The sequence below is a fragment of the Ammospiza caudacuta genome, chromosome 8 (assembly GCF_027887145.1).
Source record: "Ammospiza caudacuta isolate bAmmCau1 chromosome 8, bAmmCau1.pri, whole genome shotgun sequence".
Classification (NCBI taxonomy): domain Eukaryota; kingdom Metazoa; phylum Chordata; class Aves; order Passeriformes; family Passerellidae; genus Ammospiza; species Ammospiza caudacuta.
The window spans coordinates 34,654,355-34,774,541 of record NC_080600.1 but is presented as its reverse complement, the minus strand read 5'-3'; the positions used below and the strand labels follow the sequence as shown (position 1 = coordinate 34,774,541).

Here is a 120,187-nt window from a genome sequence, read left to right as displayed (position 1 = left end):
CATGTTAGATAATTTCAAACAAAATCTGCTTTCTTAATGAGACAGATGAAGGCATGTAAAGATATATATTGTTGTGCAAGAGCTGAAGTGGATACTTTTCAACAATTAAATGAAATATTTAAGTATTTGATTTGAAACACACAGAACTTATTTGGGTTTTTTTCTCCTTTGGATCTCATTGCCTCCTTTGATTATAGAAAACAGAATATCTGACCTTAACTCCAATCCTGGTTGCCTGAGAAGATTGCACTGAAACCACTTTAATAGAAACACCTAGTGTTAGACCAACTTTCCTTTTGTGATTTTTGTTTGCACTGGAGTGAGTTTGTACAGTGCCAGCAGCTCCTCACGCACATGAGAATCAGGACTTTGTTTTAATCTCACTTGTAAGAAGGGTGAACTCAGTTACTCAAGATTTCAAGTCTGTTGGATAAAAGTAAGCCATGTGTGCACTACAGCATATTTTAGCTCGTGTAGTATATGGTGTATTTGTTACATAGATTTTTCCATTGTTAAAGCACATATTTAAAAAAAAATATTGAGGATAACAGCATTTATACACCTACAAAACCATAGTATTAATTACTGGTAATTCTGTTTTCTCCTCTTTATTTGTTTGTGTGTATCAGACATGATGTTTCCCTGAAACTTTTGGTAGGCTCCTTTTCGGTAAATACTTGATTTTTGTGGAATGCTTGGCTGTGTTGATTTTACTTCATGTAAAAAAGCAAGTTTTATGTAAAAAGGTATTAAAAGTGGCACAATACCTTTTAAAGAGAAAAGAACTGCAGTGGAGCAGTGTGTGAGGACTGGAGCTGTGATCAGATGAGCACGGCAGGAAGCTCTGGGTGGCTCTGGGATGTCACCAGCCCCTCACCTGGGGGGTGCCACTGCCTGGGCATCCACTGGGCACCTCGGGAACCTCCTGTGGCAGCAGTGGCTGGGTGAGAGGAGCTTTCCATGCAGCCTCAGCTGGCCCCTGCTGAGGAGGTTGGCTCAGCAGGGCTTGGCCGTGGCAGAGAAGGGCGCTCAGGTTTGCACTCGTGGCTTACGCAGGGCCAGCAGCCCTGGCAGCGCAGCCCAGGTGTCACTGGCTGCAGCAGCACAGACTGAAAGTGCCCCTAGGAAATGCCCCTGCTCAGTCCCTCTGAGCTGTGGGAGGCACTGCTCGTGTACCCCTGGAGCAGGGTGTGAGCACAGCTCCAGCACTGGATAGGACTTGCTTTCATTCTTACTCCAGGCTGCAAATTACAGTATTGCCTTTTTAAAATACCTTATAAACATCATGTGATATGTTAGCAGGCAGCCAGCATAGTAACTGCTTTTAATGGTTTCATTGTTTGATAGTTTTAAGTTGTGGGTGCACTCTGACTCTGCAGCGTTCCTGATGACATAGTGTCTGTGTACTCAGCCACACTGCTTGTCTTTATTTTCACTTATATTGGTTTTACTAATTTTCATTTGTTTTAATTATATGGTGGAAATAAGAAATCAAAACTGATCACATCTGCCTATTGACGTTTATGATTAATACTGTCAAAGAGTAAAGTGATACTGAAAAGATACTTTTCAACATTTTGATATTGAAAAGAGTTATCGGAACCTATATTTTGTGTTGAGTGAGAAAAATAGTCCATTTAAATTGGATTGCTTTTAGTTTTTGCTAGGAGAAGTAAGCATTTTTCTCTTAAAATAATTTGTTATTTGTTTATTTAGAGGCATTACAAATATCTCTTTGCTATTAATATCTTTCTTGCTGTGTGCAGGGTAAACTATTTTGCGGCTTCAGGATAGACAGTAGTTTGTAAAGGTTCAGAGATTTGGAGGTGTGTTTTCTTAGGGAGGTCATCTCAGAAAGTATCCTGTTTGTTGATTATCTTCTGCATTGCACTTGCCAAATCAACAGAAGATAGCCTTCCATAGAATATTGTTTGCTTTTTTGTCTGCTTTAGTTGTCAAGACATGAAGTTTAATGAAGAGAGCTGTTCACTGGAACAGGGGTTAAAAAGGAGCCCTTTGGAAGCCAACAGCCCTGCCCTGGGTGCTCAGGTAAGTTGCCTCCTCTGCAGTGCTCTTCCCTTTCACAGCAGGGCTGGTTTTCAGGTTCCTGACATCCCTGCTGCACCATCTGCTTCAAATGCATACATGTACAAGCCACTGGCAGAGATTAAATAGGATGATTTGGTGAGGTTCCATTTTAAAATGTGTGTGCGAGTCTGTTACAGTCCAGCCAGTGTACATCACTTTTCCTGTATCAGCAGCCATGCACATCATGCAGAAATCATGGTTCCAGTTCCTACCTCTGTTATTTACACTCACTTCTGGATGTTTGCTGGGTGTACAAGTCACTGTTGTTTTTTCCACTCTGAGTCCATCTCCCTGGGCAGCTCTGCCTGTCTCCCAAGGACAGCCAAGACGTTGCTGTGTGATTGCTGTTGGTGTGATTTCACTGTGGCTGTGTCTTTCAGGCCCCTTGGCTAGAAATGTGGTGCCGAGTCCAGACCAGGCTTTGTGCTGACATCTTTTTAGATAGATCAGTGCCTTGGCAGTAGCTTGTATGCAGCTGCCTTCATTTAGAGGAGGTGATACCTTGTCAGCAGCTATGGAAAGACAAGCAGTACCACTGAACACATTAATTTTCACTTTTATTCGCATAAAATTTTTGTTTTCATTGTCAGATGTGATCATTAGTGCCATTTCACAGAGGCAGAAGTAACAGCTTTTGTTAGATCAAAAGCACTAGCCTGGCCCAAATGAAACCAAAAGGATCCATTACTTTAGGTGTGTAAATTATAAAGAAACACTTCTCTGTTGTATTGTGAATGACTGTTCAAAATGTGTAAGTATTTTACTCTGAAAGCTCTTCAGTAGCAGCACATCCTTAATCAGTCTTGTCACAGGATAAACTGAGCCATGAGAGGATAAAGCAACGCTGTGAGTGCTGGAATGTTCAGGGTAATTGCGAGGTTGTCTCGACCATGCAGTGACATGCAACAGCAAAACAGAGGATGGCATCAGAAGCTCAAAGGATGACTTGCTTGTTTTCTCTCAAGTCCTGTGTTTTCTTCCATTTCTCCTTGCCAGTTCCTGAAATCATCTTTGTTAAAAAGCTAGTGTAGGCAGAACAGCTTAAGATACAGCTCAGAAAGACATAAGCAAGTACAAGGGTACCAGTGGGACAAAGTGATCTTTTCCTGCAAACCAGGACTCTGGAAGGGGAGTTTTCTTTGGGACTCCCTCTGTTCCCTTAGAGGAAGAGAACAGGATGATTGATAAAACTCCAAGTCAAACACGTAGCTAGAGTGATGGATGTTGCAGCTACTTGAAAATGAGCCATAAGGACAGTGTGAGTCCCCACAGCAGGTGTGGAAATGTACTTTGGCAGTATTGGCTCTCACAGAGTTGTTGCCTGAAAATCCATTTTAAGGAACTGAATCAAGAGTGTTGTTTGTAGTGATGCTCAGGTATTATGTTGATAACTGATATAACACACACTGAATATCACCAGGTAAAAATCTGTTTTAAAAGTTAAGTATTTTACAGTTTGCAGCTGTGAGTGAACTTGAAGACGTCTCTTAAATTTAGACTGAGAACATTCTCTATGTGTCATAGCCCATTTTATGGGGTTTGTAGGGTCATTAAGTGATATGATTATCTAAACTGGGTAGTTTATTCACAGTTTGTGCTGTGTGTGTACATGGAAATTGCACATAAGATGTGTATGTCTGGCAGCTGAAGATGATGATGAGGTAGGTGACAATTAATATTCATCCTATTAAGAATCAATCCTTTCCACGTTTCACAGGATGGCTCAGACTTGTGGATGTTTCAAATTCTCATCTTCTCTTGCTGACTGAACTCTGCACTGCTGTTTCCCTCTTTCTGGAGGCCCTGTTTGTATCTTTGACACCTCTGTTGTTCCCATACCTGTTCTGTCCCAACCTTTTGTCACCCTCTTCACTCTCCTAAATCCATTTCCAGACTCCATTCCCTGGAGCAATTTCCAGTCAGTGACACCACATGGACCATCAAAAGTCTTCTCAAATCATGGTTCAGGATGTCCAGTGTGTGGGTCTGCCAGGCTTTGGATGGCTCCATCTGCCCCAGGACCTTTGTAACTTGAGGGAGAAGATTCCAGCAGGTCTGTGGAATTCAGTGTCCTTTGCTAGCCCTGAAAGCACTTGAGATTTGGACTTTGAGAAAACAATTTTAACTCTTAGTTTCATTTTTCTCCCCATTTATTCCCTGTAGAGCTAAGGTACTCAGCATGATGAGAGAGAATTTTAATTAGGCCTTTTAGAAAACTTTCTCAATTTGTGATAGTTTTCTTGGAAGGCCTTAAAGTGGTGTGGAGTAACACTTACATGAAGACCCTGGTTCTGAAATGCACACAGCCCTGCTGAAGGAGGGCTCTTGGAAGGATTCTCTTGACAAGCAGGAGAATGTTGAAAATTGCCATGACTAAAATAGGAACAGACAGAGATTAACACTGAACATTTCTGAAAGTGCTTCTTAGCAGTGCTTGGTGATTTTAATGTGTCAGTCCTTGAAGAAACACCTTTTACTGGTTTTCTCCTGTGGTTCTTCCCAGTGCAGAGGTAGGATTTCCCAAAGGAGTGTTCAGCAGTGGCAAGTGCCAGTAGCAGCTGGCTCAAGAAACTTCTTTAGCACTTGCCAGGTGTGCACATGTGTGTGGAAGTGCCTGTGGGCAGGCTACAGGGCTTGGTCCTCAGGGAATTAGTGACTCTTCACAACTGCTGCAACAAATTCAAGGTACTTATTTCAGGCTTTTCACTGGCCCTCATGATGGGAGAATCTGGCTGAACCTGTTCCCTGGTAGCTGTAGAATATAAAAAGAAGGGAGTGGAGGAGAGTTTCCAAATATTCCAGGAATGGGATATCCAGGGAGCTATTCATAGGATTGGGATTGTTCAGCTTGGGAAAGACACTTAGGGGTGACCTAATTGCAGCCTTCCAGCACCTGAAGGGAGCTTAAAGGGAACACTGCAAGAGCATGTAGTGACAGGGCAAAGGGGAATGGCTTCAAATGGAAAGAGAACAGGTTTATGTTATATACTGGGAAGAAATTCTTTACTGGGATGGTGGTGAGGCACTGGGACAGGTTGGCCAGTGAAGCTGTGTGGATGCCCCATCCCTGGAAGTGTTCAAGGTCAGGTTGGACAGGGCTTTGAGCAACCTGGTGAAAAGTGTCTGCCCAAAGCAGGGCAGCTGGAATCAGGTGATCTTAAGGTCTCTTTGAACCCCAGACATTCTGTGGTTTCCTAAGGCTTCATCCTCCTTTGAGAAGTCATCTGTCTTCTCTGAACTCTTGCTTTCCTTTTCTGCCACTCACAGAAATTTGTGGTTTTATTCAAGAGTAGAGGCTTGTTCACACTTTGGCTCTGCAAGAAAAATCAAAACAGGTTCGCTGGATTACATGAATGTCTTGTATGGATCTTTTTGAAAATTGAAATGGCTCTATCCCATTTTGGAAGTAAATTAAATTGAAGTGTGCTACACGAGCTCTAAGGAAGGGTGGCTGGCTATAGATATGATCCTCTTTATATTGAGAATATCCAAAATTCCTGCCTTTAATTCAGGTGGAGCTTTGCCTGTGCAGAGTCACAGAATTTCTTGGCAGCCTAGGACTGGGAAGTTTGACTGGATCAAGCTCCTGTTGAAACATCGCTGCAGCCGCTCCTGTTCAGAGCCAGACCCCCTTTCACCGCAGCCAGCATTTCCTCGAGCAGCTGTGAATTTGCTCATTTATTCACTTATTTTATCAGGCTCCCGAGAACTGCAGCTTGAGTGGCAATCTGCTCCTGGCCCCGATGATTTCTGTTCCCCACGCTCGGCGCTCCCGGAGCTGGCGTGTCCCGGGCACGGCTGGGTCCGGTCCGGGTCGGGCAGGTGCCGGTGCCGCCGCGGGGCGGGCGCGGTGCCCGGGCAGGTGCCGATGCCGGTCCGGGCCGGGCAGGTGCCGGTGCGGGGCGGGCGCGGTGCCGGTGCCGGTCCGGGCCGGGCAGGTGCCGATGCCGGTCCGGGCCGGGCAGGTGCCGATGCCGGTCCGGGCCGGGCAGGTGCCGGTGCCGGTGCGGGGCGGGGCGGGCGCGGTGCCGGTCCGGGCCGGGCAGGTGCCGGTGCCGCCGCGGGGCGGGCGCGGTGCCCGGGCAGACGTGGCAGCGCCCGGGGCCGCCCCAGCAGGAGGCGGCGCCGCGGGACCCGGCGGGAAGGAGGGAGAGAGGGAAGGAGGGAGGGTCCGGGAGCCGCCAGGTGAGTGGGGTCGGCACCGCGGGGACCCGGGCTGAGCCCCGCAGGCGGCGCCGGGCTCGGCTCGGCTTCGCCCGCTGCTCCCCCCGGTGCTGCGCGGCTCGGCCGGGGCGGAGGGAGGGAAGGAGGGAGGTAATCGGGGGGGAGCAAAGCTAAAAAATTAAAACCGTGGTGGGGGCATAAAAAATGGTGGAAAAGAGCTCCCCCGCCAAAAGGAAAAAAGGCTAATAAGGGCGTGCGGAGGGAGTTTAAAAAGGAAAGGTGAGATAAAACCAGAAAAAAGGAAATAGAAGAGGAAAAAAAGTAAAAAACCAGGGAAACAAAAAGGAAGAAAAAAAAAAAAAAAGAGGGGGAAATGGAAAATTTGAGAAAATAAGAATTTTAAAAAGGACAAAGCAAACAGAGAGAACGGGTGGGTGGGAGCGGTGCCCGGGCGGGGCGCGCAGCCCGGTGTGGCCGCAGCCCCCAGGTGCGGGCAGCGCCGTGGCCTCGCCAAACCGAACTCTCCGGAAAGCTGAAGTTGCTGGAGAGAATCCGGGCTCGCTTCCCACGTCTGGTGTTCCGCAGCCCTCGTCGCTCTGCGGAGATATGTGAAAACAAAACGAGCTCGGTAATTGCCCGGCCGGTGCAGTAAATGAGTAACTTGGAACAGCCCAGCGCCGCTCTGCGTGGCGTTACCTCTGCTGCGCTGCCGACCGCTTCATTTCCCTTTAATTCCCCTTTCCTAAAAGACTCCTAAATTAGGTGTTTTTGAGAACTTGACCCGGAGAGGAGTCGAAGGGACTGATTAAAACTAAAACACTGTTGGCTGCTGTGTCCCTTGGGAGGAGAGGCTTGAGGAGCCTCCTCTGGCTCCGGAGGCCGTGGGACCACACGCAGTTGTGCTTGGGAAGGCGTTAACCTTTCCTCTTCGAAACCAGCCAGAGCAGCGACGCTTAGCTCAGAAGCAGCTTTAATGCGATGATTAATAAAATAGTGCTTTGAAAGGATATGCAGGGCACAGAAATTTCATCTATATAGGAATCTGGTTTTGCAATTAAATATAGAAGTGTTGCAGGAAAAGGAGATGAGCCTTTGTAATGTTTCTGCGAGGTTTGCTAATGCTCTTCTGCTCTCTTGAGCGCTAAATGGTATGGAAAGATTAAAACAGACCTTTGTGTTTAATTTATAGATTGGCTAGTGTATTTGGCAGAAACTTCAGGAAAAATAACAGCAATTTGCTTTCAAGTTAGAGGCTCACTTATATTAGAGGAAAATTGAGTCTGTTTAGTTTATTTTTCCTGCTGGTGTGTATAGCAGAACAAGCCTCCTTGGGGTTGGTGACCAAGATAAAAAATAGCACCCAAAAATATCCCTGTGCTGATAGAGTGCTGTGTGGGGCAAGAGGAGGGTGCCTGCCCCAAGGGCTTTCCACTCACAGACCCTGAATTGCAGAAACACTTGCATGTCCATGGATTGGGATGTGACTGTGAATGCATTTGTTCAGCTCCCACTCCTGTGCTTTACACCCCCTCCTGTGTCTGCCTTGGCTGCCTTGCAGGGACCAATGGATCCAGGAGTTGTGGTGGGATGTAAATAATTACAGAATTGGGTAATGAGATTTTTGGGCAGTTGGAAATGCCACAGAGGAGCAGTGCAGAGGCAATTTCCTGGGATTGTGGAGGAGGAAGATCTTATAGCAAGGTGAGCAGTAGCTGAGCAGAAAGGGCTCTAGAGCGCAGGACAGTAAAAGGGTTTTAAAGCAGAGAAAAAGGAAGGAAATAGTGAGATAAGGGGATTTAAATGTCTAGGCAGGTAATATTTCTTGCTAGGTGTGCTTCAGGTCTAAAATCCATGTGTGCAGCCCTTCTTTTAGCATTTTGCAAGTTTCAGGTGGGTAATATGGGTGCATCACCCCTATCCATGTAATGTCACACACCAGGCACACTGAGGGAGTCACTTCAGCCCTGAGCTGGGTTGGAGCCATCTCCTTCTGACTCCCTTGGAGTGGTTTAGGAGAGCAGGGGGCTGCAGAGCTGCAGCCTGTATTCTCCACATCTAGATGGGCCTGCTGTGGCACACTGGGTTGTGTGACCCCAGAGAATGCTTTACTGAGTGAGAGTAAAGGAAGGACTGCACTGGGGATTCTTAGGAGAATATGGCTATTCAATTGTAATCTTGTTTCATGTTTTGTATTTTCTTCCATTTTTTATTACTTTGGCTATTTGAAAAAAAGCAACAAACAAACAAAAACCATGAGCTTTGTTTCTTTAGAGTTCACCTGCTCCTGCTGCTTTTGCCCTGCTTGAAGCCCCAGTCTCCCCCATTTGTGATATTGTGAAGGGTTATTTGCTTCAAGAAATGTGGGGACAGCAGCAGAGCATCCATGAACTCTCATGGCTTTGGTGCTGCTTAACTGCCCATGTGGGCAGGGCAGAGAAAACCTCCTGTGCTGGCCATTGCAGCCCTGCTGCAGGAGACCTTCTGCCACTGGAACACTGTGGTGCAGCAGCACCTGCTTTGGTTATTTAATACTGGGCATCTCAAAGCAGAGTAATAGGGGCAGGGTGGTGAAAGGCACTCAGACCCTGGTGCAGAAATCCTGAGTGACACAAGGCAGTTTCTGTATGACTCTGTGCAATAGGCAAAGCATGTTTCTCTTGGGTTCCTGCCCTGTGATGAATTTGGTTTCTGCTCTCAGGGAAGGTGTCCAGCCCTTGGTAGAAGCCTTGTGTGATCATGGTTGGTTCCTGTAAGCATGAGGGCTCAGCTGGCCAGCAAATCACCTGGCCCAGGAGAGCCAGTGATCCAGACAAGCTGCCCTCTCCACATTTGAGGAACAAGTCCTGCTCCCCTCTGGCTGCAGCCCTCTTTGTCTTACCCAGGCATGGTGCACTGCACTGAGGAAGAGCCAAAAGGTCTCTCTTGACACTTGGTGTGGGAGACTGGGGGTGACTGATACACTGAATATACAAGGCAGGACCTTGGTGCACAAAAGGCACAGCTGAGGCTGATGTGGTCAAGGCAGTGAAGTGATGAGTGGTGCTGGGAAGTGAATAATCCATGTGTCCTGTGTCACTGGAGCACAGGAGCATGCAATGACATTACCAGGCACCAGATTTAAAACCAAGGAGAGGAAATGCATTTTGCAGGCAACGCTGTGGAGCTGTGGAGCCAGTGCTGCAGGATGCTGGGGTTAGGTTTGGAAAAGGCTACCAAGGGCTGTTAAATGTGTGGCTGATGGTGGAGCCTGTGCTGGGGGAGCCTTGCTCTTTGCTCGCTGTGGTGTCCCTCTGGTTCAGCATCTGCTACCAGCTGGTGTTTGTTGACTGTGTGGACAATGCCCTGTGCTTTGGCAGACTGAGAAAGCAGCAGTTGTGTCTTTCATCTGTCCTGCTTCCACAGGGAGGCTGGGATAAAACCATGAATCTTCCACCACGGAGGAGCCAGCCCTGCAGGAATTGGACTGAGCTGAGCTCCCTGCCAGAGCAGCTTGGGCTGAGGCTGTGCTAGAGCTGAGCTTTGGGCAGGCAGAGCCCAGGAGAAGATGTTCAGCTGCAGTGGTGCCCGCAGTGAGGGATACGTGCAGGAGCTCTTCCATGAGGAAGCACAGCAGGTATGTCACAGAGCCAGCTCCTTTCCCAGATTTCCATCTCCATGGCCTCTGCACTCCTGGTCACCTCTGTGCAAGGGAACAGGAGTGAAGTAACAGAACTGCCCTTTGTTTTAGTGTGTATGTCTGGGGTGTATGACTTAGAAAAGGAAAGAGGAGTTGATTTCCAGAGGGCAAGAGGAAGGAGTTCCATAGGAAAACTGCAGTTTCCCTGGAATTTCAGATCTTGGTTCCAGCAGCTCTGGAAAATCGCTGTGCCCCAAGACCTCCATGTCTCCTCGAGAAGCAAAGGGTCCTGATCAGATATGGCTGTGATGGGAAAACCATCTTAATCTACTCTGTTGGTCCCAGCTGCTTTGTCATATCCTCTAAGGGACTTCCCCCATGCACTGAGAGCCCTGCCTGCCTTGGTGGAGAGTTTGGAAGGGACAGGAGGAGAAGCAGAGTGTGTAGCTGCAGGCTCTGGGAAGGACCCCTGGAATGGTGTTTTTAGTTGATGCATTTGGATTAATTCACTGAGGCTCAGCAGGGCTCTGTTGCTGATTATCCTACAAGAATATAAACAGGGAATTGTAGGAGCCATCTCTTTCAGGGCTCAGATATCCCAACAGCCTGACAGCCCCTTATCTTAGGGACAGCTTGCAGCAAAGCAGTGTATCAGCAGCTGTTGGTGTCCATCCCCCTGTTGGTACCATCAAACATGAGAGGTAACCCCAGGCTTTGCTTTTCTCTAGGTATCTCAAACACAGACCAAGCCCTGGTGGAAGATCCAGCTGTTTGTATGGGAGCCAGTGCTCTTTGGAACGTGGGACGGGGTCTTCACCTCCTGCATGATCAACATTTTTGGAGTGGTTCTTTTCCTGAGGACGGGATGGCTTGTGGTGAGCAAGTGCTGACTTGGTTGAATGTTTGAACAGACATTTTCCTCTGCCCTCCCTTGCCTTTTTATCCCCATCACCACCCAAGGGTTTTGGATTCTATGCTCTTTGTTACAGATGTTGCTCATGCCCTCTGGTATTTTGTAGCTGTTCAAAAAGTTCCACTAAAATGTGCAGCTGAAGTGACCTTTGTGAGTGGTTTCCTACCTCAGCTTTCAGAAAGAGAAAGGAAAATACAGCAGCCAACCTTGATAATGAACAGGGACACTCTTGTGTCGTATTGTTGAGGAGAAATTAACACTTTTCCAGGTTAAGCCACTCACCCATCCTCCCAACACCACTGAAGGAGCTCTATTCCAAACATGCCAGTGCTGGAGTTCCCGAGTTTTTGAATGGGGAATCCTCAGTCAGGTCAAATTGTCATTGCTATCAAAGGATCTTCCACTGCTGAGTCCTTAATAGCATCTCTGAGAGTCAGAGCCTGGAATGCTGTCCCCTCCTGATGCAAAATACTGTATTATGCCTCAAAATTTCCTCTTAGAAGAAGAAAAGCTTCCCCAGAGATGGATGGGATTTGAGCTTCAGGCAGAGTTTTTGTCACTGGCATGGTGGGCACCTTCCAAAAGGAGCAGGAGGACACTTGCACTCTGCACTGGAAATGGCTTTGCTGGAGGTGTTGAGGGGAGCTGCAGTTGCTGTGGTGGAGAAGTTGGGATTATTTTTTAGCTTCCTTTTCCTTCTGATTTTATTTCCTCCACATCTCCTTTGAAAGCAAGTTACTTCTGGAGCAAACACAAATATAAACAAAGCCAGTAAATGAAAGAAAACCAGAACCAGCTGGAAGCTAGCATGAAAGGGAAGGGAGGAGAAGTCAGGGCTGGCACAGAGCTCCCCTGGCAGAGAACAGTCATATGTCAAGCTATTCCCAGAGTCAGGCTTTTGCTATAAATTTCCAGAGCTGGGGCTGGTGAAGCTCTGCAGTTCCAGAGGACCAAATCTTGCTGAAATGTTCAACAGGGATTGCTGCTGCACTAACCCCTTCCAGCGTGCATGCATAAATAAGCATCACTGCTTAATGGGGGCTTTTCCTTCCCACTTTCTCTGCTTGCTATTGTTGCTGTGAGCCCAGCCTTCCCCCTTTATTCTGTAGGAACCATTGGTTTGCCCATCAACAGCTGCCATAGCCTGGTACCACCTTTCTGAAAAAGCCCAAGGCTAAGTGAATGTTTGCATATGTTTGCTTTTTTTAAATTTATTTTTTAACTGAAGCATATAATGTTTATTAACCATTTAACCTGGGGTAAGCAGCTGAAGAAAAAGAACAATTGTCCTTTTAAAAAGGAGCATGGGGTTTGGGTGGGCTGTGGTGCTGACCCAACCACAGCTGTGTTTATAGCAATCCTTGGCTCTGCTCCCCACTGACCAGATAACAGCCCTGTCACAGGCAGCAGGATGCTGAGCCAAAATAGGACTTTATGATGATACCAACATCCTGGATATGTGTCTGTTTTTTTCACAAAAAAAAAAGAGAAAAGGAAAAAAAAGAATCTGGGATTTCAACCAACCCCAGAGCAGGGAAGCAATGGTGATAAAAACCCCATCATGGCCAGTGCGACCTCAGAGATGAGCATTGCTGGAGCAGGGTTGGAGAGAGGGGATATGGACATGGCTTGGAATAGGAGTCAAAGGAAGGGGAGCCAGATGTTAACAAAGCACTGGGCACTGGAGGAGCCTTCAGACTGCTGTGCACTGGCCTGAGTGATTTGTCAGCAGGGGAAGGTGGGCTGGAGCACGGGGGAAAACTCCTGACCCTGGAAAATAAATTACAGTGCAAGTGAGTGGGAAGGCCCTGAGCTCAGAAGAGTTCTTGAATTCTTTTGGAGGTACCAAGCACCTTTTCCTTCTGAAAATCTGACACTAAATGGCAAACTGAACTCCTCCAAAGAAAGGGTTGTGCTGGTGTTTAAAGCCACCAATGGGGACCTGCAGCTGAGTTTGTTCAGAGACTTTTTCTCTTTGCCACACAGTGATGGGCACAGCAGCTCCTCCTGCAGCCCTCCCTCTGCCCCAAGCAGGAAGGGTTGGATTTTTATCATGGGGCTGAATCCTGTGCAGAAAAGTCTCCAGAGCCCAGGCAGGGCGAGAGCCACCTGCCCCTGAGCACACCCTGCAGATAAGGGCTGCTGGTGCATTCTGCTTTGGGAGAGCATGATTTATCTTCCACGCTGCCTTGCCTTTGGGGTTTGTTCTTTGGCATCTCATTGTTTGCAGGGATCAGAGCTTTCAAAGGTAAATGTTCTGAAAAATTAAAATGCAAGCTTGATGCTGTTAATAAATCAGTCGCTGCAAATCCCAGGGGTTCAATTTTGGAACTGCTTTTTGTTATGAAAATGTTTTGGTTTTTTTTTTTTTTTTTGAAGCATGTCATTCTAAACCATGCAGACAGGCAGTGATGCCCTGACTGTGGTGGCTGAATCACTGTTTGACCTCATTCCTTTTAAACCAGTGGACAAAATCAGTGATTCATGGAGGAGCCCATTTACAGGGCAGAACCTGCTCATGCAAAGGTCTGCCCAGCCCCAGGCTGCAGGACAAGGTTCTCATCAAAGGGGTGTTAATAAAGGCTCTAAATGTGGCAATCAATTACATTAATTAGACAAGTAGGGGGGTCCGTGTGTGTTTCTTTTAATCTGTAATGACTCCAGATCCATGGATCACCAGTGACTAAAGTGGGTAGGTTCTTATTCTGTCCCAGCAGATTGGTGTGAATTAATCTTTATTTGGTTTTTTTTTTTTTTTTCATTCCAGGGAAACACTGGCATTGTAATGGGCATGTTTCTGGTGTCCTTTGTCATTCTGGTTGCCCTGGTGACAGTCTTGTCTGGAATTGGGGTGTGTGAGAAGTGCAGCATTGGAAGTGGGGGAGTCTACTCCATGATCTCTACTGTCCTTGGAGGTCAAGTCGGGGGCACCATTGGCCTCCTTTACATTTTTGGCCAGGTAATTTTAAGAAATTACTCAAAGAGAATTTGTAAACTTTGCAATGCAGACATTAATCTCGTGCTGTCCTGCTGCAGAAAGTAATGCTTCAGGTAAAATCTGGGTAGTGCAGCATGGGAGAGCAGCACAGGGAGCTCTGAGCCCACGCTGCTCCCCAGGAGCAAGCCTGAGCATGGCAATGTGCTGCCTGGCATGGGCACCCTGGTGGAGGAGCTGAGTGTCTGGACAAGCCCTGCAGGACATGTCCTCCCTTCCCAAATTACCCCATTGCCAGGACATGCCCTTGCTGGCAGGAAACTGAAATTAAACCAAGCAGGAGAGGTCAGGGTGGCCAAGCAAAGCTCATGAGAGGCTGTGGGCTGGCAGGTTGGCATTGGCATGCTCCATGTGCCCTCAGGGATTGGGCAGGCCTTGGCTGCTTCCCTGTGGGAGCCAGCACAAGTGGAGCTGGGCAGGGTAAGGGCCACAGATAATTGACTCCTTGTGAGCCAAAAGTCACAGTTCTGCATTTTCTGAACGATCCCAAGGAGCTGCTGGGGTGGTGAGGCACAAAAATACACAAGCAGTCTACAAAAAGAATGGAAAATAATCACTTAAACCTGCAGTAACTTAACCCTCTCCCCCCATAAAGATGTTATGAACAGTATAAAAAATGTGGTGATGTGGTGAGCAGAGAAGCATTTTTATGGAGATTTGTTTTTAACTGACTGGCTTACAGCAATCTCCAAAACTCCTGAACAGCCCCCAAACCAAAAATAATCCCCTCTTCTCCTTTCACTCCAGATTAACAGCAAGTGTCCATAAAACACGAACTGAACCCAGTCACAAGCCAAGATATGGAAATGGGCCACACATGAGAATCCTCCCTGTCAGATTTTCCACTCCTGCTCTCTGAGAGGACCCCATCTGGGAAAGCAGTCAGGCTGCAGTCTGTCCTGAGGGTCGTAAAAGCTGAGCTGCAGCAGCCCTGGCCCTGCCTTGGCATCCCCTGTGCACAGGGGCTGGCAGCTCACTAAAATCACTTTGCCTGCTCCCCAAAGCTGCTGATGCCTTTCCTCTCTCAGCCCTGCTTTGTGCCCAGCGTGCCCTGCACCAGGAGCAGCCTGATGCTCTGCTCAGGATGCTCAGGGGTGCTGTAAGCTCTGCCATGAGGCAGCTGCTGCCAGAGATGGGGCAGCCCTGTTCCCTGCTCTCCCTGGGGTCAGTGGGAATCCTGGCCATGTCCTGCAGAGGAAAACTCTGAGAGTGCAGCTCCCTGATCTGCCTGCCTGTGATGCAAGGGAATCCCCCAGGATCTCCAAGTTGTAGGTGCCCATCTGAACATCTGCCTGCCACCAGCCTTGCTGAAAACCTCACGACCCTGCAGCTCCTGGTATGAGCCAGGCTGTGCTGCTCCCTCAGTGGGCAGTGCTGGGTCAGTCCCAGGTGGGGATCTGCAGTCAATGGGGGCTCTCTCTTGCTGTCCTGTGTCCCTTCCACATCCCTCAGCTGTGCCCAGGGTGCTGGGGTTGCACCCCCAAGGTCCCAGCAGCCATATCACTGCAGCTGTCTGCCCTGCCCTGGTTTTCCAGGGATGCCAGGCGCTGGAAGGGCTGTTGCTGGAATGTCAGCTAGCAGGAATTTCTGGAGTGAACTCTCCTGGTGTTTTGGGTTGTGCTGCAGTGTGTTTGAGCCTGTGCTGCAGATGTCCCGTCCTGAGGATCTCAGCCCCCAGGGCAGAGTGTGTGGCCTGTCCTGCTGCAAGGCAAACAGGGACATGTCCTGGGACGTGGCTCACACAATGTGCTCTCCCCCAGAGGGCAGGCTCCATTCCCGCAGCCAGATGGGGAGCTGGTGAAACATCAGGGTTTGCATCCAAACTAAACACTGAGTTAAAATAACCCCAGGAGGCAGTGAAGGGGAAAAAAACCTGCTACTTCAGGCAGGTGTTGAGCTGGGACCCTTTCCTCCAGAGAAACAGAAGAAGGGGAGAAACAGAAGAGGGGGAGAAACAGAAGCTGGCTCATCCTTTTCTCTCTCAGAGAAGCCAGTGTGGTTTCTCCTGGAGTGTTGATAGAGGGTAGATGTGACAGTAGAACCCAGACTCACCTGTCTGCCTGGGCAGCAGCTCTGCTGCCTTGGCGGTGGCAGTAACATTAAAGATTGCACTGTGACAGCCAATGTCTGTCTGTCTGTCTGTCTGAACAGAGCCCAGCATGGGGCTGTGGATGGGATCCCTTTTCTCGGTGGGGCACTGACAGAGCCGTGTCCCTCAGTGTGTTGCAGGTGCCATGTACATCACTGGCTTTGCAGAGTCCATTGCAGGGGTGCTGAGCCTCAGCAACATCTGGGCAGTGCGTGGCGTCTCCCTGGCTGTCCTACTGGGCCTGCTGGGGATCAACCTGGCTGGGGTGAAGTGGATCATCAGGCTGCAGCTCCTGCTGCTCTTCCTGCTGGCTGTCTCCACACTGGACTTTGTCATTGGGTCCTTTACACACCTTGATCCAGGTAAAGCTGGGGGTTCATTGCTTGGGGGTCAGCAGGCATTCATTCCCTGGGGTTTTCTCCTTAGCTGTGTTTGTGCAGTGACTCTCACTTGGACAGTGGTAGAGTTCAGAGCTTCCAGATGTGTCCCCTGTCCTTTGGTACTGATCTATTGGAGACAACCCATTATTTTGCAAGGAGCGTTTCCAGAGCATCACTGAAGATGCCTTATTAATTTAGGTGTTTAACCCCAGGGATTGAGCTCTCAATTTGTGCTCCTGTTATGTTTCTGATATACTTTCTGATACTTCTGAAGCAGTTTCAGGAAAGAAAAAGAGGGGGCCAGGGCTTCAGAAAAGGTCTTAAGGAAAAAAGCAATTAAATAGAGTTTAAGCCATTCTTAAGTCATAGCATACATAAATGGAATGATTCTGAAAGAAAAGCTTAGGACATGACACTGGATAGTTTATTTAAAACTTGTCACTGATGATTAACAAATGTCAGCATATGATTGCCAAGCTGAGAAGTATGAAGACGATAACTTTACGTAAGGATTTTTTAAAACTTAGCAAAATATCTGTATCTTCCAGACCTTGGAAGATACTTGGAGGTTTTGTAACAACAGAGAGCATCTGTGTCTGCAGCGTTCTTTGTAGCCTTCTGCTGCCTGACTCAGCACTGTGCCTGTGAAAATGAGGATTGTGAATTTGAGCTCTGGGGATCTTGTGTGGGCACCTCTGAGGTCCCTCAGACCCTGTTTGTGCTGAGCACTCTGCTGGGTGTGCTGGGGCTCCAGGACCTGCCCAGGGCTGTGCTGGGTGTGCTGGCCTGGGCTGTGCTGGGGCTCCAGCAGGGAGCTGGGGGAGGGCAGGTGGTGCTGGGGTTTCCAGGACCCATGGGTGGGAGTTCCAGGACCCATGGGTAGGAAATCAAGGACCCCTGAGTGGGAAGGAATTTCCCCATAACTTTTCCCAGACTGAGTCCAGCCTGCAGTGACAGCTCCAGCTCGGGCAAGGGGATGTTCAGGGCTCCCTCCTGCAGCCCTGCTCGCACCAAGTCCTGCTCCCTTTCTCCTGTCTGCTTGCTAACACGTTTCAGGGCAATAATGAAGTGCAATTAGCTGAGTAAACAGAAGGTGTCACCTTTTTCTTGGCTTCCTCTGTGTCCAGCAGCGCCTTGGGGGTGGCAAGTGACCCACTAAAGTGAGTTTAAGGAAAGATCTTCGGTTTTCATTAGCAGCTGGGCTGGGTGGCAGGAGGGGTCAGGTATTCCTAGCACCGATGGCACAAGTGTCATTCGTGCTGCTGCTTTCTTTTGTGTGCAGGGACAGAAGCAGCTGCTCCCCTGCCAGACAGAGCCTCATGGAAAGGCATTTACACGTTATATTTAGCATGTGGGAAATGCCCCAAATGAGAGCCTGTGAGAGTTTCAGCAATTCTTGTAAATGAGAATGAAGCAGGGGTAGTTGTGTTGCTGTTTTGCAGGGAAAGCAAGTGACCTGCTCCAAACAGCTGTGCTCCATAGGAAGTTGTTTTCTAGAGGAAACAGGGCTGGGGGGAGTGTGTTGAATTTTTGTTGTGCTCCTCGTGGACCTTTCTAATAGCAGAGAAGATGAATACTTGAGGTGAGACCAGATAGTAGGAAAGTGGGCACAGGACCAGGAGGCAGGAATGAAAGGAACACAAACGTCAGCAGCAAACATGCCCAAGTGGAGAGGCCACCACAGGTGTCTTTGATTTCCTCCACTGTCATTTTCTTCTGACAGAAAATAGCGACAGGAAGGGAAAGGAGGCAGCTGAGCATGGCAGAGGCTGCAGCTCAGCCAAGGCTCACTGAAGGAGAGCAGGAGGGCTCCCAGTGCTGGAGCAATCGGGCTGATGGTGCCGGAGCCCGGAGCAGCTGCCCTGGGCTGGGACAGGGCACAGCCGGCAGGGACAGCTGAGGATATCGGTGCTCCCAAACACCCTGGGAGTGCTGTTCCCTCCGGCCTGGCAGGGGGATCCTCCCGAGCGCTGCATTTCCCCAGAAAGCCTCTGAGTGGTGTGTCAGCACCGAGCGTGAGCGCTGGGCTCTGAGGAGCCTCCTCTCGCTGTGCTGCTTTCTGTGCAGCATGAATGGATGGATGGATGGATGGATGGATGGATGGATGGATGGATGGATGGATGGATGGATGGATGCCTGTCCCTTGGGATTGCACCCACCAGCAAAGCATCCCTGCTGCGAGGAGCCTGCAGGTGGGACACGCAGGTGGTGCTGCAGCTCCAGCTTCCAGAGGCAGCTGGTGACAGTGGCAGGGGGCAGAGCACCAAAGCCCAGCATCAGGGGAAGCATTTGAGACCCCCTTGGGGTGTGAGCTCCACTGACCAGCCCTCAGGAGCGTGCTGCTGCTTTCAGTTTGGTTCTGTGCCTGCAGCAGGGCTGAGATGCAAAGGCAGCATGCAGGGAGAAGGGGTTTTTGAAGCTGGAGCTGTGAGCTGCATCGTGGCTGACAGCTTGTCTGGGTCATGTCCTTGTTTTATGGCAGGTTTATGGGGTTTCAGTTCACAGCCTTGGGTCTCAGTCTCTGACCCTGTAAAATGGGCCTTGTGCAGCCATCCTGCCTTTTCCCTCACTTAACATCTCCAAGTGCTGCATACACACATGAAGGGACTGCACATCTGCCAAGCAGCAGTTGCTTGAGTTTAAATAATCTCCAGGAATGCCTGTCCATCTTAAAGGCCTTAACTGGCTGCCTTTGTGTGGCTGGGCTGGGTGGAGTCCCCTGCTCTTCTCCCCATTCCCGTGGCTCACACCCAGGCACACACCAAATCGGATATTGTCCAAGCTCTCACTCCCTTCCTGTGGTTTGCCTTTATTTTTAGTCTGAGGACGGAGCATGTTTACACAAAAGGGGGCTTCTCAGCAGGGCTTCCTGCTGCTCTTGCTCCTTTTTTTTTTCTCTCTCTCGCTCTGGCTCGCTCCTGCTCCAAGAGCCGGCTGGGCTGGGGGAGCTGAGAGCCTGCAGCAGGCAGGGACTGCTCGGGGTCACTTGTGCAGACTCTGCTGACCCCTCTGGGCTGCCAGCCTGCTTGCTGCCAGGTGCCCTGTCCCTGTCCCTGGCCCCCAGGCTGCCTGCAGGGTGGGGTGGGACTGGCTGATTTTTTGGAGTTAATCCTAAACCCTCCCTTGGCTTCAGCTGGCACTTCCCCTGGGGCTTGGTCACATCCCAGGCTGGGATCTCTGCCAGGGGTGGGTAGGGAGGAGAGGGGCTCTTGTTCTGTGTGGGAACCAGCGTCCTTGAGCTGCCTCTGCCCACCAAGCTTCCAGTCATCCCTCCTCCAGGAACAGAGGCCCCTGTGCTCCTCCTCCAGACAGGACACATCCCTATTCCCTTTCTCCCTAGCACAGGTGAGTGTTTTTAGCAAACCTAACACAGGTGAATTGAAATCAGCCAGTGCTCCACTTCTCAGCCCATCACCCAGACCCAGCACTGGCTGCAACATAGCAGCAATGCAGGGTTGTTTTGGCTTGTGTGTGTCTGTATTTTAATGATGGAGGTCCAGACCTCTACATCAACCTGAGTTATTTTGGGAGGAGCAGTGAAAGTAGAGGAGAGGATGCTCCTCTCCCTGACCAGTTTCTCAGAACAGTATGTGAAACTTTTTTGGCCTTTTCACATCCTGAACATTAGAGTCACGGAAAAAAAAGAAGATAAGCCATTTGTTAATGCCCATTATTTTATTTTCCTAGCATATCTCTGCTAATTTTTGTGTAGGGTGACTCCCAAATACTCCCTTTCAATGAGGCGCCTGCTTTCCTGTTTTGGCAGTGGCTCCCAGGTGCCCTGTGAGAGCAGAGCTGCTCTGGGAGCAGGGCTGCTGTTAATTTGGTTGTGCTTTGATGGGGAGATGAAAGGAATCACCAGAGGCCCAACAACAGCCTCTTAAATGCCTGGTGGGGGTGAGAAATAAATTATCTTGTTAGTAATTCGGTAATTGTGTCCCCTTGGGCTGGGATTCCCCGGTCCTGCAGGAGATGGTACCATGGGGCTGGGGTGAGCCTGGAGCTTGGCTCTGTGGGGCTAAACCCCTCTCCTCAGGCTGGGAAATCTGGGTAGCTCCTTTCTCAGAGATGCAGGGAGGTTTGAAAGGCATGTTGCTGTCAGGGTGCTTCTGCTTGGGATTATTTTCCATGCAAACCACATCCTTCATGTCACCCGCTTGGGTTTCAGCTTCCCTAAGCTGCTCACACAGTGCCCAGAAAACTCATTTGTCATCTTCACAAGTGCTCTGGAGGATTCATCCCCCTCCAGTGTTCTATGGCCGAGCTGGGGAGCTGATGCTGTCCTGTGGGTACCACTGGCGAGGATTTGTGGGAGATGAATTTTGCCTGGAGCTGCTCCAGCAGACAGGGAACCTGCAATTGTTGAGGTGATTTATGTATATAGACACTCTGGTGTTGTAAAGATGCCTCAAATGCTGCCTCTGGGGCTTCGATGGACTGAATTAATTAAAAATATTCCCAGAGATTGAATATGAAAGTGATCAAAGCATCCTAATCTGCGGCTTCTGCTTGGCTCTGGGTTGTTTTATTTTATTTTTGGGCACAAGGGGTGTGCCCCAATATCTTAAGAGAGGGTGCAGGAAGGATGTGTGTGTCAAAAGATGATCTGCAGCAAATCCCAGAGGCTTTATCCAGGCTGATTGCTGACTTCCTGGCCTGAGACACATCTGGAAACTGGCACCAAATCCCAAGTAGAAATCACCGTACGAGCAGCAGCAAAAAACAAATTAAAATCCCACTTTGCTACTGAACAAGGTACACACCGTGGTGAATAAAGGCAGGAGGCTGCTAATACACTCCTTATTTATTAAAAAACATGGGATTGCTTTTCCCAGCTTTTTCCAATTATAGTGCATTGAATGGCCCTGACATCACTCTTGAGTCAGGGCCAGCCTATTCAACAGTCTGGCGAAGACATTTATTAACTGGTTACCTGCCAATTGTCTGGGCTAGGAGCTGCGGGACAGATGTGTTTTGGAAAGTGATAACATTGTTAGAGGCCTTATTTAGATAGTGAGAGGAAAGCTACACTGCTCTGTCCAGGTTCTCTGAAGCAGGTATTTAAAGCAGTTTATTTAGAAGAAGAAAACCCAAAGCAGCTAGCCCGAGATGCAGCCCTGTTTGTAGTTGGTTTTCACGGTGTTTCCCTGCTGGAGGACATCCAGCAGTGGGGCTGTGCTGGGGAGCAGCAGAATTGATATCTGACAGATGCTCAGGTGTCAGCACAGCTGCTGCACCCTGGGATGGGGCTGGCACCGCTGTGTCCCTGCACTGCCCAGCCCAGGTGGGATTCCTGAGCATCTCCCAGGAGGTGGGAAAGAGGGGAGGAGGGATCAGGGTCTGTGGGTCCTGCCCTCCTGCACCCACTGGGCTGCACTGGGAATGGATGCCGTGTGCATCTAATCTGCTCATAAAAATTTATACAGGTGGATCCTTCCCTGCATCCTTGGGGACCCTGCTCTGGTCACAGCTATGCCAGGTTTATCCCTTCTTCCTGCAGCCTAAACCCACTGTCTGGGGTCTCTGGAGGACTTGGCACAATCTGGTGCCCTTCCTTTTGCATTGAACCGCCTTGCTTGGCAGGCCTCTGGTGCTCAGTCCTCTCAGGGCTGCTGAGCCATGGGAGTGAGCAGCCCTGTGCCATGAGCTGCTGGGGATGAGCAGAGCCCTGGCCTCCCCTAAATGAGGCCCTAAAATGTGCCTCTGAATGGTGCTGTCCTGTACTGGCTGGCCAGGTTCATTCCTGGAGCCAGCAGAGGGCTTGCTCAGGTTGCTGCAGGTTCAAGCTTGCTCAGTAGGTAATGGAGTTCCTGATGCACACAGGAGGGTTTGCACACATTGATTTAACCTTTAATTGCTTTGCTGTTTCCCTGTGAAGCAATGCTAAGCTCATCTTCCTAGAACTTGTAAATAAACCCTGAAATACCCTGGCTGGCTTTGTTAGATTCTGCCTTCATGTGGGCTTTCCCCCTCCATCCCTCCCTCCCATAAAACCTCCTGTGCAAGCTCTCCTTCAGCAGCAACTACAGAACCAATAAAACAGACTGGTTTGAGGAGGATATATATCATCCCACAATTTCTCCCTCTCTTCTCATTGCTGTGTTTGGATGGGACAGCTTTATTTAATTGCATTGATTTTTTTCCCTCTTTTTTCTGGTGCCACCATATAATAGTTTTCAAATGATGGGGATATTTTGCCTCTTCTTTTTTTTCATTCCCCCAGTGTTTAATTCCAGTCACAGTTCATCTGTGCCCTGAATCAGCTTTCCTTATTTAGGGATTTAATTTATTAAGATAACTTCTAGATATTAGTTTCTTCCTCCAGCCACTTCACTTCTAGTTTGCATTCCTCTCCTAGGCTAAAGAGAAAACTTTGTGTGGGAAATAGCTCCTTGTCTGCTGTTCATCCTCTCTCCTGGCTTGTGTTAACAATTTTTGGCCTTTTTTGTCTGTAAGTAAGGGATTTTATCCTGGTTGTGCCTTCACTAACCTCGATGGTGGCTCAGTGGTTCTTTCAGTGGTTCAAAGGGGGAAAAGCGTCCATTGAAAATTGATTTTTTAGGGAAAATCTATTCTATGACTTACACAGAATTAAATTAATAGTTTCAAACAAGTAAACAGAAAAATTCTTTTAGGTGACAACGTCTTGCTCAACCTTTCCAAAATCAATGCTGTTTGGTTTGATTTGCATTCTGAAGCCAGACTTAAGGCTGTAGCTGTGTGTGTGTTGAGTATAGAGGATAATGAAAACCTTCCAAAAATGAAAATAAGCTATCCTTTTAGACACAAAATCAAAAAGTCAACAAAAGGAATAGTTTTCTTTTGAAGTACCACTGTCATGTGGATAATATATCCATAATTTATCATGGGAAGCTGGGAGCAGGGGATGCTGTAGTCATGAGGATGGCAGAGGGCTCGTGGCAGGATCTGGTGGATTAAGTTGAATCATCTTTCCTTTGAAAGATGGGGATCTGATCAGCATGGGTTGGGCTTTGTCCCAAACAATTCATGGAGCAGCCCTGAGATGGAGGGGAGCCACTCCAAAGGATGTGTGTCATCACCACTGCACTGCCACTCATTTTCCTCCAATTGTTGTGCCTTGACTCAGCCCAAATTCTGATCTCTGGAGCCCAGGGCTTTTCACTGGAGAAGTTCTGCAGTTCTCCCACAGCTGGGCTCTCTGGGCACGACTTCCAAGAAATACCATTCTGTAATTGATTATGGCACCCCATTGATGAAAACTGCTTTCCTGGAAGAAGGATGGGGCAAGGGACACTGCACTTCTTGTCCTCTTTGCAATGAATAAAATAATTTTCACCAGCTGGTTTGAATACCATTGAACAAACCAGGCTGAAAATACCACATCAAAGAAATCAAATAGTAATGGAAGGATTTATATATTACAGCAAGTCTAGTGCTTAGCATTAAATAATGCATAACATAAGAAGAATTTAAAAAGTTGAAACACCTGTGTTAAAATCCTTTACTTTTTTTTTTTTCCTAACCAGTATTTCAGAGTTTCTAACAGAAATGCAGAAAATTTTAATTTTGTGGCTTTTTTTGGAAAAAATTATTACATCCCACCAACCTGTAGAGACTGAGTAAGAGCCAAAGAGCTCTGCTAGCCACTGCCACAGGCACATTCCTAAGTTTTCCTTTATTTAAGCAGTGCCTTTGTGATGAGGAGCTGTCTCTGCAGGCTCCCAGTGTGCTCTTGTGTACATTAGTGGTTTTCCACTTTCCCCAGAAGCTGAGGCAGAGATAAAGCAGGCACAGGGGAGTTGGGCAGAAATTAGCATTTCCTCCCACCCCGTCAGTCCTGCAGGAGATGTGGTGTGCCTGGGGGCAGCATGGGCTGCCTCCTGATCTGAGAGAGGTGACAGCATCCTGCACATGGAAACTGCTCCATTAGCTAAAGACAAACATCGGAGACAGATTTAAGCGGCTCCCTTTGTTTATTCTGCCTTTTATGCTATTTTTAGCTGCTGGCTAGCACCCAGAGCTGCAGGTCCATTGCCTTCGGGGAGAGGAGGTGCTCTGGTCTCTTGGCTGGGATGCTCCGTGGGGAGATGGGGGTGCAGTTACCAAAGAGGATAAATATGCAAAGGGACGATGACGCTTTTTTCTCCGGGTTTCCCCAAACAGATCATCCCTGGCCATTCTGCTGCAGTTTTTCTTGCTTACATGAGGGTATTCAGAGCAGGGACCCCATGTCCCCCCAGGTCTCCTCTAACACAGCAGAGCATTGCACTGCTGATGCCAAGCCTCTTCCCAAGGCATCCTGCAGCAGGCTGGCCTGCAGGACAGCTGCCAAACCCCTGATCAGTTTGAGAAGAGATGGCCCAGAGAGCTTTCCCTCGGCAGCGCTGTCAGCATCCCCAGTTTGCCCATTTGTCAGCTCGGCTGAGCCCTGTGTATGCCCGGGGTGATTCATGCCCTGCATTGGGACGCCCGTCCCGGTGCTGCTCCTGCCCTAAATGCCATTTAAACATCCCGGTTTGTCCCTGCCGCTGTGGGTGGGGATGCTCAGGTGCACGGACGGTGGTTTTGGGACAGGGTTAATGGTGGGATCCCCGGAGCCCCCAGCAGCAGGAAGCTGCATTGTGTGCTGACTTTAAACAGGAGGTTTGGGAGATCAGCTCCGGAGCAGAACACAGGGACTGGGGAGGAACAAACACTCGCTGCTTCAGAAGGGCGGTGATTTCCTTTCGGGTAAACACGTCATTAATCTCAGGGAGCACATTCTTTTCCATCAAAAGATAAGGGATTCCAGTTGCCTTTCTCAGGGCTTGGCCTTTTTAGATTGTTTTAACTGTGGCTTTCGCTCCTGCAATTACAGACTGTGCATACTCTCTCTTTTTAGGTTTGCTGGCTTTATTGTGGGTGCAGAGAAAGTATTGGGCAAGGGAACTCCTTCCCTGCTTTCTTTAAATTTGCTCTAATCTTTCCTCCTCACTACCCTCTTGCCAAACTTTTTTCCCACTAAAACCTGTCTATTTTTGCTACGTGCAGCTCTGACGAATTTGAAACGTAAGTGTGGTGTTTGTCCTGATTCATGAAACAATCTCCCCAGTGCTGATGATAAAACAGGAGCTTATTTGTTCACAAATGGAAAATTAGCAATGAGCTTCTCTCCCCACCTTGGGCTGCCTCTTGCTGCTCAGCTTTGGTTTGGCCTTTTGGCTTGCTGTGAGGAGTGGGGCAATGCTGGCTGTGCCAATTTGCTGACACATTCTGGGGTCACAGCAGTGGCAGAGGTGCTGCTTTTGCTTCTGCTCCCTGTGGCTTGGGGTCTGTGGTCACTCTGAGCCCTTTTGATCATTAATGTGTTTAACTGGCATTTAGGGATGAAATTACAGAGGGAATTGAGTCCCTTTGCATTCTTACCTCCTCTCCCAATACTTTCTGCTAAGGGCTGCCAACAGCAACATGGGCTGGGGTGGGGTAGGGCAGGAGCTGAGGAGCTCCCACATCCTGCATCTCTCAGTGCCCTGGCAGCTCAGGCAGATGCTCTGCAGCCTTTCTGCACTGTCAGTGTGGCCACATGCTATATGTTAATTGTGTAATATCTTCATTTTAATCACTGCGTAATCGTTGACCTGCATGCGTCCAATAGAAAAATTCCTCTCTAATTTTTTCCCTTGCCCAGTTTAAGATCCTTAAAGCAGAAATACTGAGACTGTGGGAGCTGCCTGCAGGCAGGAAGTGGTCCTGAGGACTGAGATGAAGCAGAGTCATGACATCATTTTGACATATGGAGAGGGAATGATCCTGTGTTTGCTGTTCTCTGTCTGGGCTAGGCTGCACACGCCCCATCTCCAGCTATGGAGCTGTGCTGCTGCCCACGAGTCCAGCCTGGAGCTGGTGTGCTCCTGGCTGCAGGACACGTGCAGTGCTGCATGCTGACTCACATGGCACAGGGCTTGCACTGGAGCTGCAGAAAAGGGCAGCCTGGCTTTGGTGCTTGTGGTCCCCTGGGTGGTGAGTCCAGCAGTAGCTGACAGGAGGCAGGGGCATCAATCTCATCAGTTTGCCCCATCCCCTCATGCTCTGCTCCCCTGCAGCTCTTCTCTTTCCCTTCTGCTTCTTCCCAGTCTTCCAGTCAAAACCTGTCTATCCACAGGTGAAGCAGGAGATGTCCTGGAAGGTGTTAGAACATTTTTGTATTCCTGTACAAGTTCAGCAAAGGTCATGTTTATTCTCTGCTCTTGTCAGCACGGCTGTGCTGCCCAACTCCCTCTGCTTCCATGACTCATCAGTTCCCTCACCATTCTCTTGGAGAACTGGGACTTTCTGGTGAAAATCTCTTTGTGTATCCTGCAGGTTGAGTGTCAGCCCACAGCAAACTGAGCAGTGGACTGGCAGCATGAGAAAACCACCACACTGTCCTCTCTCCCCCTGCAGCATTACTGCCCTCTGCCTGTTTTCCTTCCCAACCTTTCCACATTTTTCTCATACATTTCTGCCTGCACCTGACCTGTTCCAGGCTGGCAGCTGTAGGGCAGTGCCTGGGATCAGCACTGGTAGTGTTGGACTTGCCTGGGAAAAAATATTGTGAGGACCTTGGGAGCTGGAGCTGGGTAGTTGTGGAGGCTTGGGTGCAGGAACAGGCCAGCCTTGGAAGAGCTTGGGAATGGGATTGTTAATGCTGCTGTTAAATGAGCCCAAACACAGGAAGCCAGGTGTGTGTGCATGGAGGGATGTGGAGGCTTGTGATTGCACTGCTTTTATTGATTTATTAGTCACTCTGTTGGGAAAGGTGATTCAAGTGTTATTTGTGACCATGGTGCCCTCTTCATGCCTCTTTGATTATGCCAATCCACCATTTCCAGTGCCCATTGGCCTGTGTGGCACTGCAGGGCTGAGGCTGTGGTCAGCTGGACCCGTGTCATTTTCTGGCACTTCCAGCACTTCACTGAGGAAATCCAGAGCCACCCAGAACATGGCTGTGCTGGTGCACAGCATCTTTCAGAGCTGTTGTATCACATGATCCTGTGCTGTTTGTTAAGTAATTTCAGTGTTTGCATGGGGGGAGTGGAGGGAACAGAAAGACAAAGTCCTTGGGGATTGGGCACCATTCATGGCTTTGCACCCATCTCTGCACATCCACAGCTCCTATGTGAATGGTTAACCCTGTGTATATGCAATTGCTCACTGAGATGCTGAAAAACCTATTCCTGGTGGTGCTTTGGCATCCAAATTTTACTTCATTTAAGCCAAACATGCCTAACCTTCCTTTAACAAGTGAATATGCTGCTCTCGTGTGATAAGCTGTGGGCTGTATGTGTGTTTGGGGGAGTTTGGTCACCACCACACTATGGCAGAGCTTATTCTGCAGGCAGGAGAAGAATTTGTATTTCAGGGGCTTTTGGGGGGGAGAATTTCACTCCTTCCCTGCTGTAGAGCACTCCAGCCTGTGTAGGAATTAATTTGGTTTAGGACACCCAACCAAATTAATTAATTGCTATGTAGGAATGAATTTGGTTTAGGAAACCCAACAGTCACCTGATAGACCACAACCTCTGAGAGTTACCAGCCTGACAGGGCTTTACTTGCCCGTGGGGGAGTCAGGAGCTCAGAAGTTCTGGGCTTGTACCTTGCCCTGGGCTAAGAGTTTGGAGGAGGGAAATGTAAGCAAGTGGCTGGTGAGGAATGGAATTTATCTTACTGAGTGTTCAGATGAGGATGGCACGGTGGGGCCAGGCTGTGAGCACCATTCCTGGTTTCTCCTCATGGTGTGCCTGGACATCTGCAGCACCCACACCAGGACCTCGTTCTGGGTGTGTGCTTGGACTGGCATCCAAGGCAAACAGCTGGAGTTCAGAACTCATGCCAGAAGGGTTTAGTGGTGGAAGGAGAAATAGGAAAAAGATAGAGATCAGAGATAATTATGCCAAGGATATATAATTATTCATTGGCACTCCACGTCTTACACATCACACAGGATCCTGAAAATGCTGAGGTCAGACCTGGGAAATGTGCTGCAAGACAAACACTTCCAGCTGTTCCCCTGAAAGCAAATCTCAGCAAGTACCTTCCAGGAGGGAATGTGTGGGCTCACTTATTTTGGAAAAAAAAAATCTCACCATTTCAAGCCTTCACCATTCACCTTTGTAATTAGAATCTCTAATCACAAGCAGAGTGCAATATGTGACTGTCTTCAGGGAGCTCTTTCTTAAGGTGGTTTTCCATTTTTGCACTATTTAGCCCCTGCCTCGGTGCCAGGCTTTACTTAACCTTAAGCTTGTGAACAGGCTTATTGAATTTGGCCAAGACTTAACTAATCTGTAATGAGCTCCAGGTTGCCTGGAGCTTGGCAGGGCTGCCGTGCTCTGTGCTGTTGCATAATGGCCTGACCCTGTGTAACCACAGCTTCTCCTTGAGCCCCTTCTCCAACCTCTCTGAGTTCCCATTCTGGAGCCCTGGGCTTCATGGAGGGGCTGCCCTCCTAAGGGGAGTCCTGAGTGCCAAAAACCTCGTGCTTTCATGTTGTTCCACAGGGTGAGAGGTGGGGGAAAGTACAAGAAAAGCCCAAACCCACCAGGGAAAAGAGGAGATGCCGCAATGGCAACCAGAGGAAAGCTGGTGCCTCATCCCAGGCATCTGTGATGGATAGAAAGACCTCAGAGTTGTGAGCATCTTCCTCCTCTGGCTACATTGGGCTGGTGTACAGCCTCCTGTGGTCCCCCTGCACAGGTGAATGGAGGATGCTCATCCTGAAAGCTCTTCCATTTCAAACTTGTTAGGCGGTTTTTACTGTTTATTACATTCTTTTGGTAAGAGCAACTGGAAGGACTTGATTTGTGAAGATTCACAGGAATAGCTCAGATGTTGCTCTGAGTAATTTTTCCCCTATTGTTTATTTAGATCAGCTCAACCACTTGAGAAATGCATTATTTGCTTTCTACTTATGGAGTATCTAATGATGAAAATAAATTGTTACTGCTCTTTATTGTGCATTTCCCATAAGGCTGACACGGCGCAGAGAAGGAACCGGATTCTTTTCTTCTAGCATGACACAGGGAAGATTGTTTATAGCACTTCCACTCCAGCCCTCTGCAAGCCAGCTGAGAGCAGGATCATTAAAGGCAGGATTTAGAGGCTGTGGGGGTTGCATAAACTGATTGAGAACAAAATTTTTCAGACAAATATTTTGTAATGAACAAGGAGGGAGCAATCTGGTTTGAAGAAGAGAAAGGAGAAAAAGATCTCCTTATAGAAAAAATGTATAAAATGATCTTGCCTCGTTTGAAGATCAGAGTGCCAAATATAGACCCTATCACATTTCCTTCCCTCCTCCTTCCGAAGCTCGTCCTTTTGAAGTGCACTTTCCATGGGATGTGGATAATTGACTCTGCAAACAACTGACCGAGGCCTCTGCTGGTTTCACCGATCCGTCTCAGTTGCTGGTTCCTGTTTTGTTTTGGATGATTTTCAGCCCAATTGCCCTGTCAGCTGCAATTAGTGGCATTAATATTAATAAGCTGAAAGGTCACAGATGCCTTGCACTGGTCACAGGCACGTGGGCAAGCAGGAGATGCTCCCAGCATGTTGTCCTCAGCCCTGTGCTCATGTGCCCCTAAATTGGTGGTGACTGCAGATCCTGGTCTGATCAAAAGGGATGTGAGGTTTGCTTCACAGGAGGGTGATTGAGTGAGAAAGAGGGTGCAATGACAACTCACATTTGGATTAACTTCTCTTTAATTAGTCAAGAAAGTTCCTGGTTTCTGTATACAGGGGAAATGTGGAATGGCCTCTCACCTGCCAGGGCTGTGGGGAGAGGAAGCAGAAGTGGGAGAGCGTTGTAGGTACATCCTGTGGCTCTTTCAACAAATCCATGGCTGTTGTTTTCTGTGGTGCCAGTGACATCTGCCATGGCTTTGGGCTTTTGTCTCTTCCACTGAGGATTTCCACCTAGGGGAATAAAGTAGGAAAGGGAACAACATGCACATTAATGGAGCACTAGGAGATCATTTAATTTCTTAAGTTTGGTAGGGGTCAGATGCACACAGGTGCAGGTCAGACATTGGATTCAGGGTCTCATGGTCAGTGTGTGGCCATAATATGGCCAAAACGGTACCACAGAAAATGTAGCCTGGTTGTTCACTCATCTGTACACTTGGCCTTGTGTATGAGGAAGGAAACAGAAGGCATCCAAAGTGCCTCATTTGAGTTTTATAGCCCAAAACACCATTGCAAGACCCCAGTTGGAGATGGTTTGCTCACAAAGCAGGATGCTGAGCCTGATGAGGTTCTGCAACAGTCTGGTTTTGGTTTGATGTTATTTGGCATTTTTCTTAACTTCCTGGAGGATGGAAAAGGGAAAGTGCAGATTCACTCTGAAGATGAACCCCAGCTGGGAAGAGCTCACAGCAGCCTGGCAGAGAGGGTCAGGATTTCAGATGGCCTCCACAAACTGGGCAAGTGGTATGAAAAGGACAATTTGTAATTAGGGAAAATCTGAATTATAGGAATATGTGAGAGTAAGCCATCATGAGAGGCTAGAGTTCACTTCACAGTTGCGCAAACTTTTATCAAGTGGCATAGATGTATTTGATGCTGCTGCTTCAAAGCTCTGGTTGGAGAAGGTCTGCAGATCTTTGTGGGGTGAGATGAATATTTTGTTCACTTTTTAAATGAAAAATTAACATTTCTCTGAGGAGCACACACAGAAATCCCTTGGCCAAGGACCAACATTTCCCCTGAGCAGTTTGGTGGGAGCTCTGCAGGCTGGCCATGGGCTGTGCTGTCATGAGCATCAGTTCTGGTTGAAGCCACACAGGTCTGGACTTATAGGAACATACAGCCTATACAAATTCCCCCTCTGTTTCTCCAGAAACTGCACTTTCTGCAGACATCTGTGAGGTCCAGAGGTCAGTGTGTTGCACTGAGCTTGTTCCCTGTAATTCTCATCTGGGACTTGTTCCTAGCAAAGAGAGCTGGTGCTTTTACAAAGCCTAGCAGCAGGAGACCTCTTCTATCAGTGTGTTTCCATCCATGTTTGGGCAACACAATGAATGCAGATGTAGTAGGAAACTTTTGATTATCTGAAGGGTTTTCTGTGAAAACTTCAAAGCTCTGTGGTTAGTCATATTCCGAGACTTTAAATGGATATGTCTTGTGCTCAGAGGTCTGATTTAATGTTCTGGTTTAATCTATTGTCCAAACATCATTAATGTTGTCTTTGAGGCATGGGACAGCTTTGATGGAGCCTTTTTTTAATTTCTGGCCATCACCCTGTGCGGCCATAAACAACATCCTGCCTGCTAATGAGAAAATTCAAGTTATTGGAGTCACATGTCTTGTGGAAATAGATTGTAGTGGTAGGAGAAAAAAAGGAACTGACTTTGCTCACCTTCCACCCACAGCTGGCATAAGCACTTGGATTTCTGACAGGGAGGAGAAGTTTCTACAGATTGAGATACTCCATCAAAAAGCAGTGTTGCCTGTTAAAAATGAAATTATAATAGTCACACACATTAATTCATTAACCTGCTTTTGTGAATTATCTTTTCTGTCCATAAGCATCTGAAACCTTTTCTAATTAATGCTTTGCATGCCAGCAGTCAGGCTCAACCCTTTCTAACAAACTGAGGTCTGTGGAAGGATTTGAGCCATCCTTGATTTGTGCAGTGAGGGAGTAGGATCCTCCATTACATACCCAGCAAGCCAGGTGCATGACATTGGTACCCCACCCATCGCTTTCCCCCCTCCCCTGTCCTCTGTAAAACTTGTTTGGAAAGCAAAACTTGTTTGTGTGACCCTAGAAAGATGGGGCAGGAATGGCAGCCCTGGTTTCTGCCTTCTCCCCCACCACAGAAGTTGATGTTCATCCTTTCAGGTGGTGCTTGCAGGCAGCCCTGCAGGTGCATGGGTATAGAGGGGGTGGTGCTGGGAGCATCTGGGGGGATCCTGCAGGTGCATGTGTTTATAGTGGGTGGTGCTGGGAGCATCTGGGGGGCTCCTGCAGGTGCATGTGTTTATAGTGGGCGGTGCTGGGAGCATCTGGGGGGCTCCTGCAGCCCTGGTGGTTCTTGGGGCTCTCCTCTCACCCTCCATGTCCCCACAGAGCACGGCTTCGTTGGCTACTCCCCAGAGCTGATGTTCAACAACACCCTGCCAAACTACAGCCAGGGGGAGTCCTTCTTCACTGTTTTTGGAGTGTTTTTCCCGGCTGCCACAGGTACAGTTCAGTTTTATTCACTCTTTTTTTCTGCACAGGAACATCTCGGAGATGAGCAGGAGCAAGGAGAGCTCCTTGGCTGTGAGCAGAACTGCACTTGGCTGTAGCAGACCCAAGTGGTCAATTCAAATGTTCAGGCTTCCCTCCAGCATCTCAAATTTTTTGCACTCCTGTCTTGTTCACTTGAATGTGCTCTTCTAAGTGTGCTCTTCTGTCTCTGTGGTTAGAAGCTGCTGGTGAACTCTGTGGGTTGATGTGGTCCTGCAAATTCTTCCCTGCCAAGGACAAGGCTCAGGCACTGATCTGGGCCAATGCTGTCAGGGCAGAAGGTATCAAGCCTATCTAAAGGAACTGATCATGATTTATCAAATCAGATGAGCCTTGTGACTATAGCACTGGGAGAGTGGGAAGAGCACAGGAGGACTTTCTCTCCATGCTTACCTTAGCAATGGCTGAGCTGGGCTGATGCCATTGCCCATGATGGACCCACCACTCACTGTGTGGTGTCACAGGTTCATCCTTGTATGTCAGCAGAGCTCAAATTAATGAGCTTAATTAGATACCTTCATATCATTCATTCCCTTAAATTACCAGGAAGATGCATGTCCCCCTTCCAGAGCTGACAATCCCCAGTGGGAATGCAGTAGCTATCAGCTGAAGTTACAATACTTTTTGTTGATGCTGGGTGTTTTAAGCTATAAAAAGTACTGATTATAAGCAGTTTCCATAGTGATGAATCCTTGGATTACAGAATGAATTTTCAGAGGTTCAGCTCTAAGCAACTCACCAGAAGTTGCAGAATTGCTGTGGTACAAGGAGACAAATGAAAGTGTTTTGTGAAACAGATGGGACTGGAGGAATGGTTGGGTAGCAGAAGTCACTTTGTCAGGTGCACGTGGTGCAGGACTTCAAATTTGTCTTTGAGATCCTCTCTCCCACCTTAACAGGCTGGCTATTGCCTCTCTAGACTTCCTCCTGGAACACTCACCTTCCTGACCTATTGGCACCATGGGGATGTCTTCTGCCTTCTTTTTTGTTGTAATTTTTGATTGGCCTAAGTGAGTACCCAAGACAAAAAAAAAACTTTCTCATGAGCTCTGTCACTGGTGCAGGAAAGCAGGTTATTTTCTGGTTCCTTGGTTATAGAAGAAGGAACAGTTACGGTAAAACTGTGCAGAAAATTACCATGATTAGCCATATTAAATGATTTTTTGTCACTGCTAATGCTTGGCTGCTAGGAAGAATGCCAAAGCTAATAGATACAATTTGTTTAAAGCCCTGGCAGCCTGTTGCTCTGTTTAGTTAGCAATAGTAATACCAGTAGTAATGTCAAACATCCTCTGAAAATACGGTTTGGGATAATGTGTAATTACTTTGGTTGTTAGCACAGCTTTTTCATGTGCTCTTTTTAATTGCTTGGTTATTTACAGGATTTAAATTATTCCTTCAGAGTAGCAGTGCCAGTGGTGCCATATAACACCACTATCGCTCCTGTCACTGTTGTTTGGAGCACTGTGGAGTTCAGGAGCCTTGTGAAACGCAGGGCTGTGTTTGGTGCTCTGCATGGAAGAGGTTATGGTCTGATCAGAAATTTCTAGGGTGGGAGTCAAGACTGCTCTGCTGCCAGTGCTGCTGCTTCAGGGCAGGCAGTGCAATGCAGAGGATGAGCAAAAGTGGCACTGAGGAATGGCAGGGACAGGCTAGCACTGCTCCCAGGGACCTGGTTAAAGCACTGGAAGCAAAATCCTTTGCCTTAAGATACAACAGAAATTTGGGGAGAGTTTCAGCAAAACAATATGCTGTTTAGTTTTGAGGGGTTACATTGAGCCAGTTTGAAGCAGTTCTTTGATCCACAGCAATGTTCTGTTTATCTTTAATTATAAAATGTTGTGTTTACTATTTTTAATTTGTAGCATATGCTAGCTTACAATTTAAGATGCTATTTTGATAACAAAGTTTTTTAAAAAGAATATTTCGGAAATTGTGAAACAAATTGTTTGGGCCTTTTGAGATTAAATATTCCTCTTTGAAGTGAAACTATTTTGATCTCTTCAGGATAGGCTTCTTCCTCTGTCTCTGAGATGGCTATCTGAATTCAGCCAGTTTGAGTTTGGTCTCTGGGATGTACTCAAAGTGGCTGTAAGTTGCCCATTTCCACCAGACATGGCAGTGAAACAGAAATGTGAAATGCAGGCTGGTAGCTGTAACAGCAAAAAGGGGCAGCCACGTCAGGAAGGGGGAGCAGGACCTGTGGGGAGACCCTTGCTGGACCAAACAGGCAGGAGGAGCAGCTGGGGATGTGCTTCAACTGATGAGCACAGGATGGTATCCCAGCCTTTGGCAGACCAGTAGCATCATGCTGCCTCCTAGGAGCATCCTCCTTGGGGTGTTTTGATCCAGGTCAGGTTGTTTTCTCTTTTCCTCTGTGTTTTATTGTTATGACTCCAGCAGTGCAAGTGAAGTTACCCCAGTTTTATAGTTGAGCATTGGTAAGCAGAGGCTGGTCTTTTTGCTACCTGTGCTATAGCTGCTTAAACCATTTCAGCTGGATGTTCAGTGCAGCTGGCCTAATTCATCCAAGTTTGTCATTTAATCATAGGGAAGTAGCCAAGAGATCCAAAACAGACATCTAGAGCTGGCTTAAAAGGGAGAGCATGGGCACGAAGACTGGGATTTGCTGGCTTCAGTCAAAAGACTGAAATATAACTGTGGAAGATGTGAACGTGCCCCTATAGAGGTGCTGTGCATTAACCAGCATGTTTGTAAATACCTTCTCAGTGCACACATTTTGCTGCTGTGCTGTGATATGTGAACACTTGGATGCCCACCCAGCCAGGGCTTTTCAACAGGGAGGGAGTCTCAGGGCAGCTGGCCCACCGCCAGCTCCCAGCAGCAGCCATGCAGCCGTCAGTGCATTTTAAAATTAAGATAAATGCTGTTTCTGTTGTGCAAAAAATGTTTTTCTACTAAATCCCCAAGGTTTCCTGTCTAATGAAAGAAGTGTGTTGTCTTGTGATAGAAGAAAGTAAGATGTCATTTGAAGCAGCGTTAGTGGAAAATATCACTGCACAGAAACCAGTTCTGAAATAAACCATATCTGGCACTTGCAAAATGACAGCAAATAGATTTAGAAGTTTTGGGCTAAGTTATCAGATGATGTAAACTGGCACAACTCCATTGAAGTCTATGGGCAAGGTGCCAGCTTACATCAGTGGAGAAGTTGGCCCTTTAAAAAAATTAGCTACAAGCCTTATCTAAGATTTTCCATTCTTCACCTCCTGGGTGAAGGGAAAAAAACCCACCTTTTATATTTTATATTATGTTCACTGAGAAGTGCACTGGGCGTTTGCAGAGTGATCATATCTGCAGCCATAAACCAGGGCTGGTGGGGCTGGTGGCTGTGCCTGACACACAGTGTAGGTGGTCCCCACATCCCCCCCCTGGATGATGCCCAGGACCAGATTACACTGGGAATAGCAGCAATTTACAGACTGTCTCAGCCATAATTTCCTGGCTGGGTTGGCTGTGTTTTCATGCTTCTTTGTCCAGAAGCTTTGTCACTATCTGCTGCTCTCTAAGATAATAGCCAGTGTGGAAAATCCAGCCTGCTATCTCAGTGAAACAGAGAGGTGGATCATTTTCTCCATGGAGAATCTGCAGATAGGATTGCTTGAGTTCAGAAGGGATTGGCCATTTCCCTAGGGATAGGCCTGTGTCTGAAGGAAGGAACATCCCAATTTCTTCCTACCTTGAGTGCTAGGAAGGACATGGAGAAGGAATCTGCAGTGAGTGTTGTGATAGTTCTGTGTCTGCACTGCCTGCCATACATGTTTTTAACTTGAAAAAGAGCATTTTCAGAGGAAAGACTGATTTGTTCAGGAAAACTTGTTAATTCAAAGGACTTAAAAGGCTGCTTGTGGTGGAGAGGTGGCTCTGGCATATGTCCATACATGTGTACTACCAGATTGCCCACACCTTTGCACTGGTTGTGTCAGTCATAATTGCAGCACAGAGGAGCAGGCTTTGGCCAGAGTGGCTGAGAATATCTGAGTTGCTTCCCTCTGTGGTGGCCTTGACCTTTGGTTGTGGAACCCATGAATCTCTGGTGACCTCCTGGGAGCCCTGAGAGCAGCCAGTGGTGAGCAGTGGCCTGGGTGTGACCCCTGGTCACTGCTGGGCAGGAGGTCAAGCACCAGCCTCAGGATCCTCTTTATGTGGGCCCTGGGAAGTCATCTCCTGGCTGCTCCTGAACATGTGTGGGTCTGTGGGAGGGAGGCAGCCCAGGCTGTGCACTCATTGCTGTGCTGATGACTCACATCTTCAGCTTTTCTATGCTCAGTCCAGAAAATGCCATTTTGGTGTTTCCCCAGTGCTTTGCTGAGGCAGGAATTTGGATGAGGAAGAGGTGACTCAAGCTGGAAGATTTAAAGGTGGTGCCAGATGTTTGAGAAACTTGGCCAAGAAGCACATGAGATTAACAGCTGTCCTTCTGACAATAGTTTGCTCCCTTTGGAAGAAAAATTCAGAGAATTCTGTTTTCTGCTTTGTCTCTGAATTGCAAAGTAGCATGTCATCAAAGAGTGCTCCATAGAGAATTTATTTAGGATATTTGTGACCGTTTCCATGGACTTCTGCCTTCCTAACTTTTCTTACCTCTAGCTAAGCCTGTTGTGTAACTGTTTGAAAGGAGCAGGGCTTGAACATTGCACAGAATCTTTATCTAGAGAAAACCAGAGCAGCTGACAGGCTTTTAGCTGTGCTGTTCAGAAGCATATCCACAAAATAGTCTTCCAGGAGAAAATTAAGAACTTGATTTGTAATGCTTTCAGTATGGTGTCAAGGATTCAGATCTGGTCTGAATTTGGAGGAAAAGCTCTTCCAGGAGCTGAGGAATGCCAGGATTCTGTGGGGACCAGGGAATGATTGTCAGGGCTCTGGCTCCATGGTGGAGATGACAGGAAAAGATGGCTGGTCAGTGGACTGATCAAGGGGGGGGAAAAGAGATGATCAAGGAAAAAGCATTAATAATAAATAAATAAATAAATAAATCCCTGGATGTGTTTGGCAGCAGGAGACTGCCTTGTGCTCGTTTGTATGCTGTCCTCATGGCCGAGCAGTGAGGAGGGGAGGTGTTACAATTCCCTTGGGCAGATGTGGAGATGGTGCTGTGCAGATGCACAGCAGTGCCTGGGACAGAGCAGAGCAGAGTTTGTGTTCCATGATTAGCAACCCAGCCATTGCTGAGAGCCCATCAAAGGCCAAGGTTGTAGGGAATAGGCAGGCCATCCATCTGGGCTGATTGGGGTTTGTCCCCTTCACCCTGAGATTGGTCCCAGGCTCTTGTCTATCCTTCATCTTGGGAACAAACCCTTCCAAGCAGCAATCAGTGTTTGAGTTTAAAATGCAATGGGCTGTTGCTGATTTGGAGCTGTAGTCACTCAGATGTGCAGCTGCAGGGACTGACTTTGTCATTCTTGTGCCCTCTGAGCACGAGGGTTGGCTGCTGGCCTTGGCAGCCACGGCGGAGTGGCGTGTGGTCAGTCTCTGCTGCAGGGGCTGCTGTGAGTGCCATGGTGCTGGCATCCTCCTTGCCATGTTCTGTGGTGATCTCACCCTGGCCCCAGGGACCCTGCCAGCAGCACTGCTGGCTGCCTCCTGGCCCACGTGTCCTTATGGAGACATTGGTCTGACACCCCGGGGGGACAGTGATGGGCACAAGTTAGCGCCCTAAAGTCCTTGGTCCTGCCTTCAGATTGTCCAAATTCTCATCAGGATTCTAAATCAAAGATATTTATTTATATATTTTTATTTACAGCACATCGCTGAAGTCTTCTAAGAAAACTTCTGGCATAATATAACAAGGAAATATCTGTTTTCTTGTCAAGTCTGGTATGACTTCTCCTTCACCTATGGGCAAAGCCCCTTAACCAATCTGTACCTTGGCTTTCTAGTCTTAATGTAGAGACTCCAATCCTCTGATTCATCCTATTTCCCTCTCCTGCTCTTTAGATGGTAATTTTTTAGGGTAAGGACTGTCCCTGCTTGTATAATACCCTGTACTCTGGCCTAAAATAACAGTTCAGTATTTTATTCTTAGTCCTAGCATGTGTTTTCTACGTGACACTGGGACAATCACTCGCCCTCTCAGTGTTTCTGTTTTCCTATCTGCAAGGCAGAGATAATGCCTCCTTCCAAAGCAGATCCCTTGGCTGGAAGGTGCCACCTACGTGCCGGGAGCCCTGTCATTCCCCCTGCTAATGTGATCATCCTTTAATGTGGACAGCACATTCTGTTTTGCAGCAGTGGCTGTCCCCTGTGAATGCAGGGACCTGTAATGGATCTGGGCTGGGCTTGTACCACTGCTGCCCTGATGAACAGTGGCATTTCTCTTCTCAACAGCTGGGCAGCATTGTCTCCTGTTGGGTTTGTATGAAGATAAGATGGGTTTTGTTCACATACTGCTTCCCCCTCAGCATTGTTCAAACCAGACAGAGGCTTCATTGACATGTTAGTGGTGACTTGCTTCTGTTAAAGATGTGAACATTTTTTTACCAAGCAATTGATAGGAGCCAATATTTGTCTGTGTGGCAGTGCAATTAAGTGATGTAGTTACTGTTGTGAAACAAGCAATGAACTGATTGATTAAATTATATTACATATTGCAATGTGTATTATATGTACTATAACTTGGATTGACTCTAAATTGCACTTGTGTCTGCAAAATGCAGGTGTGATGGCCGGGTTCAATATGAGTGGAGATCTCCAGAAGCCTTCTTCCAACATCCCTCTGGGGTCTCTGGCTGCTATTGGCACCTCGTAAGTCATTGATTGGGGAACATTTGCTCTGGAGACTGCCCTGAGTGTGACCAATCCATTTCATATTCCCATCAGCCTTTTATTACTCAGCCACCTGGAAAATTAAAGTGTGGCTCTCATTCAAATTGTCACCCATTACCACCACACACTCTGGGTGGGCTGGAGATGTTTGTTAGTGAGAATGTACTCAGTGCTTCCCCTGCTGGGTGGGATCTGTGCTGGTGCTGGGTGCTTGTGCTGCTGCAGCCCCAGAGGGAATGCAGAGTTCTCCAAGGCTTGGGAGGGGGAACATTTTGTCATTCACATCTGTTGATTTCAGTGGGGGGTTTATTGCTTTTTTTTCCCCTCCTTGTGCTCTTTTTCTATATAAATAGAAAAGAAGTATCTAAATTTTGTATTTTTATTACTGGGCAAATGAGGCCAAGAGATGTGAGACCTACCCACCTGCAAGACAGGGGTAACAGGCCCTGCCTCACCAAGTCATGCTCTTGCCAAGGAAATGCTGCTTTCCAGGAGAACTTTACACTGCTGCTTATTAAAAAAAAAAAAAAAAAAAAGCCCTCAGTAGGTTTTCCTGCCTGCTTTTATCACCATTTAAATTGCCTTTGAAATTATTTCTTTTAATTGTGCACCAATGTTGAGGCAGGAAGGAAGATTCTTCGCACTTTGGAGGCGTTCCTGCTGGAATTGGTGCTTGTTTTAAGAGGGGGGATTCCACAGGACACAGTAGCATCACATGAGTCCATCTATCCAAGGCTGTGGTCATTCCCTTTCTGCTCTCTGGGCTTTACAGACAAAATTATCCCCCAGCCTGAGTATGGAGAGGCCAGAACTCCAGAAGAGGGTCCTGGCAGAGGCTGCAGAGCAGGCTGGCTGTGCTGTTAATGTTGCTGCCACATGGAGGGACCTGTTTTACCTGCAGAGCCACAGAACCACAGAACAGTTTCGGTTGGAAGGGACCTTTAAAGGCCATCCAGACCCAACCCTGCAATGAGCAGGCACTTCTTCACCCAGATCAGATTGCTCCATCAAGGCCCATCCTGACCTTGAATGTTTCCAAAGATGGGGCATCCACCATCTCTTGGCGCAGCCTATTCCCATGTTTTACCACCCTTACTGTAGAAAATTTGTTTTTTACAGCTAGTCTGAACTGACCCTCTTTTAGTTCATGCCAGTACCCCTGGCATTTTGCTGCAGGCCCTATGAAAATGTTTGTCCCTAGGACTGGGATATTTCCCCCTGGACACCTAAGGAGTGGGGTAGCTTCCCTCCATGGGTTAGTGTCAAATTTATCCCTGAAGCTAAATCATTCAGGAACCATGCAGAATGACTAAGACCCAACTTGTGGGCATTTGCCTGTCTCCTGGCTCTCCTAGTGCCAGAATTCTCTATGTTCTTGTCTTGCTGAGAAGAAATTGGTTTATTTTTGTTGTTTGCAGGTGGTTCCTGTACATGGTCTTCGTTTTCTTGCTGGGAGCCATTTGTACCCGGCAGTCGCTCCGCTATGACTTCATGATAGCAGAGAAGGTAACTTGTGGGTTTTGTAATGGTGCTTTCAGGTTGCCATCTGCCTTACTGAATGCCTGAGCTTTTCAGCAGCCTAAGGAATGTGGGTACACATCCCTCATTAAAATTTCCCTGTTGCAAATCCCAGTGTACAATTGGTTTGACTAGCCTTGCATTCACCAGCATATCCCGTAATGCCAAACCTTGGCATTGTCACCCAGCAAGAGCTTTAAGAGCTAAAGCATGGTAATGTGGTCTAATGATAAATGCTGTATTTTATTCCATGTATCCTTTCTTGTTGGTGAAAACTTAGACCAAACTGAAATCTCTGAAGAACCCCCCTGCTTATCTTGACTAAGCCAAGCAAAGCTCACATTTCCATATCTAGCAGGCTGTAATTGCAGGGTGAGCAATGGGATTATTAAACTCAAAATATTCCATACAGAGTATTTACATGAGGGGGGGTTGTAGTGTAACACACAATGAACCTTACCACTGCAAGCCTTTAAGAAGAGAGCAAGAGATTTTGGTGTGTGCCATTGTCTTTCTTTGGATGGGATGTGGAAAGGCTAATTTCTGTTATTAGGTATTGTCCAAAATCATGGGTTCACTGTATTTGACACTATTTTTTGTGATTCATTTGAAGTTGAGAAGTTTACATAGTTTGATCTGGTTTTAGTCTAAAATATCAATTTGAAACTCTGGTTATGTTTCTTAAATCTAAACTTCTTCCACACCCCAAAATAAACTCCCAATTATTGGTAGGGCTCTGCCACTACCTGCTGAGGTAAAAAAATCCACCTCTGTTTCAGGGAAAACAAAGAATGAACCTGCCTTCTCTAAGGCAACCTCTTTATATGTCAATGACTTAATGGGCAAAAAGTGCAGTATCCAAAAGAATCAGCTTTAAATGAATCTGCTGAAGAGAAAGAGATTGTTAAAGCTGTGTTTTAACTTCAGAACCCTCAGGGGGAAAATGAAAAATCTCCTAGTAATGAATGAGAAGATATTCAATACTGTCAAATACAAAAAATAAACAAGCAAACACCCCCTTTAAAAAAGTAAATTCAATTTTCTTTCCCCTAATATGGAGCAAACAAATGGTGCAATATTCATGTTCCTTCTTTGAGTTATTACAAGATGCTTTAGATTTTAATGACTTTGGAGAGAGGAAGGGGGGAGAGATCATTACTCCTCCAAACTCTCCCTTTCTATCACAGGTGAACGAATGCTTGGCTGCTTTTCTCTGTTGCAATATTTGTTTGGCTTTTTAAACACAAAAATGAGATTCAGTAATTTCACTTCTAATGAGCTCCAACTGCCAATTCCTTGCAACGAATTCACACTCTCTGTGTTCAAAACTCTTAGCAAAACCTTTCATCAGCCTCGGTGAAAGGGACTCTTCCCCTCTAACCCTGATTTGAATGTCAAGTAGCACATTTAAATGCAAGCATTTTTGGCAGCTAAAATAATATATGATGTCTGGCACAAGTGTTTGTTTCTTCCGAGTATTTCTCGGAGCAGGGCAGGATTAGAGGAGAGGGAAGGGAGGATTCCCCACTGAGTGTCTGTCTGCTGGGCTGATGAGAGCTGCTATCTGCTCATCTTTGCCTCAGGTTCCTTCTGTCCCACAAGATACAATTCACAGGGCCAAGTGGATTTGCATGGGGAAATGTTGTGGTAGGAAGTTCGAACAGCTCTGGATCATGATGTTAATTTCACTGGCCTTCCCCAACAGCAAGATTTTTATGGCTTTTTACCCAATCTCCTTTTTGCTGCCTGCAGATTTCACAGACAAAAAAACAAAGTCGGATGTAGCTTGGATCATCTTTGGCCATGTAAATTTTTGTAATTCCTCCTGATGAAGCATGTGCCATTGACTTCAATGGGGGCAGAAGCTGGGAGGACCTGTGTTCATTTAGACCCTCTTTTCCATGGAAGGAGGGCTGGGAGCAAATGTGGGATGCAGGGGACCTGCATTGGTGACATCCTCAGCCGCAGATATTTGTCTGCACCTCCAGCACTTGCTTAGAGGAGGATGGGCATGTTGGATTTGGACCAAAATGTGAGGTTTATCTCTCTGCCTGGCCTTTGTGCTGGAGTTACCCCCATGCCATTCCCCTTGCCTGGCTGCTGGCTGTCAGACCTCTGCGGTCTCACAGGACTTGGGGGTGTCTCAGGTGACCCTAGACTTTGTTTTCCTTATTTTTTCTGTCCAGGTCCTGCAGTGCCAGGAACACTCCCATTTCAAAGCTTTCTTGCACAATGTTTATATTGTGGGGGTTTGTGTATTTGGGTGGGGTTTTTCAGATACACTCTCTGTGCTTGCAGCTCTCAACAGTGGGGAGCTGCTTAGGGGGACCCCCGTCCTCACTTCTGTGTGACAGACCAGGAGCTGTCCTTCCTTTCCCTCCACACCTGCAGGAGATGCTCCCAGCTTGAAAGGGTGCTTCAAAAAACAGTTCTAAACCCAGTCTTGTTAGCACTATGACTTTAAATTTTTTCTTTTTAATGTTTCATGCTGGCCAAAGGAAATTCTTTTCTCATTGAAGACAGGAAAATAAGGTCATTGTATTACATCCTTTGGAGCGTGTTTTTTGAGACGCCATTTACTTAAGTGGCAATTTTGATTTGGTTTTACTGTGGGTTTTCCTTCAGGATTGGTTTTCCCCTCTGAGACACAGGGGTTTGTCTTCCTGTTTTGGATGGTGGGAAGCCTGGGCAGCTTTTCCTGCATGATGTGCTCTGTATATAAGTGATCTTGCCTGAAATAAACTCGCTTCCAGTTACTTAAGGGGAATCTAATAGCTGCTGCTTTGCTGCACTTGCTCCAAGTGACAAAGAATTCCTTGGATATGAGCTTGTAAAATGGTTCTGTCAGTACAGGATGTTCAGTATTAAATTACTTTTATGGGATAATTTTCCTGTATTAATTGCTTGTACTTTATACCGCAGACCAATTAAATTGCTGCTTTCCCAGGGCTTGCTCTGTTCTTTTAACAACATTAGAAAAGATATGTGATCTGTTAAAAAACACATCTTTAAGACTGCTTGGGTGTCTTTAAGGCATAACATGATGAACTTTGCATTCTCTCTGTTTCCTCCAGGTATCCTTGGTGGGGTTTTTGTTTTTGCTGGGGCTGTACATCTCCTCCCTGGCCTCCTGCATGGGAGGGCTGTACGGAGCACCCCGGATCCTGCAGTGCATTGCCCAGGAGAATGTGATCCCCATGCTGGCCTTCCTTGGACGTGGGGTTAGTCATCCTTTCTGCAGGATCCCTGTCAAACCTTCACCTGACCTTAAGAAGCCAAGATTTCTATGTGTCTGTGGAGTGAGATGGGGGATGCATGAAATGCGAGGAGGGGAAAGCTCAGGATCTGGTATCCCATGCATAGGCAGGAAAGCCAGGAAATGGGTGGTTTTATGAAAAAAACCAAGCATCCAACTGTCTGTGGTCCTTTCCCTGCCTGTCCCTGTGTGCACTGCCTCTGCTCTGAGCCCTCCCATGGGGTTTGGCACTGTGCAGGGCTGGCACCTCGCTCACCCACCCGTGTGCCCTGCCCTGGGGCTCTGTTCCCTGCCCCTGTGCACACACAGCCCTTCCAGGCTGCCATCAGTCCCCTCCCTCCTGACCCACTTGTTCAAGATGTGCCCAGCAGGACAGGCACTTATGTCATAACTTTGCCTGTGGGTTTTTTTTTGCAAACACCTTCTCTGAGCTGGTGCTGATCCCAGCCATGACCGAAGGAAGCGCCTCCCTCTGCTCTGCCCTCCTGCCCAGGGCTGAAGCTTTTGTCCCAGCACTTGGTGAAATAGATGGTAACTGTCTCTTTACCTTTTATCTGTTTTCTTTCTTATTTCTCTTTCCTGCACATTTTCTTTGGTCTGTTCCTGTGCTCTGTGGTAAGCTCAGAGCTGAGTGCATGGCCAGCTGTGATGCTCTGGATTCAGTCTGTGTGCAGTGGAGAAGAGGACACTTCTCTGGAAGATAAGGTGCCTTCAGGACACTATTAAATTAAAACAAAGAATAAATTTGAAAGGTTAAGTTAGGGGTCTTCTAAGCTGTAGATATGCATTGAAACAAAGTCTTGCTTGGAATATGACAAGAAGCTTTTTCCTTGCTTCATGAATAATCTTTATGCACAACTCATTGTACTGATACCAGTCACCAAGGACTCTGTAGTCTCGGGCTATACATGATTTTTCCTTTTTCTGAAAAGGGATAAAATAATTCCATCACTTTCAATAATCTGCAGTATCTAACAGTGTGTCTGGAAAAGCCTTATCATGCTTTGCCCCTTCAGAGTGGCTTAAAAATACAGAAAAATATTGATATTTATGATTGTTTTAAAATATTTAAATATTTTATAAATATAATAATTTTTCTCTCAATTGTTTTATTTATCTCAAAGAAGCAGTTTTCTAAACTAAAAGTTATAATAATAGCAAAAATAATAGTAATAATTGTAGGGAAATCAAGAACAGTAATGACTGCAAAAACTTGACTGACTGCAAAATTTGATAACTGCAAAAGCTCCTGAAGGCAGTTTTCAGGTGATCTCAGAATAAACTGTTCTCTACTTGGCAATCCTTGTGCAATTCTCAGTGGTTTATCAAAGTTGATTCCCTCTCTGATGGCTTTCTGTCTTTCTGAACTAAATTTTCTGCTCTGAACTCCAAGTAGAGTGCCATGATGGGAAAGGCTCAAAAAGAGGTGAGAAATCAAAGGCAGATCACTTTGCCCCCTTCCATCTCTCCACACCTTGGAAATTGTTTAGATTTGGTTTATGGAGAGTAAATACATTTAATTTTTCCTTACCAATCTGCTCCACATCAGTTCTGCTTTTTCATGGTTGAAGAAGATGGTGTGGTCACCATAACCCCAGCTGATGGGAAGGACACAAATGTTTTCTGTGGAGTTAAATCCAAGCCAGGTGCATCCTGAGATCCTCCCATCTGTTCCCCATCTCAGTACATCTTTCTGATACTGAAGATGCTTTCTGAAATCTGTGTTCCTTTGGCCCTAGATGTATTTTTGCTCATTCTGAAAAGATGCAATGGTCCAGAACTTGTCCTTTTCTATTAATAAATAAGAGTGGAGGAAACAGAAATAGTTTCCATTTGAGCAGTATGTTTATTAGAGAAGTAAATGCAGTTAAGTGAAGACTTAAGATGCTTTGTAAGATATCTTATAAGATATTTTTAAGCAAAGTCTTTACACAGCTTGCACAGGCCTGTCAGGTGGCAAAAAGGCAAGATGGTGCCTGGTCCAAGGAAGGGTGTGTTAGACCTGGGATTGAAGCTCATGAGCCAAAGGCTCAGGTATTCCCACTCCTAATGCTCTTTGTTTTGTGCCTTTTTTCCTTCTCCTTTCCCTGCCTTCACCCAGTCCCAAAGGACAGGAGCAGGCAACGTTTCTCCTGCCCTCCTGACACATGCCTGGGGCTGCTGGGGCTGACTGGCACCTCACCTGCCCACCTCAGTGCTGCTTTCCACTGCTGCCCGGGCTCAGTGGAAGGAGGGCAGCCCCACCTGCACAGGCTCAGGGGAAGGAGGGCAGCCCCACCTGCCCGGGCTCAGTGGAAGGAGGGCAGCCCCACCTGCCCGGGCTCAGTGGAAGGAGGGCAGCCCCATCTGCACAGGCTCAGTGGAAGGATGGCAGCCCCACCTGCCCAGCTCAGGGGAAGGAGGGCAGCCCCACCTGCAGAGCCTCAGTGGAAGGAGGGCAGCCCCACCTGCCCAGCTCAGGGGAAGGAGGGCAGCCCCACCTGCCCAGCTCAGGGGAAGGAGGGCAGCCCCACCTGCCCAGCTCAGGGGAAGGAGGGCAGCCCCACCTGCCCAGCTCAGGGGAAGGAGGGCAGCCCCACCTGCCCGGGCTCAGGGGAAGGAGGGCAGCCCCACCTGCCCAGGCTCAGCTCACCTGGGCTCAGCTTGGCTCCTGTCAGGCAGGGCCAGGAGCTGCTGATGTGCAGGTGGCCCTGCCTCATGCAGAGCTTTTCCAAGGGCAGCATCAGGGAGCCTTTTGGGTAGGCAGTGATGCAGAGTCCTGTGGAATAATTAGAGATGAACAGTTAACTCTAATTAACACGTTTTATTGCCAGACTTCCCATAAGCCCCACAAATCTCTCTGAAGGTTTATTGCTGCTTTAATGACATTGTTTTACCATGGAAATATGAGTGAGAGTGGATGAATTTACCAAAGACAAATCCTGAATAAGGCTTAGGGATGAAGTGGGAGCTCCACGGCTTTTGGCTTCCACTCTGTTCTTTAATTTATTAGGCCTGTGAGCCTCTGTTTGCACATGCATGTATTTCATGACTAGGGGGGTACTGCAGACAGCCCAGGTAACCACACACAGCAGCTGAGCAAGTGGGGAATCCTCATGGCAAGGTTCATGGTTATTAATTTAAATGTACTTTTGTTTTATTTATGAACTAGAAAGGCCCCAACAAGACTCCAGTGGCTGCGATTTGCTTAACAAGTCTCATCACCATGGCTTTTGTCTTCATTGGGCAAGTGAATGTTCTTGCTCCCATAGTCACCATCAACTTCATGCTGACATATATTGCTGTGGACTATTCCTATTTCTCAATATCCTTGAGCTACACCATTCAGCAGAAACCTGAGGAGAGCCAGATGGGAGCTGTTAGACCTGCTCACTCCTCCCAGCCTTTAATTGTCAACAAGCCCCCCAGCCGTGCAGCAGATGGGATAATTCAAAGCAGATCAAATGGCACCTTGCTAGAATTCAAAAAAGACATGGACCAGATTTTTAAACCATTTTTTAGTGAGCCAAGTACTTGCAAAAGAGAAGGAGCTGAGAATTTAACCCAAAAGGGCAAGCTAAAGAAGGCGAGGAAGCCAGCCAAGCAGACATTACAAGACAGCTTTCTCCTGGATCTCCATCAGGATGCTCCCCTGGCTCAGAACAGCTGGGATGAGACCACGGAGCCCCATGGGAGGCAGCAGGACGTGGATGACCAGGGTGCTCAGTGGGATGCAGGTCTGGGCTCATCACCCCCTGCGGATGCCCAGCACATACCCAGGAGGATGGAGCAGAGGGAAGAGCCCTGCAGTGAAGTGATGATGCTCCCTGGCCCAGGGGGAGAAGGTAAGGGCTGCAGGAGATGGACATCTCCCTGTTCAGAGGAAATTGTTCATAACCTTGCTCCTCCCAGTGCTTTCCTGAAGGCAGGCATGAAACGAGCTTTATATGGGGCTGTCATTCAGTGATTCATGGCAATAATATCATTTATTCCAGGTGAGGGTAGAGTTCATTGCAATGCATCACAGGAGAAGTTCCAATGCAATTTCCTACAGAAGATTAATCACAGGAAAGCAGGCAGGACTAAATTTACTGCTGGGTTGTTTACGATATACTCATAATTCTTCACAGGCCTTCTGAATGCTGTACATTAAAAAGGGTTTAGGTGTGCCTTGGGATTTACTTCATCCTGGTGTGGGGTAGGATGGTTGGAGCCCTGTGACTCTAAAACTCAAGCTATCTTAGTGCAGTGGTCCCCACAACACAGGTGGAGTCTGCAACCCAGCATCCATAGGTAAAGATCTGAATTTGTTCTGTTGGTGATGTGGGTATTTGATACAGCACCTGTGTGTGGAGTTTGTCATTCCCAGGGCTGTAGTGTTTCATCAGTATTAGTCAGTTAAGCTTCCTAAACCCCTCTGAGGGAGGAAAGTATTATTTTTCTTATTTCACAAATTGTGAAACTGAGGCAGAGATGTGGCCTTCAAATGGACTTAGCAGCAGAGCTGGCAACTTTTTGGTTTTTTCCTTGCACTTCTTTTCAGTTTTCATTTTGGAGGTTTTCTTTTAACTTTGTCATATCCAGCAGTCAGCTAGGATTTTTGTTTTGGTTCCTGGAATTTGGTAATGTAAAGAAGAGAAAAAAACCCCCAAATTATAGCATCTTTCTAATTTTTTTCTTTTCATTTTCTTTAGAATCATCTATAAAGCAACAAAATCAAGAACTGGGAATTCAGCAAATACCAGAAACTTTCTACTCCAGATTTTTCAGTCACTGGATTTCCTTTGCTGGTGTAAGTAATCTTCTTTTATTTTGAGCAGTGTTTTTTGATAGTAGAAAACAGAAGAACATTCATTCCATACTGCAGTGTAAGTATTCCAGTACCTTAAATAATGGTACTTTTGATAGTGTAAATACTCCAGTACCTTAAATAATGGCTTTTGATTCTCGTATTCCAGGTCACCTGAACTAAATACTCACGGTACCATGCATCCAGCAGTTCAAATTCATGGAAAGCCCAATGGCATATTAAATTAAATAACAACAGGAAAAACCCCAAACAAACAAGCTTCAGCCCAGCTCAAAAGTACAAATTAAAAGTCCGGAGTCTTAGGACTTTAAAGATGCATGGATGCATGGGGAAAAAAAATCAGTGTGCCTCTTGTGTGTGCCAGTCTGCTTTTTCTTGCTGTGTAATGGACTGAGACACCATCTTCAAAGCTTTATTAATGGGCCAATTTCTGCAAGCTTGGGGTGGGGTTTCATTAGAGCTGACTTCCTGATACCAGCAGCCCAGCTATGAAATTCCATCTTTTGAGGGAGGAAAGGAGAGCATTCCTACAGCATGTTACTTTAAATAACTTTTAAATAGCTTCTGCCTCAAGTTGCTGAGAAGTTTAGGACACTTAAATTTATCTTGGGAAGATGGATTATTGGGCAGATGACAAGGAAAGGGTCAGATATGCATAATGAATGAGCCATATGGCTTTGCTGCATGGATGAGGATTTCATAGCTGTGCATAAAATGTAACAAACCCACTCAAACCACCCAACAAACCCCTTTAGTTTAATCCTCAGATGGAGTTGGACACCTGCTTTTCAAATTCACCACTGCTGCTGCCAGCAGCCAGCTCCTGGTGAGGGGTGCCACTGGGCTGCAGCCCCAGGGGTGGGCAGGGAGTGGTGGCCCCTCTTTGGGATGGCATTTCTAGGAGGCTGTGTGCTGATACCATCTCTGGGCTCATCTCTGTTGTGGTTCCCAAGTGCATGTCCTGGCAGAGCCATCAGCTCTGCCTTTGCAGGGGAATTTGCTTTTGGAGATGATGGATGTGCTCATCAGAGCAAACTTGGTTTCCTGTCAATGATCAGGCTTGGGAGGAGGTTGCAACAGAGGGGATGGGATTGATAATGCAAAATAAAATCACAAGAGCAAAAACTGGTTGTGTTACTCATCCTGACTCCTCTCCCCTCTGCCCTCTCTCTTTGAGCTTCAGTTGTGTCAGTTGGGACCATTTTAGCCCTTTCTTTGTGTGCTGCCCCTTGCTGTTCCAGATATCTCCTATGGAGATGCTACCTCTGCCCCTGTTTGTATGCAGCTTGAGCCAAACCTCCTCCAGAGCTGGTGAGCCTCTGGATGCTTCTCTTGGAGAAGCCCAGGCAGAGAGCCACACTGCCCCTGGGACTCAGGGTAGCTCACTGGAGCTAACTCCATGCTGCTGAAGGTGACATTGTTACCCTGTGCTCTCCCTCCTTTTAAGAGTGAGACCAAATGAGGCTCTCCGTAACATGGAAACCTGAGCTTTGATTGTCCACATGGTCTTACCTCCCAGACTCTGGGGTAACCCCAAACTGTGTCTTTCCAACAGGCAATTGTGTCCCTCATCATAATGTTTGTCATTCAGTGGATCTACACCCTGGTCAGCCTGGGAGCAGCAGTTATTCTGTATTTCTACATTGGCCAAGTCAGCCCAGGACTCCCTCTTGGTGAGTTTTTTCTCTGTATTATTAAACCTGCTTAAAAATTCATTAAACTTTTAATTTAACTCAATTAGGAATTGAGACTCTTGTGTTTAATATGTGGGTGACACAGTGAATGATGACAATTTGTTTCATTGCTATTTTAATACATTTTCTCTCTGAGTCTTTAATTTTCTGTTAGATTCTAACTATAACTAGCATTGGTGTGATAGTTTGAACATGGTCCTTGTTGCTTTATCATGTGGTGCTTCAAATGGCAAAAACATATACTAAGATTTGATAGGGGTGGCATTTTGTAAATGTATCCCAGCAATGAGAAAAATCTGCTGTAAATAAGTTTTATTAAACCAAATCAATCTAAACCCACCTGAGAGAAGTTTATGGAAAATGGGAATTATGATGAGTGTCTCATCAAATCTCAGCATTCATAGCTGTGGAACAAGAGAGCCTTTTTATTCCAGAGCTAAACACGTTGAATATGTTGGGAACATAATCTGGGAAAACACTTTAAGGCAGAGAGCATTAGAGAGATCTGTGCACATGATCGGCTTAAACAAGTTCAAAATTAAACAGTGAAGCACATTCAGCAAGCAGCTCATGAGAGCCACAGCTCCTTGGCAAGGCCAGTGGGGGGGTTTGCAGTGCTCTGTGTCTCTGAAGGGACATGGTGTGGGCATCCTCACCTGCCCATGAGTGTGTGTATCCATCCATCCATCCATCCATCCATCCATCCATCCATCCATCCATCCACAGGCAGGTATGTGAGGTGCATAGCTGAGTGCATGCCTGGATGTGCAGTTTTTGGTCCAGGATGAGAAAAATCAAGTATGAAATATGGGTTCATATGCGATTTGTGCAGAAATAGCTACCTGGGTTTATTTAGGTGAAAGATGATTAGACAGTAGGTAAGTAGGTACTAGATTTCAGAAATGCACATGATGAGAAATCAAAAACTAATCACCACCTCCCAAACATTGCTAAATTGTTCTTTTTCTACTCTTGAGTGACTTCCTTTCTATGTATCTGTAGGGGATAGTAGAAAAGAGCTGAGATTGTGGATAGTAGTTGCTAATTGGTATCTTTTGAAATATATATAACTTTTAATCAAGTTCTTTATGGCCCCCATGTATCAAACAAAACAGAAATAATGTTTTCAGGTGTTGGAGTATTTTTTGCCTTTGTGCACTCACTGTATTATATCTCTGTAATCTGCTTTTGAAATATTTATCAAAGATTACTTTAATAAGAATTTCTCTGTCAGTGTTTAGAGGGTTTTGGAAGCTGATCTGAGAAATAGCAGCACGATTAGACATTTTTTCTTGGTTTCTTTTGCACGTGCATTCTCATGCATACAATGAAACAATGCATGGCATTGAAAATGTTAGAAGTGAATGCTCAAGATTCAGCCTGATTTTCACTTGGCTGCGAGGGAATGTTATTTTGTGGTCACAAGGCTCTGATGATCTGTGAGTTTGTTCTTCAAAGGATCAAACAGCCCTTCTGTCTGGAAGGCTGGGAGACACTGGCCTGAGAGAAGCTCTGGATTAGGGGCTAGATGAAGATCTTGGGAGGAGAAATTCCCTGTGGTTGACACATCCCTTCTCTCTCTTCCTCCCCAGCAGCCTAAGCCAAATCCAGCAGGCACTCACAGGGCTTGATTCTGTCCCTCACAAAAAACTTCTCCTGCTGCTTTTGCTTCCAGCTCTGGCACTTCCCTGCCCCTGCAGGAAACTAACTCTACTGAGAAATCCGAAAAGAAAGCAGTGTTGGTGTAATAAGCTTAACCAGCTCTCTGTGGGGTCAGACAAGAGGAAATGAGTGGTGAGACCACAGTCACCCTGGCTGAGGTTGGCTGGATGGCACCTTCTGTCTCCCCATCCCTGCAGTGGGAATGGTTTTTGCAGTCCAGGGAATGAAAGGCACTGTGGTGGGTGTCTGTGCTTTGCTCAAGCTTTACTGGGGTTTAACAAGCTGTCAGGCTGGGAATGCATAACTGTTCTCCATAGGAAATTTGGGTTCATACTGGACAGCTGTTTAAAAGCCACAGCATGCAGGAAGACTGCAGGAATGTTCTCACTATCACAGAATCTTTGGGTACTGCAGGCTAATAACAAGCATGCTGGTTTGAGATTTTATGCAAAAATGCATTGGTATAATGCTATTATGAGAGAATTAGCAGCATACTGACTTCTTGTGCCTTTTCCCCATAGGAGCAGCAGCAAATTTCAGTTTCTTTGGCTGGATTAAGTCGGTTTTGATCTCTTCATGCAGGTTGGTACCAGTCACTTGGCAGTGACCAACCCACTGCTCGTTGTTCCCATGACCCACTAATGAGCACAGAGAGAGCTGGAAGAATTGACTTGCTTATTTCCTTAAGCAGTCTTTCTGCCTCTTTTTGCATACTCAGGGTTATTCTTGCTTAATTGTAAAAAGGCTGTTTGCTTCCCATTAGCCTGGCATATGGTTGGCTGTGTATGTGGGGAAGCAGGAGTTTCCTCTGCTTTGTGTGTGGGAATGTCAGCTGATAACTGTATCTTGGGGCCTGAAGCTTTATCTCACCCAAAGGTCTGTGCTCGAAATCTATGGCTCAGGTTGAACTGGGAAATCTGCAAGGAAATGAGAAATTGCAGACTCCTTCTCTTCCACCCATCATTCACTAAAAGCAAATTTCTCTGGTAGTGATGGAACAGGCACACATGGCAGCTGTGTTCAAGTTTCAGAGAGGAATCTGGGGTGGGGGAGCTGCAATAACTTTGGGGCAAATATGATAAACAGGGTCTTTGGTGAAGGAACCATTCAGTATTGAGTTTGCATGGGACTGCAGTAGCATTGTCTTGGGGTTTTGATTACCAGAAGACCTTGAGGGTTTTTTTTTTAGTTGGTTATTAACTAGTTTGGTTAAACTTATTTGATGCTATTAATTATTAATTCCATCTCATTGTGTTTCCTGTAGCAGCTTATGAGCACCTTTGCCTCTGAGCAGTGGGCTTTGAGTTTCTCAGTCTGTTGGGTTTCTTTTTTTTGGGGTGACTGAACACGGTAGTTAGGACTGTGCAACACGAGCTGCCATGCATTATGTGGGCCAATTTGCTGCCTCCTTCAAAATAAATGAAAGTCCAGGCAGTTAAACACATTGGTCTGTCTTGCCAGGTCCTGTCTCTGCCCACAGTTCCTATAACATGACCATAAGCTTTTGGTGAGCAGAGGTGGTTGGGGAGAGAAGTCAGGGGTAAGGGATCTCTCTGAGGTCCCTTGGTAGGCCTCAGACATAACAGCACTTAATTTATACCTTAATTTAAACCATTTAACAAAATATCCATATGGAATTATGATGTCTTTGCATCTTCTCAACAGGTAGAGGGTTGAAATTTGAAGAGTGGGGGAATCAGCCCAGGCTCTGTCATCGGCATCTGGTGATGGTCCTCCAAGTATAGCAGACTTGAGAGTTCACTGCTCTGAGAGGTTCCACTCAGAGGGAGGTGCTGGTCTCAGCCCACTGTGGGCCAGGAGAGCTCAAAGGGTCTCACTCTGGACTGTTCCTTACACTGTAGCAAGAGAGTTGGCTTTGGTCATAGTAATTTTCCATCCTGGCCACAATTTTTGTCAGTAACTTTCTTTGAACGCTCTATAACAAAAAGGCTGTTCCACTTGGTTTGTTACTCATGCAAGAAAAATAAGTTTCCAAGGATATTCATTAAAAACTAGGAGCTGTCAGCATTAGTTCCCTGGAGCAGACAGTGTCTCTGATAAGCTCAGGAGGAGCTGAGCCCAGGTGCTGTTTGTCAAGGCTGAGCCTAACAAGCATTTCTGAGATCACAGTGCAGCCTGAGGGGCAGGGGTGTGGGATGCACCACCACATATGTTTTCTGCATAAGGGATTGTCCCCTATCCCCTTGCACAACATCTGCTGGACTGGTGACACGAGCCCAAGCCAAGGGTGAGGAGTTAAGACAGGAACAGGGTAAGTGGGGCCGTGTGAAATGCTGCCAGAATTACTCATGGCACAGTGAGCCAGATCCTGCTGCTTCCACCCCAGGCAGATTTGTGGCTGGTCATTTTATCTTGGTGCCTCTGTGATGACAGAACAGCATTTTCCTCACAGCTGTCCTTTGGTGCATCTCAGTTGTGCCTCCTGCCCGTTGTCAGAAATCCCTGTGGGAGTCTGGTTGAGGTGTGGGACTTCATGGAGAAGGACTGCATGGAAAGGGGAAACTATTCTTGCCTCTTGTGTGGAGAAGTGCTGTTGTCACAGGGGGATTTTATCTTTGAGTTACCAGACCAACAAAGTCCTTGGTTCTTTGGTCAGTGCAATCAATGAGCAAAGGCCGTGCCGAGAAAGGCTGAGGGGAGATCTGGTGAGTGCCCAAGGCAGAAACTGATGCTGGTTTTCTCCTCTCAAAGAGTGCAATCCCTGGGTCAGCCAGCCAGCTTTGTCACCTTTTCCTAGTGCCAGGGCTCCTGCTCTTACTGGCACAAAGACACCCTGGGCTCTGCTTGGGAGTTGGGTCATTTTGAAGCCCATCTATGTTGTGCTGCAAAAAACTGCATTGAAGTAATTTAGAGGTTTTTTCTGAGCCCTGTTTTCCTGAAATCCAGTCAAGAATTGGAGAAAAATAATAAGCTCCATTCAGCTGCAAAGGAGTTGGAGGCAGCCAAGGGTTCTTGACACCTCTAAGGCTCTTAGGTGCTTGATGAGGTCTTAGTCAGTGCTATATTTGTCTTACAGTTTTGATTTAAAAATGCCAATAAGGTTTTCTTAAAATCAGCTTCTGGGATGAAGAGATTGCAGGGAAATCTCCTGTTTTATATAAAAGTTACAAAAACTATTACAATTTTTTTTATTGCTTAAGAAACCATAAAAAGGATATTTTTCATTAGAAATGGTTTGTGCTCCTTCTCCTGCTTGGCGTGGAAGGTGTTGACACAGTCAATATCCAAAGAGGAAGCCTATTTGTTACGAAAACGTTTATTTTGCAGTGTATATTTGGGGAAAGGGAGAACATTTCTTTTGTGCCTTCTAAGAAAAATTCTCTCAGGTTAACTCTGGGCCTCCAAGGGGCACCGGGAAGGATTTAACCTCTTCTGGAATCACCCTGCCTTGCTGGCACAGCCGAGAGCACAGCTGGCAGTGGATAACAAACAGGGGGTGATGCAGGCACCTCTGCTTCTCTGCTTGCAGGAGAAGGCCAGCCCCCAGGGAGCAGATCGTGGTGACACCATCCTTTGCTACAGTTGGCATGGAGACCAGGCAGCTCACCGAGGAGAACGCAGACTTCGCCTCGCGGGACCGCTACCACCAGTCCTCGCTCATCAGCAGAGAGGAATTTGGGAGCCAGTTCCAGTGAAGGACACACACACACACACAAAAATCAATCCATTACTTCAAAAAGCATTTAGAAGTGCTAATGGCTGCCACGGGTGCCTTTTGAAATACTTGAATGTACTCACAAAGGATGTGAATTGCTATTTATGTATTTGAGGCTTGTTTGTTTATGCAAGCCACAGCATTGCTGGGCTTCAAGCCTTACCCAAACTGAGGGGAGAAAATGGAAATGAAAGGGCCAGCCTGGGAAGTGATGAGTTACTGAAGACAGTATAAACCTTTTAAGGAATTCAATTTTAAGCCCTATTGAGTTCTAAAAAAGGCTGCTGCTCTAAAAGCTTACAACACCCCATTTCAGATGTCTTCTGGGTGACTGGGGACACTCTGCCTGGGAGCAGTGACGCTGGCAGCAGGAGCCAGTGCCCCACTCCCAGCTGTGCCACGGATGGATGCGACCTTCCAGGTCAATTCACTTCTCCTCTAGGCATGAATTTCCCTGCTTGTAATACAGTAATTTTCTACCTCAGCCTTTCAATTACCAAGGTCTTAGAAAGTATTTTAAGACATTAGACAATAGGCCAGAATCAGTGGCAAGTACGAGAAGATTATGAAGTATATTCACAACTGAAATCGCACATTTAAGTGCAGCAATGCAGGATAATGACCTCTTCTGTAAAACTGTGAAATTATGTCTTAGAAGCTGTTCATAGTTATTTCCCACATCCTTTCTGATGTGAGAGCTGAGACCTGATGAAATAGCTGGGCCCACTTAAAGCACCTCCTGGATGAAGGGACAGATGGTTCAGAATTGCTTTAGCAGAATAACTTTACCCCAGCACCACACATCAGTTCTGACATTATGAGGAGGGGGAAATCACTGCCTTTCACTTTGTTTCATCTCTGATAATTTCAACCTTTAGATTATTTATTTCTCCTTCTGTGCAATAAAAGCCTGAGACACCAGGAACTCCTCTCCATCCTTTCTGTGGGCACTCTCAATGCCTTTGAGCACCATTCCACTTGCCAGTGCTAAGTGCCCTGGTGTTGCTGGGTGAGGGGAGTCCCATCCCATGGCCTGACCAACTGCAGCTTTGGCTCTTTCCTTTTTTTTACAGAGGGAGGCACAGGAGGCTTTCTGCTGACATGGAGAAAAGAGCCACCTTGGCGCACTGCAGAAAGTGTATTCATTTCTCAAGGTTGCAGGTCTTGGACTAAGTGCTTTTAACTTTAATTATCTCAACAGAGGCAAGAGGAAAGTTGTGTTTGTGTGACCTGCTCTGACCCACCTCAAATGAGTCACTCAGTGTTGGAAACACCTTTCCAGGATTCCTTCCTGCCTGCCTCTTGCTGGTGGTTTCCAAAGAATCTGAATCTGCTCTGTGGATTTTGGACCCATGTTGAAGCTTCTCCTGGGGCCAGCGGCTCCAGAGAGCCCTCCCTGTGCTTGTAGCATCCTTAACCTTGGCAGATACCCCTGTTGTGCAAACTTCAAACACTCCTTGGTGCTGCCCCACTGCTGGCAAGCTGCTTGGTGCTGTGTTACAGTTTCATACCTGATCATAATGCCATTACTGTAAAATCTTGTATTTCACAAAGTCCGGTCATGTATGCGGTCCCTTTCCTCCCGAGTCAAGGATTGCTCAGCCCCGCATTTCTCTGTAGCTTGAACAAAAGAAAACCCCAGAGCATGGCATGAAGAGATTAATAGGCAGAAATTCCTTGGTAGCTTCTTTGTTGGGAGATCCAGAGAGGGAGGGTGGGGAAGGTCCTTGGCTGTGCATCTTGCTTGCTGAGAAGTTGCACTGATTGAAAATTTGGTGGAGAGTGTTTGCCTTTTCAACACTGTGGCCCCTGCTTGTCCCCAAAACTGGGATGTGATGGCCCTTGGTCTAGCAGTAGTGGGAAGAGGTCCCCCAGCTTTGCTTTCAGCTAAGTGTGCAGCAGCTGTCCCCTTCTCCTGCCACCACTGTCCAGCGGCCCTTTGCACCTCTGGAACATTCTGGTTGTGTTTGTGTGCTGGCCAGGCCTCTGCTGGCTGCCAGGGAGAGGCAGCGTACTGTGCCATGCAGGGGCTGGGGAGGGACACCTGGAGGGCTCTGGGTGCAGTGATGGGGTGTGCCTTGGTGTGTCTGGAGAGAGGCAGCTGTGGCTCTGGCATGAGCGCTGGATGGTTATTGCTGCTCTTGACACCTGGCAGTGGAGGGAAGGCTCTGCAGAACACACTGTTCCAGGGGTTTCGGGGGGCTCCACATGCTGCTGCTGGAGAAACTCTACCACCTCCTTCACTGGCACCTCCACCACCACAGCAGGAAGCAGCTCCTTCCATCACCTGGTAAGCACAGGCACCTGCTCCTTCCCTTGTAGCTGCAGGGGGAAATGCATCACACAACCCTTGCTGCATCACAGGTGAAGAGTACAACAACCTTCCTGGGTTATGCTTGGAAAGGACATGCTGATCTTCCCTGGAGCATTACCTCAGGTGTAGTTTATGGAAAGAGGGGCAGGAAGCCTTGTTTTAGCACCAGTAATCCTGCAGTCTTGGCAGCATTGGAGACCCCATGAGACACTACAGGAACACAGGGCTTTGCACCAAGGAAACTTTTCCAGCAGGAAAGAAAGCAAGCAAGCAGTTGTACAGCTAAAGATCATGGTGTCACTTCAAAAATGGCTGTAGCTTTGGTTGCACTCTAAAAAAAATGGGTGAAATTAGGTGGACAGGAATTTATCATCTTCACATTTAGTGAAGAGAAGAAATGGGGGTGGGGATTGCTCCTGTGAGTGGAAATGTGCTGCTTTCATCCCCTGAGAGCCCAGCTGAGCCTCCACATGCTGGGGATTTCATGAAGCTTCAGTTTCCCTGAAGGTGAGTTTGGGGCCCAGCTCTGAGCATCAGATGCCTCGTTGTATATCAAGGTTGCAGCTTGGCTACTGTAATTATGGAAAGGCCTTACTGCTTTTTAAGTCATGTGAGATTTTTTTATCATCCTATAATTATTTTCTTTTTTATTTGAAATTTGATATTATTATTATTATTATTATTATTATTATTATTATTATTATTATTATTATTATTATTATGTTCTGCAAAGGGTCAAGGTGTGAAAACATTTGTTTTTGAGAGAGGTGTGGATATGGTGCACAGTTTGGTTCCTTTTGAAGGCTCCAGCTATAAATTGGTGGCTCCACTTTTGATGGTTTCCTTTGCAGAGCATACAAGCACAAAAGGCGGGTGAGGATAAATATTTTATTACTTGCTTTGCTGGAAGCTCATGCTGCATTTATGATCCCTTAGCACTAAGAGGGTCCAGAAATTGGAATTTTATGCCTCAAAAAACTTCCAGCACAAATAGTCAGGACTAAGAATGGGCAGAAAAATTGTTGTGATATTGGCATTAAGAGACAGTTTGTCAGTTGGTATAAATTGTCATCCACATGGATCTGTGTCCCATTAGGAGTCTGCACAGGGACAATCAAGCTCATTAAATCAAACTTAGCTCAAACTTGTCTTTTTTTTCACTCTCCTCTTGTCTTCTCTTGATCAGCCTTGAGTTTCCTTCAATGGTTATTTCTGTGTATGGTGGCCAAAATATCAGACACCTGCCATGGTCAACTCTTCACAGCTGATAGGTGTGACCACAGTGTTGAAGTAGCAAAGAAGGGTGACAATATGAAATGATGCTTGTGTGCATGGCTGAATTAAGGCACAGGGGGCTTTCTGTGCCTTATGAGGTGGTTTGTTCTCAACCATGTGGCTCTGATTTAGATTCAGACAGGCAAAGTTTCTTAAACAGCATCATTCTTACACCTGCAAGGTCAGAAGAGATTTGCTGAAGCACAAGAGCCAGCCTAGGATTAACATTTAGGTTAGTGGGAAATTGAAGTTATTTGAATTATTGCCCTTGCCTGGTGAATTTTAGAGAGGGTAATTACAGGGATAAAAGAGAGGAGATTTTGTAGACAACCTATAAATTTGTTAGCTGTGTATGAAAGTGGAATATAACGCTCTTGTTATGTTCTGCAGTGGTGTCTTGCTGCAACCCAGATTTGGCACAGCATCCCTCAAACCTGAGACAAGGTGAAACCTCAGCGGTAACAGCCTCAAAAGCTATGGATGAGAGGCTCTAGCAGCAAACTGCAGGTTAAAAATAAATCACTTTAAAGCCCATACAGCACAGGAGAGGCTCCTTTCCTCTCTGCCTTCTGCTCCTCGTGGCTTTTTTCATAGGATTTTTGTGCTCATATCCCCCAATACCTGGGATTTGCCCTCCTTATGCAAGAGCAAACAGAACCACGGGTGCTCCCAGAAACTTGGTGATAGAGGAGCACACCTGTAACTTTATTGGATCCAAGTGTCTCTTCTAAATTTCACTGGGGGCTTCTTTCCAGATTTAAGGGCACTGCTCTAAAGTGTTTAGCTCAGCTGCAGAATATCTGGGTGTGCTCCAAACCAGAGTTGGTGGAAAAAGGTCCTGAAAGAAATAAATAAGAAATTTAAAATTGCTTCTTCCCAGATAGATTTGGATGGCTGGTTTATTTTTTTCCCCTCAGAAAATAAGGGATTCTTTTTTTCCAGTGACAGGATTCAAAATGAAACATCAAGTTGTGCATTTTTCTGTGAGGGATGAAGAGGGATCACAAGACCCGTATCCATCCTGACCTCCAAATGTCAAATACCTGGAACAAGCTGCTTCCAATGGCGGTACGAGGCAAGCAGTTTTTGTTAAAATAAATCAATAAAATACCACCAACCCCAAAATTTCAGGAATAATGGTCACGTATTAAGTGCCTTTTGGATGATTGGTGTCTGTTAATGGATGGTTTGTGGCATCAAGAGGAGATGTGAACGTAATTAATTACTCGGTTAGGAACTATTTGTCCACTTTGGAAACTCAGGGCTTTTAATAACAAATTCCAGGAGGAGAAAATATTCACTTTGTACCTTAATTCATCATCAGCTTAAAACTTGTCTGAGGTTTATGAGCCTGATCCAAGTTTTGGACAGATCTGGGATGAGTTTCAAGGGAGCTGCAGGAGTTTCATGACATTGGCTGTGCTGTGAAAGGCTCCTATGGAACCAGAGGGAAGGGACTGGTCACTGTAATCCTCCCAAAGTGTTACAGAGATGCCTCTTCTGCAGACACTCTCGTGGTTTTTTGGGATTTCAGACCTAAACAATGTAGAAACCACCATATTTTGTCACATGTCTCTACCGCCTCAACCTGGAAAATGGAAATCAAGGTAAAGAAAAACACACTGTGTTTTTCCCTCCCCCAAAACAAGATGATGGGCAGGTTTCAATTAATCAATTTCAATCATGTTTTATATATAGCTTTGTTAGAGGCTTCCTGTGTTAATGAGGTTGTTTGTTTGTTTGTTTTTAACTCCTTTGCTGTGTGTGGAATGTGCTGCTTGCTTTCAGCTGGAAATGCTAAATGTGCTCTGTACATGATTTGGGGAGGCGTTTGAGTCACAGCCTCTTTCAGGAGGATGCTGGGGCATTACTCGACATCAGGCTTTGCCTGGCCCATCTGGCTCCTCAGACATGATTTCATGCATTTAAATCTCCTATTGCAAGGAGGATGGGGAGCAGCCCTCGGCCTGGAGCTGCCCTGGGAGCAGCATCAGCAGGATGCTGCAGCGGAGTGTGTGGTGTGCCATGGGGATAAACAACTCCAGCACCACATGGGGAAAAGCCAAGTGCTGGTGGCCTTCACTGAGACCTTGTGCTCCACACAGCCACCTTCATCCTGCTGCAGTTCTTCCTTCTCCCACCACTGATGCTCCTTTCCCAGCCCCCAAGGGTGTCAAACCCATCACATGGATGGTGGGGTTCATATCCCCTCCACACTGCCCTCTGCAGCTCCAATGGGTAAAAGAGTATTTTTTTAATAAAAACCAACAGAGTGAAGGTTTTTTTTTTTCTCTGTTGTTTTCACGTGGCTGTTGAAACTGGAGCTCAAAAATATCAGTCATAAATTGACTCCTTATATTCCTTACGAAACCCTGAAGGTAGGAATAAAAAATAAGATGGCAGGAAAACACAGTAGCTTTAAATTTACAGGCACTAAACCTTGACAAATCAGATACCCGTGGGGGAAGGGACTGCATTTAGGAAGTCTGAAACTGCCTGAATGTCAGTGTTTCCTTTCCAGGTGCTTGTAAATAACATGCTGCTCATGGAACCATGATGGAGAGAGCAGGGAGGTTATTTTCTGATGGTGAGAACTGGTTTAGGCCCACGGGTTCACACCTGTGGGGCCTTGGCTGGGTCTGGTGAAGGCAGCTCACCACTGTCATGGGCTTCAGAGGCTGCAGTGGCATTCCTGTCCCAGCTGTACCAAGCCCTGCCAGGATGTGGCTCATCCAAGGGCACATGGGGCCCTCTGGCCAGTGTTTCCTGCTGCTGGTCCTGCACTCGGACACACCATCCTCATGGTCACAAGTGCCCTGTGTGCTTCAGAAATGCAGCAGGTCAGGCAGGTTTAATGGCAGATTTTGGGAGGATATCAGCTACCCCCTTCCCCCACAGGCAGAGGGGGTTAATTCAGCCCTCCCTGCTTTCCTAGCTGGTGGCACTGCAGAGTAGGCCGTGCTATGGGGGCGCGGAGCCATTCGATACCATTCCACATGGGCTGTTCCTGCAGAAGTGTTTGGTTTGCATTTGCCTGTGTCTGCTATGCCTCTCCATGGGCCTGTTGAGGGAAACAGTAGGAAGAATTTATTGAGATCCTTTTGGAAAAGCATTTGATACTGTGCTTCCTGCTTGTTGGATTTACAGCTTGGAAGGATGCAGTAAGAGTGGGGAGCTGCTGTGTGGCTTGGATGTTAGGGAAGTCTCTTGGAAAAGGTGGGGGAAAGGGAATGACCTCTAGACTCTGTATTAGGGCCCTCAGGCATGAGAGTGAGGGGACAGGAGAACATCCATTTCATGTCAGGGCAAAGTTTGGTTTTCATTTGCTCCCTGCAGCCCTGAGAATGCATCCTTGGCCTCAGAGAGGTTGCTGTGGCCCTACTGCCTTATGTGTATTGCACAGTTAAAAAAATCAGATTTGCTGGTTGGAAGGTGCTTCTTTCCAGGGACTAACAAAACTTTCTAAAGAATCATATTTATTACTTACTATCTTAATAATTGGTAGCATGGAGTCCTGTATTTTACGTAGAAAGATATCCCCAAGTGTTTGAGCTGCTGCATTGCACTACCTGTGCCATCTCCCAAAGTATCAAAATTCTTCACAACTCCTCCCCTGAGCTTTAGCTGTGTATTGGTCTCTCTGTCTTATCAAGACAGAAGCTTTGTTTTGCACAACTATTCCATACAGAATGTGTAAATACCTGGACACAGAATGAAGAGGCCTAAAAATGTCCTCTGTAGATCAGGCACTTTGGTGTTGCCTATGGCTTCTGGATCACTCCATTTGCCAGGACTGGGGTGCTTACTTTAATGACTAAAGCATAATCATGATTGGTTTGTGCTTCATGTCCAAAACTGAGCAGCTTGACTTGTTCCTTGGGTTTAGGCAAATTTGAAGCAAGAAGATGGCAAAAGCTATAGGGAGTAGACTAGAGCATGGATTGATAGAGGGATTCCTCAGAGGTGGCATGGAGAGAAAAGCCCGGGGGCAGAGGAGAGCCGTGTGGGGTAAAGCCAAGGCCCTTGGCGTGCTGGTGTGGGCTCATCACTGCCACCTCTTGGGTGGAAAGAGGCTTCCAGGAGAGTTTGTGTGCTTCAGCCTCCGACTTCTGCTTTCGGTGAAGGGCAAAGCGGGCAGCGGGGGGCTGTGGAGCGGACCCCGGGTTTGCTCGGTGCTGCAGCCGTCCGGACGCGGTGAGTTGTCACCAGCTACGCTCTCCTCCGGAAGGTCGGGTTCTGCTTGGCTTGCGGAAATCAGGTCTGATTCTGAGGCAGAACCAGAGGGAAAGTGCAGGGCCCAGGAGCGACTGGAGGGGAGAGGTGGGCCAGAGCGGGTTTGTGCTCCCCGGAGAGGGAGAGCTCAGGTGGACCCTAAACCCGGCACATGGGGATGCCGGCAGCCCCGGCAAAGCCCGGCCCACTGCTCTGCGGCGTGCTCCCTCCCAGAGCTAGGAGCATGAAATTATGAAGGGGAATTTCAGAACAATGAAGGGAAATCCTTTGCCTCCCGTACAGCCCGGCCTGGGAAATTCACCACTGCCAGAAACTGCACCCTCAAACGCTGCTGCCGGCGTTCAAAAGGGAGTCAGCTTTATAAGCAAGAAAAAAGCTGAAGTTATTTGCCAAGGACTCGATTTCGATGGGATTTAAGTTCAGGGCGGGAGGGGGATGATCCGGCCGTGCTCGCCGGGTGCGGGGCCCGCGCGCTGCCCGCGTTTAATGCGGAACCGAACCGGGGCAGCTCCGCGACGGCCGCGGCGGCGGGCAAGGGGGTCGTGCTCGCCCGGCGCGGTTGGCAGATGCATCAGGAAAAATAAAGTAGAAGTAAAAAGGAGCGTTATTATTATTATTGTTATTACTAGTGCTAATAGTCCCGGTGCTGCCGCAGCCAGCCGGGTGAGGGAGCGGGCGGCCCGAGGCTGCGCGGGGAGGGAGGGGGCGGCCGCTGGGGGCCGGGCCGGGCCGGGGTGGGGGGGGCCGTGGGGAGTCGGGCCATGCCGAGCCGAGCCGAGCCGCGGCTGGGTGATGTAAGGCTCGAGGAGGAGCCTCCGCCGCCTGCCCTTTTACTTTCGGGCGCCGGCACTTGGCCGCAGGCTGCTGCCGCTGCTGGCCGGGCCCCCCCCTCACCCCCTCCGCTATGGGCACTCCGCACTTTTGAGGCGCCGCCCCGAGGGGGGGGGGGGCACGGGGAATTCATTAAAAAATCGCTATTTACGTGGTTATTCATTGCCCCGCTCCGGGTATGTGAACAGCCACCCCCCTGCCCCCCCCCGGCTCCCCTTGCATCCACCCCCAGCGCCATGCCGGCAGCCTGCACCCTGCTGCTGCTGCTGGGCTTGGGGCTGGTCCCGGTCCCGCCGGCCGGCTCGCTGCCCCTCGCCTCCCCGCGGCGTCTTCCTCCACCTCCCCCTCCTCCTCCTCCGTCCCGAAACCGTCTCGGCCGCCCTTCCTCGCTTCCCGCCGGCAGCCCGGGTGAGTGCTCCGCGATGGGGATGGGGAAAAGGGGACGGACGGGGTTTCGTCCCGGCAGCGGCCGGAGAGTGCGGGGTCCGCGTGGTGCGGGTCTCTCGTGGTGTGGGACCCCGCGCTGTCCCCACGGCTCCGCTGCTGTGGGTGCTGAGCATCCCGACATCACCAGAGCTGGCTCAGCTGGGAAGTGTAACACTCCCCCCCAGTTCCTTTTCCTTTTTAACCTTGCCCAGCTCACTGTCCTACAGCTGCTTCAGTGGGTGAAGGTTTGGGATGGGAATGGTGGGTGGGAAAGTGTAAACACGCTGTGGCTGTGTGGACAGACTGGAAGGCGAGCAGTGCAAACTTCACCGAGGAACTTGAGAAGGGTTTTGGGGGACACTAGGAGTGCTGTCCACATGTGTTCACCTATCCAGGTGGGAAACGGGGGGTTCCTATAGGTGGTCTTCGGGGTCTGGGCTGCCTCCTGCTTGTCTCCAGCAATGCTCTCATCTCTCCTTAGGTACTGACCCCTATCAGGTGTGGGGACAGATGCCATCAGCTCTCTGTAAATACCCTCCTTTTCTAGTCGCCTACAGACTGTCAGATTAGTCATGTATAGAGTCAAATTTTTCCTTTTATGCCACATCTTCAGTGCTATTATCACAAGCAGTGCCTAGTTTCGTGCTTTACAGATTGTGCTGAATGTGGTTCCAGCACAGGATAAATCTTATTTTTCCCAGAACAAGCAGGGATGTTTCAAGTGTCATTCAGTAAACTGGCTCACTTGCTCACCAAAGAAGGCACATAGCTCTAAGGATGACTAATTCTCAATGAGTTTGGAAAGCACCGAGTGTCTGCAGGTGGTATAAGGAATCCAATATGTCAAATTAATCCTGCGTAGGTTTTAAGTGGGTTTTAGCATTCATTGCCTGCCTAAACTGGACTGTCAAATTTTATCTTTTAATTTCTGATGTGGAGAGAATATTGTGCTTTGGAACTTGTGGTTAAGTTTAGTTGCATGGAGCTGTAAAATTTCAGGAAATGTGAGGAAGTACATTTATAACCTTTCATTTTCGTCACAAACCCAAGGCATGCTTTTGTAGGATGTATCCAGACTAGACCAATGTATAGCTAGGGACATCAGCTGGAATGTAGCCTGCAGTGGATTAGAAAGCTCCTAACTAGCAGTGCTTGTGAGAGCAGCTTTGTGACTAGGATACTGCATGGAAATGAAGGAGATTTGGGTCTGTTCCCAGCTCAGCTACTTCTTTGTGCCTCTCCAAGTATCGGTTTGCCCTCCAAACTGGGAGAGAATAATGCTGTCTTACCTGCTACCAACCTTGTGAAGATAAAATCTGCAACTTGCCAGCAAACTGCTCACCTATTATTTGTTGAAAGCTGCGCAGATTCCTCAGCGGACAGAAAAAAAAAATTAATTTAATCTCAGCTTTCAGTCTGGCATCTTTTCCTGTGACCTTGATGACTCCTGAGAGTCAGTAGAGGAATGCATTTCCTTTGTTAGGAGTCTGAAAAGCTCGGACTATGTGTCCACATGCTGGAAGAGCCATTTGTCAGCCCACAGTGCCTGGCTGGCCGGCTCGGGGGTGCAGGCTTTGCTCCGTGCAGCCAGGGCTCAGCAGCCACAGGTGCTTGCGAATGATGTCAGGCACAGCCAGAAGGAGCAGGGCATGCCGTGAAGGAGTGACAAATAGCCCAGCTCTCTCCCCAGCAAACGGCACCGTGAATTACCCTGGCTCCTGACAGCTGCGATTCACTCGCTGTTAGCGCCAGCTCCATGCCTGTCAGTCACGGGAATTGTCTGGTGCTGCAGGAGCGGGCTGGGGATCTCCCGAATCACCCTCAGGTTGAGCTGCAGACTCCAGAGTCCCTCTTTGTGTCACCACTGCTCCTGCCCCTCTGGAGGCATGTCCCACCTTTGAAAACACTTGCTTGAAGCCGGGGGACCATTTCTTGTGAACCCATCACCCTGGCACTGCCAGGAAATGAAGATTACATCTCCCTTTGCAGCATTCTGGGGCTGGGTGGCAAAAGCCCTTTCTCAGGCCGGGCTTAGTGAGCAGATGGTGAGGCAGTGGGTGTAGAAATGGGGCTTCTGAGTCTCTCACAAAGCGTGGGGCAAGGGAGCAGGGCTGCCCTTGCAGCCTCACTGCCTTCCTGGCCGGCTTGTGCCTCAGCCTGCATCTGCCGCCCTCCCTGCCAGACCCTCTGTGGGCTTGTCTGCTGGGAGATGAGGACAGATGGCTTTAGCCTGTGTTTATAATACTGTCTGAACCCAAGGACAGTAACACAGGAAAAAAATAGGTGAAGTAGGAAGCAAGAAAGCTGGTGACAGTAAAGTTAAAGCATTACCAAATCTCTCCATGAAATCTCTTCTGGCACAACTTCACATGGGCGCTGAATGAGCTGAAGGGCACTGTCTGCCACCAGCCTGGGTCAGGACAGGGTTTGGTTACAAGCTCTGTCCTCCTGCAGGTCTCAGAATTTCAGGTTTCCCATCTGTGAAATGGGAATAATTCCAGTGACACCACAGGACAGCAGAGGTACCACCGAGCCCCTGACAAAGTCACTGTGGCTGGGGTCTCCCTGTTCCTGCCATGTCCCTTTTCCTGCCACTTCTACCCTCACAGGTGCCCTGCCAGGGTGCCCAGCACAGCACGGAGCCACTGGCAAAGGGCTTTCCCTGAGAAGCTGATCTGCTTTGCTGCCATCTGTGTCTGTCCTTCTGTCCCTGCTCCCTCTCTCCCATGGCAGGTGCCACCTTTCTATGCAGCTTCCCTGGTGGGAGCCCTGGCAATGAGGTGTGAAATTGCCTGAGAAGGAACCAGCTTTAGTTGCAACAGAGGTTTAGGCTGGCTGCTGGGAGAAACTTTCCAAAACTCTCAGAAGGGGTAAAAAATCTGTATTTATTTATGTATATTTTTAACTTTCTGCCTGAAACTTTGTGTGAGGAATAAGCAAAGTTAGGAGGGGGGAAGAAGATGCTGAGGATGTTTGTTTGCACAAAGGTATGGTGTTGCCTCCAAACCTGCCTCACATTTTGCAGTATGTATTTTGTGGCTTCTGGGGGCAGAGCCCAGCTCTCCCTGCAGCCAGACTGATGCAGAGAGATGCAAGATGCTGCTCTCTGGCTTTGATGCAGTTTCAGGTGACTGTGGGTGGTGCAGGAAGGATGCTCCCTCCCCCTGTGGTGCAGGGACAAGGAAGAATTGCCTCCTGTGCCTCAGCACTGCTATCAAAAGGCTGCAGGGTTTTCCTGTCTCGGGCATCTTTGCTGCTCCTCTGTGAGCTCTGAGTGGATTTGGTTGGTGGGCTGTGAACATGAACTCCCCGGGGTTGTATGGATTTAGCTCTGCTCCTTTGGGGTGCATAATTTAAAGCAAAAAAGAAAAGACAAGGAAAAAAATGCACTTCAGAAACAGAGGAAGATTGGAGATCAGCTTTCCTGCCTGTTCCTCTTCTCAAGCCCTGGAAGGTAGCAGGGTTTGTCTACTGAGCAGCTGGGTTCACATCAATTTGTCGAAGCACTTGATGTGATATTAAAGTGCTAAATGAGTGGTCTGAGGGATAGCTGTGTGGCCTGGCTGGCAGGGAGCACACAGTGATGGGTATTGATGGGCACTGCCATGCACAGTGACTGTGCCTGCGGGGATGTGAACAGGCAGGGGCGAGGGGAGAGCTGCCCATTGCTGGGCTCCCCCAAAGTCTCATTTCCCAGCCCCAAACCACAGTGCCAGCCTGTGCCCATCCAGTAGGTGTTGGCAGCACGTTCTGCTCCAGCACCACACCACTTCAGAGGGATAATTTAACTTGCTGGATGTTTTTCTCGTGGCTGGGGGGACAACGGAGATGGGCTGTTGCTGCCATGTTTGCAGGGGCTGGTACCAGCCTTGCTGGTGTGGGGGTGCATTCCTTAGCAAATATTCTTTTCAGTATCAGAAGTTGCAGATACTGATCTGTTTAGAGGAGTGTGAAGTTTCTGGGACAACTTGTTTCCTTCACCTGCTCTTACAGATACCAATTTTTGGGCTGCCAGTCAGAAAGTCTCCATGACTGAACTCTCAAGCTCTTGTATGTGCTCCATCCTCCCTCCATTCTCCCCACCCTGCTCATCTGCAGGGAGCATGTCAGAGCTGCTGAGACTGACTCCATCACCCTCACATCTCTCAGAGGTGGCAGAGGATTTTGCTCATTTAACAGAAGGGTTATGATACCAGGTTAGAAAGGCTGTTTGTTTTGGTGCTCATAGTGAAAATGAATGGATGCTGCTGACCGTAGCTGTTCACCCAAAATGTAAAACATGAAACTTTTTAGCATCAGTCTGGTTGTGTTGGTTTAAATGAAGCATTCATCCATGCTAACAAAATAACCCCAGCAGAATACAGAACTGTTTCAAATAACAAGCTAATCAAGCCAATAAAACCTGTCAGTACATCGATAGGGTTTCAGTGCTGTGATGTAGAGATTAAGGCACCACCAACGTCCACAGTGCTTCGGAGCTGCTGCCAGAGGAACCTCCTGGCTGGCACTGTGGGTTCCCCATCCATGGGAGCTGTGTGCCATTTCTGAAATAAGGATAGCTACAGAATGGCAAGGTTCAGCTGTGGCTGAGCCTGCTGACTTTTTGCAGCACAGAAATGCTTTCTGCCTCTCTCTGTGCCTTTCCAGCCACCTGGGGTGCTCCAGGCAGGGCTGCAATCCCTGAAATACCCCCAGAGAAATAGTCTGGAGCTGGATAGGTTGTAGATAGTCAGTGTAAATCCTCTGGATTCTGGCTTTCCTTCCTCACATAGTGTCAAAAGAGTTTCTCTGGTATGGAGGGGTGAGGAGCCTGGGGGTGTCGGGATATTTCTAGGCAGACAAAGAGCACTGCTGAAACCTGGGCTGATCCTCTCAGATGTGCACAGAGCTCCTCTGGAAAGAGGCAGGGCCAGATCTTGGCACCTGCTCTGGTGCCTCTCTGCTGTTGCAATGGTGCAAAGCAGCACTGGGGCAGTTTGACCAGCTGGAGTGTCAGGAGGTGCTCCGAGCGAATCAAAGGTTGGTAGTTGGGAATATTCCCTTGAAAATGCTCAATGCAAAATCCATAGTCTGTAGCTTGTCATGAGGCCTGAGTACCCCAACCACAGGCCCTGTTATTTACATTCAATTGAAGATGTAGGTCATACAATAGGCTTTTTCTCTTTCCTGAATGGCTGAACACAGAAGGCAGAATCCAATTTTCAGTGGCAGCAGACCTGATTACAAATTCAAATTTTTATTTCTTTGAGCAGTTTTTGCAACATTTGCATTGTAATTTGCTGTTTCTGTAAATATGAGAGGTTCATTTGCTGGGATATTCATCCAGAGGAGATGCAAGAGGGCTACAAGCACAGGCGTGGTGAAAGAATGAAGTCTGTGGGTGCCTCTCAGGAGGAAATGGTTTTGTCACATCTGGCACCCCTTCTTTCTCACCATTTTCTGCATACATGCAGCTGATGTGTGTGCACCCATCACCATATATTTTTTAATGCCCAGCTGTTATATATATAACATCCTGCTGCTTCAGCAAGGGGCACAGTTCATGCGGAGTCTGCCTTCATCCTTTCAGGCTGAAATCATTCACATCTGAGGACAAGGAGAGAATTTTCCCACCCAAAAGGGAAATGATGTTGCATTACTGAGCAACCAGCCCAAGTAATAATATAATCTTAGAAAAATGCAGTTCCCTTGAGTAAAGGAAGCTCTGTAAACTTCAGCTCCTCCAAGCTATTAGTGTAGCTGTTGCCTGTGCTGTAGAAATGCTGCTGTCAGACCTGGTTTGCTGAAGTGCTCTGGAGAGAACAGGGGAAAAAGGGGATAAGAACCAGCCCCTATATAAAACGAGACCTCTTGTAAGATCTGAGTACTGTGAGGTATATAATACAGATTTTAGGACCTTGGTTATATCCCTTATTTGCTGTTAATTTGTTTTTTTGTCTCATCTGGGTGCTGGAGAGGGTGATGGCCACTCATGGTCATGAAGACATGGAGAAGGGACAGGCAGACCCAGGCTGAGCACAGGGATCAGCTGGAGGAAGGTAAAATGATGCAAGGTTTCCACTCAGAAGGCTCAAAAGCCTGTGGTTTGTCCTCTTCTGCTTGCCACAGGATGTGTGGCATTGGTGTGTGCTGTGGCTTATCTTGGGCTCTGTGGGTGCTGAGTGTGTGCAGGTCCTGTGGCCAGGGCATGGACTCAGCCATGGGGAGCCCCCTTGGTCTGTGCAGCAGCTCCCCAGGCTGGGCACTCACTGGAGCCTGCTCTGCCAAAGTGCTGCTCTTCACAAAACCTGTAGGAACCTGCTGTCTTGGAGGTCCCTGCCTTCCAGGCTAATTTGTTTTAATGTATGAGAACAAACAAAGCTGCCTCAGGAGCTTCATCCTTTCAGAAACCAGTATGAAATGCATGAGATATAAAAAACTATCATTTAAAAAGTGCCTGAAATGCATAAACAGGATGGAATAACCTACAATAATAGGGTGTAATAACCTACAAACTGTTGCTGCTGCTGTGCTGCTTCCCCCATCCCTCGGTGGCTTTGGATGGAGCTATTTTCAGTTGCCTGTTCTCTGTACAGGCAGGGCTGTTGAGGAGGGTTATATCTGCTTTTGCATCTGCTGTGCCCTTGACTTGGAGTCATTTGATAAATAGGTTTGCAGTTGGTTACTTAAGCATCTCCCAAGCTGCAGTCAGCATCCCAGCTGTGGGTGAGGGAGCACTGCTGCCAAAAGTCAGGATCTGTGTCAAGAGCCTCCTAAGATTTGGCTGTCTTTCCCTAAAACCCCAACTCCTGGAGTTGTCATTACAGGAGAATCACTTAGAGGGGTAGAAGAAGAGCGTCTGGCTGTTGAGATGGTAGATAGAAAAGCCTGGAAACTATTAGCTGCAATGCTAGGAGTCACAGAGGAAGCCCAGGTTGGGTTTATTTAAAAATACCACTAGCTCAGAGCTGGTCTCCAGAAGCTTTTGTGTCCAGACAGAAGGGTTGTTTCAGACACCCCTGCTTGGCATCTGCATCTGCAGGAGAAGTGCAGCCCTCTGCACTGTCCTGCTGTGCTAGGGGAAGAGAGGGAGCGCAGCAGGAATGCCGAGGGCAAACCCAGTTGTTCTCTGTCCAGCTGTTTGAATACCTTGTGCAAGCACCTTGACCTTGGTGGATTGCTTCTCCACTGGGAAAAACAAGCTCCATGTGCCTTGCCACTCTTTGCATGGCCATGGAGCAGTGCAGCGTTCTGACTGTGCTCTGGCTGAGGGTGATCTTGTCACTTGCACTGTGACCACATGCTGCAGGTCCTTCCCTTTGCCTTGCAGGGTGGACACCCCATCTTGGGCTTCCAATCTGGTGCTTGGAAAAAGTCCTCTGGAAGTGCCATGACCTTTGCAGTTGTTTTGCCAAGGCAAACATAGAGATGTTTGAGGGACCTTTTGCACAGCGGTTTGATGGCAACAAGGCTCCTGCCACTTAAGTTTGGGAGAAAATAATGTTTTCTTTTTAACTCTGAGATAAAGTCAGTGGGAAAGGAGTGAGGAGGAATTTTAAGTGGTTTGATAGAAAGGCATGCAGACTGTGCACAAAGGGTTAAGCCAGCAGGGTTAGCTGTTGTCCCAGGGGTACAGCCCAGGCTGCATTTCCCAGAAGACATCGAGTTGCACACACACATTAGGGCGTTTTTCTCAGCATTTTTCAGCAGGCTGTGATGGCAGAGGTTTTGAGGGCTGTTACAGGATCGGTCTCTCTCTGTTACCTCTCGCCTCTATAACCAGGCCGACACTGTGGTAATTTCTGCTACCAGAACCACCCTTAGATTCCTGTGAAATCTCCAGAGCACAGAAGAAACCCTGGGTGGGCATTTTGGACTGACGGACAGGCTGCTTTGCTTACTGGTAGCAAAGGTGGGCTCTCTTTTTCCTTGAAGAGCATGCTAAAAGGCACTTCTGTCTCTGGAGTGACAAGAGGAATTTAGATCTATGGAGCACAATTATTCACGTCACTGCTTGTTAGGATGCTGGTGTTAACACCCTTCCTCTTGTGGAAAATCTCTTAAGCCCTGAGGACTGATGTGAAGCGTCACGCTCTGGTGAACTTTGCTGAAGCAGGGATGAATCACACTAAGTTTGGCTTCAATGTATTGTCCAAAAGATGCCTTCTCTGATAGCCTAGGAGGAGAGTTCTGCTGCCCACCCACCCAGGGTGTCAGGATCGATTTTGGGGGGAGGACAGCACTTTCTGGAGTATGCATAAATTGGGGGGTTAATGTGGGAGTTTGGATATTTGAGGGATTTTTCATTTGGCTTTGGTTTTGAGTGCTCTGTAAAAGCAAAAGGCAGGTCTGTAAGAGATCTCAAGACATTTCCCAAGGGATCTCAATATATCTCCTCCCTATCTTCTGGGATCACCCAGAATGGTAGATAAATACACCACTTTTTTAGAAATGAGAAGGATTTCACTGCATCTCTGAATAACTGTCCTGCTACATCCATGCCACTATAGGTAAGAAAACACTTTCTTATCAGGGAAACTGAAGCAGCTGATAGTTAAACCTTCTGCAAAGAAATATCCCAGACAAGTATTGGCCAGGTTTGAACCTGCATTACTTGTAAGATCTCCCAAACTGACAAGGTAATTTAGGAATTTGGGGAGGAAATGCAGAAGGTAACCCTGTCTATTGAACTCGATTCTCTGCTGTGATGGGAATGATTTCCAGGAGTGGAAGCATCCACAGACCAACTGCGCATGATTTGAGCTCCTTGTCAATTGGAATCAAGGACCCTGATTGTGGAGCATAATGCTGCTCTTGTAATTCAGCCTTTATCTTTGTGCTGGAGCTGGGTATAATTGTATCTGTGTCTGGAGGGACAAGGAGAAGGGTTTCAGTGGCTGGTACTCACAAAGGCATCTTTAGAAACCTCCTCATCCCTGGTACAAGCTTGGTAGGGCTTAAATGAAAATACCCCTGAGTAGCTTTAGACATTTGAACAGTCATCATTGTTTGATTCAGATTTGGTTACAGGACTAACATCTAAATGTTAATTCTTTTTAGGACATTATCAGCTCTTTCAGCAAGTGCAGAATGGGGATGCAGTATTAGACCGTCAGCCAACCCTGCAGATAAAGGCCCTTTGAAAGGATGTTTCTTAGGAGGGAAACAATCAGAGAATGCAGAAAATCATGAAGATGGTCTCTTCTTAGGAACAGGTAGCAAATGTGATGCATGAGGAAAGCTAAATGAACCAGGAGGCTTTTAAATTGGGGAATGGGAATAACAGCAATTTTGTGGCCTCTGAGGACAGTCCCCAGCATGCAGTCAGAGATCCTCATCATCCTGTCCTGCAAAGTGCTGCTAGACCTGGAGATTGTAGGGTGTTGTTAAGCTGTGTCACATGCTGGGTTAAGACTGAAGTTGGTGGTCACATGGATGTGCCAAGGCAGTTGATGTGTGGTGGCTCTGTGCTGGGTAGTCTGTGTCTTTGTGTGGGCAGGTGGGTTTGGGGCACAGATTTCTGTCCTCTCAGTATTCTGCTCTGCCTTGCTCACCACCCCGTGCCCGTATGCATCGAGGTAGGATGTGACCTGACCATGACTCCCCCTGAGCCCTCAGTGACATCTCAGAGGGTGACAGCCCAGCCCTGCCCTTCTCCAGCACTCATTCCTACTGCTGCCCACATCTGAAAGAAGGTGTTTATTTTTCATCCTCCCTGAAACATTTGCAGGGAGGCACTGGAAGTGGTAAATCCCTTCCCCCGTTCTCGGAAAGGAAACGTGTGGCTGCCGAGGAGTGGCACAGTGGTGGCTGTGGGGCAGGACCTCTGTTCCACCTGTCCCTGGCAGTGCTGCTCCTCTGCTTGTCAGTGGTGGCAGCTCTGCCAGTGCCAGGGGAGAGGCCTGGCTCATCCCCTGGAAGAAGGAGGGCCGGCGCCATCCTGAGCTGCCACCGCTGCTTCCGGGGCAGATCAGCGCGGTGTCATCTAGGAAATGTGATTTAGATCATCATCCTTTGGCAGCAGATGGGGGAAGGGAGGTGGGGGCCCTTGTCTCTTCTGGGGATTCATTTCTCTTTAAGCTGCTGTATTTATTTTTTTGCCTGTTTGCCTTTTTCTCCATCCCTTCACAAGTCTCAGTGCCCCTTGCTGAAGGGCAGGAGCCACGAGAGCATCCATGGTTCCTGCTGCCATGACATCATGCCCTGCATCCAACCTGGGTGTCAGGCTTGGGCTACACTCAGTTTTCCCTTGAGATGGGGTTGCATTTTGCTGGTCTACATGGAGGGAAGGATCCACTGAGCCTTGTGACTGCATGTCACCAAATGGCACCGACCACTTGGCAGGCTGATGATTTTCCTGCATCCAAGAGGGCTCCTTGTCCCTCTCATCCCCGCAGTGCCCTTGAGAAGTTGCTCAATTCCCAGGCTGGTCATCATCCCTGAAGTGACTGCCAGCCAGCAAAGCTCTTTGGCGTGTGCCTAATGTTAAGCACAGGGAATAGTTCCCTGGGGAGCTCTTGAGTACATTGCTGGAGTGAGGCTCTGGTCAAGACACCTGGACCAAAGCCCACCTGCGTCACTGAGCAGCATGGCTTGGTCCCCAGGGACTCATGGCAGCCCCTGGCTGCTCCCAGCCTCACCTCTCAGCATTGCAGCACCTTTCCCTGCTCCTTCCTCCATCTTCCCAGTATTTATTATCCCTTCCTGTGTGTGGGAAGCAGGTCTTGGACTCAGATCACTTTGGAGCAGGGACTTCTGGTTTTGTTTCCAGAGTGGGATGTGAAAACACAGTCTTGTTTTCACCTGGGTCTGCAAAAGGCTGAGTCCTCAGCCCCTTGGGCAGATGTCCTTTGCCACTGCTTGGCATCACTTTTTGATACGCATTGAGGTTTTGTGCAGAAAAATCTGTGCTTCAGCCCACAGTCCTTGTGGTTTTCAGGTAATTACAAATACCAATAGTTGGGGTGTTTCTTTCTCCTGCAAGATCTGTTTAAGTCAAATACAAGTCACTGAACTTATATTGGGAGTAAATAAGCTTCATGGAATGGCTTTGGTTATCATGAGGTCACACAGAATGAGCTAATGCTTCCTTCTGGCCTGGAAATTAGACTTTCCAGACAGCAAAATTTCATCCTGCAGGTTCTAAGCCTCTAGCACCTTTCCTCAGAGGGGAGCCCAAGCCCCAGGTCTGTGCAGTGCTCAGCCCCTTTAGAGATGCTCAGCCCTTATCACCAAAGCCCAGCCCTGCTGGGGGCAGGTTCCCTGTATTGCCAGTTTCAGTGAGCCTGGGCAGCTGCTGGGGTGAAAGCCATCCCGTGGGTTGTGGTGCCCAGCTAACAGGCAAAGTGCAGTGAAATCTCTCCACAGCACAGTGAACTTGCTGCCCTGGAAATATTGACCCCAAGCTGCAAACCTTGCAGACAAATTCCAGGTTTCTGGAAGTATTTGTGCGAGAGGTCTGGAAAAGAGCCACGTTAGAAGTGAAGCTGTGTGCTTGCAGAAGCTGACAGCAGCCTGGTCCTGCTCCCTCCAGCCCCACCAGCCTGTTTCTTACCCCTTCACCAGAACTGTGCACACCACCATGGATTTTTCTCCATCCCCCCCCCCCCCCCCCCATCTTTTTCGCAGCCAGGATGTTTTTTCTTGCCTTTTTATTGTTCCAGTGACCTAGCAACTCCACTTTGGTGGAGTCCTGCCAGGAGACTTCCTCCCCGAGCCGTCTGATAGTCTCCAGCAGCACTGCCCTCGGATGGGAGCAGAAGCTAAAATGACACCAGGCTGGGTCCCTGAGTGGCTTTTGCTCTGGCCTTGTGAGTGCTGGTGAGGGCAGCATTGCCTTCCCAACTAGGAAAGCTTCCAGGGGGCTTTAAAAGCCTCAGAAAAAGGAAGGAGAGGCAACACATGGGTGATATTTTCTGTAATATTTCTGCAGGACATTATAGAAAAGACTCGGGGGTTTTGGAAGTGAATTTGCTGATGCTGAGATTTAGCATTTGGGATCTCTGCTGCAGACAGGGTAGCTGGGGACATTTCAGCATTGCAGGGTTCAGGAAAGGGGATGGAGAGGAGGTGTGAGTGCTCAGAGAGCTGTGCACTTAGGGAGCTTTATTTTGGCTTGGTTTTACTGATGTTTACTAAAAGCAGTAGAAAAGAAATCCCTTTGTTAAGTGCTTCTGGGGCTGCCTTCGCTCTGCCCTGGGCCTGCAGGGGCTTTTCCCACATTAACACTGGAGGGAGGCTTCCAGGGCAGAACAGAAATGAGCTGTCAAGCCAGAAAATATGGCTGGGTTTGGCTTTCTGCTCAAGAAAGGCCATCAGGACACAGGGCCTGGGACACGGGAGGTTCAATCTCCACTGGATGGATGGATTGAGATTTTACTGTAGCTCCAGCATGGTTATGGTTTTTTTAGCAGTATGGTAAGTCATGGCTTATCCCTGTTGGAAGTGGAATCTATATAAATGTATTTTTCAAGGACTTGATGATAAACCAGGACTTTTTCTTTTTTTTAATTCAGTTGCTGAAAGCTGTTTAAAAACCAAAGTCTATGAAAAGAGGTTTGAGGATCTGCCCTGAGCCACGGGCTTGTGGTTTCCAGACAGCACAGGTGGTCCCATGGATCCGTGTGGTCTCAGGGATCTGTGGATTGAACCAAACTGGCCAAGAATGATAAGTAGGAAGCTTAGGATTACATGGGCTCATACAGGTGATCTGGGAGCCTGCACCTCCCCAGGGAAATGTTTAGGACACCAAAACTAAGAGGCTGTAAACCTCTTGATAAGCAGAACAATATCCTGTCCCTGCACTGTGCAGGTTTTATCCCAGCTGTGGGCACTCCATATGCATATATCCTGTGCTTTTAGAAAGGAACACAGATTTCTGTGTACTATTTATTTTGGAGATTCCTTACTGTTTTCTTGCTTTAGGGTACTGCTTTTAAGAGCAGTAATTGGATCCTGTTTTTTTTTTTCCTAAAGGCATCTCTGAGCATCAGGTTCTGGGATGTTGAAAAAAGGTGTAGGAAGCAAAAATGGCCTTTAGTATCCTCTGAGGTTTTACAGGTCCCGGAAGGGAGGCGGTGTGGAAGTGCAGAGTGGTTTTGTCACAAAGCAGAACTGCAGACAAGGTGCTGTGGTGTGGCACTGGAGTGTCTGGGGATGATGCTGATGTCCTCAGCCCTGGGGGCACCCATGGCTGGAAGTGGCCAGGTGGGCATTAACCATGTGGCCCTTGGCATTCAGAGCTTGCAGGGGCTGCTGCTGCCATTAAATCCCCATCACTTTTCTTGAGCTGACATATTAAAGCTCTAGGCACCTTTGGTGCCTGCATAAATCCTTCCTATTATGGTTAAAATGACAGAAGATCCTGTGAATTGATGTCCTGCTCTGCCTGGGGGCCAGTGGGGAGAGGATGAGGAGCCGAAGCACCAGAGCAAGGGCGTGTGTCTATTGGATACTGCATCCAAACCAGCCCCCACAAAGGATGAGAGGCTCTAGTAAGGCTTCTGCACCTCTTCTCTTCCCCATACACCCTCTCTTGCCACCTCTCTTAATCCAGACAGAATAAATCCTTGTATAGATGTAAAAAAAAATAGCAGAACAGGGTTGACTGCATGTGGTTAAAAACCTCTTGCATTTTTCCCGCACTTAGCACACACGAGGGACCTTCCCCAAGCAGTATTATCAGCGTGTTTACTCTCAATTGACCCATCTCAAGTATGAATTTTTTTTTACCCTCCATTTCATCCCACCCTGCTCACTCCCCCCCCCCCCGCCCTTAAACTTCTTCTTTCAGAGCAAGAACAAGGAAGGAAATTGAAAATCCCAGAGAGCCCTAGACGGTCCAGATTTAGGGCTTGAGCTTTTGTTCGCACAAACTCGCTTGGCTCCTAACCGGCCTCCACCCATGATCCCGACATCCGCAGCAGCAGCCGCTCGTTCAAAACACAGCCCGGAGCCCAGAGGCCGGCCCCGGCAGGGACCGGAGCCCCAGAGCCGAGCCCGGCAGGGACCGGAGCCCGAAACCCAGAGCCCAGAGCCCGGCCCCGGCAGGGCCCAAAGCCCGGCAGGGACCGGAGCCCGAAACCCAGAGCCCGGCAGGAACCGGAGCCCCGAGCCTGGAGCCCGGCCCCGCTCTGCTCCCGCTGCTTCTCCCGAGCTACCCGCCTTTCTTCCCAACCTCTCCCTACAGCCAGCCAGGAGTTTTCCAAGTCGGGATGAGTTTTTTCTCCCCTCCGCGAGCCTCGGATGATGTTGAGATTATGCAACGTTAACAGATGTGGGGTTTATAATTAGAGCTGCCTGTCCTCGGGAGGAGCCGCTGCGGGCACGGGATGATGCTCCCGCAGCCCCGGCAGAACAGCGGCTCCATGGGCGGCTCCATCCCCATCCCAGCGGGAATGCTCCCCAGGGAGTGCCCACCCTCCCCACGAGGGATGCTCCGGGTGAAGGGCTGCTCTGGACAGCCAGTCAGCTGCTCTTGGCTTTCCTTCTTTCCTTCTTAAATTTGTGTTCCCCTGTCAAGAAAGTATTTTTCTTGCCCTCGAGGGGAAAAAAATCCCATTTTCAGGGGAGCCGTGGGGCTGGGATAGCTTGTGGTGTGCCTTGGCTGGCTGCAATCTCCTGACAAACGTTGCCTGTGGGGATGCTGCTCTCCTGGCATCAGTAGGATACATCCCACCTCCCTCCCCGCCCTGTGTGTGATCACAGTCACTGCAGAAAACTTGCATTATTGTGCTTTTTGGTGTTGTGCTGACCCATGGTTGAGTTGTGAGCATCACCTAAATACTGCCTTGGTAGCAGCCAGCTGTGAAACAGGGCAATGCCTGTGCTGTGTCACAGATGGAGACAGAAAATTGTTGGCCCAAAAGAGATTTTTCAGGAGTCTCACAAGGTAGTTCTCCAACTGGGCTGCCAGGGGCAAGCCCAAAGCCTTGAGAAATCAGCTGGAACTTGATCTGTTTGTCCTGGCTGAGCTGTGTAACTCGGCTCACAGCAAGCCTCGGGCTTGTTATGCTTGCAAAGAAAAAGTAACTCCGAGCCTCGACCTGTCTGGTGAGCATCACTGCTAGTTTTCACTGGGAAGGAAAACACCAATCCAGTGGGTGGCAGGGTTTTGTGCTGGAAGTCAAATATTTCTCAGTGGCTGTGGTTATGTGGAGTTAAACCATGCAAAGCTGTTGGCAGCTTAGGATGTGACGAAATTGTTGGTGACAGATCAGCACCTCAGCTAAAGGGCCACTCTGCTTTAAGCCTTTAAAGCATCAGGGGAGGCCAGATGGTCCCGTGGGGAATTTTTGGGAAGAAATTTGATCTGGTCTGTCCGCTGCAGAGGAGGGTTGTCTTTGAAGTCTTAATTTCTACTGGCAAATCAAAGAGGATATTGTGGTTTTATCTTGCACTTCTGGTAGGCTTGATGGATGTGACATTTCATGTCTATTTTGTTGAACAAGTTTTTTTTGGGGTTTCCTTACTACATGCTGTGGGTTGAATTTTCCAGTGTAGCTTATGCTCTGCACCCGCTGATCTGGGGAGCTGAGCCTGTGCTAGGATGAGGTTTTCCTCCCTGCACCAGGACCTTGCAGGGGAGGGTTAAAAATGCCAGATGACTCTAAAAAGCCTGTGTAAATAATACCTTCTCATTCAGCCCCTCCACTGCCTGGCTGCGCTCAAAGCCAGGTTTGCTGGCGCCCACAATAAGGGGAAGGGTTTTGCTTCAGTTTATTCCCAGCATCTCTGCAGAGCCAAAAGAAGATAGAGAACACTCTGAGGTGGGTTTGCAGGGCAAACAACCACCAGATAAGCAAACAGCAGTGTTTTAATTTTGAACTGGTCTCATTCAATCAAGGAACATAGCTGAAGGCACTGCTTGCTCGCATTTCCAGGGTTAGTTTTTAAGAAGTGGCAGTGAAATGCCTGCTGAAGTGTGATGCTGTATATTTTAGCCTGCCCTTGTTGATAAATGAGTTGGCAACCTGGGAAAGCAGATTTCCCTCTGTCTATCCTCATACCCTAAGGGTTTATTTAAGCATCTGCTGCTTTGCCTTCTCTCTGTGCAGCAGAGCTGGCCACAGGCTCTCCAGTCAGCATGGGCTGCACAGCTGAAAGCTTTTAGTGCGAGGGGGATGGAGAGAAATTCAGTGCACTGCCCTCCAGCACAGCCACGTTTTTCGGGGCTGCTATAAATGGACTTGTGGGCTACAGTTACAGGCTGGGTATTGGCTTGGAAATGAACACAGCAAGCATCCCCTCCACTTCCCATCCCCTTGTCCAGCTGGTGAGGACCAGGAGCTTGTCCCGTGGGACGGGAGGTGGCTCAGAGCGGGCTCTGGGTGGCAGTGGCTGCTCGGCATTGCAGCCACTGTGAGGCTGCCAGTGATGCCACCCTGGCGGCTCTGCTCTGTCACAGCTCCTGTCTCCTTGGCCCACAGGGGCTTAGACTCCCAGGATGAGATACAGACTGTCCTACCTACCCCTCTGTTTCTTGGCGAGTTCCCACTGAAGGTATTGCAGATGTAGAGGGGACACCACTTCTGAAATTGCCACCTCTGTTGTGACAGGCACAGCAACTCCAAGGAAGACATACAATACAAAGAAGATGTGTCCCGTAGGTGTTTGTGTTGGGCACACAGTTTTGTTACAGAAAATGTTTGGAGGCCCAGAACAGATTTAACTTTCAAAATCAGAATTTTTGGGCAGAGACTGACTGCCTTTATCTGCTGCCTGTGGATGCCATGCACATGACAGAGACTGCATTTTGTTGTAAGGAAGATGGACAAAACAGGGACCTTGCCCATTCAGATCTGGACTTGCTTTTGACTTCAGAGCTTGTTGTGGGTTTTGAAGGTCATCTGAGGCTGCAGTGCCAGCCAAGCCTTGGGACTGTAACATAGTTGGTGGCTGCTGATTTTTGTGTGAACTGATACGCAGTGAAATCCTCACAGCCCTGTGTGGTACCATAAGCTGGAAACCGTGATTCCCTGGACCACCACTCATGCACAATCTTCTTCTTTTTTGTCTTGTTTCTCGTATTGTGGTAGACATTAATGTTAGAATTGCTAAAATATCTCATCACCCTGGAGTGCTTTGGCACTGGGTGGGCCATGTTACCCACACCATGCACTGATCTCCTGTGTCCCAGTGCTGCACTGTGGCTGGGTGGGTTACACTGACCATCCTGGGTGCCCTGCAGTTCTCAGCCAGCTTCCTGCCAGCTCTCTGTGGGTGATGAGGTTTGAGATCAGGTGTCCAGCAAGCACTGACCAAGTGGAGAGAGGAGAGCAGCTGTGGGGCCCTCTCCCCTCCCATCTTACATTCAGAATGGGGCTGTGCTGGGCTCTGCTCTGGAGACCTTCACACTCCTGCCATGGACCCTACACTGCAAGTATTTCCATCAGTTATTTGTTTAAGACTTTCTTTTTGCTCCTTTCAAAATTTATTTCTCCTAACACAAAAAAATCCTGAGGGTGCTGAATTGAATTAGTCTTTTGCACAAAGGTGGATTTTGGTATTTGGTCCCCAGTCTAGTTTCCACTGGTGCAAATCCAAAAATAAATTTCATGTCTGTGTTTTGATTATGCAAAATTTTTCTCTAGTGTAAGTAAATGAGCTCAGAGCCTGGCCTTGGTGTTACTGCAGTGAGCTGAGCCTGCACATCAGTGCTGATGGGATCTAAGTTGTTTTTCTTGTCTTTCCTTTTAGTCATTGAAAGCAGCCATCAGGAGAGAAGCTCAAGCACAGAGATGAGGACTGCTGGTGCTCCTGTGGAGCTGGTGACGATGCTGGCTGGGAGCAGGGAGTGGGCATCACTGCCTGCCTGGCACGGGGCAGTGCCAGCAGCAAGCAGGGTCACAGGGCACACTGTGCCCCCTGCCAGTGATGGGGATGTCACCCCTCCAGGAGCAGGATCCCCAGAGAACCCATCTGCTGGGACAGTCACCCACCTGTTCACCCACAGCCATCCCCCTGGTGAGTTTATGGGTGTGAGAGTTGCTGTTACTGCTCCCAGCCCAGGGACTGAGCATAGCCACTGGGTTAGGAAGCAGTGCTGCCCCACAGCTAGAAATGCAGATTTTTGAGAGAAATCTAATCTCAGGATTGGAGAAATCCATTCTCAGGAAAGCTGGGCTTTGTTTTTTAGCATTACAACACAGATGACTCTCTGGAGCTGCTGCTGATGTTTTTCAGCACTCAGCAGCACCCAGGGGGTCCTGCCCATCCACTGAGCTCAGGGGCTGTGCAAAGAGCTGAGACCCCTGGGTGTCCCCACAACTTCTCCCCTCAGGAACTGAACCCCACTGCAAGCCCAGCCTAGGCTATAAGAACTCAGCTTAAGGATACCTGACCAGCTGTGATGATGATTTGTGGCTGAGGTCCTTACATGGAAATCCTGCAAGTGAGCACTTACTTTTGGGTCTGCTCATAATCTTCAGTCATAAGTAAACCAATGTACTCTTTTAAATATGAACTTAAGTCAAGGCCTGTTTCCCAGAGCAGCAAGACAAAGCTGTGATGATTGCCCTGTCCCCACTTCAGTTTTTTTCTTAATATCCCCAGCTGAAATAAGATATAAGCATAGAGGTTTTCTTTAATTTTTTTTTATTCCTTGGTTTTTTTCTGCTTAGGGACTAGAATGTAGAGCTGGCATGCCCAGGCTGCCAGCTGTGGACTGTTCTGGCATCAGCTCCTTACTGCCTTCTGCATTTTTAATGTCTCTAAAAAAAAAGTCTGTTTCTTTTGCCATGCTCAAATGAGGACAATATTTAAAATGCCATTATTTTTTGGCAACAGAAACCCTCTGTTCCCATCAATCCCTCCTGCAGTTAAACAGAGGAAACGTGAGGGATGCAGCTGTGACCCTTCCTGTTGCATGTGGTAGGGCTGGGTACCACTGCAGGTGATGCTGCTGCCACCCAAGAACTTTTCCAGGTGAACATGACCCTCTCCCTGTTGCTTTCCAGACCCTGGAAGCCATCACCACGCTGCAGACATGCCAGGGAGAGGCAAGAGGGCTCCCAGCACCCCTGCAGCTGCTGAGGGGACACCAGCAGGCTCTGAAGATGTCAGCACCAGTTTGGCTGAGGGGACACAGGGAGGGCACCATGGGCTCTGGAACGGGTCAGGGTTTAACACCATGAGGACAGTGCTGCTGCCTTCATCTCCAGAAGCTCATCACCCAGGTGAGCCATCCCAGTTCAGCCTAGGAGCACTGGGAAAGTGTTTCAGCACCTGGGAACAAGGTGAATGCTGTTCCCCAGAGTAGCCAGCATTGGTTGAGCCTGGTTCTGTATTGTAGAGCTTTGTGGATCCAGCTCTCCATCCTCACTGTGCACCCAGGGCAGTTTACTGGCTTGCTTTATGCACAAGGATGGAGAGAAGAATCCATGTGGCTTCTCTTAGTATTTAAAATTGTGAGCTGCTTAGAGCAGCTTGCAAGCACAAAGATCCTGTAGGCACAGTGCAGACAGGGGGCTGAGGGGCAGTGTGGATTGGTGTGTGGACAGCTGAGCCCATCTCTGGGTTTTCATCTGCTTTCCCCCATTGCCTTGCAGGCACTGACAGCCTCTCCCAGTCCATGAGCAGCTGGGTGGGCACAGAGCTGGGCACTGCAGCTGCTTCACCCAGCCCCAGCTCTGCCCTCCCTGGCTCCCTGGGACAGCCCCAGGCCTCCTCCCAAGCTTCAAGCACCCAGACTGGTGCAGAGCACATCGTGCTACACCCCAGGGGTGTCACAGGGAGCTTGACCAGCCCTTTGCTGACTGCATCACCTCCCATGGACAGCACCTTCAGAGGTGAGCTTTGCTGGCCTTTGTTTCATAGCTTTGAAAAGCTACTTTATAGTATTTGCTTTCTTGAAGCAGAGGAGATGCTCTGTTTTGCATGCACTCTGTTTTTTATTATTTGGATAGTTAGCTGAAATTCCCTGCTGAAAGCAGGAAAAAGCAATGGAAAAAATAATTTGATCCAACCCCCCCCCCAGCATTTTCCACTTAAAAAAAAAAAAAAAGAAGTTCTTTGGATGTGGATGTTATCACAGTGTTTTCTGCAGGGTGGATGTCTGCAGCTGTGAAATATCTTCACTGGGGCAGTGCCAGCTGCAGAGCAAGGGCAGCTCTGAGCCCTGTCTGACCTGTGCCCAAGTGGTGACGGGGTGGGGTGGGAGGTTGGGAACCCACACTTCAACCACATGGGTGGGTTTGCCCTCAGCTAGGCAGGGTGAGATGCCTGTGCTGAACAACCTGCTCAGGGCAGCAAACCTGAGATCCCTGGGCTCCATGGCTTCCCCTTGCTTGCTCTGCAGCAGCCAGAGTCTGGAGCTCCCAAAACCAGAGATTTTGTCCTGCTCCACACAGATATTGAAAACCTCAGTGTTGTCAAATCCTTATCCTGTGTCCAGAGCTTTTCAGAAGCAAACACATCTCCAGGGTTCTCACACTGGTACAGCTGTTGGGAGCACCACTGGGGCTGCAGGAAACCTGAGACCCAGTGTCTGAAGGACAGTGCCCCACTGAGCCCTGGGATGTGGGATGTGTAGTGAGCTGCAGGCTCATGTGGGAATGTGGCTGTGCTTAGGTTTCCTCCCTTTGCTGTTTGATGCTGTTGCTCAAGCCACAAAAAAAAGAAAAGCAAAAAGCCTGAGCCTATTTCCAGCAATATTAGAGCAAAGGTGGGATTTAAAGGCAAACCCCCACAGTCCTTGTCCTGTGGGGTTTCCTGCTGTCTGGGCCATGCCACTCTCACAAACCTGGCAGCGAGGTCTCCCTGCAGTGAGGGGAGTCCTGCCTGTCCAAAGGAGCACTTTGTCCAGATTGAACACTTCCTATGCTTAGTGTCTGTATGTGCACTGTAAGCATCTGGGGAGAAAATGGATCCATCTGTTTATAATTTCATGTATATAAATCCATTTTTCCTATTGTACTGTAGGCGTTGGAAGCAGCCACCAGCCGTCCAACAGCTCAGCCACGGAGAGGTTCGGTTCAGTTTTCACCAGCACCAGCACCTCCATTTCCACAACAGCTGCCAAGGCTGGAGGGAGGACATTGAGGTCTCTGCCAGCCAGCACCAGGCTGGTCTCCATGGCAGAGATTTCCACCTCTGGGACTGAAATCACCAGCTCCTCAGCCCAGAGCCAGACCCCTGGTGTGTCTGTGGGTGCCCAGGGTGATGGAGGCAGACGTGTCACAGACCCATTGCTCTCAGGCTTGCCATCCATTTCAGGAAGTGCTTCCACAAGTGAGTTTTGATAGATAGCTCAAAACTCTTATTTAAAGACTCTTTATTAACAAAATATATCCTTTTTATTTTAAAGAAAGGAGGAATAATATTGTATTTGGCACATTCTGTACATTTAAAAACATTTCACAGAAATGAAAGTATGGATAAATATTATTCTTGTTGGAAGGGGAGGATAGATTTTCCTTGAAAACTTCCAGTAGAATTTTGCAAGCAATAACTTCAGCAGTTCCTATTTAGAGACCACTTTCCCCCTGTCTTAATGATTTCCCAGTATTAAACATTTCCGTATTGAATATTCACACATACATTGTCTACATCTGCTGACAGTGGGATGAGACCTACCCAGCAGTTTTTATTTATGTTTGTGCAGTTTTGCCTTTCTCTTCTGCTTTTTCAGCTTCTGGCAGCAGTTATGAACCCCCCAGGAGCATCCCAGGTGCAGAAGAGACAACGGAGCACTTGGACATCCAGGCTGCTGACATGTCCAGCATGGCAGTGGGGACACTGATGTCCCCAGAAAATGGCCACACAGCAGAGGTGACAAGGCACTCTGCCACCAGCAGCAACCCCACAAGCTCTTTGGGTGGGACCTCCTCTTCCTTGAGGACTGGGACACATCATCTCAACAGCTCATGGGAAGCCACTGATCTCCCAGGCCCTCCTTTGCTCACAAGTTCCCTCTCTGCCTCTGAAGGTCCTTTCCCAGGTAAATTTGTTAGTCTGAAAGCTGTCTGCCTTGGGGCTGGGTGAGATTTCACATCCCTGCACTGTTTTTCTTCAGATATGGCCATCAGTCATTATTGGATGCATGGATGTTTTTGTTACTGGCTGCACTGAGCTGGCAGTGAGATGGGTGGGAAGGGGGAGAGTGGAGCTCAGCTTTTGGGTGAAAAACATGGATGGCCTCATTACTAATGAAACTCCTGTCCTGGGAAGAGCATTGCTAAGAGATACATGCACACACTTTCTCGGCCAGAGACACTTGCTGGGGTTTTGCAGCTGTCACCTAGTGCTGTGTCTGCCATGCAGGCTGGTCTGTAGGATGTGGGTTTGAGATTTTTCATGGATTTCTGTAAGGCACATGTTGCCTGTTCTGAAGAGATTCATCTCCTCCCAGAGAAACCCCTTCGGTTTCTCAAAGGGCAGTGTAGAAATGGGTGCTGAGCACACAGTTGTGTGTATAGCTCTGTATGCACAAATCAAACCTGGTTTATTGTACCCTAGGTGTCAGAAGCAGCCACAGACCAGTGGCAGAGAAAACCTCCCTCGCTTCCTCTGCCACCAGCACTCCCATTTCAGCCACATCCAGCAGTGGGGGGAGGCCCCCCAGGTCAGCCTCAGGCAGCAGCCCCTGGGCAGCAGCCAAGGGCTCCGCATCCAGCAGTGCCACGTACAGAACCTTGGGAACAACCCAATCCACATCTTCTGGGAGAGGGACCTCCAGGGCTCAGGGGTCCACAGGAATGACAGATTTCACTGAGGTGGCAGACTCTCCCCTAACACGCTCTGGCTCTCCTCTTTCCCCAGGTGAGTTCACATTAGAATTGAAATACCATTTTTCTTACAAGCTTGCACTTGCCTGACTCTTTCCTGCTATGTAGAATATACTGTTAGGAAGGATGCAGTGTGATTTTCTGTCTGAAATTATTCAGCTCTTTCTTGACCAAAAAAATGTGCTTTACGTTTTTTACAGAAAGGGCACATGTGTAGAAAGTTTCATTATGCCAAGAAAAATAATTAACTTTCAAATCACAGTCCTATTTTTACTGTCTCCAGTTGCTATCTCCATGTTACAGACAAGAGAACTAAGCAGGTGAGGATTAGATCATGTCCCAGGGATCAGACTTCAGTTCCTACTTTCTGTCCTACTTCTTGGATCATGCTGCTTCCCAGAATTTGAACCAGCTCAACAAATTTAAGGCAACTTTGAGTATGGTCCCTGAGGTCCTTCATGCTGCTGTTTGGTCATAGTTCCCACTGTGGTTCTGAAGGGGTCTGATCCCCCTGATCCTGCTTCTTCAGACTTCTCTAAGACCTTCACACTGCTCAGGGTGTTGACTGTCTGAACTGATTTCCAGGCTTTTCTGGGTCACCACGATATTTGTTCTAGCAGCATGGAGTGCACTCAGGCACATAATGGTGAAATCAAGTGCACAGCATTAGTATTTCAACAGTTTTATATAATAGCACTTTTGTCAGCATCACACTGGTTTTTAGAAGACAAATTTTTGTAGGAAGGATTTGTATCTTTGGAAATTGACATTTTCTCATATTTTCTACTTGTGTTTGTGTACTGTACTTGCCTCTGGGTGCTATTGGAAGAAAGCTCATTTTTATTTATAGTTCCATATGTGTAAAAATGTAAATTATTTCTTTATCACATTTTAGCTACTGGAAGCAGCCTTGTGTCATTCAGCATCCTGTCAACAGACAGAAGAACCAATTTCCCCACCACCATCACCTCTGTTTACACAACAGGCACCAAGGGAGGAGGGAGGACATTAAGGTCTCTGCCAGCCAGCACCACCCTGGCCCAAAAAACAGAGGTTTCCACCACTGGTACTGAAAGCATCAGCTCTCCAGGCCATTCCCAGTCTTCTTGGGGAACCCAGGGTGGTGGTGGTAGAGGTTCCACCCTGTCATCTGTGACCCCGTTGCTCACAGGCTCACCATCTGCTGCAGAAAGCACTTCCCCAGGTGAGCTGTGAGCACACATCAGACACCCATCTGCATGGGCACAGAGAGGGAGGGCATGCTGGAAGGTGCTGGATGATGGCATTGGATTTATGGATGAAAATTTCAACTTCCAGAGAAAAACACATTTTCTGTTTCTTACATTTGGCACCAGGAAAAGCCAGCCTTGCTGCCAGAGCAGTCTCGAGGTTTGCTGTGTTTTCAGGGACAGCACAATTTCAAGACTGCCCCACTGGCTGTGTTTACACCAGCAGAAGCAGCAGCAGTCATTCCTGAGTCCACCCTGGGGTGCAAAGGCAGTATTTACTGATCCCATACAAACCTGCCATGCTTTCCTTCAAGTACCAGGGCTTTGGGTGCTGTGTGCTCTCCCCTCACTCACTGTGGGTGCAGAGGTGACAGTGTGGGGTGTCTGGTGCCCAGGTCAGGCCTGTGGCACTGGGAGGAGTGCTGGAGGGAAGCAAACCCAAAAGTGCTGCCATACCTTGCTCCTTGTGCCCTCTCCAGGGTGCCCTGCTGTCAGCAGCTCTTCCTAGCACAGGAAAGAGCTGTGCTTTCAGAGTTAGCATTTTCTGCAGGATTGGATTTTCTGTCACAATTCTTTCTGTGCCCTCCGCCTGAGGCAGGTGATGGAAGAGAGAACACCTGCTTATTTATAGTTTAGGGTGCATAAACCATTTTGCTTTGCTCTCTCTCAGCAGACAAGAGCTCAGCAACAGGAGGACACCTCCCTCTCACCAGCACACCCGGTGTGGTGGGAGCTGCCGCCAGGGAGGAGAGCAGCACAGTGCCTGTGTTGGACACCCATGGAGCTTCCAGTGCCAGAGGAAGCTCTGCTCCCTCTCCCCCCCACACCAGCACCCTGGACACAGTCCTGCTGTCCTCACCAGCAGCACAGCCTGGGAAGCAGAGTCGTGTTCCACAGAGCGGGGCAGGACTCAGTGAGCTTCCAACAAAGCTGCTGCCTGCGTTTTCTCCCAGCATTTCAGTGCCTTCACCTTCAGCCACACTCTTCATCCACAAGGAAGGGACACCTCAAGCCCCAGGTAGCCACAGCACATGGAGCACAAAAGCAGAAAGCCTCACATCTCAGCTGGACACAGCTGGGGACACCCACACCGGCCCTGTCCTGTCCTCCACGGCCTGGCCTCCAGTGAGACATGTGTCATCTGGCCAAGAAGGATCCCCAGAGCCCAAGGTTACCCCTTCATCCAAGGCCTTCACCTACTTCTCTGCTGCTGCTGAACCTTCCAGTGAGTTTTTCTGAGCTCTGGGGTAACGTTTGACTGCCTCTCCCTTCCCTTCTCTGTGGGATTGCTATGACACAGCTGTTGCAGGTGTCATGGGCACCATTTATAAGTGGTCATGGTTCTGCCCTGCGGTGTGGTATATCTGCAGCTGTTGATGCTTAACAAGAAGGGTCTCATTCTTGAGACATGTGGCTCTTGTTTCTGTAGGGCACATTGACTGCCTGTCTGGGTTGTGGTGATAATTACAAATAACGTAAACATACAATTATGACTCTAATTGTATTGATCCCTCAGTATCTGGGCAGTCCTGTCTGCTGTGAGATGATAAAATCAGACTCCTGCTTTTCCATCCTTTTTCAGCTATTGGCAGCAGCCATGGCTCCCTAAGCAGCTCAGGTGCTGAGAAGAGGATGCCCAGCCCCATCACTGATCCCGTGTACAGTTCATCCCCGTCTGTGGGTGCTGAGGAGAGGATGCTGCTCTCAGTGACAGGTGGCACTCTGGCTGGTGGCATGGATAGCTCTTCTTTCCATGCTGGAGCTCCCAGCTCTCCAGGGCCATCTGAGCCAGCCCTGGTGGAGCAGGGCAGGACAGCCAACACCTCCACCAGCAGCGGGGGCTTCACAGGCTTTGCGACGGAGACGGTGTTTGTGCGTTCTGCCAAGATACCCACTTACTCTTCTTTCCAAAATGATCTCACAAGTAAGTTGATGGTTTTTGGTGTACATTTGGGGAAATTCACATTGTCTGTTTTTTAGTATTTTGTACATAAGGTTTTTGTTTATTACTACATTCAGTACCACCTGTGGGTTCACTCAGGGGGATGTTTCCATCAAAGGACTCAAAACCAGAGCCCACACAGATAGGAAACTATTCCAGAAGTGGAGCCATAAACCCTCCTGTTTTGATGGCTGCATTTTCTTTTTTTTTGCACCCTAACTGGTTTCTTTTGGATGATGCTTTCAGAACTGTTTCACAATAACCTAAGGAATTTTAGAATTAAAACAAAATTTCAATACCATTTTAAATTTTTTAAAAGTTGGCTGACCTTAGCTGTACATCCTGAAACCGGTACTATAAGATTGATTGCACCTTTAGTGCTAAATAATCTGAAATTTTTGCATGCTGATGTGCATTTAGGTTTTCCTGGCTGCAAAGTTTTGAATCACTGGGTTCATGATAAGCTGCAAATTAACATAATGCAATAATTTCATCCTGCAGAGGCATGAAGTTCACTGTGTCTAAAAACAAATTGACTGAGCAAGATGGATATTCTGTAGATGGGGATGGAGGATAAGAGGGCAAGGATGTGAATTTTGTAAATTATGAGTGATAAAAAGAACAGTTGGGTTTTTCTGCTTAGCTTGTCACAAATACCACAGAATATTAAGATCTCAATCACTTTAGGAAAGCAGTATGTGAAGAACAGTGACTTGGAAACCTACACATTTCATGGGACTTTTGTGTCTGTCAGGATTCATAATTTTATAATCAATTAAGGCATGCATAAGGCTCCTAATTGTGTAACCATGCTTGAATGGTGCTTGAAATAATTAGAAAATCATGGAACAGGTTCACAGACAAGAACATCTTATTTAGCAAGCAGCTTTAATATAACATCAAAATGCTTTCATATTACTCTGTCTTTCTAATATTTTTTGTCCTTTTACTCCAGACTTTTCAGGTAGCCACCAGCCAGTCAGTGGCAGTGATGCTGAGAAAAGAACCTCAGTCTCTCACACAGACGGCACGTACATTTCAACCACATACACCAGAGGAGGAGAAAGGACTCTCCTGTCTATCTCCAACAGCAGCACCTCTGCTGACTCCTCAGAGAGTTCCACCTTTTTTTCTGAAATTTCCAGCCCTTTTGATGCCTCACAATCATCTGTGGCTCATGACAGGCAGACTAATGCATCAAACAGAAGCAGTTTTGTTGAACCATCTACAGAGCCGTTGCTGGTGCACCCTTCCAAACCATCAACATCTTCTACAGGCAGCATAGAAAATATAACTCTATTCAACACTGCCTCTGAGTTGCTGACCACTGACAGATCCTCTCTGTCTTCATCAGCATTTCCAGCCTCTTCGTCACTGTCATCACTGCAGCACTTGCTGTCATCAACACCACCACCAACTCATCTGTTTACGTTGTCAGAATCACCTGAGCCACGCTTGCCCTCTGTGATGGCATCTTCACCCCCTCTGCAGGCATTGCCATCCTCCTTGCCCACTTCCTCCTTGCCCTCCCCATCTTACTCGTTGGCATCTTTACTGTCTGTGTTTTCATCCCCCTCATCCATGTCGCAGTCCAGTGAGAGCGATCAAGCAAGTACCACTGTGGCTACGGTCAGGCTGGAGCCCTCCACAGCTGCCACAGCCAGGAGCTCACCCAGAGAGACCAACAAGCCCAGTGTCACACACCAGCCCCAAAAGAGCACCACCTTCACTCCCACCAGGTCACCTCTCCCTACGGAACCCATGGAGCTGCTTGGTGGACGCGTCGTGTCCGTGTCCGCTCCCGTGACAGTAACAGAGACTGCCTTGCCTAGAGATGCCTCCACCCATGGGGACAGCTCTGGGAAGGCAGCACCACTGCTCACCACAGCTCCACAGGCTGGTCCAACAGATGCACCCCTTAGTCCCTCAGCAAGTGCAGCAAATGAGGCCAGCATTGTCCCCACAGTGGCAGTGACCACGGTGAAGCCTCCTGTGCTGACAACGCCGTCCGGTCGCCGGCCCAGCCCAGGTGAGGCCAGCACCATGAAGGACCACAGGGCCCAGACACCCACTGCCACTAAGCACAGTTACACCACTGGTAAAAGCACAGAAGCCATGGGTCCCATCACTGCAAAGCCTGGTAAAGCCACTGAGGAAAACATCCCTGTTACAAGTACCTCTGCAGCACCTCCAACCATCAAAACCACTGGGAGCATTGCAACGACTTTGGCTGCTGCCAAACCAACCACTGCTCCTCTGCCAAGCAGCACAGTCAGGCTGAGGACATCACCTCCAGCCACAGGTAATGTGTGCAATGACTCTCACCAGTGGTGGGGCCAGGAACAAGCAGGCAGGAATTCCTGGGTCCCACTTCAGGAGTTTTCAAAGAGCTGTGTGTCCATGCATGTGTGACAAGTCTGTTGTCAGCAGGGTTTGAGGGCAATAACTTGTCTCTGTGTTGTTTTTTTTTAAGCTAAGGGTTTAGCAGTCAAGTTGAATGGGTGAAATAAGGGTGAGCACTTTGAGCATTTCTGATAAAAAGATTAAGCTGAAATTTGGCTGTTTTGAGAAAATAAATCTGATTGGCCTTACAGGTAAGCACAGGATGTACTTTTATCTATTGTTATTGTTAATCCATCAAGAAATATAATGATTGATATCTGTCTTATTATTGAGAAAGTACAGTTGGCCAGCACTTGGTATTTTGTTGAAACTGCTTCTCATATTACAACCTATAGTTGTTTTCTCCCCACCTCACTAAATATTAATCTTCTTAGGGGCCTGATGCTTCTCCTGCTAGTCTTGCTGAGAATGTTGTTATAAAAAATTTATTACCACTGCCAGTCTCCTTATTTTCTCAAGTAAATACATTTGCTGAAGTCTTATATAAAAGGAAATTGACTTTGTGTTTGAAGTTCACAGCCCGGCCATCATGCCACTGTAGGATACAGTGTGTGTGCTAAAGGCATTAATCTCAGTGAAATACTGGCAATAATATGTATTCCATCCAATAATTAAGTATTTAAAGGTTATTTCTCAGGCTGATTTGTTTTAATTATAGCTATAGCTTAATGCAAAAAAAAATTTCTTTACTGGAATGATTTTTTAATTGAAAAATTAAGATAATGCATCCTTTTTAGAAACTGATTCACACTTTTCCATTCACCAGAATGCAAAAGATCCTTTTGCTGTCTTGGTCATGGTGCTTTGTCCATGGTCACTCACTGCCCTGAGAGTGGCTGCCCTGGTCTCTGCTGTACAAAGCACGAGCTGAAGGATGGCAAAGTGAAAGCCATGGGTTTAAATCACTCCCACTCATTTCTGGCTGCTTACATTACACCAAGTCTGCTTCTCACTGATGCTGAGGTAGCTGTGCCAGGCTGGTCCAGGCATGAGGTTGCATCGAGTGGTGTGTCCCAGGGCAGAGAGAGCTGTCAGGTCTGTGTGGTGCTGTGGGTTACTGCAGTGCCACCAGAAATGCACACATGGGTTTGGTTCTTGTGCTTCATGCTGTAACCACAGAGCCTGTGCTTCCTGCCTCTGCTGCAGCACTCAGCAGCAGCAGCCACAAGATAGGTATGAGTGGGGTGTAAGATGTCTAAGAAGTCTTGCTGGTCTTGTAGAGCCTTGTCACTGACAAGTCCCCAGCCCTGCCTATGGCCTGCCCTTGTGGGTGTGTATGATGTGTGTTTGTGCTCATCTGAGTCACAGATGCAGCAAGAGGAGCTTTTTTGACCAGGACATCTTTTTTATTTTTTTCTAAGAGGAAATATTGGATATATTCTTCAGAATATGCAGTTTGAGTTGTTTAATCTACAAAGCATCTGAGATACTGTCTTTAATCCCCCGAGACACCGTTTTATTACAATGGTGTCTGCTCCCCAAGCTCTTGCTGACCCAGCAGGAAGGGCACTGACAGTGGTGGCACAGGCAGGAATCACTGCTGTGACCATCCCCAGGCTGGCATGGAGGAGCCCTGGAGAAGGAGGTGATTGCAGCCAGGGCTGCCTCCACCATGACTGGGTAACCTGCAGACTGGATCAGTGCTCAAGCTCTGCCCTTGGAGCTGAGAAACAGGGCTTGGATGAAAAGGACAGGACTTTGGTGAAGCAGCCCATGCCCACATGTCTGACTTGGGCTGTTGAGGTTCCTTCTTTGGTTTTCTCATGCATAAACTGTTGGGTTGTTTGTCTTTGGAAAGAACCTTGAGATCTTCTGATGAGCAGTGCTACAGATCAGTTGGATGTTCAAATTAACATGGATCTGTGCTAGACCTCAAGGGCTTTTGAATGAATATTCAAGTGGTTTATATTTATTCTTTCAGCTCCAACAGAGTAATTAGGAACAGCATAAATAGTAAGTGCAAATGATGCAATGAAGCATCTGATAATGCTCAAGGAGTCACAGATGGGGAGCCAAGTTCATCTCTTTTAGCCCAGCAGCTCATGATTTTTATGATTCTGTAAGTATAATATTTTTTGTTGTTTTGTTGTTTTTTTTACTTTTATAGAGGTGGATAAATGTCTTTCCAACCCTTGTCCTGCACTGGCCACCTGCAGCAACACCCATGGCTCCTATATCTGTCAGTGTCCTCTTGGATATGAGCTGGAAAAAGGAAAGTGCAATTTAGGTAAGAAAACAAAAGTGAAAAACCAGGGATGGAAATAATTATCTTTAATGTTCTAAAATAAATTGACTTAGACTCAGAACTAGTTCAGAAGCTTAATGTTCCTCCCAACCACCTCTTTTATCAGAGCCTTTTAGTGTTTATACAAGTGTAGTGTCTAATGCCTGTTGTGTTGGGCTGCCTGGGGAGCAGGCAGAGATATCTGAGTTCTTCTTAAAAACTCAGCAATGGAGCAGTGGGCTCAGGCTTGTTAGTAAGGACAGATGTGCCCCTTCTGCTCCTGATGTGTTTTAAAACCCCCAAAAAGCATCCAGCAGCTTATCAGCCCTGCAAACTCTGGTGGAGGCACTTGGCTTGGGAGAAGTGAGGGGGGCTGTTGTGTAACCTGGCTTCAGTGGGATCAGCCATGTGTGGAAAGTTAAGCAGCCGTGGTGAAAGTCTTTGTGAGATCAAGGTCTGGTTTCAGACCTTTAGAATTTTTTGAGCAGCACAGTTATTAGCTGGAACTCAGGTTCTGACCCCTTCCTTTCTATCAGAGGACTCTCGGTCTCAAGGACTTACAATATTCCAGTGTAAAGGGGAAATTGTTTTCATAGATTTTCTTTTGACCCTTAATCAACGAGGATTAGAGGCATGGAAATTTTGCTAAGGAAACATGGGCGAGGTGTCCCTGAAGAGTGTTTTGGAACATTTCTTCAAGTTGGAATATGTCAGCTTCTAATTTAGAGACTTGTTTTGATTATGCCTTGAACTGGAGTATGGACAGATTATATAAACACTGTGAAGGTGATTCTCATCATAATTTTTGTCTGGAGCTGTTACATTAGAGATGTCTGAGATACAATTTGTGGTGAAGATAGGTTCAGTGGATGAGAAACAAATGGGAAAGAATTGAGGACTTTATAATGTTATCTGCAACTGTATTTGTTTTTCTGGTGGAACATAAAGCTGGAATTCTGAGTTCTCAGTTCCACTGAGTATCTCATGACACTTAATACAAGATTTAGGGGTATTATCTCTGCAAGTCTGGACAACTCAGATTATTGCATTCTGCTGCTGCGAATCAAATATGAATCTAAGCACAGAAAAATGCATCTTTTGGACCTCTTTTCAAATGTCATTGCTCATTCTCTCCAGCAGTTTGAAAAATGAAAATATCCTTTCTACAGTGCTTTATTTTGACTTGCTGATTTGATTTCCTTCCATTGCAGGGAAAAGTAAGAGATTTGACATAATTTGACCCCCAACTATCATAAATAGCTTTGGTACCTGATACTGTCTTCCTACTAAATTTACCCATCTCTCTCTGTGTTCAGGAATCTATTTAAGTTAGTCTGTGCTTCTGCATGAAATGTATGAACACTGAAGTGAAATGCTGTCTGTTCAGCAGCACTGAACTCTGGAATTTGCCTGGGACTGTGGGAACATTGCAGCAACCCTTGGGAAAAAAACCCAAGGCTATGACTTTGCTTTACTGGGGCAGTGACTCTCAGATCTGAGTTTTCTGTATGCCTTGTAAAGGGATTTTCCATGCAAACAGCCTCTCATGTAAGGCAGATAAAACCACATTTACACATGGCACAGAGATGTGTTCCAGCTAACTTGTCTTATTCTACTTTTTAGTGAGAATATTTATTGGCCAGGTTCCCCTGAAACTTAACATCACCCATGGGAAGTACACAGAACTCTTCCACGTGGAGAGGGAGATCCTGGAGGTGGTGAGTGTCCTTGCTGGGACTTGGGCAGTGCTGGTGGCACAAGTCCCCTTCACTCCTCTTATGATTGTCACATTTCCCAGCCATTCAGTTTGAGCCATGTGGCTCTTGCTCAGTTGAGAGCCAGTGCTGGGCAGGCTCTTGGCTTCCCCAAAGGCTGTGCCATCAATAGCTCCAAAGAGACCCATGGGCTGGGGGTCATCTGCACATCCCTGTGCAGTTCCTATCCAGATCTCTGCATGCACAAGCTCATCCTGTTAGTGGTTCCTGGGATGGGTACACTTCATTCCAGCTCTTTGGAGATGGATTTGGAGATGCTGCCAAAGGAAGGTGGTGCTGGGTGGAGTCACTGTGATGCTGCCTGCACAGCTTGTGCTGGGGAGTAAATACAAACAACTGCACAGACCCAGGGTCAGGGAAGAGCTGCAGTCTCCAAGGGTGCTGCTTTGAGGCTGGCCTTGCATGGGGCTCTCTCCCTGCTGACATCTGGCTCAGCCCTCACCTTTGTGATCATTACACAGCACGGCGACGGGCAGATGCTCGTGTCAAAATCCCCAAGGCTGTGCAATGGTGACTTTCTCCATCCTTGAGTGACAACAGGGCAGTGCCTCTCTCTTATAGAGCAGATAAACCTCTGGGATGCTCAGAGCCCCCTTGGTCTCAGCAGGCATCTCTGGGAAACACAGGGGATGGTGTCAGTGACCCAGGAGGACTGTCCCATGCTACATCCCATGGGGCTGCCTCCTTCCATCATGCCCTGGGCACTAACAGCTGCTCTCTCCCTCCTTGCAGCTCAATGCATCGCTGTCAGGCTTGCCAGGATACCACCATTCCACAGTTAAGGCAAGCAGGTAAGGCTAAGGCTGCCAGGGGAAGAATGAGACACTTGAGCATTTGGGATCTTCACCTTGAGAGCCACACTCTCCATTTTGAGTCAGTGCTTGATGCAATCCAGCCTGGCAGTGGTACAGGGCATGAGGAATGCCTGACCAGCCTGCCAGGCTCACCTGCAAGTACTCTCCTCCTGCCCTGAGCAGCTTGGGGATGGCCTGCCCAGGAGGGATTTATGGCTGGTTCCAAAGTGAGCTACCAGCATCCTTTCCAGCTCCATATTCTCCTCTCTGGGTATTGGTTAGTCCTGGTTTTAAGGTCTGTCACAGTGCATGTAGTGCTGTGTCTGTGGTAAGCATCTCCTGTATTAACAGCCGTTCTATGTATGAGGTGCTAATGATGACATCAAACTGACCTGTGAAACTCAGGGCTGTTTTTTGTTTTGTTTATTAGGGAGGCAAATTTTGTGCACGTTTCAGTGCAATCCACGTTCTCTTTAGCATCCAACGTGACTTTCTTCGATGTTATCAGCAGTGTGAAAAGCTACATTCGAGCTTGCAAATCCCCCACTGAAGCCTGCCAGTTCATATCAAGCCTGAAATCACTTCACAGAGGTAAATAGCATCTGGAAGGGCTGTGGCAGGAGGGGAAAGGGATGTTTTATTTGGCTCCTTTTATAAAAGGGGGACAGCATTTTGTCATTTGGAAAAATCCCTCTGTATCTTTTTATCTTGCTTAAATGGGAGTCATCTTAAGAACCTCCCAGTACAAAAGGGATGCAGATACCAAGCCTTATCTTTTCCACATGTGTGAGAAATCTGCCTCTGTGAAAATTTGTGCAGCACAGGATTAGAGACATTGTAGGGATGCCTTTCATCTCTGGGATGTGACACTGGGCCCAGCAAGATGAAAAAACTGTAACTCTTAATTTCACACGTGTGGCTGGGAGCCAGGGAAATGGTGTGAAAGCCCAGAGACAAAACCCTGCTGGTGAGCTCAATTAGAGCTGCTGGAGGCTGCCCAGCAAGCCCTGCTCTCCTGCCTGCCCACTTTCAGTTCTGCAGGTTGTAAAATGGTTCACAATCAGTGAGAACTGTGATTTCTGTATTGAATGCTCCATCTGCCCAAGGGCAGTGTGGATACAGCACAGAAAGATGTGGGGAAGGACACCAGTGACCTTCTCCGGGTGGACCCCAATGCTGTGCCCTGGCATCTCCCAGCTCTCACCTCCTGAGGAAGGGATGGAGGAGATTTATCTGTGAGAGATTTCTGCAAGGAAACTGCTGCACGTGCTGTTTTGTGACTTTTGGGTTCAAGGCTTTAAGGTTTGGCCTCAAGGAGGATGAAGGGTGGCAATGCTTAGCCTGGCTTTAGTGGCAAACCCCCAGTATCATTTTGGCAAAGTAAACATGCAGATGAGAAGTTCAGTTTATGCTTTTATTGCAATGTATTGTAACAAATTATTTTTGTAACTTATACATAATGTGCTGTATTTTAAAGTCATACTCAGCCCATGGTTTGCTTTAAATTATTTGGATAAACATACTTGGATTATACTTACCCATTACCTCTGATACAGTGCTTCTGTAAAGTCAACTTCTAACTTGAAATAAGCAGAGTAAGAAACAAATTATATTCCTGTGTAAGTACCTAAAAGAAAACATGTCAGATTAAAAAAACCCTGATCTAGCAAGGAAAGGTTTATAAAAGGAGAGTGCCAAACGAGTGACATATTTTCCATAAAATCCTGTTTCTCACAAATATTTATTAATTCCATTTAGTCTGACCTCCCAGTAAAAATGTAAATTTGATGTCACAATTTCCATCATTTATCCACAGTTTTGCTGAATGCTCATTGTAACAAATCTGACTTTCTAAATTAAAACACTGCTTCAAAGTGATATAAATGAAAGTACAATTTTTTGTTTGAAAAATGGAAAAATCCAGTGCTTAGTACTGAAATGGAAAAGAATTGGTTTTGTGTAATGTTTTGCTTGATATAAACTTAAAAATTGATTTGTTGAACTATGTCAGGGGATGAATGTGTTTGAGCTTGAGCCAAACCAGATTTCTCTTTTTCATTTCCCCTTCTGCTTCCAAACTGAAACATTTATTATTCACCCCCTCTATTTGCCTGTGCAAATGATGGTAGATACACAAGAAATGGTGACACAGGGTAATGTTGACTCCCTCCTAATGGAACAAATATTACTTAAAAAAAAAAAATTATTAAATCAGCACATCAACTGAATGGGATGCCTAGGGAAAGCAAATGTGCATAATGGTGGGTTCAGAGAGAACCATGCTGATGTTGGCCACTCTTACCAACAGCTGGCAGCTTGTGCAGACAGAAGGACCCTGAATGTGACAAGGAAACTTCAGAATGCACCGACTTTGATGGGGTTGCTCTCTGCCAGTGCAAAAGTGGGTACTTCAAATACAACAAGATGGACCACTCCTGCAGAGGTACTGCTCTTTATGTGGTGTACTTTGCCTGGATTTTCCTCAAAGTTTTTGTTGCAGTGGAAATGAGTGTGTGCTTGTAGTGCTGTGCCTGCAAAACCCTCGATATTATGAATAAATATTAGCAGCTCAAGTTTCTTTTATTTAGTTAGGGGACTTTTCAGCAGACACTGAAGACACAGTGTCTCTCTAGGAATAATATTATCTCTTTCTGGAGCCTGCTGTGAGTCTCAGTGATTGAGGAGAGGGAGAAAGGGGCCTGGCTGCTTTGGGCTCCAGTTCAGTGGCACAGAGCAGAGATGATGTGTGTCTCTGCCTGTTTTGATTTTGTCTGAACTCTCAGTGAACTTAGGGGAAGTGCTTTAAACTCAAAAGCTTATATTAATATATCATCAGTATTTTAAAAATTTGTATCTGAAAATGGTTATGAATTTGTTTTTCAGGTGAGTTCCAAATAGAAATTTTAAGCTTAAAGATATTTTAATGGTATTTTTTAGCTACTCCTCAGATCAACAAATCTGGTTTTGCTGCATTTTAAACAAAGTCTTTACATGCCAATGTTCAAAATGACTTCTGGAGGATCAGGGTGTCCATTCCCTAGTTTGTGGTTGCTGTAAGGCTTTTCTGATGACATATCAATAACAATTGCAGTAGTGGTAATATATTGCTTCTGGCACTGCCTGCTGGGTTGCTCTTGAAATAGGCGGAGATGTTTTGTCAGTTCCAAATCTGAGAGTGAGAAAAATGTGCCTGGAAATAACTCATGTGCTATGGGAGGGACAGCTCATAGATGGGCATCTCTGCTTGCCAGGTCATGGCCCTGCCTCTCCTGCACTCTGTGGCTCCTTTGTGACCAAACCTTTCTCTCTGTGTTTTCCTCCTTTCCCCATATCTTGTATGTTGGAGGAAGGATTTCTTTTGGGAAATATTGAGCATCTCCACCAACCCTAGAGAGTCAGAGAGGGGCCTATGTAGTGAGTGAGGAGCTGAGCTGAAACTTGAGAGATTTTTACCCAATTCTTGTTCCATCATGGAGTGTGGGGACCCAGGGAAAGTTACTCCATTTGTCTTGTCCATGCCTCTTGCCAAGCAGTGAAGATAAATACCTGAAAGGCTGTGAGGCACTTGGGTGTGATGGTTGCACAGGGCTAAGAGATCTAAGACCTCGAACGTATGATTACTCCATACTTAAGAAACTTATTTGCTGTGGAAAATATGAAAACCTTATCTGGAAACAGTGAGGCCTAAATGCCACCTTCATCTCACTGCTGTGGGTAGGAAACATCTTATTGATCTTATTGAGGGTGTCTGAGGGACAGGGCTGATGCTGGATTTAGGCAGCAGTGCAGAGGCATGAGGGCAGCACTGGCTGCATGGTGCCCCTCTCTGACAAGATGCCAGATTTTCATTATCACTTGTGCCCATCTGGGCAAGCCAGGTGGTTGGGATTTTTAAAGGCTTTTCAAAAGCCAAGCTATGGCCCCCATTTTGATATTCAGGGCTATTTTGCTGATAAATATAGCATACAATATACCAGCCTCTTTGAAAACCTCTGCCCTTTTAGTGCCTAAACAGGAACCAAGGTCTCGTGAGCATCCGACCCTCATTGTGGGCTGTGAAAATGTGGTCTAGGAGCTCCAATTATAGGATTTGCAAAGGGGGAAATGGCTATTGTGCTGCCCTGTCCGGTCTCCCCCGTGGGAAGGCTGGGAGAATTGCCTGCACTGACCCACAGGATTTGTTCTGTCCTCCTTGAGGCATCTGTCCCCAGGGACATGCTTGGGAAAGCAAGCCATGGGCCAGGGAAGGGTTGGGTCTCTGAGCCACAGGAGGTCCAGCATGTTGGCCAGGGTACCTCTTGATGTGCTGTTCAGTGTCTCTGGGTTGCTGCTGATTTTCAGCTTCTCAGTATCTGTATGGCTATTTCAGTACCAGAGCAGCAAACCCAATGTGCCAGCCTTTCAAGGGCATGCTATTTTTACCAGTACAGAGTGTTTCTGGAGCGAAGCAAGGAGCAGCAAAGCAGGTTTCCAAAGAGACCCCTGAGTGTCTTTTGGGAAGGCAAAGGAATCCTAGGTTGAAGAGCACAACTCAACAGCTTTGCTTGGCCCCTGACCCTTAGGCCTTTCCTCTGTTCCCTGCTTGTGTTTGGAGTCTTGCCAAGTGAGTATGACAGTGAGAGTTCTCCTGGGAATGTGTTCAAAGGAGCAGCAAAGATGCCAAAGGAGAAAGCAAAGTGGCAGGAAAAGACACAGGGAGGAGAGGAAAATACATAAGCACCAAGTTTTTAAGTAAGACAGAGAAATGCATATTCAGGCTCTTGCTCTTCCTCTTTTCTGCTCCCATATCCCCCTGACCTGAGAGCTGTGTGCCAGCGAGGTGCCAGGGCTGTCCTGCCCATGACACTGCTCCAGGTGTCATGCCTCACACACATTGCTGAGCTTAGAGTGGGCTCCAGCACCTGCCTGCCTGCTCCTGCAGCCTTCCCAGCATGCAGGGGGTGGGCTGGAGCTGGGATACACAGGGCTCTGTGCTCATTAGAGAAGGAAACTCCTGTGAGCTGTGAGGGGATGCTTCCCTCCCTTCCACTGCACTTTCTGTTACTGCCCAATCCTGTGGTGGAATGTTCACTCCATAATGTTTTCAGTCTGCTTTTGTTAGCAAGGGAAAGGAGCAACCCATCCAGTCTCCTCCTTTAGCTAATGCCCCAGTGAGATGAATGAGCCAGGCAAGGATTCTTTGGGATTTGCTATCCTTGCCCTGGCTGTTTGCTGACTGGGGCTCTTAACTCTTTCAGTTACCTCTGCTCTCCTCCTTTACTTCAAAGAAATCATCTTAGAGGGAGCAAAATATACCTGGTACAAAAAGCATCACAGTGTGATGCAGCAGGGGGGCTGTGTAATGAGCTTCACCTTCCCCATCCTCAGCTCTGGAAAAATAAATGGAATGAGGGAGGTGGTGGTGGAGTAGTGGGGCCACATAGATCAAAGAAAGGTGTGCAAGACCAGGTATTGTGGGCATCAGCCCCCCACCATCACTGGTGCCACTTGCTACAGCAAGTCTGTGTCTGCAGCCACAGAAGTGATGTGAGTGCCGCAGTCTTCTGTGTCCACACATCCTGAGGATGTGAGATAGGCAGAAGATGGTAAATTTTGTTATCCCTGGGCTTGCAACATCTATTTCTGGGAATTAGAAATCAAAAGGGTCAAAGAGAACCTGTGAGCGTTCAGAGAAAAGCTGCAGTAATTAGGGAGACTCAAAGATCTCAGTGGCCTTGGCTTTATTAAAGATAAAGGAGTGATTTGGTTGTGAGGAGGAGAAATCTAATCATATAACCTTTTCCAATCTCATAAGTAAACATCCAAAGTCTGGAATTTGACACTGGGGTAATTCAGACCAGAAAGAAGGTGAATGTTTTAATGGCTGAGGAAAATTAACTTTGTGAGCTTCTGACCCAGTGCTGTGGTTGATTGTCTGTCATTGAAAATATTAAAATCAGTCTTGGGTGTTTCTGTAAAATGTAGCTCCAGTCCAAGTATTTGATTTGAAACTGGAATTAAATTTAGGGAAATTCTGTGACAGTTTTAAGCAAAAGTGTTTGATGGGGGAAAAATCCATAAGCATTTTTGTTTTCATTGAACAATTCCCCATGGAATGTGCTACAGGGCGTTTCCAGACCTTGGGTGATGTCTTGCTGACCCCCAAGGGCTGCTGCCTGTGCTAGCTCTGGCTTGCCCCTCTGTCCAAAGTGACTCTGTCTCTGTCACTCCTGCTCTGGCTTGTCCCTCTGCCAAAGTGACTCTGTTTGTGTCATTCCTGCCCAGGCCTTTGAGTGACCACCTTCACTGCCTCTGTGAAAGGCAGCAGATCTGCCAGAGCTCTGGTGGGACTATTGCTGAGAAAAATAGTGATCTTACCAGTATTTTGAACCTTATAGTTGTGCATCCTGTGTATCATCCCCTTTGCTGTTCATCAGAAGGGTGGTATAATTTCCTCAGATAATTTAGGATAGCTGTCCATAAGCATGGAAATTATTTTATTTTGAAGTGATGGTTCCAGTTTTTCACCAACATTTTGCACATAGCAGTTTTCTGGATTATCTAGACCTAATAAATTAACTTTCTATTGAAAAATTTTCTCTTCATATAGTAAAATATGATATCTCAAAATTTGATTTAGCTGCAAATTTGAAAAATCTGAAAAAAAGGTGACATGAGAAAAAACAACATCAGCATCCCACTTTGGGTTACCCTGACTGTGTTTGCATAATGTCTTGTTGCAGTATTAACATTTAAATGTAATTGATAACATGTGCCAATGCTGAAGTAGCATAGTTTAAGTGGACTTTCAAAATGAAAACTGGAGGCACTTGCACATTTTTTGCTTTGCTGTTTTGTGTGAAGCAGCACAAGTGTGCAGTGAGTTTTCATTTGGGCAAGAAGCTCTGCTGGGAATGCTAGCAGCCCTCCCTGTGCCAGGCTCCAAACTGGCTCCGCTTGGGAGCCCTGAAATGGTTCCATTAAAGTCAGCAGGAGGTATAATTTACCCTATTCACCTCAAGTGCCCGATGTTTTGCCCCGGCCAGAGGACATCCAGCCGCCCATCCAGCGCACGGCGGTGCAGCCGGGGGCGGGCGGGTGAGGCTGCGCTGGGAAATCCCTGCCGGCTCCACTGCGCGGTGCTCATGGCCCTTCTTTCTGCTTTCAGCCTGTGAAGATGGATATAAGCTGGAAAACGAGACCTGTGTGAGGTATGGTGACTGTTCTGCCCTCCTCCCACCCCACCATCCTTGCTCTGGTGACCTGTTGGCACAACTGAGCTGCTGAAACTCCCTGTTGTTCTCTGTTCCCAGCTGCCCCTTTGGCTTGGGTGGATTCAACTGTGGAAACCGTGAGTATCAAATTTCATTCCTTTCGTTTTCTACAGTGTCAGAAATAGGAGGTTTGAAAGAAATAATTGCAAGTGACTGTGTCTAAAGTGCAGTAGGTACACACCACTTTTTTCAGTGCTTTTTGTTCCTTCATTTTCTGTTAAAAGTAATTTTGTGGACCTTCTTTTACAAGGCTGACTTAATGTCATTTAAGAAAAGGAGATCTCCTTTCCCTGTATGGTCTGTCAGGATAGCACATATAGTGGGTACTCTTGAAGCTAGATATTTGAAGGTAAATCCATTTGAGTTACTCTGATCTATCAGTGAAGGCAATCTATTCCTTAGGGAATCAAGAACTTGTTTCTATTTCTTAGGGCTATTTTGCTTACGGGAAGGGGGGAAGGTGGGAAATAAGCAGCTAATCCCTTTGCATGGGGACTGTGGGTATGTTACACTGGGGTTTAAACCACACTGCTGTTTCTCAGCCTCTGTCTCTCCTGTCTGCAGCCTATCAGCTGATCACGGTGGTGATTGCAGCTGCAGGAGGGGGACTGCTGCTGATCATGGGCATTGCACTGATTGTCACCTGCTGCCGGTAGGTACTGCTGCCAGCCCGCCTCAGTGCCACTGGATTGCACCACACCCAGAGTCCCCCGTGTGAGCTCTTAAGGACTAAAACATAGCGCAGCTAAGGACCAAAACATAGGTGAAAACATAGGCTAAGCAAGTGGGGTAATCTGAGATACAGAAGTATCACACTGTGCTTTCATTTGGGGAATTTTTAATTTTTTTCCCCAGCAGCCAGGCTAAACAATGGACTGGGTGTTTCTTAAAGGTACACCTGGAAATCATGTCCTCCAAGTATGGAGAGGCAGGGGAGTCGTTCCCAATGCAGAGCTGTAAGGCTCTGAAGCCAGGAAGCAGACCTCAAAAGTGCAAGCTAAGTAGAAAGGAGCAGTTTAGGCAACAGGAGAGGTTACTTGCTGTTGCTCAAGTGGTGTTCGAGTGTATTTAAGGCTATTTTCATCCATCTTTATGGACAAGTCCTGCATGTGCTCTCACTGTGTGTGTCTCTCCCTCTCACACACACACTCACACACATACACACCTCATTCCCATACCAGCAGGTGGCTTTGGACATGATGTGTTTGCCTAGTAATCTCTATTTCCTGATTCATGTTATCTGAAAAGGGATGCCTTGCAGTAACACCTTCTCCCTGCTATTCCAGTTCCCAAATCTAGGATTTCAAAGCTCTCTAATAAAGCTGGCAACTGGATTTGTCAGTAATATCGATGTGGCAGTGGTTTGGTTGTGCCCATGTTACCCTATATTTTCAGCCAGGGGGATGCCAGCAAACCCCAGCCAGAAGATGAGGTGGCCCAGAGTGCAGATCTCCACAAGGGTGGACTGATCTCATGAGCCTTGGCCTTGGGCAGCTTATGTAACTTCCTGGAGGATACTCTTCTTTGACCTGGAAGTGTCACCAAAGTCCACACATTAAGTCCTGGAAGGACATTTGGTGTCACTCAGGCCAGCTCCTTGCAGGTCTTACTTCTTAGGAATTAACATAGTTCCTACAAGTGCTGTAGTTAATAGCATGGGGACTTCCATATGTTTTTCTTCCTCCATTTCCATGATTTTTCCATTGACTTAGATGAACACACATGTTTTCAAGAGACAAGGGGCATAGCTGGAACAGGAGGGGTTCAAACTGAATGTAGGGAAATATTCTTTCACCAAGGGAGCAGTAAGGCAGTGGAACAGGTTGCTCAGGGAGGTTACCATGTAACTTTGGAGATTTCAAATCCCACCTGATAATGCCCTGAGCTGCATGACCTGATTTCATATCTGACTTGGCTTCAGAGCAGATGGCTGGACTGTAGTCCTTCTGAGGTGATCTTTGTTCCCAGTCAAGATTCGTGACATCAAATAATGATCTCTCCTGAGATCATGCCAGAAGTGTATACAAGACAGCAGGATAAGTTGTAAGTTTTCACTTTCCCTCATTCTTTTATAAACAGGAAGAATAAAAATGACATAAGTAAACTGATTTTCAAGAGTGGGGATTTCCAGATGTCACCTTATGCTGAATATCCGAAGAATCCCCGGGCACAGGAGTGGGGCAGAGAGACCATCGAGATGCAGGAGAATGGAAGCACCAAGAACCTGTTGCAGATGACAGATGTGTATTATTCGGTATCTATCCATAGATTCACTTTTAACCCTTTGTGCCTCGTACAGGAAAGAGATATTCCTTTCTTTTTGGAAGTGCAGATCCCTTTCCTGCAAGATAAAAGGGCAAAGTAAATGTCTTCCATAGCAAGGCATTTTAGGAGTCCTATAGGCTCTAGGTATTACCTGTGATGAATATCACAAAGAGATGTCATTAGGAAGAATGCTGAGGAAATGTCTAGGAATAGTTTGGTAAAAATGCCCAAAAATCCCAATCCTGGAGTAGAGAAGGACAGTTAAAGGTTTTGGATAAACTGCTAGCATTCCCTGTTGGCAGTTTTCTCCTGTCCACCCTCACTGATGAAGGGGAAGGTTGAAACCTCTGTCTGGGGAACTTGGCCCCAGAATAGGAAGATGCTGGTCACTAAGGACCCCTCTTTTCCTCCATTCCTTCCCTCTCCAAGGTACATGAGGAGCATCCCTTCAGCTCTGAGGAATTAAGGACTAATAGGCTGTGTAGGGCACAGAAAGACACAAGCTCCAGTTGTTATGGCATGGTTGGTACCATCTGCTAATGGCTGTATCCAGAGCTGTGGTGCTGCTGTATCATCTGTCACTCATTTTCAGCAACATGTCCTTAAGGTGTGTGTGGGTTGCTCATGAGAGTGAAAGTCACAGGATTTCACCCAAATCACACATTCTGGTCTCCTTGCTTTCCAGAGCAGAGAGCTTTACTATTTTCCTGGCTTATATTTTAAGTTTTTCAGTGAGCAAATTTATTGGGTTGCACAGCATGGAGTTGAACAATTCTCCTTCATGCTTCCACTAAGAATGAGATATTTGAAATGAAAATACATTGCCTAATTTTTTAGACTAAATAAAGATTCTCATTATGCTGGGAACAAGAAATGGAAACTTTTTAGCAAGCAGTAGGTGATGAGGGTTTTGCAGGGATCTGCTCTATAACAGATTAAACCCAGAAGCTTCATGTTATTCACTGGGTGAAAGGATTGTACAGACTTGATCTTAGGCATCAATGTTCCTCCACCAAGTGTCCCCAGGAATCTTACTTAGTTACAGGAAGGGGAGAGAAAGGAAGATCAGATAGTCTTGTATTTGACATATAATTCAAGGGTCTGTGTTGGGAGATGAGGTACCTATGGTAAATGGGGAGAGAAGTGCCCAGGTAATACTCAGAGCAGGAGACAACCTTTGATTTTCTGTAATTGTCTCCTTTAAGGATGGCTCTAGGATGCTATCCTTTAAATGAGAGTTGTTTCAATACCTGAGCTCAGCAGTAGACTTTTTTTTTTTTTAATTAAAATTTAACTGTGTACTTAGACTGCACTTGGCAGAGTCAGGTAAGTTTCAAATCTGTTCATTGGCCAGATGTTGAAATTAGATTTCATTATAATAATCCCTTCAGGCAATACAGCAAAAATGGTTCTAGATTATAGAGATCATTAGAGATCCCATTGTTCACTCTGCCTACTGATCCAACAGCAAAGAAATATGGTAATGCTGTGCTTGAAGAAGGATTTGAGTGTGAGAATAAGACCCTTTTTATTTAATTTTTTTTTGTTTTGTTTTGCTAATACAGCCAACTGGACTGAGAAATCCTGAACTGGAAAGAAATGGACTTTTTCCTCCCTACACTGGTTTGCCTGGATCTCGACATTCGTGCATCTACCCTGGACAATACAATCCGTCCTTCATTAGTGATGAAACCAGAAGAAGAGACTACTTTTAGCAAAGAGTGGAGAGGGAGTGGAAGATTGACACAGTTGTGTGGCCCTTAATTCCCAGGTGCAATCTGTCTCCTGGGTAGTTGAGGCCACATCAATCTTACTCTTCCCATTTAATAGGAAGGACTTTGAACTTCATGCTGAGCATTGCTGCCCTGAGGGACGGTCACAGTTGCTGAGCATCAGAGAGGAGGAGGAGGAAGAGGAGGGAATGGCTCAAGAAGCACATCACTAAAAGACCCAGTGGGAAGCTAACACGTGTACTCCTTATTCATTCTTCACTCTTGGCGCTACACGGGCAAGCATGGATCAGTACAGGCAGATGGACTGTGCCCAGCACTCTGCATTGAATACCACTAGGGAGTGTCTTGTTTACAGATCTCGTTCACTGTTGACTGTGCTTGTCTTCCTAGCCAGCCTTCATGCAAAGATTCACTGTGCAATTGCTTTTGGTCAGGCAAGTTTGTCCACTCCCTTTTAGATCACTGCCTCGCTGTCGGTTTCATGTATGATAGGGAAGCTGACTTATGTTCACCTTCATACTGGTAAAAGTTCTCCAGATTTCTGGGTCCTTGCCAAAGCCAGGTGTCTGGCAATATTGGCTGAATTTGTGGATTCATTGTCTCCAAGGAGTGTGGGAAGGTTAGTCACACCACTGCAATTTTAACAGAAAAAAGGCACAGTTGTTCCTCTGTGCTGCTTTGAAATCTTCTGTATGTAGAGAATGTTGTTGTTTTGTCAACCAATATTGTTCAGAAGTGATGCCACTACATGCCATCAGGGTGCTTCCATGTGGGATCCTTTGGGGCTCTGTTTCCCTGCAAGGATTTAAATGCCTGTAGACACAGCAATACAATATTAAGTAATTACTCACAGGGAAGAAGAAGATGAGCTGTGAATTCAGAATGTTTTTTACGAGGAACCTGTGAAGGAGTAATAATGCTGTAGTCTTGGCTGGGTAGAGGAACCTGAATTCTGGGCACTGAAGGTGGGATATGTTTTCAAACCTCCAGAGTCCACCTTGAATTTGTAGGCACTGTGGAGACTTTCAGTGCATTGGAAAAGAGGGCTTACTGCAGTCAGTTGCATTTAAGGAAGAGAAAAACATGATGCTTGCAATCCTGGCATAGCAAAGATCACTTATGTTGAAGTGTTTTTCTTTCTTCCATCCTAGTTTCGAGTGATTCAGACCAGGCAAGTTTCCTCACCCAGGTGTATTTGTTCATATTAGCAGAAGCTGAAGAATTTAAGTTACTGCATTTCTCACCAAAGATCAGGCTGAAAATTATGGACTGTATTCTGACCTAAAGTGAGTTGTGGAAAGAGATCTTACTAATCACAGAACCTGGAATGGGTTGGAAGGGATCTTACAGATCATTTTTTTCCAGTTCCTCTGCCATAAGCAGGGACACCTTCCACTAGACCAGGTTTCTCAAAGCCCCATCCAACCTGGCTTTGAACACTTGCAGGGATTGGCAACTTCTCTGGGCAACCTGTTTCAGTGCCTCACCATTCTCATAGTGAAGAATTTCTTTCTTGTAACTAATCTAAATCTACTTTCTTTGCTTTAAAATAATTTTCCTTGTCCTATCCCTGCATGCCTTTGTGAAAAGTCCCTCTCCAGCTTTCTTGTAGGCCTCCTTTAGTTACTGGAAGGTGCTCTAAGGTCTCCCTGGAGCCTACTTTTCTCCAGGCTGAACTGCCCCAACTTTCTCAGACTGTCTTCACAGGAGAGGTGCTCCAGCCTCTGACCACCTTTGTGGCCTCCTCTGGCCTCACTTCTTCTGATGGGAGCACTGAACACAGCGCTGCAGGTGGGGTCTCAGGGGAGCAGAGTGGAGGGAGAGAATCTGGTGCTGCCCAGGACACAGTTGGCTTTCTGGGCTGTGAGAGCACATTGCTGGGTCATGTTGAGCTTCTCACCAACCAACACCCCAAGTCCTCGGGGTTAGTTTCTATTCTCCAAGAGCCTGCATTTGTGCTGGGGACTGCCCTGGCTCACATGTGGGAAATATAATTAAATATCATGAAGTATATTTACCACTTATCTTTACTGCACTGTTAATCTGAGTCACCCAAAGCCTGTTTAGATACAAGGTCCAGATGCAGTTTCTCCTCTTGAATGTGAATGTGCTTTTAATTCAAGGTGGCTGCTTGTACAAGGATAAGAAATAGCACAGTTCCATTGCCACTAACTCACCACATCTGTAGTGTGCACATAAGCTGATATTCCCTTCTCCCCCACCATGCTTTAAAAGACACAGTACTCACAGCTAAGTTCATTAGGTAGCTCAGCTGACTGAAGCACTGAGGATCATGGGGTGCATCCCCCAAAGTGTCTAACCCTAATTCAGATGCTCATGTGTTGTGTGGCTGCTCACTGGAGGCAAACCTGGGGGGATGAAGAGCTCTCTATCAGGAAGGGGGTACTTGCATCCTACAGATGGTGTGAGTTCCCAGATCCTTTCCCAGCACTTCAAAGGCTCTTGTGTTCCCTACCAAAGGTCAGTAACTGGTATCCAGAGGGAAGTGAGACAGCAACAGGCAATTATAAGCTGTGTTGGCTTAGAGGTTTCTGGTCCCTGCTCACAGTTGCTTCTGTTTTCTCAAAACTTCAAGACAGGAAAGGTGCCCCAGATGTGCCTGAGAAGGCACAGTTCAGTGCACCAGCCATAGCACACAAACACACTGTCTCTTTTATGCCTCAGCTCTTGTCTTCTGTGCAGAAGCAGCAGGGTGAGCTTGCAGAGAACCAGAGCTTTATGGACACCCAGGGCAGTACCCTTTGTACTTGCATGAACTTTTGGTGACAATGCATGCAGCTTCACACCTGTCTGATCCACAATCAGCCTTGCAGCTGGTAGTGCACAGCTGATCTCAGCTGTAGGGGGAAAGGAATGGATGCTCATAGGAAGTACAGCTACCTAAGGAAGTGTATTTAAGGAAAGCTCTACTTACAGTGTCCAAAATATTACAACAGGTAAAGCACAAGAATTAGCTGTTCGTTGCCATGCTGATCAGAGTTTTCATCCAGGACAGAAAGGGCTGCCTTTCACCTGGTATGGAGCAGAGCTGTGTTTTTGTTACAAAAGAAAAGAAGACGCAATTCATGCAAAATCTAAATCCAAAGCCTATAGACAAGCACTGGACTTTGTCCCTTTTTAGCAAAGTAGCTTGTGATAAGATGTCCCAGCAATGCTGAGAACCCCATGATTTTCCCATGTGCCAGCATTTCCTCAGATGGGGAAGCATTTAGGCCTATGCTTATAGGCAAAAATGTTTAACTGCTTGGTTAGTTCAAAGACTGGGAGATGAACTTCTGCGTGTCAGGTACAAGGGCAAAGTATGGCACACCAACTCACAATTGCAGTCCTTCTGCACAAAGAGTATATGAACAAAACTTCTGGTCTGTATCTCCCAGCACATGGCAAATTGCAAGGGATTTGAGTGGAATTGAGTGAATTTCTAAAGAAAGCACACAAAAGTTTGACAGTAATAATTTTAATATCTTAATGGTCTTCAAATTCTTGCCGAATTATATCTGGAGAGAAAGAGTCTCAGTAAATCCAGCAGGATTTTCTGAGTGAGGACTGCAAAACTTGGAATTTTCTGAAAGAGTGTTATTGCACTGAAATTTTCTCTCTGCCAATGGAAGTAAACATCGGGGCGTTTCTTGTGAGAGTTTATCCATTGCAGCCTGACCTTCTGTGTAGCTTGGATAAGGAAGGAGTCTCAGACCCAAGGCATAGTCCACATAAGGAGGGGAAAAAGGGTCTCTCCTGGCTTGCCACATCTTCTCTGGGTGTTTTAGGAGGCCCTGCCCAGCAGGCAAGAGAGGGGTTCAGGCAGGAGGAGTCAGCGCCCAGGTGAGTGCAGGTGCTTTCCCCGGGTGTTCCAGGAAGCTTTTGCGAAGGTGACAGAGGCAGCCTGGGGTGATCCACCAGCCCAGCTGCAACCTGTGCTGCAGTGCTCCTGTCTCCAGCCAGACACCACCCACTCCCAGCTCCCCTGGGACACGAGGGGTGGGTGCAGAGCACTGTGCTGTGTCACGGTTTGTGGTGGTTGTTTCACTGCAGTGTTCACTGCCTCACCCAGCAGCAGGGACTCACCCAGCCACAGCAGGGATGGGGGGCAGTGTTTCAGTGCTGGTTGTCTCTGTGTAAAGCTGCCACCAGGACCCTCTCTGTGTCTGCCATGAACAAAGCTCCCTTTGGCAGTGGAGTGGGGCTTGTCACTCCTCTTGGGTATAAGAAGGGTCTCTCTGTGCCCTCCAGCCCACTTTCAAAATCAGATACTTCTCTGTTCACAACCTAACTCCCTGTAGGATATTTCTCATCATCCAGCTTATTTCTCATCTCTCTTTTAGATTACTTCTAGCTACCCCAAACTGAAAATTTTGAGCACACTGGATGTGTGGGATTCCCCTTTTTGCCAAGGGGAATCATTCTCCACTGTGTGAGAGAATAGGAGGGAAGTGGCATGTCTTTGGTATGGAGAATGCAAGTGGTTCAGCCAGATGTGGGGAAAGGAAGAAAAACTACACTAAGACTGCTCATAAATTGCTATTGCTCCTGGCTGCTGTGGAAAGTGAGGGGAGGAGTCAGCAATGACCCAAGGGCAGTTGTGTGGGTGTGTTTTTAATTAAATTTGGGAAAAAAATGCTAATTCTGTTGCTTGACAGGAAAAACTGTGAGAGGCATGTGTTTGCTGCTATGGTGCTCTGCCAGTTATACAGACAAAATGCCTTACCCCCAAAAATACCCCTGACAGTCAGCATAGGAGAGGCAGTCCCAGTGAACTGATCAGCAAAACACAGATTTGAGGAATCTTTCAGTAGGCATCTTGAACATACAGTCTTCCTGTGTCCTGCTGCTTGCCCTGTCCTTCCAGCTGCACTGGGAAAATCAGGCTTAGTTTTTTCACACTGTTGAAACCTCACAGCACTGAATTGGGCCATAAGTGGATAAACTGGACCAGGTTTTACCCCACACTGGAAGGGTTAGGTTTTATAGCAGCAATGAATCTCATTGCTCTTGTGGCATTTCCTGTAAGACCTACTGGCACAGTCATGTACTGAGTTACTGCTCATGAACTGCTTTATGAAAGTTATCTGCCTCCACACTCTTTATTGCTATTTAAAAATAGCAATAAATTGCAGTTAGAGAGAGGTATTTATCACTGTGAAATTGTTTGTGTCAGTACTTGTACAGGTTGTTTGCTGGGACCTGAGTGAGCACAGAGTGGGTTTGGACATTGCTGCAGATATGCTGAGTTGCTTTCCCAGGACTTGTCTCTGATGCTGGTCAATGGCCATATGCATTCCAAACCCAGCTGGAATTTTCATTCCCTAATAGTAATCTTTAGCTTTCTTCCTTAAATTAACAAGAAGGGATGCATTTTAGTTAAATGCTCTTCCTATGCTGACTAATGTTTTTTCCTCTTTACACACAAAGGATGTAATCCAGCATCCCCACAGTGACTGGGCAACTCTCCCATGGAATGTAAAGAAATTTTTTTTAGGCCTGAATTACTCCACCACCAGGGTCACCTGCATGTAGTACATGATTTCCCATGGCTCTGTCCGCCTGTTTCTGTGATACTGTTCCTGCCTCTCCATGTTTTTTCTGTTCTTTTTTTTAAAGCATAATTATTACTGTAGCGGAACCTGTGTTATGTGAAAATGAACAAAACAGCTTCAAGATTGGAAACAGTTTCCTGGGAAGAGTGTGAATGTGAATTTTGTGTAGTTGTTTTACTGGTCAGCCTGCCTCTTTCCTATCCTGTAGTATCTAGGGATGTAGAGATGCTTCCTGCTGTCACACATGTCAGCTGCTCTGCAGATCACTCTTGCCTGTCCCTTTAGAAATTAAGCAAGATCTCCTAGTTTCAGAAGGGGTATGTCCTATGCTTATAAGAGTCTGGGACCTTTTCAATGTACATTTAATTCTTCATTCCCTTGAGCTGCTGAAATTGAAAAGCAGGGGAGAAATTCACAAAGGAGTAAGAAGTACCAAAATTAAAAAAAAAAAAAAGAATATGCTTAATTAATTTGCAGAAGTGTGACTTTTAGTACTGTGAGATCAAGTGTGGGATGACACCTTTTCTGTGTCTAGTCTGTGTTGCATAATATCCTTGTTGAGGGAACACCTAGCAAGGGTACCTGATGTCCCTCCAAAGTGGTATTGAAATGCTAAATTGCTCAGTCTCTATTTCAATGAAATGCTAGAAGAGATGGGAGTCCCTACTTGGGTTAATGGCTGCAGCAGGCAGCCCCCAGATCAGCAAAATCCTGTATGGAAAAGTCCTGTGGAATACAGTGAACACTGATCACCTCTCTTGAATACGGCTATAGAATTTGCTGGACATTAAAAGTCTTCAATAAAATCTGCTAGGATGGATTTACTTAATAGAAAAAAAAAAAAAAAAGAAGCTCAACAGGATAAATATTTACTACTCAACAGGATAAATATTTACTACCTTCATTTTTAAAGGCAATCCTGTTAAACTCAGTCATTTGCTTTAAACCCATTAAATTCCACAGGACTTTGTCCCAGTCAAAGGTGAAACTTGGTGTGTAAAATCATAATGATTTATTTAAGCAGCTTTTAGAATCTCAGTAGTAAAGCTCACCTTTTGTGAACTCTCTTCCAAAAGATAAATTTTCAGCATTTGTTTGTGCTTCTTTACAACCTGAATGTAAACCTGCTTTATGTTCTTGACATTGCTCCACTCCCTTCCCTCTGTCTCTGAATGTTTGCTTCCAAGTCTCTGGGGTTCTGAGGATGTTTTCCAAACCAGTATTATTTAAAGTTGTATCATATTTTCAGCCTCCACTAATTATACAGTACTGTAGTAGCAAAATATAATTTTTAAGGATTGGATTATTTTTATACCTGCATCCAATATTATTAAATCTGGCGTTATAGTCAGTATCATAAAAGGATACAATAAAACAATGAATATTACTATGTCCCTGCTTTTTATTGTATTTAGCTTTGCCTGTAAAGGGAAACATGTGCAATTTTTAGGTGGTTTTAATTATTATTATACATCTAATCCAGAAAATTAGGAATTGCATAGAAAAGAAATTGCTTTTGTTCTTCTGATGGTGCTTCCTGATAGAATAACTAAATTGAAAAGCAAAGAAGAAATGGGTATTTTCTGTTAGTTGTGCCAAACAAAATTCTGCTCAGCTGAAATACAAGTTGTGTTCTGATGCATTTACCTTGGTGGCACCAAGCAACTCAGTCTAATTTTAATTTTTCCTCAGTTTAATTTTTGCTGGAACTGGTAAAGCTGTTTGTTTATGTGTGTGAGTGCATGTTGGAGGGGAGGAAAACCTCAGGAGAGGTGGGTGCAGCAGGGCTGTTTGCAAGGGCAAAGGACTGGACCTGAGATCAGTCCAGTCCCAGTAGAAACCAGCAGGGACAGTGGAGAATGCCCAGCTGAGTGTCCCTCAAAGGAAGAAGGAGGGCACCTTGAATCCAGAGGAACACTCAGGCTGCTGAGAAGAGGCACGGCTTGCAACAGCATCTGGAGCAATGGCAGGTAGGTTCATTTGGGGCAATTTTTTCAGTGTTGCTCCAGAGCAGTACAACTGTGACAGAAATCAGATGGGACTAAGGTGGGATTCATCTGTTCTATGAAAATTTAGGTGACCAGTTTGAACACATGATCTGGCTCTCCCAGTAGCCATGAAAAGAGACACACACCCACAGAGAGCACGTCACCCCATGGTGAGAGACCACTTACCATGACTGTCTCATATTATTCTGCTTTCTGTGTGAGGTTGGTATCTGTTAGGAAATTGGCAGTGTAAAACCACAGGTCACAACATTTCCATGGGACTAAGTAAAAGGTCTTTGGGGTTGTGGAGAAGGACATGATTTAACAGCCCTGCCCACTCCAGATTTGCATGTCAGTGCCTCTGAGATTACTGAGTGCATCCCTAGTGTCTGCCCTCAAACTCTTGGGAACCACCTGAAAAGGAGTTAAAGAGCATCTGCTTCCCCAGATTATGTGTGAATCTGTATCCGTAGCTAAAGCTTTGATATAGACTTCTGAAGCTTTTTTTAAACTTTTAGCTAATTAAAACATATATTTCTACTTATATATGTCATATATAATGGAGGAAGCAAACTTACATGAAATAACAAAATATAGATGAATCTAGTAAGAAAAAGGATTGAAAAAATGTGCAGGAAAAAAGTATTGACCTAGTGCACATAAAGAGCTGTAAAATAATTTTCCCTACCTTTTCTTCTGACAGCATGATTGCCTCTTGATGACATGCACTTTTAAATAGATAGATAAGGCCCTTTACTTTTGGTATTTCTTTTTCCTGCCATAAAAAAGTATTGACAATAGAGCAGCTACTGTTACTAAACATAGCATATTTTTTTATTCCATAATAATTGTTCAGTGTTCTTGATTGGCATATCTGAGTTTTGACACACAACAGTTTGATTTTTCAGCCTCTGGAAAGTTATTGAGTTATTTCTGCAAAGGAAGTTTTCTCTGTAGTTCCTTGCAGGACATCACAATTCCTGTGGCTGTGTGAGTCTGTCTGGACTAACAGTCAACTTCTTATTGTGCTTAATGTGTGCTTAATGACTTAATTATTAAGTGCAGTTTCACTGCTATCAGTTCTCCTCTTTGGTTAATTCTCTGTGTCTGTTCTCCTAAACGACCGTATCTCTGGTTTATAATATATAATTAATTTCCCCACAAATCACCAAGCAATAGGGCACAGAGCCTGTCACCCTCCTTCCTGGAGAGAGCCTGTTGTGACCACTGGTGTGTCACAAATGGGCAGGGAAGGGCAAGCAGAGATGAAAACTGCTAGTCCATGATGATCTGTGTCTGTTCAGGACATTGCTTCCTGGAGGAACTGGGGCCTTTTGCATTGCAAACGACTCACACTGCCAAAACTGTGATCGTAATAAACATAAACAACCAGCCAGGAATGGAAGTAAAGTTTAGAAATATAGGTAACACACCAGTTCCTGACGTGCACTCACTGTAGAGAACAGTTATAATGTGCAGGACTGCACACTCAGCCACTAGTCTTTAGTGTAGGCAGAAAAGCTGACCAGCCAGGAATGGAAGTAAAGTTTAGAAATATAGGTAACACACCAGTTCCTGACGTGCACTCACTGTAGAGAACAGTTATAATGTGCAGGACTGCACACTCAGCCACTAGTCTTTAGTGTAGGCAGAAAAGCTGCACCATTTACACCTGCTGAGGACCTGGCCCTCATTTTCTGTAGTGCCTGAGAAGTTCTTTTGGTCCCATGCACTTCCTTACAGCCAACAGGGAGATTTTTGAGACCTGGATTAATCCGGCTGCACCTTGAGGCAGCATTGGAAAATCAGAGTGTAATCTGGGAGATGGCCATTGCCAGAGGATGGGTGACACAAAGCTGTGCCACTCTCCAACAGCCAGGTTTGTCCTCCTCTGCACACCCACTCCCACCTGAAGCACCTGCTGGGCTCTGGGGCTCACAGCACTGAAATTTGTTATTCTGACAAGACTTTGGGATTCATTTTTGGATGTCCCTGAGGCTGGGAGGGTGGTGGTGGCCTGAGGTGGAGGCTGGACACTGGCCAAGCAGGTATGCACAGGGCACTGGGGCCAAACATTTCCCAGGCATTTCCTTCTCTTATTCTGTCAGCTTCCTGGCAAACCATTTTGAAGGAGGGGCCTGGAGGAATTGAATGATCTGATGGGCAATGGGCATGGGAGGCAGCAGCAGCAGGGCAGGAGCTGAATCCAGCATGGCCTGAAGGAGCACACAGAGGGAGAGGGGGCTGCCAGGGGGTCACTGTGGGGATTGGGGGTAGGTGTGGGGAGCAGGTCACACTGGAGGGACTTCAGGGACAGAGATACAAAGGAAGGCACAGGCAACCCCCCCACATTTCAGGCTCAGCATCCTGAGCAGGTTCACAGAGGGACAAGACTGCTCATTCCTTGTGCCAGCAGAGGCACACAACCATTTTTGCTGTCGGTAAGCCAGCAGTGCTTCCTGGTTCAGTGCAAGTTAAAAGTTTAAGACAGCCCTAAGCTCAGGAATGACTTTGAGTAATACTTCTGGTCTCTCTCACCCTCCTTCATTCAAGGAGATTAACCAAGACTGCATTTCTTGTTCTTAAAACAGAAAATCAAACAAAAGCAGACAAAGGGAGAGGCATTTACTACACAGAGCTGTTACGTGGCATTCAGTAGTGTGTTCATAACCCGCCTGTGTTGCTGGCAGTGGGGTGTGCCAGAGGAGACCAGGACCATAGCCATTAGAAGTGGCATTGCAGAGGATAATACACTGCTGGGTTGTTTGTCCTTCTTTTGTCTGGTAATGATGGCATAACCTGTGTTTACTTCAGAGAAAGACTTTAGTGGCAGTTGTGGCAGGATACAGAGTCACTCAGACCTTCAAAATGAGAGAAATTATACCTTTGCCGGAAAAGGAGGAACTGGAAATCACTGACCTGGCCCAGCTGACCTCAAGCAGTGCATTTTACTGGAGCACGAAGCAGAACTAACACTGGAAAACTTGGGCAGGGGAGGCAGCTGGAAGTAAGAGACTTTGGGATAACCAACTCCTGCCCACAGAGACCTTTTTTCCCATCTTGGTCTCTCACTGGCCATTTAAGAAGCTTCCTAGAGTCCAATGTTCATAAGTCTCAGTCTCCAACCTATTTTCCACACATCACAGCAGGGTTAACACCTGCTTAACACCTTTCTGGGCTTTTTGTCATTTCTAGATCTGCTGCAGGATTTCTGCTCCAGCCTGACATTCCCTGGTTGCAAATGTCTCTCTGGCAGAAATACACTTTGCCTCAAGCAAGGGAGGTTGCCACTCAGATAAAGACAAAAACACCTGCTGGCTGTCCTGCCTGCTCCTCCTTTTCACTCACCACTTTAGTGAGCCTGCAACATACATAAGAGGGCAA

At 47.2% G+C, this 120,187-nt stretch overlaps 2 protein-coding genes across 2 annotated transcripts; both read left to right on the top strand.

Annotated features, from left to right (window-relative positions):
* Window positions 1-13,553: 13,553 nt before the first annotated feature.
* SLC12A8 (solute carrier family 12 member 8) lies at window positions 13,554-56,691 on the top strand. The gene is made up of 11 exons (XM_058809602.1): window positions 13,554-13,740; window positions 15,996-16,227; window positions 32,315-32,428; window positions 39,157-39,244; window positions 40,684-40,771; window positions 43,858-44,004; window positions 47,191-47,863; window positions 48,713-48,810; window positions 50,384-50,501; window positions 52,706-52,766; window positions 55,675-56,691. Exons 1-11 carry the CDS (start codon window positions 13,567-13,569, stop codon window positions 55,838-55,840), a joined length of 1,959 nt encoding a protein of 652 aa, XP_058665585.1. The 5' UTR covers window positions 13,554-13,566; the 3' UTR covers window positions 55,841-56,691.
* An 8,000-nt stretch (window positions 56,692-64,691) lies between these two features.
* Window positions 64,692-115,666, top strand: HEG1 (heart development protein with EGF like domains 1). Its single transcript, XM_058810005.1, has 21 exons — window positions 64,692-64,921; window positions 82,616-82,882; window positions 83,875-84,093; window positions 84,466-84,705; window positions 85,838-86,146; window positions 86,547-86,855; window positions 87,374-87,676; window positions 88,538-88,846; window positions 89,542-90,096; window positions 90,454-90,795; window positions 91,769-93,115; window positions 95,324-95,443; window positions 97,064-97,158; window positions 97,948-98,006; window positions 98,440-98,600; window positions 100,318-100,452; window positions 105,157-105,199; window positions 105,302-105,339; window positions 105,827-105,914; window positions 107,342-107,516; window positions 109,093-115,666. The coding sequence occupies exons 1-21, from the start codon at window positions 64,750-64,752 to the stop codon at window positions 109,240-109,242; spliced, it is 5,436 nt and encodes a 1,811-aa protein (XP_058665988.1). The 5' UTR covers window positions 64,692-64,749; the 3' UTR covers window positions 109,243-115,666.
* The last annotated feature ends 4,521 nt before the right edge of the window (window positions 115,667-120,187 follow it).

Coding starts and splice junctions, on each gene's coding strand:
- SLC12A8 (XM_058809602.1), top strand. CDS start 13,567: ATGGGCATGTTTCTGGTGTCCTTTGTCATTCTGGTTGCCCTGGTGACA. Junction 44,005..47,190: donor TGGCCTTCCTTGGACGTGGG/GTTAGTCATCCT, acceptor TTTATGAACTAG/AAAGGCCCCAACAAGACTCC. Junction 47,864..48,712: donor CCCTGGCCCAGGGGGAGAAG/GTAAGGGCTGCA, acceptor CATTTTCTTTAG/AATCATCTATAAAGCAACAA.
- HEG1 (XM_058810005.1), top strand. CDS start 64,750: ATGCCGGCAGCCTGCACCCTGCTGCTGCTGCTGGGCTTGGGGCTGGTC. Junction 87,677..88,537: donor TGGCTCTCCTCTTTCCCCAG/GTGAGTTCACAT, acceptor ATCACATTTTAG/CTACTGGAAGCAGCCTTGTG. Junction 98,601..100,317: donor CCTGAAATCACTTCACAGAG/GTAAATAGCATC, acceptor TCTTACCAACAG/CTGGCAGCTTGTGCAGACAG.